The sequence below is a fragment of the Mytilus trossulus genome, chromosome 13, assembly GCF_036588685.1.
Source record: "Mytilus trossulus isolate FHL-02 chromosome 13, PNRI_Mtr1.1.1.hap1, whole genome shotgun sequence".
In the NCBI taxonomy this organism is placed as follows: Eukaryota; Metazoa; Mollusca; class Bivalvia; order Mytilida; family Mytilidae; genus Mytilus; species Mytilus trossulus.
Window position 1 is genome coordinate 58,299,620 of NC_086385.1, and position 144,179 is coordinate 58,443,798.

The 144,179-nt window shown below is 31.7% G+C and overlaps 3 protein-coding genes and 1 long non-coding RNA gene across 6 annotated transcripts in view; 2 read left to right on the plus strand and 2 right to left on the minus strand.

Annotated features, from left to right (window-relative positions):
- LOC134694522 (uncharacterized) overlaps positions 1 to 4,857 on the plus strand; it is a 7,610-nt gene extending 2,753 nt beyond the window's left edge. The window contains exons 2-3 of the mRNA XM_063555534.1: positions 3,166 to 3,237; positions 4,337 to 4,857. Coding sequence (XP_063411604.1) covers positions 3,166 to 3,237; positions 4,337 to 4,857 — 593 coding nt within the window. The remainder of the gene's footprint in view (positions 1 to 3,165; positions 3,238 to 4,336) is intronic.
- Positions 4,858 to 9,664: 4,807 nt separating this feature from the next.
- LOC134693974 (mannose-1-phosphate guanyltransferase alpha-A-like) lies at positions 9,665 to 88,025 on the plus strand. 3 transcript variants are annotated; one of them, XM_063554957.1, is made up of 12 exons: positions 9,665 to 9,758; positions 11,789 to 11,886; positions 12,521 to 12,624; positions 13,123 to 13,315; positions 13,846 to 13,905; positions 14,856 to 14,986; positions 17,100 to 17,129; positions 19,647 to 19,775; positions 26,220 to 26,364; positions 27,748 to 27,840; positions 28,809 to 28,980; positions 87,147 to 88,025. In XM_063554957.1, the coding sequence occupies exons 1-12, from the start codon at positions 9,719 to 9,721 to the stop codon at positions 87,245 to 87,247; spliced, it is 1,296 nt and encodes a 431-aa protein (XP_063411027.1). In that variant the 5' UTR covers positions 9,665 to 9,718; the 3' UTR covers positions 87,248 to 88,025. The 3 variants fall into 3 exon arrangements, with proteins under 3 accessions (XP_063411027.1, XP_063411026.1, XP_063411028.1); XM_063554956.1 differs by lacking the exon at positions 87,147 to 88,025 and adding an exon at positions 31,217 to 31,929; XM_063554958.1 differs by lacking the exons at positions 17,100 to 17,129; positions 87,147 to 88,025 and adding an exon at positions 31,217 to 31,928.
- Positions 88,026 to 92,769: 4,744 nt separating this feature from the next.
- On the minus strand, positions 92,770 to 94,886 carry LOC134694523 (macrophage mannose receptor 1-like). The gene is made up of 4 exons (XM_063555535.1): positions 94,859 to 94,886; positions 94,243 to 94,322; positions 93,438 to 93,549; positions 92,770 to 93,005 (listed from the first exon to the last, which is right to left on the minus strand). The coding sequence occupies exons 1-4, from the start codon at positions 94,884 to 94,886 to the stop codon at positions 92,770 to 92,772; spliced, it is 456 nt and encodes a 151-aa protein (XP_063411605.1).
- A 52-nt stretch (positions 94,887 to 94,938) lies between these two features.
- Positions 94,939 to 96,652, minus strand: LOC134694783 (uncharacterized). The gene is made up of 3 exons (XR_010102607.1): positions 96,545 to 96,652; positions 95,876 to 96,004; positions 94,939 to 95,040 (listed from the first exon to the last, which is right to left on the minus strand). It is a non-coding gene; the product is annotated as an uncharacterized LOC134694783 (long non-coding RNA).
- Between the last annotated feature and the right edge of the window lie 47,527 nt (positions 96,653 to 144,179).

Here is a 144,179-nt window from a genome sequence, read left to right on the forward strand (position 1 = left end):
AATAATATTCTCATAACTTTTTTATTATTCCGTCATGTTAGTGTTTTTTGTCCTTTTTTTATATAGTTAATGGCCAGTTACATAAGTGACATGCCACAATCATCATTGGATATATAGTTTAAAAATTGTGTCCGGTGACCTGGCATACCAACCAAGATGGCCGCCACGGCTAAAATTAGAACATAGGGGTAAAATGCAGTTTTTGGCTTATAACTCAATAACAAAGCATTTAGAGGGTTAAATTGTTTATCAGGTAAAGATCTATCAGCCCTGACATTTTTAGATGAATCTGACAACCTGTTGCTAGGTTGCTGCCCTTGAATTGATAATTTTAAGGAAATTTTGCTGTTTTGGGTTATTATCCTGAATATTATTACAGATAGAGATAAACTGTAAACATCAAAAAAGTTCAACAAAGTAAGATCTACAAATAAGTCAAAATGGTCAATTGACCCCCTAAGGAGTTATAGCCCTTTTTAGTCAATTTTAAACAATTTTCGTTAAATATGTAAATTTTCACTTACATTTCCACTGAAGCTATTGGGCCAAGTTCATTAAAGATAGAGATAATTTTAAGCAGCAAGAATGTTTAGAAAAGTAGGATCTACAAACACATCCCCATCACCAAAAACACAATTTTGTCATAAATCCATCAGTCTCCTTTGTTTAATATTCACATAGACCAAGGTGAGCGACACAGGCTCTTTGGAGCCTCTAGTTGTTGTTCTTTATGCATTGGTGAATTTAAATGTATATTTTACTTCATTAAGATTTATCTTAAATTTTGTACAAGTTAAAACCATGTTTAAGCAATATTTTGTACAGGTTATAACATGTACGAGGTACTTTTGTACATGTTATAACTTGTATTTTTGCATTATACAAGTTATAACATGTACAACAGTTTTGTACATGTTATAACCTGTACAAAATCGCAACTTGTACACGACATATACATTGTATAAGACTCAACTAGCTACTTGTTCACATGTTGTTTTAAAAAGTATCGATATTTGCGGTTCGAAAGGTGAAAATCATTATTTTTGATCTTGAAACGTAGATCAGCGAGTTTCTAAAAACGTAAAAAATAATATGTATATGCATGTATAATACATATAAAAAGAAAAACAGATGAAACATTCATAAGCACGGCTGGTAATATACACACGCAGAACATTTGGAACTTATTGGTAAGATTGTTTGTTCATGTAACAAAAACTTGGCGATTTATTGATATTTCAAAATTCCTTCACACAATTTCATGCACACACATGTGTTTTTTTCATGAACAATTAAACAACATTTAGCCAACTTTTAACGACTCATAGCTTGGATATACAGATATGATTTCACGTCCCCTCACGCATTCACGATGTCCTCAATCAGAACCGATCCCCTCACGCATGAAATGATGAAAATATGAGGTTTTTAGATTTATGAAGTCGTCTATCAACACCGAACAGCGTACACGCCGCCTAAAACGACATTCATGTCCATTGACCGAAAAACAAGTCAAATTGAACTTGAAGGTCTGTTAATAGAACCATTTCAAAATTCAAATTGTGTAGGTAATTTCTCGTAGGACAACTGATTTTGTAGGAGTTCATCTCCATGTACATCAGTAAATGATACATGTATCTCTTCGTTAATGTATTCATCGCAGCATATAGCATTCTCCGATTTTCAATATTTTGATCAGTTGAATAAGAAAATTGCGATTTAGAAATTTACATTCCTTTTGAAGCGGTGACAATTACTCCACTCAAGCACAACCGGAAAATCCTCTCACAGTTTTCATTGCAGAACCAAATATTCTGCGTGTGTAGATTACCAGCCGCTTAAAGGGGGCAACAATTAAACTATTTTAGTTTTTCGACACTATCATTCAAATCATATATTTTTCAAAGTTGAACACTATGAGGAATGGGAAAATCTGGAATTAGAATACTACTTTACTTAGGAGGGTAAAACATACGTGTTGCAGTGATGTCAACACAACATTGCTGATTCTTGAACTAGTGATATCATTCGAAATAATTAAAAATTTGTGGATTGATATTATACGTAATATAACCTGTGACATTGAAAAACGGAAATTATATTTCTTTGGAAAACTTTGTTAAACGGAAAACTCTTATCTTGCAAAACAAATCTTTCTACAAAGACCTTTTTCGTGCCTGTTAGATGGACGAAACCATATTGGATTTATTCCGGACATATTAAACATTCTATGTAAATACAATCTGTATGCATTTTTTATAACCTATATTAGTGATGGCTACTTTCCTAAAAAGCTGCAATGGAAACGTATAATTGTAAATGCAGTTGAATCAAAACATGATAATGACTGGCTGATTCGCATTAATTCAGACAATGACTTTAGGAGGTTTAAATATGTTCATAAATCCGTATCTGCAGCTCATGTGTGGAAATTCCCCTCGGACAGCTCTGAAATTCGCACTGCATTGTTTATTGGAAAACTTATATTTACCGCTCCAACCCATGTTTTCAAATTTTCACTGACATTTTCGTACATGCATGCTTTGGCTGTACGTGTTCATCAAATATGCACAGCACTTGGATGGACTTAATAATAGAAAACTTTTGTCTCGACCTCTATGTTGAACTAAGTGAATGTGATGATGATTCCTTATATACAATCTGTCTAGGAAAAAACCCTTCAACCATGCTTAGTGATACCGACTTAGAGTCATTCAAGCGACTTTGCTACATCCATGTAACAACATCTGCATCCGAATACAATCGCCAATTGATCAATATAGTATAATGCTAGCACATGTAATATCGACAGCACAAGATGAAAACTCTTTTGCTCTTGAACTGATCTTTTTGAATTATATGTAAATATTGCGTATTGCTCACAACTTTATCATTTATATGTTCTGTTATTAATGTTTTAATGTATTGTTCGTGATTATATAATTCAGGTAATCTCTGTAAAGAGGAAATAAAGATATGAATGAATGAATAAATGGTAATATTGAAACTTGTATGACTGATTTTTAGAAAATTTTACATTATGTTAGCATTTGGAATTGAGATTTTGCAACCTTTAAATTTCATTATATTTTCATTTTGAATTGAAATTTTACACCATTAAAATTTTATTATATAAATTTACATTTTGAATGTTTATCTATTTAGTTGTAGGATCTGTTTATACTAGATGGGGAAGAGATGATTGTCCATCTAACGGAACAGAATTAGTTTATTCAGGTGATTAAACTAAGTAGTGAAGGGGAAGGGACATTACGGACAAATTAACCAATGAAAATACATTTGTTTTTAGAACTTCTTCTGAAATCAAATGTCCCTAGGGTATTAAAAATACAAATGGATCATGATTGGTTTGTTAGTTGGTTGGTTAGTTGACTAATGTAAATGTCTTGTCTTTTTTTCCTCAAATTAAACACAAAATTTAAAGATAATAAAAATAATATTCAATAAAGTGAAGAAAGATTAAGGCAAGTTGCAGTAGCAGAATATGCTTTCCTGAATATAAGAGGGTAAAAAACAAGCCAGTCAACTTTTGACGTCGGTTCATGGTGATATGCAAACAAATGTGCCTTTCCTGCATAATTTCCTATTGGATATTCTTGCCGTCATTATAGTAATTGAAAAGCTAAAAGTCTAGAATGAAAATTATACACATATTAAAAAACTACCAACAATATGTATCTATATTTTTAATCAAACATGCAAAAATATACATCCCTAAGGAGGTACTAAGGTGAGGTTTTGGAATTTGTGTCAAATTTTCGGACTCCTTGGTGTTTTTCCATACAATACAATGTAAAATATTTTGCCCCATAACACCCATTTATTTTTTCATATAAGACTTTAAAATATCTCATGAAAGGTCAATTACCAAAATTTTAGAAGATTCTTAATTTTCTTTCTTTTGTTTTGAGACCTTATGATACCAATGCAAATATAAGGTTAAAGTCCGAGTCAGCCTTTTCCCGCCATATTTTAAATCTGAAATATCTCGAAAAGGAGGTCCATGACCTATCCTTAATTGATGCTCTACCAGCTTAGGTTATCAATTTTAACTTCTTAATTTATTAATTTTCAACTAACCTCACCTAAGTACATCCTTAAATATAATTAAAACAAATGTTAAAGATACGACAATGAGACAGCAATCAACGACAAAATTAACAGCAAAACAAATCCCGCACCCGGAGGTGTACAGCAGGTGGTCCCTTTATAGCAACATGTATGTACTAGTTCAGTGAACATGGACGTCATACTAAACTCCAAAAAAACATAGATGAACTATAATTAAAATCATTACAAGAATAACAAATCCAAGAGGCTCCATACTTGGGACAGGAGCTTAAATGCATACTCTTTTCTTTTATTAATACAGGGATAGCTGGTGGTGGTTGGTATGGTTACACAGGCTCTGCTGTAAACTATGTGTGTTTGCCTCACCATCCAGAATTTATCAAAGGCGACTCATCAGGCGGTGACGCGACAATATATGGTGCAGAATATCAAACCAATTATTTTGGTCAAGGTTTATATGATAATGATGTTCCCTGTGCTGTGTGTAGAGCCGTCGGAAAGTCATCTGTGCACATGATTCCAGGGAAAATAAATTGTTATGGTAACTGGCATCAAGAATACTATGGTAGACTGGCTGCCAATGCAAACACTCATACAGCAGGTTCTGAATACGTATGTGTGGATCACGTGGCACAGTTCCGAGAAGGAGGTGGATCGAATGCTAATGGGAAACTATTTTTTAAAGTTGGAGCTAAGTGTGGTTCACTGCCTTGTCCTCCGTATTATGACCTGGCACCCATGTCTTGTGTTGTCTGCTCTAAGTGATTAAATGCACGTCCCAGTATCGTTTAAAAAAAACATACACACGTATTCAGAATACCTGACAACAATCTTACCTTTTCTTTTGTTAAAAAAATGTTATTAAAGTTAACTTTATCGAATATAAACTAAATTTTGTTGAATATTATTGATTAAACTTGTAAAACAAATTGAAGTGTTTAACGATCTTGACTGGCTATACAACCCTTGCACTGTCGGTTCATTAAACTTGTATCTTGTTGTGATGCAGTACTATTTGTGATACTGCGTGTACTGATTTATGATAAAATAGAGGCCATAAAGATCAATTGAAACTCTCCATCATTTTTCTTAGAATATAGTCACGACTAAAATATGTTTTTGTTGAAACGGTATTGCTACTTTTTTTTTATCTTTTTGAACAGTTTCTCTCTATTATCTATATATATTATTTGCCCAAACACAAAAGTGTTAATTAATGTCGTTATTCAGGTGTATTAGCTGCTATATGCACGAAGACAACTGACAATTTCATCTACCAAGACTTATGTTTGTTCGCTGACCCATTTTTTCAAGAATCTACCTTAAAGTATCTAGTATAGCTTTCAAGATAATTGATAAACAATAAAAAAAAAAAAGGGAAATTCGTCATGTGAGGGTAATATCCTACACAGAAAAAAAAACGTCTGAGAGTTTCAATGTTAATATACAGAAGGTATTTCTCACCGTTTGGGACATGTGTGCCGTTGTCTGATTTTCCTATATAGAGTTGTTTTCAAGATACAAAACTTACATGTTATCCCTATGTCGTTTAGTCGTGCTGGCCATATTGGTTGGCAGGTAAGGACATATTTAAAAAAATCTGCAAAAACCCAACGATAATTGTGGCCAAGTTTTGGTTTGGGCAATGTCATCTTTATACCAAATATGACCTTGAACTCAACTTTATCATACATCATAGAATATCAAAATGGACATATATATGATATATTTCAAAAGTGTTATTTCTAGGTTTAAGATATATCTTCATTAAAGTACATTATAGGTTTAATTTTATGACAGTTATGACACATTGTCAAACAGCGAGGATTTTTGTGTATTTTTCATCCTTAAAAAGTTGAGGAAACCTTTCAACCTAGGATCCACAATGTTCGGTTGCTTTAGTTCCATGCTTATCATGATGTTGAATCTCGACCTCTAAACAAAATCTTGTTCAGGGATGGCAAAATAGATTAAGTCAGAAATTGAATTATTATAAATGCAAAACTTGCTTTGCTTAACAATGTTCCAATAAAACATGTATAATGTTTACAAAAATGCATTATCTGTATTTTATAACTTCTGACAATCTAGGCACACCTCTAGTGGCATGCCCTCTAGTGAGGCACACCATAAGAGTCGTGTTTATTTATAATTGTTTAAATTTTCAACGAGCATTTTTTTTTTTTTAAATCATTGATGTATAATGCAACATTCTTAAAGTACATTTGTTATATTTATCAATCAATATCTAAAAATACCACATTACCAATACTAAACCAACATTGTAAATTTAATTATGATAGAGCGAAGCAATCCATAGCTTTTTAGAAAGCTCAAACTTGTTTAGAGCTAGTTTAAACCCTCCTTATATTATTTTTTTTATCTAAAATTATAGGTGAAAGTTACTTTTACGCCCCTTTATCATGCCCATGATTTACTATGGGCATTATTTTTTCTAGTCCGTCCGTACGTTCGTTCGTCCTTTCGTCAGTCCGTCCAGTCGTCAGCCTGTCCGACTTCGTACTAAAGTTTTTGGTTAAGATACTTTTTGATGAAGGCTAGTGATAAAAAAAAAATATTATAGGGGCCATTGAAGGCATCACATCGGACGCAAATGAATGATTGATTTTTTTTTAAATTGGCGCACATCTAGTTCGCCCGTGTAACTTTACACTGGTGAGTTTTAATGTCTTACTCTTATGATTTTAACTTATGGGATTTTCAAAATTGAGTATTCAGGCCGATAATAATAATTTCTAGAACTCATAAGATCAAAACAGGCACATAAATTAGGATGCACCGCGTTTAAATATGATACATTGGAACCTTTTTTTTCAAGGTACAACTAAATCGTGACTCTCAACCCAATTTACGGAAGAATTCAGTGGTTTTAATAATTTGTGGTAACGGGATCATTGACTTAATATATGTATTGTAATTTACCGTTTACCATAATTTAAATCCAAATCAGGGGAACCAAAGGAACATCACAGTCCAAAAAAAAAGATGGTCTATATAGCCATTTTAAGATACTGTCCCTGTTTTTATTTCGGTGGTAAACAAGGATTTGTATAGTAATATCCTTCTTCTTTGTATTTTAACAAAATAAATAAAATATTAAAATTCTAGCTTAATAGCGTTTTTAAATTTGAAATTTAGTGATCAAACACAGGCACTTGTTTCTATCCATGTGTTATCAAACCAATGATTTGTATATTATTACTATACAGCTCTAAAAATACTAAACATAACGTGCAGTTTAACTTTTTATTTTTTTTATTAAGATATCAAAAAAGAAAAGGGTCGAAAAAAAAGGGGTAGGCTACCTGTAATTTACCATAAAAAAATAAATCTTCTTCTTCTTCTTTTTCTTCTATATGTATAAACTTCCAATTATGGAACATCTACATCTACATAATACTTCTTAACTTCAATATGTTGAAAATTACAAGAAGGCACATACTAGGGAAACAAATTAAAACTAAACATATTTACAATAATTGCAAGAAAAACATTTTTTTTTCATTTTTTTTTTGATATATAGTTAAAAACATGGTTTGATTTAGCAATACATATATATGTGGTTTTGCACCAGACTTAAAAGCTTCTAAGTCTGGGCTACAGGCTACTTGGTATGGTAGGGTATTCCACAACCTTATTGTTCTAGGAAAAACTGAATATAAATGATAGTTTGTGGGAGAGAATGGCTGTATAAATTTATGTTCTTTGGATGGTATTAGGTATGTATTTACTGGGATGGAGACTAATTGGTGTTGAATTTTGTATAGCATGGTGATGGATGCAAGATTTCTTCTTTGTTGTAATGTTGGCCATCTTAGATGTTCAAGCATGGCTGTTACACTGAATTGATAGCTGTATTGGTTGAGTGTATACCTGGCAGCTCTTCTCTGTACCATTTCAATTTTATGTATTTGTTGTTTCTGCCAGGGGTCCCAGACGACACTACAGTATTCAGTTTTTGGTCTTACGTATGTTTTGTAAGCCAGTTCTTTTGTTTTTATACTGTTAGTTTTGACGTTTCTTTTTATAAATCTCAGTGATGCATTTGCTTTGTTCGTGATGTCATTTATATGAGAATTCCAGATATTTTGCTTTGTTTGTTGATTTTTAAATATGATTATGTAATGTGTATTTATAGATGATTGGTTTATGTTTTCTTGTTATGTGGATGATTTCACATTTGTCTGGGTTAAAGGACATAAGCCATTCTTGCTCCCATTGTTCCAGTTTATGTAGGTCTGATTGAAGGGTGTGACAGTCATCTAATGATGAGATTGTTAGATACACAATAGTGTCATCTGCAAAGATGCGAACATTACTTTTGAGGTTGTCTGGCATGTCATTAATGTAAATTAAGAACAGGCATGGCCCGAGAACATACCCTTGAGGAACGCCTGACAATACAGGACAACTATTTGATGTGTGACTGTCAACCACCACTTTTTGTGATCTATGCGATAACCATGCCTCTATCCAATTTGTTGTTTTGTTATTTATTCCCATGCGTTTTAGTTTTATGATAAGTCTTTGGTGGTCCACCTTATCAAATGCCAATTTCATAAAGTTTCTGAATACATTAATAAAACAAAACGTTTTGAAAGTTAATCTAGTATATATATTATATATTTAGACTTTTTTTTTTCTTCTAAATATGATGTAAAATCGAGTGGATGACCCGGTGTAGTTGATTGTGGTCGGACGTGTGTGTTGGTTCCAGTGACTGTCTAGAAAAGTAAATAAGAGTTGACTGTTTCTTGTTTTTTTATTTTTTTTCTTTTTTTTTCTCACTTTTTATTTTTTCCCTTTATTTTATTTGTTGTATTTTTTTATTTTTTGTGTGTGTGTGTTTATTTATTCAATGTATCATATGCTACCATAAAATGAATATACTGTTGGCACGTAATATTGTATGTTAAATAGATGTTTTTTGTTTTTTTAGGGAGACGGATTTATAAAAGTTTTTCCAAACTTGTTTCCGAATCCCATATTTGTACTTTATGTAACATTGTAATATTTGTCTTGAAATTGTTTATTAATAAATATTGTTTAAACTAAATGCTTTTGAAAAATCCATGACAACTACGTCAGTTTGTTTACCGTTTGCAATATAATCAAGTATTTGCTGTGTAAAAGTTAAAAGTTGTGTTTCACAGCTAACTTTTGATCTAAAACCATGCTGCAGTGGGTATAGTAAATCGTAAATGTCTAGACGTTTCATTATGGATGATACAATTATATGTTCTAGTGATTTACCGATTTACTAAGGATACAGGTTAGAGAGATGGGCCTGTAGTATTCAGGTTTAGATTTTGCTCCCTTTTTGAAAACTGGTGTGACCAAGGCCTCTCTCCAGTCGTTTGGTACTGTGCCTGTATTTACTGAGGAACACCTCCACAACAGAAATTATTCACAAGGGAGTTAATTAAAACTAATAATGAATTGACTAAAAGTTAATTCATTACGTGAAGTTAAATCATTACGTGAAGTTTGTTATTTTCCGGAAACTGAAATTTATCCGGATGCAACCAGATTGTATATGTGGTATCCAAACTTCCGGTTTCTGACACGACAACAATTTATTTACTTGAATTTTTGTTTACTAATAATGCTGAAAGCAATCATATTGATCGGTGGTCCGATCAAAGGTAAATATCATAAGCATTTACAAAGCAGTTGTCTCAATAATAATTTTTTTTTTAAATTGCCTTTGAACTGTAGTCTAGAGACAGTAGACAGAAGCGGATAGAACACAGGCACTTGTTTCTGTCAACAGGTCAATTTGGGGTTTACTATCCATACCAGTACAAAAAAAAAACTTTTTGTACTGGTATGGATAGTAAACCCCACATTGACAGAAACAAGTGCCTGTGGGATAGAAGTGAAATAGTTGTCAGCATATAAAAATAAGCATAAAAGATTTATTTAAAGTCGGTTATACATATAACAATACAACATCATCTCTGAAGAGCTTTTATCTGACATACATATAAGACAAGCACAATTCATAAAACACATAAAACATAAAGCACATCATGCAAAATAAACATGAATTTCATCATTAACTAGCATACAACATGTACAAGTCTGGCGGACAAATTTTACTACCAGACCAAATTTACTGTCACATAAGTCATAAGCACATACAATGCAGATAAACTAACATTCATACAATAGCCATTATAAAGCACTAAAAGTAATTAGTACAAGGAAAATTTTTAGAAAAGATAATTTTCCCGATTTTTTTTTTTATTATTGATTTTTTTATTGTTATTGGGGACGAAAACTCCATATAATGCTGCTATTATCTGTGAAATTGGATGCAGTCTGTATGAATTATTTTTGTCAAGCCTTCTACTTTAGTCGAAAAAGCCAGACATAGCAATCGATCCTACATCCTGTCTGCTGCAGCTCAGGGTTCTCACTAAGGATTTTTGAAGGCAAGTCCAGGGAATCATAATTTTTGGTCTGACATGATGAGTCCAACAGCAAGAAGAAAATATTTTATTGCATTATAATGTAATATATTAGTCTCCATGGCCTAACAGAGTAATGAAATTACATTAAAATTCAGATCATTTTTAAACTTTTGCTATAAAATGATGATATTTGTGTTTAACTGTGTTCAATTTATACAAAATATTTAAATTTTGATGGTGGACTCACCAGTTTCGAAAATGGTGAGTACAGACAGATTTTGATGAGTCCAGGACTCATGGACATGCCTTAGTGAGAACCCTTCTGAGCTTCCACAAATATTCACTGTGGTAAAAGTTTTTGAAATTTTAATTACTTTCTTAAACTATCCTGGAATTGTACCAATTGTGGACAGAAGCTGGTTTCTGATCATGAGATAGTATCCAGAATTAAATTTGGTAAAAATAAAATTCCATTATTTCTGCATTTTACTTATAAATGGACTTCGTTTTTCTGTTCGGAAACAATACATTCACACTGAGGTTAAATTTTAAAAAATTTTAATAACTTTCTTATACTATTTTATCCAAAAAATATAAAAAAAGAACCATAAGAGTTACAGTTCTGCAGCTACATGTATTTCCTTTCTATCCGCTTCTCTACTGTCTCTAGTCTACAGTTCAGTAAACTATCCTTGATTTGTACCAAACAGAAGCTTGTTTATCATGTTTATGTTTAAGAGCTAGTATCTAGAAGGAAATTTTGTTAAAATATTGTACCTGTTTATTTATCTGTAATTTTCTTATAAATAGGGTACAATGTAGGTACCGTAATAGGAAACATGCATTTTTTTTAATTTGGCCCAATCACTTTTCCTTTGTTGGTGTGCATTTATTGGTGTAACTCAGAGCTCTGAGTTTGATTCACACACATAACAGAGAAGAAGAAGCACTTTTGTGAACATGGTAAAGAAATTCATGCTCTCTTGTAACAGTAAGGTCAGTAAGGTCTAATGTGTTGTCAAACAGAAAGGCTGTGATGTCCAAATTAATCATCATCACATGCTGGTGAAAAAGTGATGCAACCTCAAACAAACCCCATGAAGGCCATATACATGTACCACAAAAAGCAAGCTTTAAACAAGTACTTTGTTGATTAATACATAAACATGATAAAGATTAGAATAGATAAGATACAAGAACTGTAAAGTGTATTAAAATTGTTAACTTAATAGTAACATTTGTTTATCTGCTTTATTTAGGTACCAGATTCCGACCTCTATCACTGGAGTTGGCCAAACCTTTGTTTCCTGTAGCGGGCTTTCCTGTTATTTATCATCATATAGAAGCTTGCAGTAAGGTGAGTCAGTCCTAATGTACTACATGTACGATCATAATGATATATATCGGTTTGTCGAAACCTTACCTAAAGGTAGGGACAGTGTGTAGCTAGGTCGGCTTAATTTATAAGCATCCCTTTCTTTTGATGGCAAAGAGAAATTCTATCAGATGTTTTTAAGTCTTCATGTTTATAAAAATTTCACATCAGGACGATACAAGATTTTGAATAGGCAGCTATTTCCTGGGAAGATACAGTCCGGGCAAATATTCTTTTTGCTGTTATTTTAACATTGTAGAATGCCAAAACGACCCTTTTTTCAATAATACTATTTTATTTGGTTAACTGGACTTAACAAGAATTGAACTTGTATTGCTTTAAACACTTTCTTCTATCATGACTGTTTTCTCTACATGTGAAAAATATCAACCTTTTAAAATATTTTGTCTCTTTGTTTTAAATTTTGTATGAAGTCACTCCCAAATTTTTTGCTTATGTACATATATATATATCTATATATAGATATGATAGGTTTTCACTATCTTGCTATTTTGTTTTTAACATTTGCCTCTCAATCAAAGGGAAGGTTACATATTGACAAGACATATCTCTGTGTCAACACTTTTTTCTACCTTTGTTTTAATTTCTTTTCTAGGTACCAGACATTAAGGAGGTTATATTAATTGGATTTTTCCAGCCAAACGATGCCCTCACAAGATTTATTAATTCAGCACAGATGGAATTCAAAATTCAAATCAGGTTTGATACTGTTTTTAGATATATAAAATTCTAGAAATATCAACATTCAAAATCATATTAGAATATGTCTATAATATAACACATTTTTATGTCTTTATATGAAAAGAAAAATGGGTGTTATGGGGCAAAATATTTTATTCTGTTTTGTAGGACAAAAAAAACCAAGCAGTCTGAATATTTGACACAAATTAAAAAAATCTCACTTAAATACATCCTGAATTTATAAAAAAGAAAACTATCAATTTTTTGTCTATCACTTTCCTTGGTAGAGGTAAAGACTTTGACTTTTGAAGTCCTAAAGTATATTTCAGACTCTTACATGTCTTACACACATATTCAATTTTAAAAGAAAAATTTATAAAGTAAAATTCCTAAACAAGTATTTTGTTTGAAAACAAAATCAATGATTTAGATACAATGTATCAAATAAAGATTTTGTAAATTCAGGAATTTTTTGTTTAAATGATTATTATCTACTTTTTTTTTTTTTTTTTTTAGATATTTACAGGAGTACACAGCTCTTGGTACAGCAGGTGGTCTTTATCACTTTCGGGACCAGATTTTGGCAGGGCAACCAGATTATTTCTTTGTCATGAATTCCGATGTGTGTGGAGATTTCCCTTTAAAAGAAATGTTACAGGCACATAGAAAAAGAGTGAAAGGATCATATTGTACCATCCTAGGCATAGAGGTAAACCATTTTATACTTTTTTTATCAAAAAATATTATATATCCATGCATATGGCGCTTTTATTGGAGTATTTTTATTTGCAAACCCATAGGTAAATGTAATGTATAATTATATGCAAACAAACTTCCATTTAATTCTAATATCTATTTCATATTAACCCAGAAACACGAACATGACAAAGAATATTTTATTGATGTAAAATATGACATGGGACGTCTCATATAATTTTGCTTCAGATGACTTCAGGTTTTCTTCATATAAAGATAATGAGATGACTATACATATGTATACATGTATATATATCTGCAAATAAAACTGCTGATTCAAACAATTGCAGCATTATTGGCTGTTTTATGGAGGTTAGTTTGTATAGTGGAGGAAGCCGAAATATCTTCAGCAGGAAAATTGTCATCCTAGTCAAAAGTCAAAAGCACCTGCTGATTTAACTCCACCATTTTTTCAGAGTGTTTGTTATACATGTATAGAGTAATTCATACATGAAAATAAAAAAAAAAAATCTTTTTTGACAGGCTACAAGACAACAGTCCCTGAATTATGGTTGTATTGTAGAAAATAAAGACACACATGAGGTAGGAACTCAATAATAATAAATTGTAGTCAGTACAATGTGTTCTGGACTCTAGTTAATATTTTTTAACCTGTCCTTTCTACAAAGACAATTATATAGAAAGCATGAAGTGATAATCCTATTAGTTTTGAAAATGAGACTATTTTGTCAGCTCTGTCAATGATTTAAACAAAAATATTTTGAATACTTGATGTTGAAAGGAACAGCAACACAGACACCACAAGTTTTTAAATTTATTTTATAGGTATTACATTATGTACAGAAACCAGAAACATACATTAGTACTACATGAACAATTATAGATAGGGTGTAGGAAACTCAATGATAAGAAATTGTAGGGAATATATTAATAAGAAAGCATGAAGTGATAATAATCTCCAAGGTATCAATTTTATAATTAGAATTACTGGTCCTATTGTTTGTGTTTGAATTTCCTATTAGTTTTAAAAATAAGACTATTTTCAAAGTTCTGTCTTGATTTGAAAAATACATAATATATACTGTAAATTTAGAAATTATTGCGAGGTTTTTATTATTGCAAAAAATTTCGACAGAGATGTAAACGCAATAATTTAAACTTGCGTTTTAAAATATTTTATATGAATTAAGCAGGATCGTAAAAATTCATATTGCATTTAAGTCTCAGATGACCATAATCACAAAATAAATGCACGAAATAATTTCTGAATTTACAGTATACTAAATACTTGATGTTTAAAGGAACAGCAACACCAACATCACAAGCTTTAATTTATTTTTTAGGTATTACATTACTTAGAGAAACTCGAGACCTACATTAGTACTACAATCAAAGGTGGGGTGTAGGAAACTCAATAATAATGAATTGTAGCTATAAATTTATTTTATAGGTATTACATTATGTAGAGAAACCAGTGGTGGGGTGTAGGGAACTTAATTATAATGAATTGTAGCTATAAATTTATTTTTTAGGTATTACATTACGTAGAGAAACCAGAAACCTACATTAGTACTACAATCAATGGTGGTGTGTACCTGTTCTCACCGGAGATTTTCCAGCCGTTAGAACATATTTTTAAACAGAATTTAGATAGTAAATACAGGTATGGTAAAATATAAGAAGTACATTACAAGCCTTAGTGGAACACCATTCTCTCATTATATATTATTAGCTTACTTTCTGAAATATATCTATGAAATACTGTAAACCAACTTATTTTCACACATACTTATTTGGCATTTAGCCCTATCTAGGCAATTTTCCGACATTTAAGTGCATAAGTAATGATATTTTACATTAGTAGGGATAATTTTGTGCATTAATAGCAACATATAAGAGAAGATCATAGTTTATATCATTTGTGAAGATTTATAATTGGGTTTTTCTATTTGCCAAGGTCACAAAAATGTTTGTAAAGGTCAGTTGGTTTACAGCATTCCAAACTTCTGTCAAAAGTAGAAGTAGCAAACACAGCCGTAAAGTTCTATAATGACCAAATATAGTAATATCTACACAGCTATATAGTATTTCATGGAAAATTGTCCATTTTTTTATCACAGACTTTTATGAAGTTTGTTATCCATTTTTTATTTTAGATATGGTTTAGCTTTTGATTCTGCCATTTGATTAAAGACTCTTAGTTTTGAATTTTGGGTTCTGTATTTTTGTGATTTGACTTTTTAATATCCTGTGTCCAGAACCCATATTTGTAAGTTCTTTTTCCTGTTTTCTGTAGTCTTTATATAGTTGCTGTCATGTTAATTTGACCCTTTCGTTTGGATAACAGATTTTCAGTCTACCAAATGCAAACACATTTATCTACGAAATAAAATCTTCTGAAAATGAAGAGTTGTCTCATTGGCACTCACACCACATCTTCCTATATCTATTGATTGATAGCTTATTAATACCGGTATATCATTGTGATGAAAAAATGGGTATCAATTTTACATGACAGCAACTATATAGAACATTTACAGTTATGGGGTAAATATTTCAACAAGGTAAAAAGAACTTAGTGATATGTATGTTGGGTACAGGAATTTTAATGTTTGTCTTAAATAATGTTATAAGAACACCAAAATAAAATGGTATATTACAAAAATGTAACTGTCTAGAACATACCTGCCAACTGGCCATATTTGCGAGGGATTGCCCCTATGAAGGCTCCAAAATTGAAATGTTGAAAGAGCAAATTTGTCCACAATTTTAAACAAAACAATTAATTTAAAAATGACATTAAGCTTATAAAAGTATGAAGAAGCCAAACAACAACTTTAAAATGTATTTGAAGGTACCTTGATGGTTTTTTGGGACTATGACCGCTATCTTGCAAGCAAAACCCCCATTGGCATTTTGAAAAAGTTGGCAGGGCAAACAAATAACAAATAACTTAAACTTATTAGACAGACAAGTAAAGAGTTTAATGAAAATTTTATTTTTTCTAACATATAAAATTCCCCAGATGGGAAATACTGTGTTTGTTTCTACATGTTTTGACTGCATCAAACTGGAGAAAATGGTTAAAGAAAGGAAAATTTTAAGCTAAGTTCATATATTCTAATGTTATTTATAAACTTTGGATCATTTGTCAGTGGATATCATTTTGATTTGTTTTAAAAATAATCTTTGAATTTCAATTCTCAATGAAGTACAAACAACTAAAAATTATCTATAGACATATATTTATACAATCATGTGTTTGCAGACTATGATAAAACCACAAAATCAGATGCCAATGAAAATACTTTTTTTCTAAATCTACGACTATTTGTACACAGAGAAATAAATGAATCCACAATATTCCCTTAATGTCAATTTTAATTCAAAAGATGAATTGATTATCTGATGTTAAGCTATGCATATTTTAACAAGAATGAATCTTGAGGTTAGGCTACCTATATCTTTTGATTAAAACAAAATCTCATAGCTTGAGGTTCTCTATAAACAGTGTTCTCCCCAGGGCCTTAAATCACCATGATACTATGGTGGTATATTTTCTGCTATTTTGGATGATTTTATAATAGAATGTATAGGGGCCATGGTGCTTTATTTTTTTGGAAAACCAGTGCTATGTTAATTTCTACCGTGCTATTTGAAAAAAATTAAATTCTGGGGAAAACACTGCTATTAACTTTCAACAATTTCTATCTTTCATTTCTGATATATAATTTTTTTGTAATTCAAGATCTGACTTTAGTTTATTTTGTCTTCAGTTGCAAAGAAGGAAGATTTGACGTTTTTGGGTAAAACTTTTAGCATGTTGTCTTTTGTTTTGTTTTCGTATCTTTGTGTAGAAATAGAATATATTGTAGGAATGTTGGCATCAATTTAAGATTAGCTGATCTCTATACAATTCTTAAAGTGAATTTTAATAATGCCTGTATAAGTAGAAAAAATTCAGAAAAAAATCAATGTTGAAGATTATTTCGTATTGTTTTTTCTTTTTAATTAATGTTGATAAGTTGTTTGTTTTTGCAGGGGAAGTTATTTTAATTTTTCAATAATAAAAAGTTTTAAGAAAATACATAAGAATGAACATCTTTGGTTTCATTTTTCTGTCTTTTGTCCTTCTCTCTATTCAGAGCTTGTTAAAATTCAAGTAAATGAATTGTAAAGAGTTTAAAACATGTTGAAACTATTTTCAACTTGTCCCTTCAGTCATTGTCATCTACAGGAAGAATATGTTAATAAAAAAATAAAAAAATATTTCAAAATAAATAGATATTTTTCAGAGCTAAAAAGTGAGTATATCAATTTGTTAAATGTTTTTTTTATATTTAAAGTAATGCTAGTATAGAAATCACATTTACCCAATTGTCTTATAAAACAATACATGCATCTAAATGAAATGTTAGAACACCAGCACAGCTGTATATACAGTAAGTGTTATCATGTCCCATATGCCTGTCGAAAATAATATGACTGTATGCAAGTCTAGACTGTTTTCGGTAACAAGTACATGCAGAATATGATCTAATGTAATTGGTTCATTTAAGAAGAGCATGCTTCTCCAATTTTGCATGATCTTGCTTTGTTTACATGTTGTATATAAGGTGACTGTATTGTCACTGTTGATATATATTCACCTTTTTCAATTCAATTTGATGTCTTGTTGGCTGCAAAAATGTATCTTGCTTAAACTGATTTTACCCAGTTTATATAATAAGTACACCATGTTTAGAAATACCATTGAAAAGTGATAATCTGCTTGAAGATCAGACAGTGAGATTGTACTTTTATCCACTCATCTTTTAATAAACTGAACATGGGATTAATATAAGATGTTTTATAGATACAAATACAGACATAAGATATGATATGAGTGCCAATGAGATAACTCTTCATCCAAGTCACAACTTATAAAAGAAAGCCATTAATATAGGTCAAAGTTAATAGTTATAGAGCACTGTTTGCAAACCTGTATAAAAACCTGAAAATTAATTAATCTTAGCAACATGTTTAGTTTTGAATTGGACAAGAGTACTTTTATATATTTTGATGTTTGAACTGGTGACTTTTCAATAGTATTTTTCAAATCTGTGTAACTGATTCATCAGTGTTTGTACCGTTATTGTTAAATTATATTTTACTAACTGGTAAGCATGAAGAGTACATATGTTGAAGCAGAATTAATACAGTTGATTTATATTTTACGTTTTTTTGTTTTTGTTTCAGTTACCTCCTTTTCCCTGATTCACAGTAAAAACTTTAATTAGTTTACTGCTAAATTTTCATTTTGATTCAATATGATATCTGACAACTGTTTGTTTCACTTGCAAACTGAAAAAACAACAACAGCTAATTAAAAATTTTAAAGCTTATTGTCATTCATGTACAGAATAGATAATTTTCCTGTATCAATTTATTTTGAATTGATGTCAAAATGACTTCCTGTCATTAATTTTATTAAAATACTGATATGGCCATTTGTTTTTACTGTGAAATCTTTACATTTATATAATCTGTCCAATTTTCTAACCTGTAGAATGAAGGTGACTATGTAAACAATCAAGGTGTCAGAAAAAAGAATTATATTTTATGAATACCAATTTAAATTATTCTTGAAATTTTACAAATTGTTGTATGTATATATGCTATTACAATGTGATGCTTGGTTTTACTATAACAATATATATGCCAATCTTGGAATAGGTTATCAATGCTTTTGTTTGAAGTTGCTAGGTGACCATGGTACAGTTCATGCAATACTCCTCATTGCTTGTATGTAGTGAAGCATGTACTGCTTAGAAGACTGTCCTCTTAAAAGCTTTTATTTGTAAAATTAGATTGTAATTCTTTTGAAGAGCCCTTATCCCAGTTTAGCTATGTGAGCATTGAAATAATTTGACTTTACCTTGATATGGTATGAATTCCAAAGAGACTACTTTCACACAGAGATCAAATGACTTAGGTGGTTACAACATTAACTCTACTGCCTTCAACTATAAGCAGCTTTGTTTTTGAAAAATAGGTTGAACTATGATATATTTCTGCTAAGTGAGAATTTCAGAATCCTAGTTCTTTAAAAAAAGTGCTTATGCCCTATGTTTGATCTCAGAAGTAAAATTATCATATATTTGTCATTTGTTGTCGAAGTATTTTACAAATTTAAGTTTTTATTTTTATTTTGGACCACATTACTCATTGTTATATTTATAGAGAAAATTGTTGGACTCAAATGAAACAATATGTTAATATTATGTTATTCAAATATTGTGGTCAGCAGCTATACATAAAAAACTTTCATTTTCTACTTTCAGTTTTGATCCAAATGTATCCACGAGTGAGGTAATAAGATTAGAGCAGGATATTTTTGTACCTTTAGCCAGTTCAGGGAAGCTGTTTGTTTATGATACAAAACGTTTCTGGAGTCAAATTAAATCTACAGGGTAAGTGGGAGAAAGTAAATATTTCTAATTACTGTGGATTCATTTATTTATGTGGATTGAGGAAAACTTTTATTTTCGTAGATATTTGAATTCGTGGTTTGCTTATTTCTGAGTACAAAGCCTATTGAAAATGTTTAATTTGTAAGAAAAATGAATATGTGGTTCACCTGAACCCACAAACCCAGGAAAATTGGTATCCAATGAATCATAATGAATCCACAGTAGTTAATGAATTCAGTACCAATTACTGTGAATTCAGTAATACTTGCATTCATTGGGATTTAAATTTGTATGGACATATATAAAATGCAATTCTAATTCATTCAATTGTCTGCCTGTCAAAAGACAAACAATTATCAAAGACAGTGTGGCAGAAAACTTTCATAGGGATTAATTTGATAGATATATACATTTCTGTGTCCACGCTTTGGCTTACACTGTTCTGACAATGGTCTATTATAATTTCTGATTTAAAAACCCTTCAGGATCATCAAGTGTGGTTATATTGCTACACATGCACATGTTAAATTTGGAGGCAGAAATTAGTTTATTTAGTTGATTTAAAAATTACCAGAACAGAAAATAGAACCATGTTTTTATAGATCATTGTGAGCAAAGGATGAAACTAGGTTCAATATTTTAATCAGATTGAATAAATATTTTCATTATATAATTTCATTTTTAGCTCACCTGTCCCGAAGGGACAAGTGAGCTTATGCCATCACTTGGCGTCCGTCGTCGTCCGTCGTCTGTCGTCCGTCGTCCGTCGTCTGTCGTCGTAAACTATTTCAAGAATCTTCTCCTCTGAAACTACTGGGCTAAATACTTTCAAACTTTAACTGAATGTTCCTTAGGGTATATAATTTATAAATTGTATCCGAAGTTTTGATCTATCAACAAACATGGTCGCCATTGCTAAAAATAGAACATAGGGGTCAAATGCAGTTTTTGGCTTATAACTCAAAAACCAATTAGAGCAAATCTGACAGGATAATATTGTTTATCAGGTCAAGATCTATCTGCCCTGAAATTTTCAGATGAATCAGACAACCTGTTGTTGGGTTGCTGCCCCTGAATTGATAATTTTAAGGACATTTTGCTGTTTTTGGTTATTATCTCGAATATTATTATAGATAGAGATAAACTGTAAACAGGAATAATGTTCAGCAAAGTAAGATTTACAAATAAGTCAACATGACGGAAATGGTCAGTTGATCCCTTTAGGAGTTATTGCCCTTTATAGTCAATTTTTAACAATTTTTCGTAAATCTTAGTAATCTTTTACAAAAATCTTTTCCTCTGAAACTACTGGGCAAAATACTTTCAAACTTAAACTGAATGTTCCTTAGGGTATCTTGTTTGTAAATTGTATCCGAAGTTATGATCTATCAACAAACATGGTCGCCATTGCTAAAAATAGAACATAGGGGTCCAATGCAGTTTTTGGCTTATAACTCAAAAACCAAAGCATTTAGAGCAAATCTGACATGGGTAAAATTGTTTATCAGGTGAAGATCTATCTGCCTTGAAATTTTCAGATGGATAAGACAACCTGTTGTTGGGTTGCTGCCCCTGAATTGATAATTTAAGGTAATTTTGCTGTTTTTGGTTATTAACTTGAATATTATTATAGATAGAGATAAACTGTAAACAGCAATAATGTTCAGCAAAGTAAGATTTACAAATAAGACAAATGATGGAAATGGTCAGTTGACCCCTTTAGGAGTTATTGCCCTTTATAGTCAATTTTTCACCATTTTTCGTAAAACTTAAAAATCTTTTACAAAATTCTTCTCCTCTGAAACTACTGGGCCAAATACTTCCAAACTGTAATTGAATGTTCCTTAGGGTATCTAGTTTGTAAATTGTATCCGAAGTTATGATCTATCAACAAACATGGTCGCCATTGCTAAAAATAGAACATAGGGGTCAAATGCAGTTTTTGGCTTATAACTCAAAAACCAAAGCATTTAGAGCAAATCTGACGTGGGGTTATATTGTTTATCAGGTCAAGATCTACTATGTATCTGCCCTGAAATTTTCAGATGAATCAGACAACCTGTTGTTGGGTTGCTGCCCCTGAATTGATAATTTTAAGGAAATTTTGCTGTTTTTGTTTATTATCTTGAATATAATTATAGATAGAAATAAACTGTAAACAGCAATGATGTTCAGCAAAGTAATTTCTTCAATTAAGTCAATTTGACCAAAATTGTCAATTGACGCCTTAAGGAGTTATTGCCCTTTAAGGACTTTTTTCGCAATTTGTTCATCATGTTGACTTACTTTAAAAAATCTTCTCCTTTGAAACTGCTGTATCAATTTCAGCCAAACTTAGGCTAAATGAGTTTCAGAGTATCTAGTATAAATTTTATATTTTATTTCCTTGTATGTCAAGAAACATAGCTTGCTATGGCTAAAATAGAACATAGGAGAAAATGATTATTTTTTTTGGCTTTTGAAGAAAATAGGACGATCCAAAAAACATTTAAATAAATTGAAAAGCCAAAATAATCATTGATGAGAGATTTAACCAAAAGAATTAATGTGAGCGATTCAGGCTCTTGAGAGCCTCTTGTTATGTTCTCTTGACATTGCAGTAATTATAAAACTGTTTTTTAGCTCACCTGGCCCGAAGGGCCAAGTTAGCTTATGCCATCACTTGGTGTCCGTCGTCTGTCGTCGTCGTCTGTCGTCGTCGTCTGTCTTCGTAAACTATTTCAAGAATCTTCTCCTCTGAAACTACTGGGCTAAATACTTTCAAACTTTAACTGAATGTTCCTTAGGGTATCTAGTTTATAAATTGTATCCGAAGTTTTGATCTATCAACAAACATGGTCGCCATTGCTAAAAATAGAACATAGGGGTAAAATGCAGTTTTTGGCTTATAACTCAAAAACCAAAGCATTTAGAGCAAATCTGACATGGGGTAATATTGTTTATCAGGTGAAGATCTATCTGCCCTGAAATTTTCAGATGAATCAGACAACCTGTTGTTGGGTTGCTGCCCCTGAATTGGTAATTTTAAGGAAATTTTGCTGTTTTTGGTTATTATCTTGAATATTATTATAGATAGAGATAAACAGTAAACAGCAATAATGTTCAGCAAAGTAAGATTTACAAATAAGTCAACATGATCGAAAAAAATCAGTTGACCCCATTAGGAGTTATTGCCCTTTACAGTCAATTTTTAACCATTTTTTGTAAATCTTAGTAATTTTTTACAAAAATCTTCTCCTCTGAAACTACTGGACCAAATACTTCCAAACTTTAACTGAATGTTCCTTAGGGTATTTAGTTAATAAATTGTATCCAAAGTTTTGATCTATCAACAAACATGGTCGCCATTGCTAAAAATAGAACATTGGGGTCAAATACAGTTTTTGGCTTATAACTCAAAAACCAAAGCATTTAGATCAAATCTGACAGGGGTAAAATTGTTTATCAGGTCAAGATCTATCTGCCCTGAAATTTTTAGATGAATCAGACAACTCGTTGTTGGGTTGCTGCCCCTGAATTGGTAATTTTATGGAAATTTTGCTGTTTTTGGTTATTATCATGAATATTATTATAGATAGAGATAAACAGTAAACAGCAATAATGTTCAGCAAAGTAAGATTTACAAATAAGTCAACATGATCAAAAAAAATCAGTTGACCCCATTAGGAGTTATTGCCCTCTACAGTCAATTTTTAACCATTATTTGTAAATCTTAGTAATCTTTTACAAAAATCTTCTCCTCTGAAACTACTGGACCAAATACTTCCAAACTTTAACTGAATGTTCCTTAGGATATTTAGTTAATAAATTGTATCCAAAGTTTTGATCTATCAACAAACATGGTCGCCGTTGCTAAAAAGAGAACATAGGGGTCAAATACAGTTTTTGGCTTATAACTCAAAAACCAAAGCATTTAGATCAAATCTGACATGGGGTAAAATTGTTTATCAGGTCAAGATCTATCTGCCCTGAAATTTTTAGATGAATCAGACAACTTGTTGTTGGGTTGCTGCCCCTGAATTGGTAATTTTATGGAAATTTTGCTGTTTTTGGTTATTTATATTATCTTGAATATTATTATAGAAAGAGATAAACAGTAAACAGCAATAATGTTCAGCAAAGTAAGATTTACAAATAAGTCAGCATGACCAAAATGGTCAGTTGACCCCTTTAGGAGTTATTGCCCTTTGTAGTCAATTTTTAACCATTTTTCGTAAATCTTAGTAATCTTCTACAAAAATCTTCTCCTCTGAAACTACTGAGCCAAATACTTCCAAACTTTAACTGAATGTTCCTAAGGGGGTCTAGTTTATAAATTGTATCCAAAGTTTTGATCTATCAACAAACATGGTTGCCATTGATAAAAATAGAACATAGGGGTCAAATGCAGTTTATGGCTTATAACTCAAAAACCAAAGCATTTAGAGCAAATCTGACAGGATAATATTGTTTATCAGGTCAAGATCTATCCGCCCTGAAATTTTCAGATGAATCAGACAACCTGTTGTTGGGTTGCTGCCCCTGAATTGATAATTTTAAGGACATTTTGCTGTTTTTGGTTATTATCTCGAATATTATCATAGATAGAGATAAACTGTAAACAGCAATAATGTTCAGCAAAGTAAGATCTACAAATAAGTCAATTTGACGAAAATTGTCAATTGACCCCTTAAGGAGTTATTGCCCTTCAAAGACTTTTTTCACAATTTGTTCATCATGTTGACTTACTTTAAAAAATCTTCTTGAAACTGCTGTATCAATTTCAGCCAAACTTAGGTTAAATGAGTTTCAGAGTATCTAGTATAAATTTTATACTTATTTCCATGTATGTCAAGACACATAGCTCCTATGGCTAAAATAGAACATAGGAGAAAATGATTTTTTTTTTGCTTTTGAAGAAAATAGGACGATCCAAAGAACATTTAAATAAATTGAAAAGCCAAAATAATCATTGATGAGAAATTTAACCAAAAGAATTAAGGTGAGCGATTCAGGCTCTTGAGAGCCTCTTGTTAATTCTTATTAACCTGATTTTTGTGACAAAAATATCGGTTATTGATTTAGAGATGCTCGGCGGGCGGCAATCAAATTTTGTCCGTGCATTAACTCATGAATTGTTCAACCAAAGCTTTTTTTAATTTTAATATGTTATTACTGACAACTAAATGAAGGTCAAGTTCAATAATGGCGATTTACCGTTCAGGAGTTATGGTTCTTGAAAGATTAAAAAATGACGTTTCTAGTTGTGTCCGTACATTTACGCATGAACTGTTCTACCAAAGCTTCCCAAATTTTAATATGTTGTTACTGGTGACAAAATGGAGGTCAAGTTCAATAATGACGATTTTGACTTTTACCGTTCAGGAGTTATGGTTCTTGAAAGATTGAAAAATGGTGTTTCCAGTCGTGTCCGTGCATTTTCTCATGAACCATTCAACCAAAGCTTTTCAAATTCTAATATGTTGTTACTGATGACAAAAAAGAGGTCAAGTTTAATAATGATGATTTTGACTTTTACCGTTCAGTAGTTATGGTTCTTGAAAGATCATAAAATGGCGTTCCCAGTCATGTCCATGCATTTATGCATGAACTGTTCTACCAAAGCTTCCCAAATTTTAATATGTTGTTACTGGTGACAAAATGGAGGTCAAGTTCAATAATGACAATTTTGACCTTTACCGTTCAGGAGTTAGGGTTCTTGAAAGATTGAAAAATGGTGTTTCCAGTCGTGTCTGTTCATTTTCTCATGAACCATTCAACCAAAGCTTTTCAAATTCTAATATGTTGTTACTGATGACAAAAAAGAGGTCAAGTTTAATAATGATGATTTTGACTTTTACCGTTCAGTAGTTATGGTTCTTGAAAGATCATAAAATGGCGTTCCCAGTCTTGTCTGTGCATTTACGCATGAACTGTTCTACTAAAGCTTTTCAAATTTTAATATGTTGTTACTGATAACAAAATAGAGGTCAAGTTCAATAATGATTTTGACTTTTACCGTTCAGGAGTTATGGTTCTTGAAAGATCGTAAAATGTTGTTTCCATTCAAGTTGTTGTATTTACTCATGAACCATTCTTCAAGCTTTTCAAATTTTAATATGTTGATACTGATGACAATATAGAGGTCAAATTTGATATTGACGATATTCACTTTCACCAATCATCAGTAATGGTTCTTGTGATATTGCCAGGACACAAATAAATGCTAATAAATCCGGTTTGCTGTCGTTGTGACAGCCTCTTGTTTAATATTGCCTGATTTAGAAAACAGCTTTTCTTAAACCCTCTGCAACAAAGTATATGAATAAATATATCACTATCTGTGAGCTGGAAAAAAAAATAATAAGTAATAATATGTATTGTACATATTTTTAATCAAGGAGTGGATTTTTTTCACCGCTCTACGTTCTTTTAATTTAAAAATGTTTTTGAATTGTTTTTCAGGGCAGCAATTTATGCAAACAGACATTATTTAGCTATATACCAAACAACACATAAAGACAGATTAGCAACTAATGGTGAGGGGAAACCAAAGATAATTGGAGATGTAACAATACATCCTACAGCCCAGATCCACCCTACAGCTGTGGTAAGATTAAAGCACTGGGTCCTGTTACTGAAATATTTCATTATCAATGTGTTCGTAGAAATAGATTGACCAAAAGGGATCTATATAAAAAAACAGGGATGAATAGATTGACCAAAAGGGACCTAGATAAAAAAAAACAGGGATGAATAGAATGACCAAAATGGACCTAGATAAAAAAAAACCAGGGATGAATAGATTGACCAAAAGGGACCTAGAAAAAAAACCAGGGATGAATAAAATGACCAAAACGGACCTAGATAAAAAAAAAACAGGGATGAATAGATTGACCAAAATGGACCTAGATTACAAAAAAAAAAAACAGGGATGAATAGATTGACCAAAAAGGACCTAGATAAAAAAAACAACAGGGATGAATAGATTGACCAAAAGGGACCTAGATTAAAAAAACAGGGATGTGTAAAATGACCAAAATGGACCTAGATAAAAAAAACAGGGATGAATAGATTGACCAAAATGGACCTAGATAAAAAAAAACAGGGATGAATAGAATGACCAAAATGGACCTAGAAAAAAAACAGGGATGAATAGATTGACCAAAATGGACCTAGATAAAAAAAAAACAGGGATAAATAGATTGACCAAAAGGGACCTAGATAAAAAAAACAAACAGGGATGAATAGATTGACCAAAAGGGACCTAGATAAAAAAAAACAGGGATAAATAGATTGACCAAAGGGGACCTAGATAAAATAAAACAGGGGTGAATAGATTGACCAAAAGGGACCAAGAAAAAAAAAAACAGGGATGAATAGATTGACCAAAAGGGACCTAGATAAAAAAAAACAGGGATGAATAAAATGACCAAAATGGACCTAGATAAAAAAACAAGGGATGCATAGATTGACCAAAATGGACCTAGATAAAAAAAAACAGGGATGAAAAGATTGACCAAAAGGGACCTAGATAAAAAAAAAAACAGGGATGAATAGATTGACCAAAAGGGACCTAGATAAAAAAAAACCAGGGATGAATAGAATGACCAAAATGGACCTAGAAAAAAACCCAGGGATGAATAGATTGACCAAAATGGACCTAGATAAAAAAAAACAGGGATGAATAGATTGACCAAAAGGGACCTAGATAAGAAAAAAACAGGGATGAATAGAATGACCAAAATGGACCTAGATAAAAAAAAACATGGATGAATAGATTGACCAAAATGGACCTAGATAAAAAAAAAAAAGGGATGAATAGATTGACCAAAAGGGACCTAGATAAAAAAAAACAGGGTTGAATAGATTGACCAAAAGGGACCTAGCAAAAAAAAAACCAGGGATGAATAGATTGACCAAAATGGACCTAGATAAAATATAACAAATTCTTCTAAAGTAACCTTTACCTAAAAAAAAATATTTTTTATAGCTTGGACCAAATGTATCCATTGGAAAGTATGCCAACATTGGTGAAGGTGTAAGAGTTAGAGAATCAATTGTGTTAGAGGGAGCCACTTTACAGGTAGGACATACTGTAGAGCTAAAATTTAAAATGAAATAGGACGAAATTATGTCTTTTAAAGTCAAATGTCAAGAGATTAATATATAATAATATATTTTTATGCCCCACCTACGATAGTAGAGGGGCATTATGTTTTCTGGTCTGTGAGTCCGTCCTTCCGTCCGTCCGTCCGTTCTTTCGTTCGTTCAGGTTAAATTTTTTGGTCAAGGTAGTTTTTAATGAAGTTGAAGTCCAATTAACTTCAAACTTAGTACACATGTTCCCTATAATATTATCTTTCTAATTTGATTGCCAAATTAGACTTTTGACCCCAAATTCACGGTCCACTGAACATAGAAAATGATAGTGCACGTTTCAGGTTAAAGTTTTTGGTCAAGGTAGATTTTGATGAAGTTGAAGTCCAATCAACTTCAAACTTAGTACACATGTTCCCTATAATATGATCTTTCTAATTTAATTGCCAAATTAGACTTTTGACCCCAATTTCCTGGTCCACTGAACATAGAAAATGATAATGCGAGTAGGGCATCAGTGTACTATGGACACATTCTTGTTTTTAATATTATCCTATATTGTGTTTTCACATTTATTGTTGTTATTAGGAGCCAGATGAATAAAATTGAGAAAAGAATTGGGGAATTTGTCAAAGCCACAACAACCCGACCATAGAGCAGACAACAGACGAAGGCCACCAATGGGTCTTCAATGTAGCGAAAAACTCCCTCATCCGTAGGTGTCCTTCAGCTGGCCCCGTAAAAAATATGTATACTTAGGTACAGTTGACGTCATACTAAACTCCGAATTATACACAAGAAACTAAAATTAAAAATCATACAAGACTAACAAAGGCCAGAGGCTCCTGAAATGTTGTCCATGTTTACAGACTTTTGATTTTGTTTTTTTAGTTTAAAAATGTATGCAATTAGAAGAAATAAATTTTGCAATGTTTTTTTTCTTTTTTTGTACAGGATCATTCTTGTGTATTGTATAGTATAATTGGTTGGAATGCAGTTGTTGGTAGTTGGACAAGAGTAGAAGGTACACCTAATGACCCAAATCCAAATAAACCATTCGCCAAAATAGAAGTGACATCTATATTTACAAATGATGGAAAACTAAATCCTTCAATTACAGTAATAGGTAAGTCTAACTGTGATTCAGAATAACATAGAATTTCAAAGCCAGTACAGATTTAATTAATGAATAATTTTTTGTATCATGATGTTTGCTCTTTTAACTTGGGTAAATTGTAAAAATATAAGAAATATACATATTTCATAAGATTGAGAATGAAAAGGGGGAATTTGTCAAAGTGACAACAATCCGACCAAAGAGCAGACAACAGCCAAAGGCCACCAATGAGTCCTCAAGAGAAAATCCGACAATGAGGGGGGGGGGGGGTCCTCAGCTGGCCCCTAAAGAAAATTATGTACAAGTTCAGGGAAAATGGACGTCACACTTAACTCCAAAACATATAAATGAACTAAATTTAAAGAAAATACAAGACTAACAAAGGCCAGAGGCTCCTGACTTGGGACAGATACAAACATATTGCAGGGTTAAACATTTCAGAATATTCCTGCATTTCTCAATATGCTTAGAAGGACTGCTTTCATTTTGCAATATCAAAGTTATAAATAAATAACTTTTCACTGTTTATTTAGAAATTAGTTAAAATATTGTAATTATACTCTAAATTATATGAATAATGATTATGTTGTAGAAACCCAAATATCATTATGTGTTTTGCCTCTTGTTACACATGCATTTAAATATGTGTCTGAGTGTTTCAAAATAAAGTATATTGTATACTGTAAATTCAGAAATATTTGTGTGCATTTATTATTGTTTTTTTTCATTTTAGACTTAAATGCGATTTGAATTTTTGCAATAGTCAGAAAAATCCTGTTTGATTCATATAAAAATGCGAGTTCAAATTATTGGGATTATAACCCTGTCGCATTTTTTGCAACAATAAAATCATCACAATGATTCTGAATTTACAGTATTGTTTTGTATTATATTTTAGTATAAGGCATCAGGATTATTGAAGTATTTACACTAAGCATGATGACTACTGATGTTAAAATAAATATAGAGCATTTCGATTCTAATGGAAATACTTGGAACTTTTTCACTTTGAATCTGGCCTAAAAGACAAATCCAAAACCTAGCCAATTTGAATAAGGGATACAAAAAAGGATAAAATGTTACTATTAAAATATATTATAGGTTGTATTTCTGTATATATAGACAATGCAATTTCCCATAGGAACCTCTTTATGGCTTAAACTGTGCCACTTATACTATGAAGTTTGGTAAACAAACTATATCCTAGAATGGAAAGTTGATATGCACTACCTTTACATTCAAGGGTCAAAACATCAGGCTGTGTGGAATATTTTCAACATTTATATGTCCCAAACTTCAAAGAATTTAAACTTATACTTTTAAAAATTATGTTCTACCCCTACCTTCTCTTTGGGTCTTCCTTATAATTCAATTCCACTGCAACATTCCCAAGTTATGTTTCTATCTAGTACGTAAAGGAAACAGAACATCTATGAATAATATTAATCTCCCCAAAAGAGGGATGGTTTGTGAAGCAGCTATATTTACAATTATTAAGTGCAGATTGGGATCTATGATTTTATGATTTTTGTCCTGATTGTCTGGTTAGCCTACTTTAAATATTCTTATGCCCCGCCACATTAAGTTTTATCCTTTTCAGTCTGTCTGTCCATACATCCCAAAATTGGTTTCTGTTAGATCTAATTTTTGTTAAATTGCCTCAACCAAATATTATGAACTTAGAAAATGTATACATAATGCTTTTTATGGCAAATCATGCATAGATCAAGTTTGAATTTTGGTGGCCTTACTTTTACTGCTATAGAATTTTGATAATTTCTAAATGGAATAATTGTTTAATTTTTCATTTTTATGCCCCACCTACGATAGGAGAGGGCATTATGTTTTCTGGTCTGTGCGTCTGTTTGTCCGTTTGTTCGTCTGTCCGTCCGTCCGTCCGTCTGTTCATTCGTCAGTCTGTTACACTTCAGGTTAAAGTTTTTGGTCAAGGTAGTTTTTGATGAAGTTGAAGTCCAATCAATTTGAAACTTAGTATACATGTTCCCTTTGATAAGATCATTCTAATTTTTATGCCAAATTAGAGAATTTCTTCCAATTTCACGGTCCAGTAAACATAGAAAATGATAGTGCGAGTGGCGCATCCGTGTACTGTGGACACATTCTTGTTGTTATCTAACTGAAGTTGATGCTTATTTTATCGACATACTCCCAATTTATTTACTTTGAATTATTTTCTTTTGTATTGATTGATAACATATATGATATGTAATTTTTTCCATTTCAGGTTCTAATGTGCAAATACCATCAGAAGTAGTGATCTTAAATTCCATTGTTTTACCAGATAAATCTCTAAGTGGGAGTTACAAAAACCAGATCATCTTATAATATAGTGATATAAATTGTGATTTTACAGTAGAAGGGAGATAACTCAAATTAGACTGAAACTTGTATTATACCAGATCATTGTGGAAAAGTGCAATGCATGAACATATTGGAATGTGTGACTATTTTTTAATATTGAGTGAAAAAAATGCATTCTTAAAGTTGAATTTCACAATTTGACCAATCAAATATTTGTGATAGAGACATTACTGAGACACTCAAGTTCACAACAGTAAATTTTAAGTTATAATTATATATAATTAGAAGTTATGTCAATGTATGTTAACACAGCTGGGGTAGATTTTGCTTTTTCCACCAGCCCACCGGTGCCCACTCCACTATAATCTCTTTTTTGTAAAAATATTGATTACAAACGCTTATCTGCTATTTTCAATTGATTGTTTTTGCAAGTCTTTTGATAAAACAAAAGAAATTGCATGCCCACTCCTATGGGTGGGAAGAGTGGACAAACTAGAAATTTTGCCCACCTGGTGCCCACTCCCACTGTCGATGGGTGGTCAAAGCAAAATCTACCTGAGCTGTAGTGCTCAAATATTGACCATTAGATGGTCATGACTTTAATTCACATTCAAAAGTGTCAGTCTTCCTATGATACAGAATGTATGTGAGATCTCAACCCTCCTCCTATACCTCTAACCAATGTAGAAAAGTAAACACTTAACAATATGCACATTAAAATTCATAATCTCACCACTTTCAGGTATAAAGATGTGATTTTTTTTCCTGAGACAAGTGCTTGTCAGACCATCCACTTGCGGTCTCTGATGTTCAGTACTTCAGTACTTTGATTAGTTTTGTAGTCACCACTGTCGTACAGGGAAGTAAGAAAGCAAATAAGCATTATACAGATATTGTCCATTTTCTTTCCTGGGCAGCAATTTTAGGAAAACACATACAATATAAAAAAGAAGATGTGGTATGATTTCCAATGAGACAACTTTCTACAAAAGACCAAAATGACATAAACTTTAAAAAAACATGTGGTTTGTTGAACACTCAAAGTTGATGTAACAGATATAAAAAAATTTCTGGGACAAGTTTGAGAGGCAACCATCATTTCATTCTGTATTAATTTATATATTTAACCAATATCTTACACGTCTGTCCTTGTATTTCAAGGGAATAACTTTTGCTCCCCTTAAGAATGTTTATGCCCCACCTAAGATAGTAGTTGTGCATTTTATTTTCTGTTCTGTGTGTCTGTCCTTTCATTAGTCCGTCCGACTGTTCTTCCAACTGTTCTTCTTCTGGTTACAGTTTTTGGTCAAGGTAGTATTGGATGAAGTTGAAGTCCAATCAACTTGAAACGTAGAACACATGTTCCGCATGATATGTTCCTTTTAATTTAATGCCAAATTAAAGTTTTGACCCCAATTTCAAAGTCCAATGAACAAAGAAAATGATAGGGCAAAGTTCAGGTTTAAGTTTTTGGTCAAGATAGTTTTTGATGAAGATGAAGTTCAATCAACTTGCAACTTAGTACTCATGTTTCCTATGATATGATCTTTTTAATTTGAATGGCAAATCAAAGTTTTGCCCAATTTCACAGTCCACTGAACATGGAAAATGATAGTGCGTGGGACATTCCCTTACCATGGACACAGCTTGTTATCACAGAAATGTGCACACAAGCCTTTTTTCACACAATCAATTTAAATATTTAATATAAAATACACTTTAGTGTGCTAAATTTAAAGATTCACTTCAGTATAGGTGTCTGCAATTTCTATCCTTTGGACAGATATATACATAATTTTTTTTTTGAAATTATTTCAATTCTAAAAGGAAATTTTAGAATTTTTGTAGTTTCAATGCGACCTATAATACACTCTTGGAAGGCAGCCGATTTGATTTGATGAACCAAACACATTATAAAACAATCAACAGTTTAGCAGTAAAAAATGAATAGATACATTTAAACTTCATACATTTTTATACAATTAAGAATTGTTTTATTTAATTTCTTTGCAAGCAATACCAACACCAATGTCCATTTGGTCACCAGTGCTGTTCAAAATTCAACTGACGTTTCAATTTCAATTGTGACATCAATCACTTGAAGCCCCTGTTTTATTTGAATTCGAATATGGCTTTGTTTCCAAACAAAGAAGAACATCATATTATAATCTTAAAACTAAGACTTTCTTATATATTGACAAAAGATTGTACACACAAACAAATGTGAACCAAACACTTTTGTTGAAGGTCATATTAGACATCAAGAATCAGAGCAGCTTTGAGCTTTTTAAAAAACACATTATTCTGTTTATTGTTTTAACATGTATAACATATCTTTTTACTGCTTTTGTAACAATTTTGATGTACCCAATAATTAAGCAAACAAAATGAACATGACGTTTATTGAAAACTAGAGGCTCTAAAGAGCTTGTGTCGCTCACCTAGGTCTATGTAAATATTTAACAAAGGACACGGATGGATTCATGACAAAATTGTGTTTTGGTGACAGTGATGTGTTTGTAGATCTTACTTTACTAAACATTCTTGCTGCTTACAATTATCTCTATCTATAATGAACTTGGCCCAGTTAGTTTAAGTGGAAAATGATAGTGAAAATTTACAAATTTTATGAAAATTGTTAAAAATTGACTATAAAGGGCAATAACTCCTTAGGAGGTCAATTGACCATTTTGGTCATGCTGACTTATCTTTAGGTCTTACTTTGCTGTACATTATTGCTGTTTACAGTTTATCTCTATCTATAATAATATTCATAATTTCCATAAAGTTACCAATTCAGGGGCAGCAACCTAACAACCGGTTATCCAATTAATCTGCAAATTCCAGGGCAGATATTGTAAGACCTGATAAACAATATCACCTCCCGTCAGATTTGCTCTAAATTCTTTGGTTTTTGAGTTATAAGCCAAAAACTGCCTTTTTTACCCTATGTTCTATTTTTAGCCATGACAGCAATCTTGGTTGGTTGGCTGAGTCACCGGACACATCTTCAAAACTAGATACCCAAATGATGATTGTGGCCAAGTTTGGGTAAATTTGGCCCAGTAGTTTCAGGGAAGATTTTTCTAAAAGATTACTAAGATTTATGAAAAATGGTTAAACATTTACTATAAAAGAGGGACGAAAGATACCAAAGGGACAGTCAAACTCATAAATCTAAAACAAACTGACAACACCATGGCTAAAAATGAAAAAGACAAACAGAAAAACAATAGTACACATGACACAACATAGAAAACTAAAGAAAAAACAACACGAACCCCACCAAAAACTAGGGGTGATCTCAGGTGCTCCGGAAGGGTATATATATATAAAGGGCAATACCTCCTAAAGGGGTCAACTGACCATTTTGGTCCTGTTGACTTATTTGTAAATCTTACTTAGCTAAACATTATTTAAAGTAGATACCCCAACGATGATTGTGGCCAAGTTTGGTTAAATTTGGCCCAGTTGTTTCAGAGGGTAAGATTTTTGTAAAAGTTAACGACGACAGACGCCAAGTGATGAGAAAAGCTCACTTGGCTATGTGCCTGTCCCAAGTCAGGAGCCTGTAATTCAGTGGTTGTCGTTTGTTTATGTGTTACATGTTTGTTTTTCGTTCATTTTTTACATAAATAAGGCCGTTAGTTTTCTCGCTTGAATTGTTTTACATTATCTTATCGGGGCCTTTTATAGCTGACTATATCCGGTATGGACTTTGCTCATTGTTGAAGGCCGTACGGTAACCTATAATTGTTAATGTTTGTGTCATTTTGGTCTTTTGTGGATAGTTGTCTCATTGGCAATCATACCACATCTTCTTTTTTTTTTTATATTAAAAGGACTGATGAATTATACAATTCAGCGTACATGCATTTAGAAGAAAAAAATAGTGTTGCTTTTAAAAAATATATAAACATAAGAAGATGTGGTTAATTGCCAATTAGACAACTTTTCACCAAAGTTCAAAATGAAGTGGACGTAAGCAGTTATAAACAACCGTATGGACTTCAAATTTAATAAGCCAGCCGCGTTTCGTCCACATAAGATTCATAAGTGACCCTCATTTCAAAATAGTTCTTAAGCCAAACAGGTACAAAGTTGAAGAGCATTGAGGACCCCAAATTTTAAAAAATGTGCTAAATACGGCTAAGGTAATATATGTCTAGAGTAATAAAATCCTCAAGTTTACGAATTTTTTTTTTAAAGTAAACACTTTGCTTATAGGTTACCCTTTGGTACATTTGCCGACATCACATTATTTGAATGTATAAAATAAAGGGAATTATTTTTGACTATAATAATATCTGTCTTCTCCAAAATGACATTATATGGTTAACCTAATTAAAACAAGTTCCTTAGAAAGGAGCAGGTATACTACTTGTGTACTTATCTATTACAATGAGGTTAAGCAAACATGACATATATCTGAATATTTGATTCTTATATAAAAAGTAAAATCACAAAAACTGAACTCCGACGAAAATTCAAAAAGATAAGTCCTTTATCAAATGGCAAAATCAAGAGCTCAAACACATCAAACTAATGGATAACCACTGTCATATTCCTGACTTGTTACAGACATTGTACTATGCAGAAAATGGTGGAGTGAACCTGGTTTGTTGGGTCTTCAAAATGTTCGACATCTTTCTTAAGTACTGACTACTATTCTTTCTACAGTTAACGATGGGCTTCAAAAAATATTGTGATGAGATATATTCTACCAGTGGTGTTAACCAGATGTGGATTCTCAAAAATTCGAAAGATCTACTGCTCAATCTTTGATCACAATCTTTGCAATTTTGCAGCAACATAAAAACTTTTGTTTTTCTACGCTATATACTACTATTCCCCATGCTCAGTTGAAAGATATACTTCACCATCTCATAAAAAACAGAGCTTTCTACAAAAATGGGAATCGTAGATACAAGTTTCTTGTTTTGGGTTACAAAAAATCATATTTTGTGAAGAATCACACTGAATCTTCCAGGAAATACACTGAAGATGATGTTATCAAAATGCTGGACTTTTTAATCGACAATATATTTGTTAAGATTGGAGGATTTATATTTCAACAGACAGTCGGTAATCCAATGGGTAATAATTGTGCATCCCTGCTGGCCGATTTGTTTTTGTACTCGTATGAAGCAGTATTCATTCAGAACCGTCTAAAAGACAAAAAGAAAAAGCACCTTGCGAAATTCTTTAATTTTACTTTCCGATATATTGATGATGTTCTTTCATTGCATTACCCATATTTCAGCCAATACTTACATCTCATATATCCGAATGAACTTGAAATTAAGGATACTACTGATACTAGAAGGACTGCTTCATACCTTGAAATTTTCCTCAATATTGACGCAGATGGACGTCTCCACACGAAAATCTATGATAAACGGGACGATTTCAACTTCCCAATTATCAATTTCCCATTTCTCAGCAGTAACATACCCTCTGCCCCTTCGTATGGTGTTTACATATCACAATTGATACGTTATTCACGTGCTTGTTCACACTATACGGACTTCATATATAGGAGTGTGCTCCTTACGCAGAAACTGCTTCAACAAAGTTATGAGTTATACAGATTAAAATTGACACTCCGTAAATTTCATGGACACCATCACGAATTGGTGGATCCATACGATGTGTCTGTGACCAAACTAGGTAAGGACATTTTTACCATATGGTAGAATATAGTTTGTCATTACGTCGTCTAATCTTTTAATGACCAAACGTGACTTATTGCCGATTGTGACTGTTTTGCTGAGTGTGAATTCGCATTACTATAAGACGTGTTACGGTACTTATCTATCCCAAATTCATGTATTTAGTTTAAATGTTTAATGTTGTATTTGTAATTCTCATCGGATTTTGTCAAATGTGTTGACGTCTTTTTTATTATATATATGTGTTATGGTAGAGAAAATTAATCCCCGCCTTCATTTATTAGATTTCATTTTGTTCAACGTAAACTGTATGATGTTTTACATGTTTTACGTTTGAAGTTAGATTCAAAACAAACCGGACATAACTATATACTATTGTTAATTCCTACCTAGGTTGCTATTAATAAGTATTGAAATGTGCATTGTTATTAAATGTAATATCTGTATTTAGTTCAAATATAATCTATAAGATGGAAATGTTGTGTTTGATTTACTGTAGACCAACTTATTTTCCCGGATACTTTATTTCGCTTTTCAGGCTTTTTTGTTCACTTCGAATTCGCGCCAATTTAATTTCGTGATTTTGTAATTTACCTGATGTAGTTTAATAATGAAAGATCCAAGCTTTATATTTTCGCGCCAATTTATATTCGCGTTACTTTTCTACTCGCGAAAGTCGCGAAAATAAATCGCTCGCGGAATTAAGTTGGTTTACAGTATTAGGTAGACTTTAAATCAATTGTGGTCTTGAAGAATCAGTGGAGAAGACTAGCTCTCCAAGTACAGTTAAGACATTTTAAGGAGTGAAATTTGACACTTCGGAACTTACAATTTCAGTAACAACTGAGATAGTGGAAGAGATTTTAATGTTTGTAAAGACTTGGTTAAATTTACTGGTTGCTACAGTTGGACACTTACAGTCCTTTTTAGGTAAATTACATTTTGTATCGACCTGTGTAAGACCAGGAAGGCTACCGAATTAGACTATTTACCGGATTTATAATCACATAAGCAACACGACGGGTGCCACATGTGGAGCAGGATCTGCTTATCCTTTTGGAGCACCTGAAATCACCCCTAGGTTTTGGTGGGGTTCGTGTTGTTTATTCTTTAGTTTTCTATGTTGTGTTATGTGTACTATTGTTTTTCTGTTTGTCTTTTTCATTTTTAGCCTTGGCGTTGTCAGTTTGTTTTAGATATATGAGTTTGACTGTCCCTTTGGTATCTTTCGTCCCTCTTCTATTTGTTTCTAGGTTGCTTACTTGGCTTCGTAGTTTACCAAATGACAAATGTGACCATATTATTTCTTTGTATATAAGTAAAGATTTATCATGGTGGTATCATTTTTTAAAGTCTTACAATGTTGTTTCTATGATGGCTGTAGAGGATTGGTCTCAGCCAGATGAAATATTGGAGACGGATGCTACTTTGGGTGGATGTAGAGGTTCAACTTGTTTTCTTGAAAAAAAGAGAGTTTTTACATGTTGAGTTTCCTTCCTTTTTGATGGATTTGAATTTGCATATCAATCAATTTGAATTGGTTGCTTTGATGATTATTGTTAAAGTATGGAGTGTACATTTTGTAAATACAAAGGTTTAAGTGAGATGTGATAATCAATCTATTGTGTTGGTTTTGAATTCTGGTTGTACTAGAGATGCATATACATGTTTGCAATGTTGTTTAAGAGAAATTTTGTTTTATGTTGCAAAGTATAATTTTGTAATTAAGGCTGTTCATTTTCCTGGAGTTGAAAACAGAACAGCAGATATTTTGTCAAGATGGCATTCTGATTCCAGATTTGAAGACTATTATGAATTGCATGTTGTAAGAATAGGTAAAAGTTTTGATAAATTTGTCTATTCAGCTCTTTTTCAGTTTACTCATGATTGGTAATTTATTGTAGATTTACAGCTGAATTTTGTTGTATTTCATGTGTTATAATAATCCATGATGCTGTGTATATTAGGTTTGGTAAAAGTGAAACTTAACTACAGTAATTTTTACTATTAATGTTAAGTTTCGTTTGTTCCATCCTTAAATATGAAAAAAATCTGATATTGATGTCTTTGATTAAAAAAGTTTCGAATAACATTGTATTTTTTTTTTATCCTTTATTTATTCAAACTTTAAACAAAATAATATATAAAATGCATTTATAATAACTCATTTCAATTGACGTTATAAAAGAAGAAACATGTGCATTTTAATGCAACGCATACACATTGTTAGTACCTTTTCCTTGACATTCAGTATAATTTTTCTGCATACATTATTTAAATTCTGATAAAAAAAATCTTATCTTCAGGATTTTGAAACAACAAGTAAGAAATATCATTTCATTTTTTTTCAAAAGAAGATTAAGCATGCAAATAACATGTTTGTATGTTTTTACTGATATGCCTGAGAATATATGAAAAACAACCAGCCCTCAACCATAAAAAGTACAAAACTCCCGTTTCCATTAAGTAAAGATATGAATGAATATCTATTCAACAAAAACCAAAAATGTTTGCATATTTATCTTTCAATTATTCACATCTTGTACACAAGTACGTATCTTAATGTATTTATGATGACTGATTGCAATTGACTTTGCATTATTTCTGAAATGAAAGAAGACAAATTTCATTTTTAAGCAACACGAACAAAAGTATTTTCCAATTAATTTCAGCATATTTTATGAAAAACAACTAATCCTGATGTAAATAAAATACTGGAATTAAGATACGATTTGTTTATATAAATTTACATCATATAGAAATAATGAAAAGCAATATAATTCCAGTATTTTCTTTACATTTATTTTTTGTTAAGACCCACAGAGAGAGGACGTAATTAATGTTTCTATAACTTGTGCCCAACCCCTTTTACTACTTCTGCAAATACAATACGTTTGAACCACTATTGGGACCACCACGTACATATGTTTTTCTGTGTAACATATTCTCATTGTTGCATAATATCAATTTCTATTACAAATGATTTTTACTTCATTTGAATTTTAAAATTATAAGAAAATTGATTTCTTGTTACGAATACCGTGTGTTGCATTTTTAAACATTTCTTTCTGTTTCAAACATGCTAATTAATCAAAAGATGTTTATACTTACAAGACTGTATGAATATACAATCAAACATATGATGAATTACATGTATTACTAATTTGTCAGAAAACATGCACATAGAGTCGGCTGACAATAACTCAAGTCTTGTTTTTGAATTCTTTAAAATTTGAATCAAGAGTGGGGGTATAAAAAGTACTGTAACGAAAAGTTAGATTGTAAATTATTAAAAACTTCGGAGTCTTCTTTTCGATATTTCTCAGTTTTATATTCTTATTTTTCTAAAATTCTTTAAGCACACATATGTCGATGCCATTAAAATAAAAAAAAGATATATCTAATATCGGGATATTTTTTTTAGAAAATAAGAAATATTGATCTTTTTAAACAGAGACATGTTTATACATGTATGTCTCTGTTTTAAACAATTCGAAGAACTTTTTTCCCCTGATATTCTTTTATTTTCATGAAAAAACATCTTATCTTGGTGTACAAAAAGTACTGAAATCAGAAAGTGGCTCATTATTTCTATAACAATGAAGAATTGTTTGCATTCATATTCAACACAAACAAAAATAGTAGAATGTTCGTATACCAGGCAGAGATTATCTTAGCCGTCACTACAAACCAGTAAAAGTCTGAAATGGCCTATATTTGTACTATACTGTGCTGATTTTTACTCGACCAGTCTGAATTGGTCTGAAATGTACTTGGGTAAACTCGACTGTAGTCTAAACCGTACTTAACAGTATGAATTTGAACTTGACCAGTTCTTAACCATTTTTTACGAGTCTGAACCATGTTCGACCTAGTCTGAACCATACTCGACCTAGTCTGAACCGTACTCGACCTAGTCTGAACCATACTAGACCTAGTCTGAACCATACTTGACCAAGTCTTAACCAACCTAGATCTATTCTTTGTATCTATCAACTGAATTTTATCAATTTAGAAAATATTTATAATAAAAAAGAAATTTGAACAACAACTTGATATTAAAAGTGTATTCAATATAGTATTGAAATTAAAATTTCACAATAATCAATCATAATATAACTTCAACACAATATTAATCAACACTTACATAATGATATATATCAACCTTAAAATACAAATTTAACAAGCTGATTAAATTATCTAAAACATTAACTGTGACTCATATTTTCAATGTTATTCAACATTTTATGAATATTTCTGAAGTATTTCATGCTAACTGGACTATATTCACCATTCACTTAAGCCTAGCATAGATTTATGTTGTCAGTTGACTTTAGTTAATAATGCAGTAAATTTTTTTTTTAATTAATATTAATATAAAAAAGTAAAATCACAAAATACTGAACTAAATCATTTCGGGAAATTCCTAATGACATGGCAAAATTAAAAACCAAGACGCATAAAAAACGAATGGACAAGAACTGTCATATTCCTGACTTGGTACAGGAATTTTCAAATGTAGAAAATGGTGGATTGATATAAAAAAGAAGATGTGGTATGATTGCCGATGAGACAACTATCCACAAAAGACCAAAATGACACAAACATTAACACCTATAGGTCACTATACGGCCTTCAACAATGAGCAAAGCCCATACCGCATAGTAAGCTATACAAGGCACCGATAAGACAATGTAAAACAATTCAAACGGGAAAACTAACGGCCTTATTTATGTAAAAAAAATGATCAAAAAACATATATGTAACACATAAACAAACGACAACCACTAAATTACAGGCTCCTGACTTGGGACAGGCACATTCATAAATAATGTGGCCTAATTTTGGGAAATTTTAAATAATACGTAAATAATAATCCTGGTTCTATAGCGCTTACCCTCTCACTTCAATGACAGTCTCATCAAATTCCGTTATATTTACATTGATGCGTTAAATAAACAACCACAATAAATAAAATAGTCAAAATATGAATACATATAAAATAGTATATAAAACAACTTAATAAATTTATAAAAAAGATACCTTAATTGTTTTGTTTTATTAAACTTAGAATTGAATATAATCATGATAATAGAATTTCCATAGCGATCCTTGATAACCTTTTTAAAAACGGAAATGTGTTCCAAAGTAACAGTAAAAAATTATTTCAATTGACTTAAGCATTTTTGTCTAATTAAAGACATGGCACTCATTAAGCACTCTAATATGGTCTAATTGCCTCGGTACATGTGTGTTTTACCTGTAGGTAAAAAGAAAGCCCTATTTTCTGAAATTCGTGTATAACTTATCTTGTATATTCGAAAGGCCTTGTTTTTAAGTTAAACAGAATGTTGCAATTTTGTATAAATGTTAATTAGAACTTAATACCTTTGACCAGGTATGATCTTATCTATGTGTTTGCCCCAAACAGAGGTTATACTTTATATTTCATCACTACTCAGAAAAACAATTTTATTTATTTATGTGTTTTTATCCCGTTTTGATATAAATGATATAAAATATATTATTTTTTTTATTCTAAATAAAATAATAGATATATTTCTAATGTAAGGTTAAACAATATATAAACTTTATTCGCTGTTGTTATATATGTCGGTTAAAAATAAGTTTATTTTAACAGTTAAAAAAGTAGAGGCTATTTGGTCTAGTATAGTTCAGACTGGTCGAGTATTGCTCAGACCTTTGGGTAAGTATGGTTAAGACTGGAAAAAAAGGTCGAGTACAGATCAAGAATGGGTTAAGACTGTTTCAGACTGGTCGAATTATAGTTCAGACTATTTTCAACGGCACAGATAAAGCTCAAGTACGACTCAGTACACTCGAGTAAGGTTTAGACCGGGGTCGTGTAATGTCAAGTAAAAGTCAGACTGATTCAGACTGGTCGAGTAAAATTCATGACAGCCGAGGACATATATAGGCCATTTCAGACCTTAATGGTTTGTAGTGCGTATTTGGCACAACTTTTTGGAATTTTGGATCTTCAATGCTCTTCAACTTTGTACTTGTTTGGCTTTATAAATATTTTGATGTGAGCGTCACTGATGATTTTAAGTGGACGAAACGCGCGTCTGGCGTACTAAATTATAGCCCTGGTACATTTGATAACTATTTAAACCAATGGGTCGATGCCATTGCTGGTTGACATTTCGTCCCCGAAGGTATCACCAGCCCAGTAGTCAACATTTCGGTAATGACATGAATATCAATAATGTGGTCATTTTTATATATTTTCTGTTTACAAAGCATTGAATTTTTCGAAAAACTAACGATATCCCAGGCATACATTACCTTAGCCGTATTTGGCACAACTTTTTAAAAATTTTGGATCCTCAATGCTCTTCAACATTGTTCTTGTTTGGATTTATAATTATTTTTATATGACCGTCACTGATGTTGAAAGTGGACGAAACGCACGTCTGGCGTTCTAAATTATAATACCTTTGATAACTGTTTACACCACTGGGTCGATGCAACTGCTGGTGGTTATTTCGTTCCCGAGGGTTTCACCATACTAGTAGTCAACATGTCGGTGTTGACATGAGTATCAATAATGTGGTCATATTTATAAAATTCCTGTTTACAAAAATTTTTCGAAAAACTAAGGATTTTCCCATCCCAGGCATAAATTACCTTAGTCGTATTTGGCACAACTTTTTGAAAATTTGGATCCTTAATGCTCTTCAACTTTGTTCTTGTTTGGCTTCATAGATATTTTGATATGAGCGTCACTGATGAGTCTTATGTAGGTGAAACGCGCGTCTGGCGTACTAAATTATAATCATAGTCCCTTTGATAACTGTTTAAATTTACTTTATTAAAATTCTTTTTATGAGGACCTTGTAACCATCAACTAGTTAAAAATAACATATTTTTAGCAAACTAAGAAAACAATGTAATTTTAAACGATCCGACCCATATTTTAGAATATTTTATCTGATATTTTTGTTTTTATTTTTATGAAAAACAACCAATCCTTCATGACAAACATCCAATGGCGGTTAATATTTCCATTAAACAAATAACAATAAATTCTTATTCAACACAAACAAAAGTGTTTGCATATTTTTCCTTCAATTTCTCAAAATTACTTATCGAAAGGCATGTATAATGACGAGCAATTGACGTTGCATTATTTCTGATACATGAGAAGAAATATGTGCATTGAAAAATAAAGAGAATAAACTCATCATATTAAAAATTAGTTTTTGGTATCTTTTACCAACATGAAAAATATGCTATGCAAAACAACCAATCCTGGTGTAAAAAAAAGTTCTAAATTCAGATGGTGGTTCATTATTTCTATCAAATTTAGAAAATTTATGCATTTATATTCAACACAAAACAAGTTAAACGGATTTGGCTAAACTTTTAGGACCTTTTGGATTATAGCTCTTCATCTTTTATATAAGCTTTGGATTTTAAATATTTTGGCCACGAGCATCACTGAAGAGACATGTATTGTCGAAATGCGCATCTGGTGCAAGAAAATTGGTACCGTTAATTTTATTACTACCACTGGGTCGATGCCTCTGCTGGTGGACTATTAGTCCCCGAGGGTATCACCAGCCCAGTAGCCAGTACTTCGGTACTGGCATGAAAATACGGATTTTTTGTGTTATTAAAATTTACTGTTACAAAATATTAGAAATTATTATAAATTAAGGAATGTATCTCCCTCATGCAAAGCTCTGATTCCTTTCACGGATTTGGCTAAACTTTTAGGACCTTTTGGATTATAGCTCTTCATCTTTTATATAAGTTTTGGATTTCAAATATTTTGGCCACGAGCATCAGTGAGGAGACATGTATTGTCGAAATGCGCATCTGGTGCAAGAAAATTGGTACCGTTAATTTTATTAAAGCGTTATTTCATTTACTTTATTAAAATTTTGAAAAAAACTTTTTGACATACATGTATTTTTCTGTGATGGTTGCATATGGTGCTTACATATTTCTATTGATTTGTGTTTTTTATTTACAATATTCGTGTGTATATTAAGTGGAGAAAATTGATAGCATTTGCTAAGTTGGTATCACCAATTTTTGGGACAGTTTTAATTGTAAGTATAGATGTTTTTTTCGCAATAAATACTATATTATGAAAATTGTTTGATGCAATGTTTGGTTATGTACATCGTTAGTCGTTGTAGCCAATACATTGTTAAAATTTATAGATTTTCAATTTTTTTTTAAAGGCAGTGGCTAAGGGGGCTATTGTACCACGTGTATCTCCTTGGTGCTATTTTACCGGTTCCTGTAAAATGGTTTTGTTATTTTGCCCGTCCAGATTAAGTTTATAAATCAAGAAAATAAAGAATAAAAAAAAAATTCAAAAATTATACCTCATTTGGAATATCTCTTAATAAATATGTTTTCTGGTATACAATTTTGTTTGTCAAATGTGCATATTAAAAAAATGTATATAATAAGATACAGGTTTAAAATAAAAAGTAACATTCAACAACGTCAAAATGATTTTTAAGTATTACAAAACCATTGCATTGCTCCATAACACAATTTTTAAAGATGTTAACAGTAAAAACCAAGTCGGTGACATATCTTTAATTTTGATCATTTAAATGTTTATTTTTTAATCTGTGGAGAAGTAATAAAAACAATTATGATTTAAGACGAATTTTAGAAGGTTTTTCGTCGATTTTATATGCTTTCTATATCAATTTGGTAAGCATTCAATCAGTTATATTTCAAATGATAAATGAGATAAATGCATACTTTTGTTCGATTATCAGTTTGAAGTTCATGAAGCCAACGCCGTATGCAATTGTTTTACTGAAATCTGTGACATAACCCATTTACTGTATAATAAGCTAACGCCTAGTCCCTAGGCAGTAGGTCTATTGCCTTAATAATATTAGGCATTACTCTTATATCCTATTGGAGTGAAACTTAAATCTTGAAAACTATGTCCAATCATTAATGTTAATGCCTAAAATGAAAATTAAAAAAAATCAAAAAGAAATAAAAAAAAAAATTATTCAAAGTTAGAAAAAAATTTGTACATAATAAAATCATCAGAAATGAAGTATCCAAAACCTGCTGTAGCTCTTCATTTTATTCATATGAGTCGAACTTTAATTCAAGTTTGTTTGATAACAAAAATTCTATGTTTGAAAAACTTCAATAAAATTTGTATTTCAAATAGTCCGATTAAAAATCCGTAGCAAGACCGGCAAAATACCAACACTCTATAAAGACAGATAAAATATCCCCTAAGAATTTTTTTTGCAGGAGCCGGCAAAAAAGCCACTGCCTTTTTTTTTAAAACGATATGATATTTCTCGGCTTAAATCTCTTCGTAAAGATACCATAACTGTAATATGACCCTTGGTCAGCTTTCTAAGGTTTGATATTGCTTTTTTTTTCTAAATCAAAATGCCTCATTGTATAGGTTTGGGGAATTTAATGTTAACTTATAGTTCAGTTTCAGTATTACGCATTTGCGCATCATTCCCAGAGAAACTTGTCAGAATATATATGGAAGTTTTTTTTTTCTGCATTATTTTGGTTGTTTTTTGTTTTTTACGATTGTGTTTATTAATGATTTCCCCCTTGGTATCCTCTCTATAATTAAGGTATACCCCGAATCGTTTCTCACATATTATGAGACTTAGCTTTTTACAAATATAGCTGCATGTAGATCGAATGAGTAATGTTTGTCCAAGACTGCATAACATTGGAATATTCGAGACATGTTTTGAAAAAAACATTACTTAAACTTAAGAAGATGAGGTGTGAGTGCCATTGATACAACCTTCCATCCAAGTCACAATTTGTAAATATTCATTATAGGTCAAATTACGGTTTTCAATCACAGTCATAGGCTCGAGAGGGTTCACATCTGGAGACATTGATGACCAAAAGTTAGTTTCAATGTCTTTTATCTTTTGGTATTCGGTTACAATGATTGCCATGTGTGGTTTCGCATTGTCGTCCATGTACAAGGGTCTTGACGCATGTGTGGTTTAGCATTGCCGTCCATGTACAAGAGTCTTGACGCATGTGGGTGATTATCAACATGAGAGACTACAATGTTAATTTCTAAGCACAAAATCCCCTTTTCGCAATTATAGTTAAACAAATATTGCTAGGTATGTTTAGGTGGTGCTAAACTTTTGGCGGACTGTATATTATCACTGTACTGCTAAAGAGGTACAAAAAATAAACACGAATTGATATAAAAATGTGCATGCAAGATTTGAATTTAAAGTACATCTGTCTATACGTTTTAAACAGTTTTATCTTCTTACTAGAACATTTACTGTGAACAAATGACACATTTATAAAAATTGTCAAAAGCCATTACTGAAATATGAATAAAATGACGAATTCATTTGCCGATGACATTTGTTTTTGATATTTTGTTAATAAATCTATAACAAAAGATAAAAGACCAAAATTAATAGACATGAATATCCTCGCTATCCCTATAAAGACTTTGAACTCTTGATTTTTTTCAAAATTTTTTGTAACCTTGGTTCTGGATGCCTTACCATGGATTTATCTGAGTTAAGAAAATTGACTTCAATGTATTTTTTTCTGACAAGTGTGTATTTTTAAATTGTTTTTTAACAGATTTTAACATGCCATTGAAAATATCAATAAATAAGATGCACGTGTTTGATTATAACCAAAATAAAACATATCTGTTTCCTGTTTAGAGAAAAAAAATGAATTCAAATTATATAACTTTCGACTGCTGCGGCGCTTCTTTCTTGATTGTTATGTGTGACGTCATGACGTTGAGTAATCTTGGATCGGAACGACTTGAATCTGGGTCTAAATTTGGCAAGATTTTTAATATTGACCGTCAATTCACATATCAATGGAAAAATAGCGTCAATAGACTTAAAATCATAAAACAAGGCTACAGATATATATATACTTGAAATAACATTTGAAACACGTGATCATAATAACTAATGAAAAAGTAGAATGCTACACCATATGTACTATTATGTAATATGGAGAATGTAATTTAAAATGTGCTACAGGCAATATGGAGAATGTAAATATTGGATTACATGCAACATTGAGAATGTAAATATTGTATAATATGTAATATGGAGAATATAAATTTTTCAGCACCATGTTTAATTTTTGTCACGTGATTGTTATTACCCTCAGCATTTACCATGTATCGAACGCAAGACGTAAGTTTTTTTTTAAATATTATATATATGAATTTAACATTGTAAAATTTGGTCACAGTGCGTTTAAATACCCAACACTGACTTGGATTTTTATTGTTTATCTTACTATGCTATTATTGTGAAAAGCGTTTCAGATGCAAAAAGTAAAATTACAAAAATACTGAACCTCGAGGAAAATTCAAAACGGAAAGTCCTTAATCAAATTGCAAAATCATATGACAAAACACTTTAAACGAATGGACAACAACTTCTACAGTTTCGATTTAAATTTAGTAGTGTTTTCAGTGGCTTAGACATATTAAATTATTAATAACATATACGAATGCATCCATTCGATTTTCTTTCAAACCAAATACATTTTTCTTTACAGGTTAGCGAGAAACACATATTTAAATGTTTGTTTGCGTGTATCGTTATTATTTTTTAAACATATAGTTTATTCACACTTTATTTTCTGTTTCACTTTATTGTCGTACGAAACAGATTTAAATTTTAAGCATAGAAATCATCGTGCTTTCACACTCTCCATGAAACTATTTTTTCATAGTGCAAAAATGCATAGTCAGAAATACCAAACGTCGCATGACATATATATTTCATAATATACAACTGAACTTTTAAGAACTCACCCGTCAATGTATGGCCGACAAGGGAAGATGCGGCAGCAAAAAAGGCTCATCATGTGCTAGCGTGTTCGGATCTGGGTGGAGGGAAAAAGGGAAATGTTGTAGAAACAAACCATGTTGCGTGTGTAAGTTTACTTATTTTAGGTCATCTAGTTGCTTAGAACATTTAGAAACTGAGTGATATGACGCTAACCATGTCAGTGTTCCTGCTAAAGTGCCTGTATTTCAACACACTTTGATATTAACTCCACAGCTTGACTTTTTTAGACCAGACATATGTCTTACCATTGGATGCTTGTATTGACGTTGTCTCTTTAATTATGATATATCAAGTTGTTAAACATGATTATTTTAATCTGAGGTCTAGTGCGCTATTACAGTCATTTTTTATTGACGTTCAAACACAAACCTAAAGAATATCAGTATATTCTTATATTAAGATGAACAGTTTCTAATTAAAATAGAAGACGAAATAAACAAGAACGTTGTAATGAAATATGAGATTCTTTTTTTTGTTTTTTGTTGATTTTGATATTTCATAAACTTCATTGTTTTCTCTGAAAATTATGTCAACGCACTATAAGACAATTATGCTGTAACGCACTTTTATTTTATCGTATCGGACATATTTCTTTAAAATGACTGTTTCTCTTTAATTTTGAATGGCATAAATAATTGAACATGTTTTTCTCGTAAAAGAAGATGGTATTCCAAATTGATGTTGAGTATAACAATTCTGATGTGTGCTTCGAACAATGAAAATTTTGAAAAAGTCAGTTTAAATTTATATAATAGAAAATAAATTCATCATAGATCCTAAAAGTTTTGCCAAATCCAGCTAAGGTAATCTATGCCTGAGGTAGAAAAGCCTTAGTGCTTCAAAATTTCAAAATTTTGTACACATATAATTTATAAATTAACCATATCAATGACAATTCATGTCAGCAAACAAAGTGCTGACTACTGTGCTGGTGCTGATTTATTTTCCCCTCGGGGAAATAAATCTCCACCATCAGTGTTATCGACCAGTGGTAGTAAATAATCTCATCATAAATACCAGGACTAAATTGTGTATGTATGCCAGACGCGCGTTTCGTCTACAAAAGACTCATCAGTGCCGCTCGAATCCAAAAATATTAAAAAAGCCACATAAAGTACGAAGTTGAAGAGCATTGAGGACCAAAATTCCTAAAAGTTTTGCCAAATCCAGCTAAGGTAATATATGCCTGAGGTAGAAAAGCCTTAGTATTTCAAAAATTCTTAATTTTGTAAACATATAATTTATAAATATAACCATATCAATGACAACTCATGTCAGCAGAAAAAGTGCTGACTACTTTGCTGGTGAAACCCTCGGGGGAATTAATCTCCACCAGCAGTGGCATCGACCCAGGGGTAGTAAATAAACTCATCATAGATACCAGGACTCAATTTTGTATATACGCCAGACGCGCGTTTTGTCTACAAAAGGCTCATCAGTGACGCTCGAATCCACAAATATTAAAAAAGCCAAATAAAGTACGAAGTTGAAGAGCATTATGGACCAAAATTCCAAATATTTTGCCAAATCCAGCTAAGGTTATCAAGATAATCAAGAATAGATGATAACATTTGTTGTTGTTGTTCTTTTAGTTGCAACTATCTCGTTCAAACTTAAGAACATTTTTTTAGTTCATTGTGACGATATCCAGCAGGATCAGCTTCAAAACGGACAAACAGTTAATATTACCGGAACAGAAGTCGGTGACACTGCAACTTTTTCTTGTAAAGCAGAATATGTTTTTCTTGGAAACCAATCTATAGAGAAGAAATGCCAAGAAACAGGTTGGAGTGGAGATGGCATCCTAACATGTGTTGGTATGGACAACATTGATTATATTCTTACGTTTGATGACTGTTGTTTGTTTAAGGTGGTACCTTACACTACAGGGAGATAACTCTGTAAAGTCAGCTAAACGTTTTAATTATGTTGTGTTATAAAAAGGAATATTTAACTTCTCAATGATTCAAATAAGTGTCAGTCAAACTGCTCTATAAACATTGTATATTCTCTGATAAAACATTTGGTTCAACATTTTTGAAATTTGTATATTTTTGTGAAAGGGTCAAAGTAATTACTTTTTTTTTCAAATTTGATGAAAATCAAACGAGCCAAATAAGTTTAAGTGAAAGTTTTTGGTACTACCTTAATATATATAAATATAATATGTTCCCCTTTGCAAAGTCAAATAAAATGTTACGTTAGAATAAAAACACTAAAAGAAAAATATATATATTTCTTATTAAGTTGGTTCAGATGAGAATGCAAAGTTCACTCTCTTACATAATATACTCAAATAATAGCTTAACGCGGTCATTGCCTAATACAAATAACGCTGTAAACTTGATTATTGCAGGTTGTCCAGAAACGGTTGTTAACTTTAATGGATCAACGTACAAGTTAAACTGTGGTGACTTTGGATTCAACCAAGCTGAGGTATTCCTTTACTTCCGATAAGATACGAAATTATCAAAATAGCTTTTCTTCTTTACCGATGTGTGTCCGTAGATGCTGGTTAGGTGTATTACTCAATATGTTAATGTTGATAGAGAGAAATCTAAAAAAAAAGGCAAAAAAAACCTTCAGCACTTTTTTGACGTGAACTTTCCCATTAAAATAGCAGCATTAAATTACTGTTGAATCTCGTAGAATGAAAACTACTTGCATTTCGAAAAAAATATATATATTACATATTGTAAGCTTGGAAATAATTGCGACAGTCGTACTTTTCCTTTGGTTCGGTAACAGTGGACACACACACACATTCAAATCCAAACTAATACTTCAAGGCATAATGATTCAAAAAATGAAAAACACCTATTTACGTATACCAAAATGATTTTGTACATGGCAACATAGAACAAAAAGAGCCGTGGTTTAGTGGTTATTGCGTCGGACTACTAACACAAAGGTTGCTGGTTCGATCCCAGTTGCGGGAAGAAAATTTTAGGGACTTAATTGTAGGCTCTTACTTGACACCATTTGCGAGTATGGTCTTTAGAAACGATGATAGTCCGTCGGAATGGGACGATAAATGGTTGAACCGTGTTAAGAGAGATAGCCTTGTCTCTTGCACGTAAAAGACACCTTTGTAGATTTCGAAAAAGATAATAAACTAAAGCCGCTACAAAGCAGCACTCGCACCCGAAAAGTTAGTAAATGCTCTGAACGTTAGCACATGCTATAAAATGACGCTTAATGCTTTTGTCAGTCCATTTCCACCCTACTACAATTATCGAAATGATTTTGATATTTTCTTTATATGTTATATATATCATTTCGATTAGCAATTTAACACTGCTAAAATACCATAGAGCTATTTCAAGTTAGTTTAATAGTGACAAGACATTTACAGACATAGCTATGTACGTGGTTATATTTAACGCAATTTTGTCTTTTCGACACTGTTTCTACATTTTTTTGTTACTATAAAAAAAGATGTGGTATGATTGCCAATGAGACAACTATCCACAAAAGACCAAAATGACACAAACATTAACAATTATAGGTCACCGTACGGCCTTCAACAATAAGCAAAGCCCATACCGCATATAGTCAGCTATAAAAGGCCCCGACAAGACAATGTAAAACAATTCAAGCAAGAAAACTAACGGCCTTATTTATGTAAAAAAATGAACGAAAACAAATATGTAACATATAATAAACAAACGACAACCACTGAATTCCAGGCTCCTGACTTGGGACAGGCACATACATAAATAATGTGGCGGGGTTAAACTTGTTAGCGGGATCCCAACCCTCCCCCTAACCTGGGACAGTGGTATAACAGTATAACATAAGATCTACCTGTAACGTCTATATTAAATAGGAACCTTCGTTTTAATATTGTATTCATATTGTGCCATATATCAAACTTTTTCTTTCAGTATATGTATTGATATTGAACAGTGTGTCGTTTTATTTTTTAATGTTACACTACTGTTTCGGGTTATGGGGAAGGTTGGCGCCATTTAAAACGTTAAACTCGCTGCATTTGTATGCACCTGTCCTAAATCAACAACCTTTGTTCGGTGATTGTCGTTTGTTGCTGAGGTTCATAGATATAGGAAGATGTGGTGTGAGTGCCAATGAGACAACTCTCCATCCAAATAACAATTTAAAAATTAAACCATTATAGGTTAAAGTACGGCCTTCAACACGGAGCCTTGGCTCACACCGAACAACAAGCTATAAAGGGCCCCAAAATTACTAGTGTAAAACCATTCAAACGGGAAAACCAACGGTCTAATCTATATAAACAAAATGCTACATGTATCCTGTTTTTATAAAGATTAGACCGTTGAATTTTCTGTTGAAAATTGTGTTTTATTAGTCAAAGCCAGGCCCTATATAGCTTGCTGTGTGGTAAGAGCAAGAAATATGCGTTGACGACCGAAGACTTATTATTTCTTTACATTTTGACTTGAATAGAGAGTTGTCTCATTAGCACTCATATCACATCATCCTCATAGATATTGGAAGATGTGGTGCGAGTGCCAATGAGACAAAATGCATATATCATGTTTAGGTCCAGTTCAATTTTAAAGGTTACAGTTGTTGAACTTTTTGCGTTAAGAGTTAATTTCGCCGATTTGAAAAGGCGTACACATTAAATTATCCTTTGTTAAAGCTATTATATTGGTTTGAATATTACTATGAAAATAAACTAGTCATTTGTTTACTAATAATATTAATGTTTCCAAACTTTAACATACCAGATGTGCATTCTGAAAGTTTCTGTTTTTTCAGTTATGTCCGAGATCAAAACAATAAAAGATCCGATTTCCCATGCAAACGCTGATACGCTTTTAAATAGCAAAAAAAACAACAACCCAGAAACACAGTAAAGCCTAACTCGAACAAACGTTTAAAGTTATGTATGCATTCATTAATTCCAAATTATTTGACTTTTTTTATCGTGTATAAGCAGATTGTATTATTTATTCATAAGTGAACATGATAGAAGAGATGGTACCAATCAATGTGTTTTATCAGAAACACATATTATACTATGATAATTTGATTTCTACATATATGTAGTCGTTTAACTAGGATTACCTTTTGTAGGCTTTCTGTAAAAACCAAGGTGGAAATCTCACAACTATAGAAACTGAAGAGGAAAACAATTTCTTAAAGAATATACTTACACTAATAAAAACTGCTGGAGGCGCTTCGTCGAGTAAGACACCTTAACAGTTCTCAAAAGTTATTTTAAAGACCATCCAAACTTATGCAAGGTTATTACTGTGTCATACGCAATTTTGTTTGTGTAATTCAGAGACGCTTGGAGAAAATTTATAATATCTCGAATTGATGTTCTGCAATGCAAGTACTACGCCAGGAATATAACAGTTGTTTCCTATTCGTTTGATGTGTTTGACCTTTTGATCTTGCCATTTGACCAGGGACTTTTCCATTTGAATTTTCATATCAATACCAAATCAGAGTTTGCTATTTTTAATATTATTTTTTTTCTATTTTTCAAGCTTAATGCTCCTATGTTATGATATGTTTTATTTTGAAATTATTCAAAGACGATACATTATGATTTTGTAACGTTTCATATGGAAAAAATAGGCGTATGCATTTGGGTATATTTTATTTCAGATAACTGGTGGTTAGGTATTACAGACACTAAGACAGAAGGGTCCTTTGAATGGATCTCTGGTCAACCTGTGACATACACGGACTGGGTTCAAGGGCCACCGTCTGAACCTAATGATGTGGATTATGCTGGTGTGAAGGGTGCCGACTGTGTTTTGATGAGGCAAGACTTTGGATTTCAATGGACAGATGATTATTGTAGATTTACTGATGTCCAAGCAATTTGTGAAATGTGGTAACTATTCAAAAACTTAATTCATTTGGTGTAGTGTGATGGATGTAAACATGAAATGCAATTTGTTTTTCACTGACCAACCATAATTGAAACATGACCCTTGAAGCCTATCGACAAAATAATATGTAGATAGCCGTTCATTCGATTAAAATGTTTTTAAAAGTGAAGTCGTAAGAGACAAACACATATGTTGAGGTAAGGCATCGTTATATATTTTCTCATATAGAATGATCGTATACCATGCCGAAAATGCAGCTTTTATCTTACTTTAAAAAACAATCTAAGAACAAATTTGGGATCACCATGTCTTTGTTTAGTTATGCACAGTTGAATAAATGTGAGTATATTATATGAAAAAAAACACCTGATTTTTTTTAAGAAAGAAAAATTATCTTTGAGATTGAATATTGTAAAATAGTATGTGATGAAAGGTTAAATAATATGCTCGAAGAAAATACAAAGTAAACATGAACATTTGTTTAACATTCCTTTACAACATATTACAGTTATCCTCTTTAAGATAAAGTTGAAATTTGATGTCAACAAAACGACAGGTATATCGTATATGTTTGAAGAGTGTATATAAGACAATTTATCAAAAATTCGATTTTATAAACGTTGATTGCGAATCTATCATAAAGTTCGCATATTTAAGCATTGATAAGATTTTCACTTATTCTTACAACATTTGTATAAACTTCAAGATTATAAAAAACCGTTTTTTTTCTAAAGTGAACATTGATTGGTTAAATATTTCTCAGTGTGTTTGAATTTGTTTGATAGCCTTTTGGTCATGACTGTTTGTCTCTAATATTTAATTAACTGTGCATTTGTATTCAGATATCGCAGATCAAATTTATTCGTTCTTTGTGTAATCATACGTTTTTTGATTGAGTTAAGTCTGCTAATTGATATTTTATCGTATGTTTTTATATGTTGTGATGTTATGCTATTGTTTCAGAAAAAGGGAGAAGGTTTGGGCCCATTAAAACGTTTAATCCCGCTGCAAATGTTTGCACCTGTCCTAAGTCAGGAATCTGATGTACAGTAGTTGTCGTTTGTCTATGTAATATATACGTGTTTCTCGTTTCTCGTTTTGTTTATATAGATTAGACCGTTGGTTTTCCCGTTTGAATGGTTTTACACTAGTAATTTTGGGGCCCTTTATAGCTTGTTGTTCGGTGTGAGCCAAGGCTCCGTGTTGAAGGCCGTACTTTAACCTATTATGGTTTAATTTTTAAATTGTTATTTGGATGGAGAGTTGTCTCATTGGCACTCACACCACATCTTCCTATATCTATATAAACCGATTTTGAACTTCTGCAATATATTCTACAATCCGAGATGGTTAATAAATAATTTACCTTATCTATGTTGTATCTTGTGTACTAGTATTTGTCTGTTTATCTTTTTTTTTTAGCTTTGGCGTTGTCAGTTTAGTTTCGATCTATGAGTTTTGACTGTCCCTTTGGTATCTTTCGTCCCTCTTTTAAAAGAGAGGTCAAAGATACAAAAGGGAATTCAAACTCATAAGTCGAATATAAACTTACAACGCCAAGACTAATAAAGGTAAAAATATCAGCAATGTTTTTTGGCAACAATCGTTAATGGTGTTCAACAAACGATGATGGATAGACGTCCATGAGACGAAAACCAAACGGCATGAATATGAAAAAGATTAATAATGTCACGATTATTTTCTTGCAAACTGGATTGATATACAAAAAGTATATAATCTAAGTTTTGAAACCAACTATATGACACACGAAAGAACAAACAAGATGTGTTACGGTTATTTTTGCCTTAAATAGTTAATTACTCGAAGATGTGTATATGCTAAAATATCAGTATTGTTATTATAGTGTTCTCAATAAAATAAAGGAATCGGATATGTCTGGAAACCTCCGACATCTTGTTTTATTATAAACTGCCTTTTGAAATTGAGCAAAACTAATAAATGTATTTCTTTGTAAGTCGTTACATATCTATGTGTCATTGTATCAAGCATACAAGAAACAATTTTTACTCTTGCCAGTAATGACTTCTTGAAATTTTGTAGATCACATTTATCTATCAAAGACAGATCACAGATCCAAAACTGAGGGATGGCAATTCGGCGTTATCTGTCTTTATAATAAAACAGTGTGTAAAGATTATTTGTATTATAGCAATGTTATATGTCCCCCCCTCCACCTAAAATCAACATCCATTAAAAAATAAAATACAATAAAACAACGACAGAATTGTACAATCAAGACACCAGTTTCTTCGTTCCACATAGAAAATAACGACCATAAATGTATGCTACTTCTAGCATGTAGTTAATAGTCTTCTGTGTTGTACAATACAAATTTGTTAAAACGAACAGCAAAGTAAGAAAAAATGTATTAAGTATGATATTGTGTTTATTCTGAGTTTTAAGGTCCCCAATGCTCTTCAACTTAATTTTTACCTGCTTGGTTTTACAACTGATTTTATCTGAGCATCACTGATGAGTCTTTTGTCGACGAAACGAGCGTCTGGCGTTCTAAATTATAATCCTGGTACCAATGGGTCGATGCCACTGCTGGTGGACGTTTCCACCCCGAGAGTATCAACAGCCCAGGAGTCAGCACTTCGGTGTTGGCATGAATATCAATTATATAGTCATTTTTATAAATGATATTTGGTTTAACTGTTGTATTGTATAAATTTCGAGATTTGTATAGTTTAATCATGAGGATTAGTAAGATTTATTTAACATGATAATCATACTGATGAAGGATTTCTGTTATTCGAAATATTTATGAATAATTACATTAATCGTTTCCTTTAATTTGTTATTGGTGTTGTTTTGTACACTTTTTATGCGTTTATACCATCAGACTAAAGCGAATTTGCTCTTCGGAATCCAAACTTAACTATCGTTTGGCCCCACTAAAACACAGCTGAAATCAAGAGGATAAAAAACTAAAAACATCACAGACGCTTTTGATAAAGCCAAAGAAAAAAATCGAGCTAGATTCATGGAATACAAAGATAAGACGACCCTTGCAGATAGAATCCCGTTTGTTGTAACCTTCCATCCCGATTTGACAAACATTTCATCAACTATCCGAACGCACTGGCGTCTTATCGAGAATGACTCTCCCTTAAAATAAATTTTTCCATCACCTCCTGTTATTGCCTATCGCAGACCCCAAAATCGCAAAGACATACTTAAAACATCAAAAGTAAAGAAACAAGACACTTCTATATTTCGGTGTCACAAACAATTGCGTAGAACACTGACCACTCTTTCAGCAGCACAGTAACAAAGCAGCGATACAACATCTATGTTAAATCTAATGACTGTGGAACGCATCTATCCAATCGAATTGAAGATAAAGGATACTACAGATACAGTTAAGTCGGCTTCATACCTTGACTTCCATCTAGAAATTGACAACGAGGGTCGGTTGAAAACAAAACTTTACGACAAAAGAGATGATTTCAGCTTTCCAATTGTGAATTTTCCATTTCTAAGTAGCAACATTCCAGCAGCACCTGCATACGGGATATATATCTCCCAATTGATACGATATTCCCGTGCTTGCATTTCCTATCAAGATTTTCTTGATAGAGGTTTACTGCTCACAAGACAGCTATTAAACTTAGAGTTCCAAATGGTGAAGTTGAAATCATCCCTTTGTACATTTTACGGACGCCATCACGAGTTGGTTGACCGTTATGGAATAACTGTTCCACAAATAATATCGGATATGTTCCTTACGTCGTAACTACAATCCCCTTCCCTTTCATGAATGTGACCTACCGAATTAGACTATTTACATTTTGTACCGGATTTGTAATCATATAAGCAACAAGACGGGTGTCACATGTGAGCAGGATCTGCTTACCCTTCCGGAGCATTGAGAACACCCCTATATTTTGGTGGGGTTCGTGTTGATTATTCTTTAGTTTTCTATGTTGTGTCATGTGTACTATCGTTTTTCTGTTTGTCTTTTCATTTTTAGCCATGGCGTTGTCAGTTTGTTTTAGATTTATGAGTTTGACTATCCCTTTGGTATCTTTCGTCCCTCTTTTTTTTAACATTAATGTAATTACATCTTTATTTTGACAGAAATTATGAATCGTCATTTAATTCAGTGTTTTGTGTGCATTAAAATTGGCTTTTTCTTTCAAAAAATACACTAAACTTCAGGAAAAAGATACTTAATTTGTTGATACGTTCCATAAGATCGCACATACTTCTTCTTTTTTATCAATAATAATGCAATGTCAATTGCAACAATATATAAGAAATGCATTCAAATAGGTTATTTTGTATAAAATGTGAATCAAAGGATAAATATGCATACACTTTTGCGTTTGTTTAATACAGATGCAACCATTTCTTTATGTCAGTGAAAATTATTGACTGCCATTGGATGTTTGTACTTTTTATAAAATAGCATTGTTTTTTTTTTATCAAATAAATAAAATATCAGAGAAAATATAAAACAATGTTGTTTTCATTGATTATTTCACCAATGTCTCTTCTTTTGTCAAAAAAGGGGCAATGTTATTTGTAAATAGTTATTTCAAAGGCCTGACGATATGATTTTGTTGATCAAAATTTTAATATTGTAAATAAAATGATGGTTTATCTTTTTTGAGTTGAATATATATGCATTTATTTTTTTAAATTAATAGAAATAAAGAACCACCATCTCAATACAGGACTTTTCTTTACATCAGGAGTGGTTGTTTTTCATAACGTATTTTTAATATCGGCAAAGGATTTAATGTTCTCTATACTTAATAATGCAAATATTTCTTCTATTGTATCAGAGATAATGCAACGTTAATTGCTAGTCATGATACATGCCTTTCGATAAGTAATTTTAAATAGAATTTAAATAAATGAAGGAAAAATATGCTTAAACTTTTGTGTTTATGTTGAATAAGAATAAAATAATTTCTTTTTATTGATTGACTAAAAATATTGGCCGCCATTTAATGTTTGTACTTTATATTATTTAGGATTGGTTATTATTCATTAAATGAAAAAAGTATCAGATAAAATATTCTAAAATATGGGTCGGATCCTTTAGAATTACATTGTTCTCTTATTAAGCTAAAGCCATGTTATTTGAAACTATTTAATGATTGTATGGTCCTCAAGAGAAGTTTTTTTTTCTTTAATGATATTAAGTAACGTACTGCTGGTGGACTATTAGTCCCCGAGGGTATCACCAGCCCAGTAGCCAGTACTTCGGTACTGGCAAGAAAATACGGATTTTTTGTAATATTTTAATTTGCTGTTACAAAATATTAGATATTATTATAAATTAAGGAATGTATCTCCCTCATGCGAAGCTCTGATTCCTTTCACGGATTAAGCTATACTTTTTGGACCTTTTAGATTATAGCTTTTCATCTTTTATATAACCTTTGGATTTCAAATATTTTGGACACGAGCATAACTGAAGAGACATGTATTGTCGAAATGCGCATCTGGTGCAAGAAAATTGGTACCGTTAATTTTATTACTACCACTAGGTCGATGCCTCTGCTGGTGGACTATTAGTCCCCGAGAGTATCACCAGCCCAGTAGCCAGTACTTCGGTACTGGCATGAAAATATGTTTTTTTTTTAAATATTTAAATTTGCTGTTACAAAATATTAGAAATTATTATAAATTTAGGAATGTATCTCCCTCATGCAAAGCTCTGATTCCTTTCACGGATTTGGCTATTATTCATTAAATGAAAAAAGTATCAGATAAAATATTCTAAAATATGATTCCTTTCACGGATTTGGCTATACTTTTTGGACCTTTTAGATTATAACTTTTCATCTTTTATATAAGCTTTGGATGTCAAATATTTTGGACACGAGCATCACTGAAGAGACATGTATTGTCAAAATGTGCATCTGGTGCAAGAAAATTGGTACCGTTAATTTTATTACTTTGTATGACAATACTAAAACTTTTGTTTGTGTTGAAAACGAATGCATTCATTCTTTTTTTGTTATAGAATTACTGAGTCACTATGTGATTTTAGTACTTTTTGTAAACCAAGATCTGTTTTAATATATACCAGTAGTGGTTAATATTTAGTCATTTTGGATAAATTTAATGAACTATTTTCAGAAAAGCTTTCCCCAGAGATTCAAACAGCAATTTCGTTAAATTCCTTGATGTTTCTACTTTCTAAGCCAAAACCAACCCGACCAAACAGCAGATACACATGTTAAATCTTGCAGCATAAGTGTGTCTGTCCCAAGGCAGGAGCCTCTAGCCTGTGATTTAGATTTTAGTTCATATAGATGTTTTGGAGATTGAACTAGGTCGCATTTTGTTTAGGAGCCTGCTAAAGAACGTCTATAGGTGCGGGATTTTCTCGCTGCGTTACAGACACATTTGTGGTCTTCGGCTGTTTTCTGCTCGTTTGTCGAGGTATTTAATCTCCGTGAACAATTAATGTAATTCATAAAGTGCTTCGATATACCATGTAATGCCATTTGTGAAAGATATTTTTTTATATAGATAATGCAAAATTATTCAATCATATTATCTTAGAGTTCATCTCATGTACATGCAGGAATGTATAAAGGTAGAAGGTTTGATAGACAGAAAAATGATATGATTAAGTAAATCTTTCTATTGAGCATGGGGAACATGAGTGTAATTCGTAAAAACAATGTCTTTATGTAGCTGTAAAATAGCACAGATTTTGATCTGAGATTAAACAGTATATCTTAAGAATTTTTTAGAATCCTCATCTTATTGACACCACTGGTTGAATATATCTCATCACAATATTTTCGAACACCATCTTTTACTGAAGAGAGAATGGAAGTCAACATTTTGGATGGATGGTTAGTCGAACATATTGGTGATCAAGTTATGTATGTATTGTTCTTTACACGGAGCTTTATGAATTTTTGTAAAATTTTCATCATTTGTAAATGATGTTAAATAATATGTAGGATTACCAATTTTGCTATTTATTCCTAGCACTTTTTTGCTGCATTGCAACTAATAGTTTCCACATACAATGACATACGAAGACAATATTATTAGAAGCTTTATATTCTTGAAACTTGACATATTTGCCATACAAAGAGATTAAACCTAGGGAAGGGACAACATATACCAGAGGGACATCCGAATTGGAATGTCGATGATAAACAGACAACAGGTATATATTTTTATTGGAAGGTCTAATTGATAACATCTTATAACAGAGAAACCTTATTATTGGTATTAAAGGTTCATCTTTACAGCTAATAAAGCTTGTTTTCAAACCCCAATACATATGTTTCTTTAATAAACAACAATCAAACTACATATCATAATAAATACTATTAAATTGTATTTAAGACACACTACGTGTTGATATGTACAACACAATCTGAAATCTCACATTTAAGATAGAATTTTGAGTATTACATGTATCTTCCTTTGGACAATTTTATTTTAAAACATAACAGAAATTATGATTGAAGTTGAGAACAAGTTTTGTTAAGACAGGTTTTTGGTTTATGTAAAGCCTCGGTCACACCTTACCTGATAGCTCGAACGGACGCCTAACGGATAACTTTTTTCAATCCGTTAATGTCCGTTAGGTGTCCGTCCATATCCGTTGCATGTCCGTTAAGCGCCCGTTTTATCCGTTGACGTCTGTTCTGTCCGGTGGGAAATATTTAGCATGTTCAAAACTTTGAACGGACGTCCAACGGATAAAATGTCCGTTGAACGTCCGTTAGGCGTCTGTTAGGCGTCCGTTTTGTACGGTACATTGTACTCGTCCGTTTTGTATCCGGTACGTGTCCGTTATGCATCCATTGGAGTTCCGGTAGACCATTTCACCAACAGACATCTACCGGACGCCTAACGGACGCCTAACGGACGCCTAACGGATAAAACGGATGTGAAACGGACATTAACGGAAGGATACCTACCAGATGTAAAACGGACAAGTTTCAATTGAAATTACGTGTCAGAAATGCCAATCATTGGTATGTTAGATTTTCTTGAGTGTCATGAATATTTATTATTCGTGATGGATCTTTGAGTAAGAGCATATTTTCGCTACCAAGCAGCTCTTATTCAGGTCAGGCTCAACTTAAATGTAGCAAATATAAACCTTATAGCTGTCGAAAGGAGAAGAAGGAGAAGACAAATGAGATGATGGACACGACCATGGCTTAGTCCTGAAAGACGACGCAGTTTTGGTCTATATGACCAACTCATGACCGAACATAGGTGGTCCTTTGTACACTTCCTTCGAATGCCCACAGGGATGTTCGACGATATATTGCAGCGGGTTGGACCTCGCATAGCCAAGCATTATACCTTTTACAGAAATCCGCTGGAACCAGGACTCAAGTTAGCACTTACACTTCGACACGTTGATTCTGGAGGAAAATTTCGTAGCATGCAGTACGGATGGACATTTCGGCATAACACCGTATCCGTTTGCATACCAGAGGCAGGGTTTCCGCTGGCGTTTGCCATTTTCGCAACTTGCGAAAAAATAATAATTGTGCCGATAACAATTCGTCATTTGCGAAAGAATTTGGCGAAAGAAACATATAGAACGATTTATTTTCCTTCATCTTGTTAATTTACTTTTTTCGAGTCTCTCGGACTTTACCCTATCAGACAATACTCGGAAATCACCTTGACCTCATTAAGATTTGGACAGAAAATCAATAATCAGCTGTTTGCATTTTATAGCTATCGACAACAAAGGACTAATTAATAAAGGTGTTGATTGAATTGTTTGACAAACTGATATGGTTAAATGGCTTCCGCTAAATGTCACATTAAGGATTTATTTACCACTCTGCGACGTGCCACGTGTTTAAAGAACTCTTTTGACGTCTCCTATCCTTTTTACGATAGTTAAGAAAAGAAAGCTGTTGTTGTGACGAAAAATGTTGAAAAAACTTTAATTATCCTTTGACTTTAAAATCAGGGAGACTACTTTGTAGTCGTTTGAGTGACACGCGTGTTTCAAGCTTTACGTCTCAACTTTTTCATTTACGATGGTCAAGAAAAATAAACTCGTTATGAAGAAATCTATCCATAAAGTTGGGAGCAACCCCTCGAATGAGAGTAGCCCTTCAATGTTATGACTACACATGAGATGAGGGATCAATTTCATGTGACAATAGCTTTTCTTTTGTTGTTAAAATCACTTCTTAGTACAAAAGGGCCCATCAGTATTTTTCTTTTAAAGAAACTTTCCCTACGAACTATTCTGGTATTGTATAATCAAAACATGGCCATTAATTTTGTTATATTCCAGGACTTATATCTTCTTTATTATTAAAAGTATAGTGGTCCCCTCATTTAGAAAGGTTGTTTAAAATACAACGAATATTTTCCCCTTTAAGTTAATGATTATCCATTAAATGTAGACTCTGAAATAAGTTTGAGAGAATAATCATAGACACAATAGTGCAAAATCACCTTATCCAAGGGATAAGGGAAGGGGGGGGGGGAGGAAAAAAAATGTAAATTTTAAACGAAAAATATAGTTATGTTATTTGGCGAAAAAAACAATAAAGTGGCGAAAAATATATTGATTTGGCGAAAGAGGTGGCGAAAAAAATAATTGACCCAGAGGAAACCCTGACCAGGGGTACATAATATAAACAAATTCAGAAAATCAATTTAAACTCTATTAGACTGAATTACCACACTGCTTCTCCCTTGATTTTTTTAATCAGAAAAGCTCTATATTTGCACACATATCATGCTAAACAAGACGCAATACAAAATAAAATCAACTAAACCAGTTAATTAAAGTGACTCTCGTGTCTAAATACGTAAAAAAAATCGGATAAATTGTTCAATTTGTTTGGTATGTGTGACCTTAATACCTGTCCTGCTGACCACACTTTCCCAGAGGCAAATATTATAACATATATACTAGATACCGTGTCCATCTGACGCGCCTTTAATTTTCAGATGGTTTATGCTTTTAATTTTTAGATGGTTTATTGCTTTAATTTTCAGAATATTTTTTTCATCTGTTTTATCCGTTACGCTTCCGTTAGGTGTCCGTTTTATCCGGTACTCGTCCGTTGGATGTTCGTTCGACGTCTGTTCTGTCCGGTACCTATCCGTTTCACGTACGTTCAATATCCGTTGTGTGTCCGTTAGGTATTCGTTACATGTCCGTTAGTACACCAACGGACTCCCAACGGATAAAGATTTTGTCAACGGATAATTTTTTTTATCCGTTAGGCGTCCGTTCGAGCTATCCGGTAAGGTGTGACTGAGGCTTAAGGGTTGCTTAGACCGGTTGTTGGTTTATGTAAGTTTTGTTTAGACAGATTTTTGGTTTATGTGAGTTTTTTTAGATATGTTCTACTGTAACCACCAACATTCAATAGAACAACTGACAATCCTAGGTATCGAAGGCACCAAGGATGAAAGAAGGCAATACATAACAACATTAAATGCTATTTTTTTTATTGTGTTTTTCCCAATTAGCTTGGTTATTAGTAAAGGTAAATTGAAGGAATAATGACTTCGAAAGACACTACAAATAATAACAAAAACATATAATGTGAAAGTATGTGCCAGTTGCAAGTCAGGTCCCTCGATCATCTGAATTGAAGTTATAGTCTTTATTAATGCAAATATACAGACATTTATACAATCCTAATATTTCAATGACTCTCCGTAGACAAAAAAGACTACTGGATTAGACAATTTGGAACTGCGACACCTTATGGTTGCAATAACAAAATTGATGGTATAGGTATTATATCTAGTCCTTCGTGTAACTCGGTGAATGTTTTTTTTTAACTTAATGCAAAGTTTCATATGCATTTACAACTAGTTTTGCTAATCATTTATTTATGACTGTTGCTTTTCATATAAGATATATTCCCAAAGTGCCCAAATAAGGTATGTATATGTTAAAAAATAAATGTATTTAAAGAAACACGTACATTCTTTTAATTGCAGTTTAGCATGTGGGGCTTAGGTACTTTTTTATCATAAAAAAATGCGTATATACAATATGAGCACAGTATGTTGAAAAGGAAAAATATGTAGGTATCAAAATCACTTGAACTGAAAAAATCTAATGAATAAATAGATTGGACAGAATTCCGTAACGGGAAGAGAGGACACGTAATGATTTACAATGCCAAGCAGATACAAAAAGAACAGACATTGACATTTGAGCTGGTTATCAGTCATTTTTTGTAAGCATAAAACTGTTCCACATTGATGTAGGTCATGTAATGGGAGAATCAAAAGGCAAAAGGTTAGACTCCTGTCACGGCAAACCTTAATATATTTAGTCAGGAAAAACAAACTGAGTTACGGATTGAAAATAACAGTAGAATAACAAGCCACAGTTGTGATGAATTAATAAGAACAATGATTGCAGAGATTTCTTTTTTTCTTTGTGATGAGGTATCTGACTATCATCATGAAGCATCGACAATTGTGATCGACAATAGAGTATGTGACTGTCACTTGAACTACTAACCATTATTATTTTAGCCAGACTCAGTGCTGAATATTAATGTTTCAGGAGCCGATTTTATGCTTAATGTTTGTTAAAACTGCACGACAAGGCAATTAGACAGAATTCGAGACACAGAAAGAAAGTCAAGAATCTGTTATCCATTGAAATGGGGCTTGCCAAAATATTAGAAAACAGTGACGGCTCACAGTCTGGAACAGATATTGTTTTAATATTTGAAATTGATGATATGGAAAAATGGTACAGTAAACGTTCTTAGTAAATATGAGTTGTCATGAAACGAATGATGAATACACCATTGATGAAATATTTAATACTAGCTACCATAGATGATATGCAAGCACTCATGATAAGTTGCGTCTTTCTCTGGATTTTCAATGAATATGTTGGGGAAATCTTGAAACAGGCCATGTCTTTTACACAATGTTTTAGTCCTGATGGGGAAGGCCTTTTCATAATCAAAGTAACTAGAATAATTTGGAGATTTAGGCTTGCTACTATAGAAAGGTTTCAGTATTTTTGTGATTTTACTTTTTACAGGGACATTCATTGTAGACTTTCAAATTGAATCCGTTCCACAATCTTTGAGACATCTTATTCTCTATGGGGGACTGAAAAGTTGCAGATGTATCCTTTTGACGAAGAGTTGCACAATTGAACTGTTATAGCAGAGAAACGATGAGTGTTGTCTCCCACCCATCGATGTAACTGGATTGAGTCTCGATGTTTGGCCATCCTGTATCATTCATACTAAGGACACTTACGTACGGTGAACTGATTTGTGTTAACAGCTGTTATTGAGTGTTCCTGTAAAGCTGTTCTTAGTATCAAGCATATACATTTTGCATGCTATGGCTATGGTGGTACCCTTTAATTATGAGGTATGTTTAAGAGCTTCAAGAATACCTTTGTTGTAATTCAAGAGAACTCATTTATCTTGCTTGTATGCTTGTAGATATCCTTTGTTACCTACATTCCTATTTTGTTAGCTGCATTCCTATTTTGTTAGCTACATTCCTATTTTGTTAGACGCGTTGTATCAGTTCTTCCTCTCATGATAACTACAAGTTGTTCCAGGCATTTATTGCACAATTTAGCGTGATCTGCAAGCTTGGAGGTTGGTACAATACATCTGCCAGACTGTGTGCCGTCAATCTATTTTATTATTTTGGAAAGCACAACTCCAAGAATAAAAGATTCTTGGCTTTCTTTCTGTGACTTGTATTCTGCCAATTTGCTATGTTGTCATGTTTTATCAATCATCAAGTAGGATACTAGTAATTTGACATCTCTAGAACTTACTTTGACTAAGGAAATATGTCTTGTAGTACAGGTACACATGTCCCATTTTTGTCGATTTTTTAATTTCGATTTCATGGATATCTTCAGATACATCACCACCAAAAAAAATACATTGCAGTCATTGTTTGTGTTGATTCAGTATCACTTTACAGTGTCTAGTTACGTCTTCTTTTCTTTCAACTGGCGATTTATCCTCAACATCAGAAGTATGTTTTCCTTTTTACTGATGAAATATTTTGAGCTCTGAAAATTTGTTTGACATGATTTGTGCCGTCTGGAGTGCTTATGCACTGAATTCCATAACCCTCAGTCAACTGTTTCAAATTGAACGAAAGGAAAACCAAAATCAAGACCCAACATCATCGTATGCCTGCATCAACAAGAGTGATTGCCAGCTCAAATGTATATGTCTGTTTTGTTTGTAACTGCTTGGCATAGCATGCAAACTCTCACATATGTATCCGTTTCACACATTCCTTCCAATCTAAACGCCTATTATGTTTTTCTAATATCTAGCTCCAGTTTTTTTTTAGAAATCTTCAATTTTGATTGTTTCCAATAACAGCGTTCGGTCATATATCATATATACGTAATTTATGTTTTAAAAAGTTACTAAGGGAAATTGTAAGTTACAGTCAGAAATTCTTTTTTTTACATAAATGAGGCCGTTAGTTTTCTCGTTTGAATATAGTTTTACATTGTCTCATCGGGGCCTTTTATAGCTGACTATGCGGTATGGGCTTTGCTCATTGTTGAAGGCCGTACGGTGAACCATAGTTGTTAATGTTTGTGTCGTTTTAGTCTTTTGTCTATTTATGTCTCATTGGCAATCATACCACATCTTCTTTTTTATATTATACTGATATCTTTATTTTGTAAACATGTGCATGCCTTATCTGACCATTTTAAAAATATCCAATACAAATTAGTCTAAAAAGTGTGAGTGCAAACAGTGAATTAATAAGATTAGCGAATAATGTTATATTGGAAATTCATGTTTTCAAAATGGCCATCATTCAAAATGGCTACCAAAAACTCAATACACATGAAGTCCTCAGATGACAGTCATTGTCATCTGTGATGAATATATCATATGACTACATAATAATTTCTGCACCAAGCGCAATTTTTTTTATTCTTTATTTTCTTGATTTATAGACTTAATCTTTACGGGCAAAATAACAAAACCTTTTTTGCAGGAACCAGTAAAATAGCTCCAAGGAGGCTATTTTGCTGGAGCCGGTACACATGGTAAAATAGCCCCCTTAGCCACTGTCTTGAAAAAAAACTTCGAAAATCTATAAATTTTAACAATTTAATGGCTACTTACGATGTACATAGCCAAACATTGCATCAAACAATTTCCATAACACAAAAGCATTTATACTTACAATTTAAACTGACCCAAAAATTGGTGATACCAACTAAGCAAATGCTATCAATTTCCTACACTTAATATATACACGAATATTGTAAAAAAAAAAGAAAGAAATCAATAGAAATATGTAAGCAACATATGCAACCACCGCTGAACAATACATGTATGTCAAAAAGTTCTTTCAGAATTTTTAATATTGTAAATGAAATAATGATATAACTTGTTTTGTGTTGAATATAAATGCATACATTTTCTAAATTTGATAGAAATAATAAACCACCGTCTGAATTCAGAACTTTTCTTTACACCAGGAGTGGTTGTTGTTCATAGCATATTTTTTCATGTTGGTAAAAGATACTAAAATTTAATTTTCGATATGATGAGTTTATTCACTATACTTTACAATGCAAATACTTCTTTCTTGTATCAGAAATAATGCAACGTGTATTGCTAGTCATGATACATGCTTTTTGATTAAATGAAGGAAACATATGCGTACACTTTTGTTTGTGGTGAATTAGAATTTATTTTTATTAGTGTAATAGAAATATTGACCGCCATAGGATGTTTGATTTTATATCATGTAGGATTGGTTGTTTTTCATAAAAACTTAAAACAAAATCAGAGAAAATATTCTTAAATATGGGTCGCATCGTTTAAAATTACATTGTTTTCTTATTTTGCTAAAAATATGTTATTTTTAACTAGTCAATGATTGCAAGGTCCTCATAACAATTTTTTTTTTCATACGAATTTTAATAAAGTAAATATAAACAGGTACCATGATTATGATTTAGTACACCAGACGCGCGTTTCACCTACATAAGACTTATCAGTGACACTCATATCAAAATATTTATAAAGCCAAATAAGAACAAAGTTGAAGAGCATAAAGGATCCAAAATTTCAAAAAGTTGTGCCAAGTACAGCGAAGGTAATTTATGCCTCGGATGAGAAAATCCTTAGTTTTTCGAAAAAATTCAAAGTTCAGTAAAAAGGAATTTTATAAATATGACCACATTATTGATACTCATGTCAACACCGACATGTTGACTTCTAGTATGGTGAAACACTCGGGGACAAAATGTTCACTAATAGTTGCATCAACCCAGTGGTGTAAATAGTTATCAAAGGTACCAGGATTATCATTTAGTACGCCAGATGCGCGTTTAGTCCACGTTAAACTCATCAGTGACGCTCATATCAAAATATGTATAAATCCAAACAAGAGCAAAGTTGAAGAGAATTGAGGATCCAAAATTTTGAAAGGTTGTGCCAAATACGTCTATTACGCGTTCGGCTAAGGTAATATATGCATGGGATACGATCATTCCACTGCTTGTGTTTTTGTTGAATATAAACGCAAACAATTCTTCATTGTTAGAGAAATAATGAGCCACTATTTAATTTCAGTACTTTTTGTACACGAAGATTAGATTTTTGTTTTCATAAAAATAAAAGAATATCAGGGGTAAAATACAAAACAAAGTTGTTCGAATTGTTTAAAACAGAGACATACATGTATGAAAATGTCTCTGTTTGAAAGAATCAATATTTCTTATCTTTTAAAAAAAATAATCCTGATGTTAGATATATCTTTTTTTTTATTTTTATGGCCTCGATATAATTATGCTTATAGAATTTTAGAATACTAAAAATACAATACTGAAATTTTCAATAATTTATAATCTAACTTTCCTTTACAGTACTTTTTATACCCCCCACTCTTGATTCAAATTTTAAAGAATTAAAAAACAAGACTTGAGTTATTGTCAGCCGACTCTATGTGCATGTTTTCTGACAAGTTTGAAATACATGTAATTCATCATATGTTTGATTGAATATTTATACAGACTTGTAAGTATAAACATTTTTGAATTAATTAGCATGTTTGAAACAGAAAGAAATGTTCAAAAGTGCAACACACGGTATTCGTGACAAGAAATCAATTTTCTTACAATTTTAAAATTCAAATGAAGTAAAAATCATTTGTAAGAGAAATTTATAATATGCAGCAATGACAATCTGTTACACGGAAAAACATTTGTGGTGGTCTCACTAGCGGGTCAAACATATTGTATTTGCAAAAGCAGTAAAAGGGGTTGTGCACAAGTTATAGTAACATTGGTTACATCCTCTCCCTGTGGGTCTCAATTCACGTATACAGAAATCTTGATAAGAATTTAGTTTTTTAGATGAATGTCATCATGATTACCTTACGACACGGACTTGTGTATAAGATGTGAATAATTGAAGGATGAATATCCAATCATTTCTTTACTTTTACGGGATGGTTTGTACCTTTTATGGTTCAGGACTGGTTGTTTTTCATAAAATTTCAGGCATATCAGAATAACATAATAAAACGGCTTTCCATGTTAAAAATAAACAATTTGTCTTCATTTGAAAAAATTTAAAGAGCAATGATATTTGTAACTAATTAATTCAAAATCCAGAAGATAAGAGTTGTTTTTATCGGAATTTAAATAATGTATGCAGAAACATACTAACAGCCCGTAACAGTGATCGAATTCGCGTTTCTTTATCGTCAGAATAAGTTACGTTATCGACAAACTTATTTCAGAAGTGACATAATTTAATTTTCTTCATTGGACAAATATTTCATGTCCAATGTGTAAGTTTTCATTGTTTAAGTCGATTTTTTTCTTCTTTATATCGTCTATAATCTCTATACTTTCGTTTCCATGAAAAGGCAAATATAGCTTACGTTTACATAGAACAAGAACGAATTGCACTGTACATGCTGTAGTTTATACATTGTTTCTTTGAAAGTTGTTATAAAGAATTATTTATATCACTGTATACAGGTTCATTTAATTTTAGAAATAACCGATTATTTATTATACACTGCTTGCACTGTGAATATTTATGGGATTCAGCACTGTAATAGTTTTTCTTTCGTCTGATACAGAATACCCCATATCTTTTCTTTTTCATACCGATCTGTCTATTATGTCCCCAGGATTATGTCAATCATACATTGTTGCAATACCGACATATAAAAAAGAAGATGTGGTATTATTGCCAATGAGACAACTATCCACAAAAAGACCTGAATTACACAAACATTAACAACTACTGTATAGGTAACCGTACGGTTATGCTTGTACTTTGTCACAGAAAAAAATGAAATAAATTTCTTTCAAAAAATACAAATGTACCCTTTAACATTTGAAATGTTAAAGACAAAATTGCTCTTTATCTTAAGTTATTGACGAGAATTTGAAATTTAAACCTCTAGAAGATGTGATGTACGGCATTTCATTTTATCATTCGTAATGATCCATATCTGACAGAGAAGAAATATTCATAATTCTCAATAAATACTATTAAATTTTATTTAAGACACACTAAGCGTTGATATCTACAAAACAATCTGAAATCTCACATTTTTTATATAATTTTGAGTTATCATTCTTTGAACCAGATCTGTAAAATAAACAGAAAAACAGATATTTTAAAACATCACAGCAATTATGATTGAAGTTGGGAACACGTTTTGTTTAGACAGGTTTTTGGTTTATGTAAGGTTTGTTTAGACAGGTTTTTGGTTTATGTAAGGTTTGCTTAGATATGTTCTACTGTTACCACCATCATTCAATAAAACAACTGACAATCCTAGTTATCGAAGGCACCAAGGATTAAAGAAGGCAATACATTACACAATTAGAATGTCTTCCTTTGTTCCTGGATAGTGTCAAAGATGGACGAAAAGAGAGTAAAAAAAATAAAAAAGACACACAGACAAATAATAGTACACAAGACATAACATAGAAAACGAAAGAGTAACACTGAATTTACACTATATATGATGACATTTATAATTTAATAATGATGTCGCTTATAGACGTTACGTTTGACCACTTCGCACGCAACCATACCTCTGAAACAGAAAAACCGGAGAAAAATTATAGAGAACAACTTGATGTCTTGATAAACAAAATATAAAATACCATATTGAATACAAATATCCATAGCAGGTTTAGCCTCATTTTTTCCTATAAAGCAGATCTTCTTTTACTGCTAGTATCCTAAATCTAAAGATGTATGAGATTCACCCATTTTAAACTATTAAACAAGAAGACCTCATTTTGTGTGTCGTTTCTCTTCTTTCCACAATAATACGGATTTAATTTTGGAAGAAAAAAAATAAGAAAAAATGCATTCGGAAATTGTCCCGTCATTGGACGAAATTTTATATCAGATTAGACTTACGTTTTGCGTTTTTCTGTATACTTTGAACATACATATACAAAGAATAAAGTGTATTTTCAGAACTCTATCTGCTACCTTTTCAAGTTTACTATCCACGGCGGTCACAAAGTATATTAAATAGAGAGGGTTTGTATACTATATCAATGACCACCATGGATCGATTAGTAAAGTTAGAATTGAAAGTAATTACACTATCTTTATCTAGTAATTGAATGTTCATAATATACAGATAAGCGCTAAAAACATTCATGTGAACTTTTGATACCTTTTCTGAAATTCTCCAGTCATTGAATTGTTTACAAAATTCATTGATTACAAAAAAAAGAAGATGTGGTATGATTGCCATGTTGAGACAACTCTTCACAAGAGACCAATATGACACAGAAATTAACAACTATAGGTCACCGTACGACCTTCAACAACGAGCAAAGCCCATATCGCATACTCAGCTTTAAAAGGCCCCGAACTGACAATGTAAACAGATTCAAACCAGAAAACTAGAGGCCTTATTTATGTACAAAAAATAACACATAAACAAACGACAACGTCTGAATTACAGGCGTTTTACTTAAATGTGCATGACATACTAAATGTATATTCATATTGAAATTGATAGAAAACCAAAAATTGGGAATTTTGGAAATAAAGGAGGAGGGATAAAAATAAAAACATTTTCCTGTCCCCAATAACCTATGACTTATGATACTTTTGCTGAAATTCTCCAGTCATTCCATAATTAACAAAATTCTTCCAACAACACTTAACATACTTTAAACTACGCTCTGAATGCCCGCGATTTCGCGGGTGTGTTCTAGTATTATTGATAATGAGGATACTGAGCAACAGATGATCTTCATAAAGTATAAAATATAAATAAAAAAATTCGCTAGATAATACTTTTGTTTATTCTTTTTACAAGGCTGTGAGTATTCGGCTTCATATGAATACATAACCAAGACTGTAGGTTATGCGAACAATCATGTCTGATCCATTAAAACAATAACTGTCTGTTGAGAACTATCACACAGTTATGAGGACTCTTTTTTTTTCTGAACTCAAACGCTGATCATGAAAACCAAAGTGCTAGCCTACCAGATAACAGTCTACAAGAAGACATATCAGCATAACTTTAAACGCTATTCTAGAAAGTAAAATTACAAAAATTCTGAACTCCGAGGAAAATTCAAAACGGAAAGTCCCTAATCGAATGGCAAAATCAAATGATAAAACACATCAAACGAATGGACAAAAACTGTTACATTCCTGACTTGTTCAGACATTTTCAAAACTAGAAAATTGTGGATTGAACCTGATATTATAGCGCTAAACCTCTCACTTGTATAACATGCGAAACAAATACCCATAGCCAACTCGAGTTTGCTCTTTTTTTCAGGAGCTACCTATATCAATTGTCAAAGGGATGCACTTTCAGCATAAATATATTACCCCGAGGTCTCGAATGCGGTTTGTTCAGATGAAAAAAGAAGTATACATTTGCTTAAAACCAGGTATAAAATCCTTTGTTGAATTTCTACGTTGATACATTAAAGAAAACAATGGTCTGTGGAAGTCCTTCTCAAAATTCTAGATATTACATTTGACTTGTTTTTGATAATGGTTCGACCCAACGAAATAACCCGGAGGAACTGTGGAAAAAGCATCCTAAACATATTCCTGCAAAGTTGTAAAACATTCCGCATAGTGATTTCTGAGTTTTGAATTTGTCTTTCTAACATTTAGAAAAGTTTTAGATGTTATATACACTCTAATGCATGTCTTTTCTTCTTTATTTCTTTCAATCTAACCACAATTATAAATTTTCTTGTAAAATATGACTCGCTTTTCGACGGTTCGACATCCTTCACAACTACGTGGATGGTTGTCATAACATGCCAGAAAAGGTAGCAGTAATTGGCAGCCATGTTCGTGCCACTTTGAGACCAGACAAGGAGGCACAATTTTACTCCAGCGACTGGCATTGTATACTTATGCATTTTTTTTTGGACAATAGGAATCATATCAGGTTCACACACAGTAATTCATTAAGACAACAGTTTAATTTACTGCTTAAAATTAGCCAGCTGGTGTGACATTAGATTTTCTCGATTTTGTTTCTTCATTTAAGGTAAAACAAAAATACAACATGTTGTTTTCCGTTCGATATTCTCTATATGCACCATTATCTTCGAGCTAAGCGTAGAACAATACCAGAAAGCATAAAATGTGAAAATAAATTTGTCCGGGTATCAGTGTATGTGTCTGTCTGTTGCCAATATAATGAAATGTGATGCGACTGATATAAAAGTGAGAGGTTTCAAAGCTTTCAAACCAGTTGTTTTCCATCATTTTTGACAGAAGAAAATGTCTGTACTATGTCGGAAATGTGTCAGTTGTTATCCATTTGTTTTTGTTTTTGTGTGTTTGAGCTTTTGATTTTGCCCTAATCAAATGAGATCAGTAATTATGTGTGGTTTTAATAAAAAAAAAAATTATACCAGTTCAGATCGGGTGGTGCTATTCATAAGATATTTTTTTCTAAGTATTTTCTTTTGTAAATATTCATTTTTTGACAACTGTAAAATTAAAAAAGAATGCACCCATTCTTATCGCACATAACTATTCTTGTTGGATGCATATTACTGCAGTCCCTTTTCAAATTATTAAACTTTCTTCCTGCGTTCGATACATGGTATATTTAGAACGCAATAACAAGCACGTAACAAAAGTGCAACACTCTCCTGAAACATTTTCATTATTCGTATACAATACAGTACACTATTTATAATTACTTCAAATAAATAATTATTGATTTGTTATACACAAAAAATAGTTCGCTATGATCATGATGATACTCTTTCGTCTAAATTAGTGTAGGAATGTTAATTGCAGAAACTACCATCATTTGTTCATGTTGTTGAGATATTTTCTCCATTGGCGCTTTTCAAAATAATGCAAACTAATAAAAATGTACACACATCAATTAGCTATTTATTAAATACTAAGTGAACTAAGTCAAAGGTGCGATTACAGATCTCTTAAATGAGAGGAGTACTCGTGCATTTCAGCGAGTTTTACGAAAACAAAACTGCAGTTCATAAGTCGCAGATAAGCTAACAACACACTTGTAAAAACGAAAAAAAATATACAACAATAGCCTACATACAACAACATATACAACTAAAACCAAAGCAAAAAGAGACACATAAAATTAATTGGTCGAACATCAACTGAAAACTGCAATGTAAAGTTAAAAAACAAGTTACCAGACAGAAAACAGTACATTTCACATAATTTATAAACCTCAAAATTAGGCAATATGACAAAACCGCAAACCTGGAGTGAGAACCAATAGATTAAAATCTTTTATAGTTATCGACGTGAAGCTGAGCAGACAAATCTGTTCAACTAAACATCGATTGATAAAATATTTCTAAATGTCTTTGTTTTTGGTATAGACAATGCATTACACCTTTAACTGAGTTTAAAACAAATGTTTCCGTGGTGGGCTTTTCAACAACTCTGTGGATCAATTAAAACCAGCAGAATTTGTTCATTCAGAATACAAAACTGTTTCTTATAATCGAAAGTTTTAATATTTCATGTGTGATACGAAGCAGTGTTGAACTCTTTGCAGGACCAGTCACAAATCTGGCCAGTCGGAAGGTCTTGTCTTCAACATACTTTGCACACAAAAAGAATGTTGCATGACTAGACAAATAAACTAATCATTTAATTATCTGATGGATGTTTCATTGCAATCGCTAAATTTTGTTTTACGCATACTTTATTGTATTTATAGAAGTAAACAAATGAAAATAATCAAAACATCGGTCAAATGTTGAATAAATAGTTTACAAAATAACACGTCTGTAACATATTCCATGATTTCAAGTTACTATCACTGAAGCCATTTTACCTTCACGGTCGAAAGTTTGCTTCCAATAGATTGGAACTGGGGTAACACGCTGGAATACCAATATATTGTAACAGCAGAACCATAACGGAAAAGCAATAGATTGTAGCTGGGGTAACACGCAGGAATAACAATAAATTGTAACAGTAGAATCACGACGGAATACCAATAGATTGACACTGGGGTAAAAAGCACGTAGGAAAAACAATGTATGGTAAAACAGTGGAACCACGATGGAATAGTAAGATTTTGTAACATATATTATACAATCTGTTCTCGGTATACAACCTTGAAGATGCATTATGGTAGCTAAATAATTCCGTGAATTATCAGGTAACATAAATATTGTGTTTCTAATCATTTTGGACAGAATAAGGTCCTAAGAAAAACAAATGCATTGATATAATCATGTTTGCAAGTCATAAAAGACAATCATCAAGGCTCGAACTAAGGAACTCACTTTCAGAAAATTTTCTCTAGTTGCTAGCCACTTAAAACTTATACTGCAATGAGTGTGTGTTTCGACAATAATTGTTTCTTCCATAATGGTTTAACAAAGTAAATCTTTTTTTGAATTGTATTTAATTTATTAAACAAGCGTTATCTAAAAGTTGGACTTAATGCACACTTGTTATGTTCTATATTACTACATGATGTACATGATTTAACAAGGACATATTTGATTTGTGTACATTCAATAGCTGCCAATTTTACTGTCACACACGCAATGCTGTGATTGATAATTTCGATTAAACTGAATTTTAAACAAGTTATATCAATTTAAAACTACATGAGTATTATATGAAAAAAAATCATTTGTAAATAAACCAGTTGAAATACACTGTTGTTACAACTGAGAAAACAGGACAGACGTTAGACTTTTTTTTTAACTGTAAGTATGATTTCCGTAAAACGGTTCTCATTTTTAGCTATAAATTTCAAAATATGATTTGTTAATAAATGTAACAATTAATCATAGCAATAGCATAGACAAGGCAGGCAATATACCGTTTTTGTTGAAAACATATCAATAAACCGTTCTTTTCGTCACAAATATCGCATACATGTCTATTGATTTTCGACGAAAACTAAAGAAAATATGTAAACCTCCATTTTTTGGACTGGGAACATAAGGCGCATTCGTTGACAAGAAAAATATTTAAACACAGTGTCTTATGTAACTTTTTACATATTTGATTTGAATATTTAGTTTGTCAAAACCTGCGCTCTATGTTTTTCTACGCCTAAATTTGGTAGAAATACAGAGGATTTTGTTAATTTTTATCAACATTATTACCTATAGGGTTGAAAATATCAAGGCTTTAAAAGAAAAGCTACACACAAAATACTATTTAAATTTGTTGTGGGTTCTATCATCCACTTGAAACATGTTTCCATCATCATATCCACTGTTTAAACAAAATAGTTTCAGTTGATAGTGAGTTAACATTTCTCTATTAATATATCCATGTTATATTTCCTAGCCGACGTAAACACAAATGCATTATCATCGTCGTCATCGTCGTCAATGTTGTCATCCTGTTCGTCGTCGTCGTCGTAAAGAAGATCTTTAGAAATTAATCTCAATCTGAATGTTCTTCAATCTGTAGTCTGCTTACTTGATGAGATGAAATTTGCCAAATAAATACGTTTAACATGTTTGAAAAGCGTATGCAAGTCTTATGTTCTACTAATAAGTATGTCAATTATAATAATGCCTAGTTTAATTGTGCATCAAAGTATCAGAAACATGCTTTCCTACTGGATTCAACTTCTATCGGCTTTCTTATTGAAACAAACATTACTCAACGATTGTCTCTCTTTATCTTGTATTCATAGATAACAATAATATACTCATAAAGTCAAGTTTGAAAGAATAACCTTAGATACCATTTACAAAACAATTGGATTGGTGACATTTCAAGAACCACCATGAGGAGAAATATACACAGACCACATCGTCCTTACATAACCAATGAACAACATCACACAGGTACAGACCGGACAGAAGACCAAATGCCTTTCCGAACGGATACAATTTTGAAATACGTGATCAACTTAGTTCTGATATTCATTTTTTTGTTATTGTTCTATGTATATATACGGTAACTCTGTCTATGTTCAGGATTAAATCAGCGTTGTATTGGTAATATATTTAATCCATAATAATCGGGTTTGTCATATTTATTTGAAATAAACAAAAAGTTTGTCCGTAGGATCAATAAGTTTCTTCCAAAAATTATTGTTGTGCAAACGTTAATCAGACAGTCATTGAATATCAAAATATAAAATATTATCTTCTTGTAAATACATTAATTACCATTTCGGACCATAAAACATTTGCTATCATTTTGGAACACATGCAGCCCAAAATCTAATTTATAAATTAAGATTTGTAACAAAGAATTCTACAATTTCGAAACTATTTTCGCTTTACACATTTATGAGCGTCAATCATAATATTGTAAAAAATCAAAACAAGGGGAAGGTATTTCTGATCATTGTATCACAGTTACAATTTTACATTATGGGATTGTGATATATGTCCATGTTATGTCATCTAATTAACAAAAAGACTCGGTTTTAGACTGTTTAAGTATTAAAAACATGGATAGTATACTACCAATTGCTAGTAAACATGCACATATTTATGTCACGTTGGTAATTTAATACACCTTTGTAGAAAATACAAAGAGCAAATTATATTAACAATGATATTAACCTAGTCTGAGTATTTTACGCGTGTTTGTCTATGTTTAAACCAACAATTATCATCGAATACAGATGTCAAACTCAACAGTAATAGATAAATCTAACAGCGATGTTCTTGTTTCACCCTTTCGATCATATTAAGTGATAATTCAGGGGGTCCAGGTTACGGTAAAAGGTAAAATCATATCGATAAACGTTGAGTGGCAAATGTTTAAAAGGACAATTTTGTGCTAAAAAAAAAAAGATAAACATTATTTATCCATTCGTACCTGACTTCGTATTTATGCATCCAACATTGTTCTAGAGAAAACAAACATCGTTCTGTCAGATGCACGAGTCTTATTGTCGTTGGTGTAAAGTCCAGAAAACCACATGCATATACCCTTGTGACCCTTTTTTAGTTCGATTGCAAAGTTTTGGTTGATTGTAAGTTGTTTCCGTTTGTTTTGTGACGTCTGAATCGTGCATTTAAACTTCTGTGACGTACTTGTCCAAATAAAGGCAACAGTAGTATACCGCTGTTCGAAACTTATAAAACGATTGAGAGAAAACGAAACATCTGGGTTACAATATAAAACTGAGGGAAACGCATCAAATACAAGAGAAGAACAACGACAGGAAAGAAACACAACGTACAAATGTAACACAGACACAAACGAAATATGATATAACAATGGCCATTTTCCTGACTTAGTACAGGACATTCCAAGAAAAAAATGGTGGGTTGAACCTGGTTTTGTGGCATGCTTAACATCCCGCTTTTATTGCAATGTTAGATATAACAATAAAATGACAACAATACATGACAGACTACAATACAAATAAATGGGAGAACATATAGGACAGAGAAACACACGAATGATAGTTAACAAAAGTTACCAGGTTTAAAATTCAATACGCCAGACATGCGTTTTGTCCACACAAGACTAACCAGTGATGCTCAGATAAAAAGGTTCAAAAGCCAAAACAAGTACAATGTTGAAGAGCACTGAGGACCAAAAATTCCAAAAAGTTGTGCCCAATACGGCTTGGGTTTTCTGCCTGGGATAAGAACATCCTTATTATTTCGAATAATTTATACTTTTGCAGAAAATTTTATAGAATGACTAAATAATAGATATACATGATCAAACCGATGTGGTGACTTAATCTGTATTGAATAGTTTGTAAGGTTTGATATGTCCAAAAATGTATAAGGTATACATAGATAAAGGCAACATAAGTATACCGCTGTTCAAAATTCATAAATCGATTTAGAAAAAAATACAATCCGGGTTACAAACCAAAACTGAGGGAAACGCATCACATATGATATGAGAACTACGACACAACAGAAACACAACATTAAATGTAACACACACAGAAACGAACTTTAATATGCCAGCTGTAGCTGGCACTTATGATAGAAGCATCGTTTTGGAATAAAGAACGATAACTCTCTCTACACGACCCATCTGAACAGTTTTGTCACTCTCATTCAATCTCGTACGATTATTTTTGTTAACGGCGGCCGAGTAAAACCTTTATTCGTGGTCTTAAAAAAATGGGACAGAACCGAACAATGTTGATGTTAAATACGAAATGAATATTTATTTGTTAACAAAAACAACATTTACAAATTTCGGTAACTTGTGTAGTTTATTTGACGTTTTTAAATGTTATTGGAATTTTATATAGAAACACCACTGACCCTTTAGTAACTCCAATGACAACATATTTCAAATTTTACTTTTATTAATTACTGAACACAAAACCAAAAACACCGAGCAAAAGAAATTTAAAAAGAAAAACAAATATTCTTAGGCTAAAAATCTCAATTTATATAACATAACATCAATAACTAAAAATGTCAATTATAGTGTTACTATATAGTGTTATTGGTGTAACTAGCATTCCCCAGTTTCTTTAAACTTTGTATATGTAATACATGATATTATTAAAACATCGTTAAATTTAGTTTTTCATAAATGTCGCTTGTTAAACATGAAAGAAACACAAAGAAATGCTGATTGTCATAATATATTCAGTGGTGTTACAAAACTGATCAATGGTATTAGTTTATCAAAATGATCTCACCATTGACAGTTACACCAATGATTTACAAGTGTTTTTTCCCTTTCATGAATTTGACCTACCGAATTAGACTATTTACCGGATTTGTAATCACATAAGCAACACGACGGGTGCCGCATGTGGAGCAGGATCTGCTTACCCTTCCGGAGCACCTGAGATCACCCCTAGTTTTTGGTGGGGTTCGTGTTGTTTATTCTTTAGTTTTCTATGTTGTGTCATGTGTACTATTGTTTTTCTGTTTGTCTTTTTCATTTTTAGCCATGGCGTTGTCAGTTTGTTTTAGATTTACGAGTTTGACTGTCCCTTTGGTGTCTTTTGTCCCTCTTTTTTTAGAGGAATTTGTAACAAAATAAATGCTCTATTCCCCTATTTTATATGTTGTTCTTGGTGCATGTTTCTACAATCAATATTGTTTCCATGAATACTTCTGTCGTAGAGTTGTCGCTGGTTCAGACGGACTTATATATAATATAATTATTATTGTGACGGCATCTTACATCAATTTGTAAGATCCTATACGATAAATAATTCAGTTGATCTGTAACATATATTACATCTGCTAACGCCTAGGCATTAAGTTATTGCCTGAAATTGTCAGGCATTAAGCTTATTGCCTGAAATATGATGATGATTATTCATCCTATTGCCGAGAATAATTTAAGGCAATAAGTAAACTCTTTGAAACAAAATATAAGTAAAAAAATATAACTTCGTTTTATATTAGAATTGAACAAAATAATTGTTAATAGTTAAAATTAAATTAATAATCGGTAAAATCATTTTATGCTTTGAGGGACCTGAATTAGAAGCGTCACGGTTGCATACTTAAAAGTTTAAAGAAAATCGCATGCATCTCTTATATAAATAATGAGTACTTCAACTATTTTATTAATTACTGCAAATAGCATACGTTTGAAAATGAGCATAGGGATATTTGTACGCAGCAAGAATGTTCAGTAAAGTAAAGATCTACAAACACATCACCATCATCAAAACACAATTTTGTCATGAATCCATCTGTGTCCTTTGTTGAATATTCACATAGACCAAGGTGAGCTACATTTAGTCTCTTTATTTAAATACTATCAATTTATTACAGTCTCTTAAAAAGCTTGTTATTTTTAAACAGAGGAGCGAACATCCTTAACTTAACTTTACCTAATGAATTCTTTTGTTTAATAGCTTGGACCAAATGTATCCATTGGCAAGTATGCCAACATTGGTGAAGGTGTAAGAGTTAGAGAATCAATTGTGTTAGAGGGAGCCAGTTTACAGGTATGACATACTGTAGAGCTTAAATTTAAAATAGAATAGGATGTCAGATGAAAGTATGTCTTTAAAGTCAAATTTACAAGAGATAAATATATAATAATATATTATTTTTTTTTATTATTATAGGATTATTGCATGAATATTAGGGAATATTGTCCCGAGAAGAATTTTATATTGCACGAGCTTGTGTTAATATAAGAAGCCAATTGAACCCAACTAAAAACTCCTTTCTTTTGTATTTTGTTGAATGCTTGAATTTCTGGATCACATAAACAGTCTAGCCAATTATTTTCGTAAGAAATTTTCATGACTTCTGCAGGACACATAACACATAATTGTAAATCATCCTAAAGAAATACGGTAATTCACCAATCTATATTTTTTGAATGAGTTCAACAGGTTGACCTCATATCAATCAGCATAAACAACATCATTAAACAATTGGTTCTTATTGTAAGGTAATAACAATAACAATAGCATTTTGACATCCAGAATATTTACAGGAAAGTGCACGAATTTGCCTTTAGGAGAGAAAAAGTATTCAAGAAACCAATATGGCTCACAGTACCCCTGGAAAGTACAAAATTGAGAATCAGTAAATTTAAACAACTCCACATTACTTGGGAGATATATTAAGCAATAGAAATGTCGGCCATGTTTACAGACTTTTGATTTTGTTTTTTAGTTAAAAAATTTATGAATGTAGAAAAAAATAAATTTTTAAATATTTTGTTTTCCTTTTTCATACAGGATCATTCATGTGTATTGTACAGTATCATTGGTTGGAATGCAGTTGTTGGTAGTTGGACAAGAGTAGAAGGTACACCTAATGACCCAAATCCAAATAAACCATTTGCCAAAATAGAAGTGACATCTATATTTACGAACGATGGAAAATTAAATCCTTCAATTACAGTAATAGGTAAGTCTAACTGTGATTCAGAATAATGTAGAATTTCAAAGCCAGTACGGATTTATTTAATGAATAATTTTTTGTGTCAAGATGTTTGCTTTTTTAACTTGAGTTTATTGTAAGAAATATACATATTTCTTAAGATTGCAGGGCTCGACATTACCGTTTGTCCGATTGTCCGGGACAAGTGGAAATAGGTATCGGGCAAGTAGAATAGATTCATCAAACTACTTGTCCGATGGGACAAGTGAAAAAATCGATGTCAGATGTTAAAAGATCTTATTCAAGACTTATACATTCCTAAATATATGAATGATTGTTTTATTGATCATACAAAATGAAATAAATATTCATTGATTGGACCAGAGATTTATAAACTTGTATAATATGTCTCTGAATGAACGTATTTGAACATGCTGACAGCCATTGACCAGGGGAAAATAAGAAAGGGAAAAGAAACCAATGTAAATGTTTCTTCTTATAAGCCTCTTGAATTAGGATCACCTCCATATGCATGATATGGAGTTTTACCTAAACTTTAAAATTTTAATTTAAAGTTTGTATCATTTGATTTTGCTTTTAGGCATAACATCAAATTAAAAAAGGTTTTATTTAATAAGATCTATATGTTAAAATAATAAGTTAAGGTGTAAAAATTAAATAAAATCTAAAGAGGCAGAATTTTTACTAAAATGTGTTATTTACTTCATGATAATATATAGTCTATTTATGTACATTGTGTATCATCACTGACAAATGGGGTCTTATTTTAAAGCAGTGTTTAACTTTTAAAAATGGGTCTGTAAATTTAAGTTTCAGTCAAATTCATGGTTTATTTTAAATTTCCCAATTTGATGAAAATGATGCATATTTTCCCAATAAAAAAGGGTAGAAGTAGTTTTGAAAATAGCCAACAATGTACATGTATGGTTATATATATATTATAACTGTAAAGCTAAACCAACAACATAGAAAAACAAATATTTGATTTTTCCTCAAAATAATTATTGTCATGCTTGAAGGAAGCAGTTATTTGCAACAAGGTATTAAGATTATGTAAATTCAAAACAATTGTGTAAGTTTATCATTGCAATTTAAAGTAAGGACATATATGTGAGATAGATGATTGTGATTTCAGGAAAATCTGCATATAATTAATGAATATAGGTCCATGAATAGGAGAACCTAGTGATATGGAAAGAGATATGATTTAATGATTGACACATGATAGTGACAATGAGTCAGAGAGCTCAGTCTTGCAAATAATCCCTCAGTCTGAAATAATAAAATTAAAATTGTGGTATTCATGATAACATAACAAAATGCTCCCTTTATTGATCTTTATTAGGTGCAATCAAAGGGCAAGTGTTATTATTGCATATAACATGTATAATCAATATGGAGGGTTTTCAATTATAAAGTCGGACAAGTGAGTTAAGAGTTCGGACAAGTTGATTTTTTTGCAACTTGTCCGAAGGGACAAGTGAGAAAAAATGATAATGTAGAGGCCTGGATTGAGAATGAAAATGGGGAATATGTCAAAGTGACAACAATCTGACCAAAGAGCAGACAACTGCCGAAGTCCACCAATGAGTCCTCTAGCAACAGGACGGGTCCTTAGCTGGCCCCTAAAAAAAATTTGTACAAGTTTAGGGAAAATGGACTTCACACTTAACTCCAAAACATATAAATGAACTAAATTTAAAGAACATACAAGACTAACAAAAGCCAGAGGCTCCTGACTTGGGACAGATACAAACATATTGCAGGGTTAAACATTTCAGAATATTCCTGCATTTATCCATGTGTTTAGAAGGACTGCTTTAATTTTGCAATATCAAAGTTATAAATAAAGAACTTTGTACTGTTTATTAAGAAATTAGTTAACATGTTGTAATTATACTCTGAATTATATGAATAATGATTATGTTGTAAAAACCCTAAATAGTTTTGCCTCTCGTTACACATGCATGTAAATATGTGTCTGAGTGTTTCAAAATAAAGTATATTGTATACTGTAAATTCATAAATATTTGTATGCATTGATAATTACGTTTTTTTCATTTTAGACGTAAATTTTTAATTTTTGCATTATTCAGAAAAATCCTGTTTGATTCATATAAAGATTTTCAAAATACGAGTTTAAATTATTGGGATTATAACTCTGATAAAAACATCGCAATAATTCTGAATGTACAGTATTGTTTTGTATTGGTAGGCATTAAGATTATAGAAGTATTTACACTAAGCATTAGCTAGATGTAATATTTGAACAACCAGGGTTCTCGCTAAGGATTTTATAAGGCGAGTCCAGGGACTCATCATTTTTGGACATGGTGAGTCCAACAGCAAGAAAAGATTTTTTTTATTGCACTAAAATGAATTATTTTAGTCCCCAGTACCTAACAGAGCTTATGAAATGCCATTAAATTCATTTACTTTGAAACTTTTGCAATAAAATGATGATATGATGTGTTTAAATGTGTTCATTTTAAACAAAATATTTCAATCTTGATGCATCTTTGGACTCATCAGTTTTGAAAATGGTGAGTCCAGACAGATTTTCATGAGTCCAGGACTCATGGACTCGCCTTAGTGAGAACCCTGACAACTATGATGACTAATGATGTTTAAATGTTAAAATAAATATAGAGGGTTTGGATTCTAATGGAAATACTTTAAATCTGGCCTAAAATTGTTTGGCTTTATAAATATTTTGAAATGAGCGTCACTGATGAGTCTTATGTAGACAAAAAGCGTGTCTCACGTACTAAATTATAATCCTGGTACCTTTGATAATTACTAACAAAAAGACAAATCCAAACCCTAGCCAATTAAAATAAGGGAGACAAAAAAATCAATTAAAAAAAGTATTTTACTATGAAATATATTATTAACTGGAAAACTCCAGTTATACATTTGTCATCTGCGAACTTTCAATTGTGTACATCTCTGTATAAAAATCCTCTACCTTTGCCCTCTGATGGATAGTTGTCCCATTGGCAACCATTACACATCTTTTTATTTCTATATGTATCATGTATGTCATTGTCTAAGATAAAATGGACCAAATGAGCAGGACAGTACACCATTGGTATTGTGATATCTGCTATTTTTGGTCCTGGTACTTTTGATATATTTTACATTGAATTATTTTTTAAGGAGTCAAATGTCATTGATTAATATTTTTCTATTTCAGGTTCCAATGTACAAATCCCTTCAGAAGTAGTGATCTTAAATTCCATTGTTTTACCAGACAAATCTCTAAGTGGGAGTTACAAAAACCAGATCATCTTATAATAGTGATATTAATTGTGATTTTACAGTAGAAGGGAGATAACTCAAATTTGACTGAAACATGTATTACACCAGATCATTGTGGAAAAGTGCAATGCATGAACATATTGGAATGTGTGACTATTTTTTAATATTGAATGAAAAAAAATCATTCTTAAAGTTAAATTTCACAATTTGACCAATCAAATATTTGTGATAGACACATTACTGAGACACTGAAGTTCACAACAGTAAATTTTAAGTTATAATTATATATAATTAGAAGTTATGTCAATGTATGTTAACACAGCCGGGGTAGATTTTGCTTTTTCCACCAGCCCACTCCAGCTATAATCTCTTTTTTGTAAAAATATTGACTACAAATGCTTATCTGCTATTTTCAATTGATTGTTCTTGCAAGTCTTTTGATAAAACACTCCTATGGGTAAGCAGAGTGGACAAACTAGAAATTTTGCCCACCTGGTGCCCACTCCCACTGTGGATGGGTGGTCTAAGCAAAATCTACCTGAGCTGTAGTGCTCAAATATTGACCATTAGATGGTCATGACTTTAATTCACATTCAAAAGTGTCAGTATTCCTATGATACAGAATACAGTTTAAACACATTGAGAAACAATGTGAGAATTTCTTTAAATCATGTATTTTAAGTTTCCACATTGGAAGATTAACAGAATTATCCATTATTTATTTATTTAGCCATAATTTCATATACTTGTATTTCTAATATTTACATAATTTGTTGTTTATTGTTTATGAGGGATTTTATAAAAGTTTTTGGTATTTTATTCTTTGTTTTATTTCTATAAAATTGAGAATGGAAATGGGGAATGTGTCAAAGAGACAACAACCCGACCATAAAAAAAAAACACAGCAGAAGGTCACCAACAGGTCTTCAATGTAGCAAGAAATTCCCGCACCGGGAGGTGTCATTCAGCTGGCACCTAAACAAATATATACTAGTTCAGTGATAATGAACGCCATGCTAATTTCCAAATTGTACACAAGAAACTAAAATTAAAATAATACAAGACTAACAAAGGCCAGATGCTCCTGACTTGGGAAAGGCGCAAAAATGCGGCGGGGTTAAACATGTTTGTGAGATCTCAACCCTCCTCCTATACCTCTAGCCAATGTAGAAAAGTAAGCGCATAACAATACGCACATTAAAATTCATAATCTGATAACTTTCAGGTATAAAGATGTGATTTTTTTACTGAGAAAAGTGCTTATCGGACCATCCACTCGTGGTCTCTGATGTTCAGTACTTCAGTACTTTGATTAGTTTTGTAGTCACCACTGTTGTACAGGGAAGTAAGTAAGCAAATCAGCACTGAACAGATATTGTCCATTTTCTTTCGTGGGCAGCAATTTTAGGAAAACACATGCAATATAAAAAAGAAGATGTGGTATGATTGCCAATGAGACAACTTTCCACAAAAGACCAAAATGACATAAACTTTAATAAACATGTAGTTTTTTGAACACTCAAAGTTGATTTTTTTTCTGGGACAAGTTTGAGAGACAACCATCATTTAATTCTGTATTAATTTATATGTTTAACCAATATCTTGCATGTCTGTCCTTGTATTTCAAAGGAATAACTTTTGCTCCCCTTAAGATTGTTTATGCCCCACCTAAGATAGTAGTTGTGCATTTTATTTTCTGTCCTGTGTGTCTGTCCTTTCATTAGTCCATCTGTCTGTTCTCCCAACTGTTCTGCTTCTGGTTACAGTTTTTTGTCAAGGTAGTTTTGGATGAAGTTGAAGTCCAATCAACTTGAAACTTAGAACACATGTTCCGCATGATATGTTCCTTTTAATCTAATGCCAAATCAAAGTTTTGACCCCAATTTCAAAGTCCAATGAACAAAGAAAATGATAGGGCAAAGTTCAGGTTGAAGTTTTTGGTCAAGATAGTTTTTGATGAAGATGAAGTCCAATCAACTTGAAACTTAGTACTCATGTTTCCTATGATCTTTTTAATTTGAATGGCAAATCAAAGTTTTGCCCAATTTCACAGTCCACTGAACATGGAAAAATGATAGTGGCATTCCCTTACCATGGACATCACAGAAATCTGCCCTTTTTCACACAATCAATTTAAATATTTAATATAAAAAACACTTTAGTGTGCTAAGTTTATAGATTCACTTCAGTATAGGTGTATGCAATTTCTATCCTTTGGACAGATATATACATATTTTTTTTGTTTCAAATTATTTCAATTCTAAAAGGAAATTTTAGAATTTTTGTACTTCAAAGCGACCTATAATACACTCTTGGAAGGCAGACAATTTGATTTGATGAACCAAACACATTATAAAAAATCAACATTTTAACAGTAAAAATGAAGATACATTTAAACTAAATTCATTTTTGTACAATTAAGAATTGTTTTATTTCATTTCTTTGCAAGCAATACCAACACCAATGTCCATTTGGTCACCAGCCCTAGCGCTGTTCAAAATTCAACTGACGTTTCAATTTCAATTGTGACATCAATCACTTGAAACCCATGTTTTATTGGAATTCGAATATGGCTTTGTTTCCAAACAAAGAAGAACATCATATTATAATCTTAAAACTAAGACTTTCTTATATATTGACAAAAGATTGTACACACAAACAAATGTGAACCAAACACTTTTGTTGAAGGTCATATTAGAATTCAAGAATTAGAACAGCTTTGAGCTAATTAAAAAACACATTATTCTGTTTATTTTTTTAACATGTATAACATATCTTTTTACTGCTTTTGTCACAATTTTGATGTACCCAATAATTATGCAAACAAAATGAACATTAAGTTTATTGAAAACTAGAGGCTCTAAAGAGCCTGTGTCGCTCACTTTGGTCTATGTGAATATTTAACAAAGGACACGGATGGATTCATGACAAATTTGTGTTTTGGTGATAATGATGTGTTTGTAGATCTTACTTTACTAAACATTCTTGCTGCTTACAATTATCTCTATCGATAATGAAGTTGGCCCAGTTAGTTTCAGTGGAAAATGATAGTGAAAATTTACTATTTTATGAAAATTGTTAAAAGTTGACTAATAAGGGCAATAACTCCTTAGGAGGTCAATTGACCATTTTGGTCATTTGACTTATTTTTAGGTGTTACTTTGCTGTACATTATTGCTGTTTACAGTTTATCTCTATCTATAATTATATTCAAGATAATACCAATAAACGGCAAAATTTCCTTAAAGTTACCAATTCAGGGGCAGCAACCCAACAACCGGTTATCCCATTAATCTGCAAATTACAGGGCAGATATTGTTAGACCTAATAAACAATATCACCTCCCGTCAGATTTGCTCTAAATTCTTTGGTTTTTGAGTTATAAGCCAAAACATGCATTTTTACCCTGTGTTCTATTTTTAGCCATGACAGCCATCTTGGTTGGTTGGCTGAGTCACCGGACACATCTTTAAAACTAGATACACAAATAACGATTGTGGCCAAGTTTGGTTAAATTTGGCCCAGTAGTTTCAGAGAAGACTTTTCTAAAAGATTACTAAGATTTATGAAAAATGGTTGAAAATTGACTATAAAGGGCAATACCTCCTAAAGGGGTCAACTGACAATTTTGGTTCTGTTGACTTATTCGTAAATCTTTCTTAGCTGAACATTATTGCTGTTTACAGTTTATCTTTATCTATAATAATATTCAAGATATTAACCCAAAAAAGCAAAATTTCCTTAAAGTTACCAATTCAGGGGCAGCAACCTAACAAAGGGTTGTCCGATTCATCTGAAAATGTCAGGGCAGATAGATCTTGACCTGATGAACAATTTTATTTCATGTCAGATTTCCTCTTAATGCTTTGGTTTTTTAGTTATTAGCCAAAACTGCATTTTACCACTATGTTCTATTTTTAGCCATGGCGGCCATCTTGGATAGTTGGCCGGGTCACTGGACACATTTTTTAAACTAGATACCCCAATGATGATTGTGGCCAAGTTTGGTTAAATGTGGCCCAGTATGATCATGATGATTATCATGTTAAATGAATCTTACTAATCTACTTTGATTAAACTATACACATCTCGAAATTTATACAAGAAAACAGTTAAATTGAAATATCATTTATATCAAAAATTAAGTTGGAGAGCATTGGGGACCTTAAAACTCAGAATAAATACAATATCATACTTTTTAAAATACATTTTTCTTACTTTGCTGTTCGTTTCACCAAATCTGTATTGTACAACACAGAAGACTTTTAACTACATGCTGGAAGTAGCATAATGTTTATGGTCGTTTTTTTCTATGTGGAACGAAAAAACTGGTGTCTTGATTGTACAATTCTGTCGTTGTTTTATTGTATTTTATTTTTTAATGGTTGTTTTTGGGGGAAGGGGAAAATATAACAATGCTATAATACAAATAATCTTTTAACACTGTTTTATAATAAAGACAGATAACGCCGAAATATCATTCCTCAGTTTTGGATCTGTGATCTGTCTTTGATAAATAAATTTGATCTACAAAATTTCAAAAAGTCATTACTGGCAAGTGTAACAATTATTTCTTGTATGATTTATACTTTGAATATATAAATGAATCAATTGACACATAGATATGTAACGACTTACAAAGAAATATTTATTTTTTATTTTTGCTCAATTTCAAAGGGCAGTTTATAAATAAAACAAGGTATCGGAGGTTTCCAGATATATCCGATTACTTTTTAATTGATAGCACTATAATAATACTACATGTACTGATATTTTAACATATACACATCATCGAGTTCTTAACTATTTAAGGCAAAAATAAACTTAAAATATTTTCTTTGTTCTTTCGTGTGTCAAATAGTTGGTTTCAAAACTTAGATTGTATGCTTTTTGTATATCAATCCAGTAATCGTGTCAGTAATATTCTTTTTCATATTCATGCTGTTTGGTTTTCGTCTCATGGACGTGTATTCATCATCTTTTGTATAACACCAGTAAACTATTGTTGCCAAAAAAATCATTGTTGGTATTTTTACCTTTTTTAGTCTTGGCGTTGTAAGTTAAATTTTATATTCGACTCATGAGTTTAATTCCTTTTGTATCTTTTACCTCTCCTTAAAAAGAGGGACGAAAGATACCAAAGGGACAGTCAAACTCATAGATCGGAACTAAACTGACAACGCCATGGCTAAAAAAAAAGACAAAAAATAAGGTGTTTTTTCATATAATATTTATACAACTGTGCATAACAAAACACAGACATGGTGATTCCTAATTTGTTCTTAGTTTTTTTTTAAAGTAAGGTAAAAGCTGCATTTTCGGCATAGTATAAGATCATTCTATATGAGGAAATATATAACGATGCCTTACCTCAACATGTGCTTTTCTCTGACGACTTCACTTTTAAAAACATTTTAATCGAATGAACGGCTTTTCTACATATTATTTTGTTGATAGGCTTCAACGGGCATGTTTCAATTATGGTTGATCAGTGAAAAAAAATTGTATTTCATGTTTACATACATCACACTACACCAAATAATTAGATTATTAAATAGTTACCATAGTTCACAAATTGCTTGGACATCATAATATCTACAATATTCATCTGACCATGTAAATCCATAAGTGTGCCTCATCACAACACAGTCCGCTTTTGCATTGTTCCAAGCCACACCATTAGGTTCAGGCGGTGGTCCTTGATACCAGTCCGTGTATGTCACAGATTGACCAGAGATCCATTCAAATGAACCGTCTGTCTTAATGTCTGTTAAACCTATCCACCACCAGAGATCTGTACAAAGATATAAACAAATATATAGGCATAGTTTTTTTTCAATATGTAACGTTATAAAATCATAATGCATCGTCTATGAATAATTTCAAAATAAAATATATCATAACATAGGAGCGTTAAGCTTGAAAAAATAAATAAAAAATAGCAAACTTTGATTTTGTATTGATATGAAAATTCAAATGGAAAAGTCCCTGGTCAAATGGCAAGATCAAAAGGTCAAACACATCAAACGAATGGGAAACAACTTTTATATTCCTGGCGTAGTACATTACTTGCAGAACATCAATTCGAGATATTATAAATTTTCTCCAAGCGTCTTTGAATTACACAAACAAAATTGCGTATGACACAGGAATACCCTTGCAATATTCTTCAAGTTTGGAAGGTTGGTGTTCAAAATAACCTTTGAGAAATGTTAAGGTGTCTTACTCTCCGAAGCGCCTCCAGCATTTCTCATAAGCGTAAGTATATTCTTTAAGAAATTGTTTTCCTCTTCAGTTTCTATAGTTACGAGATTTCCACCTTGGTTTTTGCAAAAAGCCTACAAAAGGTAATCCTAGTTAAACGACTACATATATGTAGAAATCAAATTATCATAGTATAACATGTTTTTCTGATAAAAACACATTGATTGGTACCATTTCATCTATCATGTACACTTATAAATAAACAATACAATCTGCTTATACACGATAAAAAAGTAAAATAATTTGGAATTTATGAATGCATACATATCTTTGACTGTTTGTTCGAGTTAGGCTTTATTGTATTTCTTGCTATTCAAGCGTATCAGCGTTTGCATGGGAATTCGGATCTTTTATTGTTTTGAAAGAAAAAATACAGAAACTGTCAGAATGCACATCTGGTATATTAAAGTTTGAAACATTAATATTATAAGTAAAACTATGACTAGTTTATTTTCATAGTAATTTTCAAACCAATATAATAGCTATAACAAAGGATAATTTAAGGTGTACGCCTTTTCAAATCGGCGTAATTAACTCTATACGCAAAAAGTTCAACAACTGGAACCTTGAAAATTTTAACTGCTATTTTAATGGGAAAGTTCACGTCAAAAAATGCTGAATTTTTTGTTCTGGCTTTTTTCAGATTTCTCTCTATCAACATTAACATATTGAGTGATACACCTAACCAACAACTACGGACACACATCGGTAAAGGAGAAATGATATTTTAATAATTTCGTATCTTATTATCGGAAGTAAAGGAATACCTCAGCTTGGTTGAATTCAAATTCACCACAGTTTAACTTGTACGTTGATCCATTAAAGTTAACAACTGTTTCTGGACAACCTGCAATAATCAAGTTTACAGCGTTATTTGTATTAGGCAATGACCTCGTTAAGCTATTATTTGAGTATATTATGTAAGAGAGTGAACTTTGCATTCTCATCTGAACAAACTTAAAAACAAATGTATTTTTCTTTTAATGTTTTTATTCTAACGTAACATTTTATTTGACTTTGCAAAGGGGAACATATTGTACTTGTATATATTAAGGTGGTACCAAAAACTTTCAGTAAAACTTATTTGGCTCGTTTAATTTTCATAAAATTTAGAAAAAAGTATTTACTTTGACCCTTTAACAAAAATATACAAATTTCAAAAATTTTGAACCAACTGTTTTATCAGAGAATATACAATGATTATATAACAGTTTGACCGACACCAATTTCAATCATTGAGAAGCTTAATATTCCTTTTACAACACAACGTAATTAAAATGTTAAGCTGACTTTACAGAGTTATCTCCCTGTAGTGTTAGGTACCACCTTAAACAAACAACAGTCATCAAACGTAAGAATATAATCAATGTTGTCCATACCAACGCATGTTAGGATGCCATCTCCACTCCATCCTGTTTCTTTGCATTTCTTCTCTATAGATTGGTTTCCAAGAAAACCATATCCTGCTTTGCAAGAAAAAGTTGCAGTGGCACCAACCTCTGTTCCGGTAATATTAACTGTTTGCCCGTTTTGAAGCTGATCCTGCTGGATATCGTCACAATGAACTGAAAACATGTTCTTCAGTTTAAACGAGATAGTTTCAATTAATAGAACAACAACAAAACATTTTATCATCTATTCTATTATATAAATTTAAACTGACTTTTTTCATTTTTTGTTTGTTCGAAGCAAACATCAGAATCGTTATACCTAACATCAATTCTGATTATTATGTCCTTTTTCAAGGGGAAAACATGTTCAATTATTTCTGCCATTCAAAATTAGAGAGAAACAGTCCTTCTAAAGAGATATGTCCAATACTATGAAATAAAAGTGCGTTACAGCAAAATTGTCTTATAGTGCTTTGACATAATTTTCAAAGAAATCAATGAAGTTTATGAAATAGCAAAATCAACAAAAAATGAATCTGATATTTTGTTATAACGTTCTTAGTTTAACCTATAATGGTTTACTTTTTAAATTGTTACTTGGATGGAGAGTTGTCTCATTGGCACTCACACCGCATCTTCCAATATCTATAATATGTATTTCGTCTGCTATTTAAATTTTGAAGAAACTGTTCGTCTTAACATAAGAATATACTGATATTCTATACGTTTGTGTTTAAATGTCAATTAAAAATGACTGTAATAGCGCATTAGACGTCTGATTAAAATAATCATGTTAAACCACTTGCTATATCATAATTAAAGAGACAACGTCAATATAAGCATCCAATGGTGCGACATATGTCTGGTCTGAAAAAGTCAAGCTTTGGAGTTATCATCAAAGTGTGTTGAAATACAGGCACTTTAGCAGGAATACTGACATGGTAAGCGTCATATCACTCAGTTTCTTAATGGTCTAAGCAACTAGATGACCTCAAATAAGTAAACTTACACACGCAACATGGTTTGTTCCTACAACATTTCCCTTTTTCCTTCCACCCAGATCCGAACACGCTAGCACATGATGAGCCTTTTTTGCTGCCGCATCTTCCGTTGTCGGCCATACATTGACGGGTGAGTTCTTAAAAGTTCAGTTGTATATTATGAAATATATATGTCATGTGACTTTTGGTATTTCTGACTATGCATGTTTGCACTATGAGAAAATAGTTTCATGGAGAGTGAGAATGCACGATAATTTTTATGCTTACAATTTTAATCTGTTTCGTACGACAATAAAGTGAAACAGAAAAACAATTATGAATAAACTATATGTTTAAAAAATAATATCGATACACGCAAACAAATATTTGAATATTCGTATATGTTATCAATAATATAATATGTCTCATTCACTGAAAACATAACTAAATCAAAACTGTAGAAGTTGTTATCCATTCGTTTGAAGTGTTTTGTCACATGATTTTGCAGTTTGATTAATGACTTTCCGTTTTGAATTTTCCCCGAGGTTCAGTATTTTTGTGATTTTACTTTTTGCATCTGGAACGCTTTTCACAATAATATCACAATAACCTTAACATTAAAAATCCAAGTAAGTGTTGGTTATTTAAATGCATTGTGAGCCAATTTTCATATATATAATATTTAAAAGAAAACTTACGTCTTGCGTTTGATACATGGTAAATGCTGAGGATAATAACAATCACGTGACAAAAATTAAACATGGTGCTGAAAAATTTAAATTCTCCATATTACATATTATACAATATTTACATTCTCCATGTTGCATGTAATACACTAATTACATAATATTACATATGGTGTAGCATTCTACTTTTTTCATTGGTTTTTATGATCACGTGTTTCAAATGTTATTTCAAGTATATATATATCTAAAGCCTTGTTTTCTAATTTTAAGTATAATGACGCTATTTTTCCATTGATATGTGTATTGACGGTCAATATTAAAAATCTTGTTAAATTAAGATTTAGATTCAAGCCGTCCCGGTCCAAAATAACTCAACGTCAAGACGTCACACATAAAAATCAAGGAAGAAGCACCGCAGCAGACGAAAATAATATATATAATTTGAATTCCTTTTTTTTTTTTTTTAACTAAACAGGAAAAAAAATATGTTGTGTTTTTGGTTATAATAAAACAAGTTCATCTTATTTATATATATTTTCAATGGCATGTTGAAATCTTGTAAAATACAATTTAAAAATACACACTTGTCAGAAAGAACATTGAAGTCAATTTTCTTAAGTGCCCGTCTCAGATAAATCCATGCAAAGTCATCCAGAACCAAGGTTACAAGATCATCTTCATATTCTATTACAAGGAAGGTCTAGTGTAATGATTTCAGACTTATTTTTTTCCTTATAAAGGTCTGTTACTAAAAATATAATTTATATCAAGATAAAAGGTTAAAAACATGCTATGTTTGATAAAATAAGCCTTTGACATCCATTAAAGGAATATTTTGTAGGCATTCTGGTATGGTTTTATCAACAATATGAACCAAGACGGTACTAATAATTACGCTATCGTTGATCCTCAAATTTCCTTTGAAAGGTCACCAAAAGGTCAAATTTCAAATTTTGAAAATTTTGCAAAAATTCAGGATTTCAAAGTCTTTCTAGGGATAGCGAAGATATTCATTTCTTTTAATTTTGGTCTTTTATCTATTGTTAACAAATTTATTAACAAAATATAAGAAACGATTCGGGGTATACCTTAATTATAGAGAGGATACCAAGGGGGAAATCATTAGACAACACAATCGTAAAAAACAAAAACAACAAAAACAATGCAGAGAAAAGACAAGACCTAAATATATGTTCTTAAACGTTTTTCTGGGAATGATACGCAATGCGTTATACTAAAATTAAACTATAATTAAACATTAAATTCCCCATACCTATACAATGAGGCACTTTGATTTAGAAAAAAGAAAAAAAAAAGCAATATCAAACCTCAGAAAGCTGACATTCGAAGGGTCAATTTACAGTTATGGTATCTTTTTAAAGACATTGTAGCGGTGAAATACCCTCTCGTTTTGAAAAAGGCAGTGGATATTTTGCCGGCTCCGGCAAAGTATCTTTTAGGGGCTATTTTACCGGCTCCGGCAAAATAGCTATCTTTATAGAGTGTTGATATTTTGCCGGTCTTGCTACGGCTTTTTAATCGGACTATTTGAAATACAAATTGTATTGAAGTTATTTAAACACAGAAATGTTGTTATCAAACAAACTTCAATTAAAGTTCGACTCATATGAATATAATGAAGAGCCTCAGCAGGTTTTGGAAACTTCATTTCTTATGATTTTATTATTTACAAAATATTTTCTAACTTTGAATAAATTTCTTTTTATTAAATTTAAAATTTTCATTTCCATTTTAGGCATTAACATTAATGATTGGACATATTTTTCAGGATTTAAGTTTAAATCCAATAGGATATAAGAGTAATGCCTAACAATTTTTAGGCAATAGACTTACTGCTAGGGACTAGGCGTTAGCTTATTATACAGTAAATGGGTTATGTCACATATTTCAGTAAAACATTTGCATACAACTTTGGCTTCATGAACTTCAACTGAAAATCGAACAAAAATATGCATTTATCTCATTTATCATTTGAAATATTACTGACTGAATGGTTACCAAATTGATATAGAAAACATAAAAAATCGACGAAAAACCTTCTAAATTTTGTCTTGAATCACATTTTTTTATTACTTCTCCATAGATTAAAAAAATATAAACATTATAGTGATGAAAAATAAAGATATATCACCGACTTCTTTTTTACGGTTAACATCATTAACAATTGTGTTCTGGAGCAATGCAATGGTTTTGTAACACTTAAAAAACATTTTGACGTTGTTGAATGTTACTTTTTATTTTAAACCTAATAGCTTATCATATACATTTTTCAATATGAACATTTGAAAAAACAAAATTGTGTAACAGAAGACATATTTTTTAAGAGATATTCTAAATAAAGTTTAATTTTTCTAATTTTTTTTATTCTTTTTTTTCTTGATTTATAAACTTAATCTAGACCGGCAAAATAACAAAACTGTCACTATTTTGCAGGAACCTGTAAAAAAGCGCCAAGGAGGCCTTTTTGCCGGAGCCGGTTAACATGGTAAAATAGACCCCTTAGCCACTGCCTTTAAAAAAAACTTCGAAAATCTATAAATTTTAATCATGAAATGGCTACAACGACTAACGATGTACTTAACCAAACATTGCATCAAACAATTTCCATTATATAGTATTTATTGCGACAAAAACATCTATACTTACAATTAAAACTGTCCCAAAAGTTGGTGATACAAACTAAGCAAATTCTATCAATTTCCTACACTTAATATATACACGAAAATCTACTTGTAAATAAAAACATAAATCAATAGAAATATGTAAGCAACATATGCAACCAACACGGAAAAAAACATGTATCAGAAATAATGCAACGTCAATTGCTATTAGTTATTATACATGCCTTTCGATAAGTTATTTTGAATCAATGAAGGAAAAATATGCATAAACTTTTGATTGTGTTGAATAAGAATATAATATTTTTTTTAATGAGTTAAATGGAAATATTGACCGCCATTGGATGTTTGTACTTTATATCATGTAGGATTGTTTGTTTTTCATAAAATTAAAAAAATATCAGATAAAATATTTTAAAATATGGGTCGGATCGTTTAAAATTACATTGTTTTCTTATTTTGCTAAATATATGTTATTTGAAATTAGTTAATGATTGCAAGGTTCTCAAGACAAGTTTTTTTTATAAGAATTTTATTAAAGTAAGTATAAATAGTTATCAGAGTTACCAGGATTATGATTGAGTACGCCAGACGCGCGTTTCGTCTACACAAGACTCATCAGTGACGCTCATATCAAAATATTGATTAAGCCAAACAAGAACAAAGTTGAAGAGCATTGAGGATCCAAAATTCCAAAAAAGTTGTGCCAAATACGGCTAAGGTAATCCATGCCTGGGATAAGACAATTCTTCGTTTTTCGAAAATTTCAAAGTTTTGTAAACAGGAAATTTATAAAAATGACCACATTAGTGATATTCTTGTCAACACCGAAATGATGACTACTGGGCTGGTGATACCCTCGGGGACTAAACGTCCATCAGCAGTGGCATAGACCCAGGGTTGTAAATAGTTATCATAGGTACCAGGATTATAATTTAGTACGCCAGACGCGCGTTTCGTCTACGTTTAACTCATCAGTGACGCTGTGATATACTAATACTAATACTTTTGTTTGTGTTGAATATGAATCCCAAAATTCTTTATTGTTATAGAAATAATGAGCCACTATCTGATTTCAGTACTTTTTGTACATCAAAGATTATATGTTTTTCATAAAAGTAAAAGAAAATAAGGGGAAAAAAATACAAAAAAGTTGTACGAATATTTTAAAATAGAGACAAACATGTATAAACATGTTTCTGTTTAAAATGATCAATATTTCTTATTTTCTAGAAAAAAATCCCGATATTAGATATATTTTTTTTTATTTTAATGGCCTCGACATAATTTTGTTTCAAAGAATTTTAGAATAATAAGAATACAATACTGAGAAATATCGAAAACAAGACTCCGAAGTTTCAATAAGTTATACTCTAACTTTTCTTTACAGTACTTTTTATACCCCCACTTTTGTTTCAAATTTTGAAGAATCCAAAAAAAAGGCTTGAGTTATTGTCAACAGACTCTATGTGCATGTTTTCTGACCAGTTTGAAATACATGTAATTCATCATATGTTTGATTGTATATTCATACAGTCTTGTAAATATAAACATTTCCTGATTATTTAGCATGTTTGAAAGAAAGAAATGTTTAAAAGTGCAACACACGGTATTCGAGACAAGAAATCCATTTTCTTACACTTTTAAAATTCAAATGAAGTAAAAATCATTTGTTAGAGAAATTAATATTGTTGACACAGCAATGACAATATTTTTCACAGAAAAAACATATGTACGTGGTGGTCCCAATAGTGGTTCAAACATATAGTATTTGCAAAAGTAGTAAAAGGGGTTGGGCACAAGTTATAGTAACATTTGTTACGTCCTCTCCATGTGGGTCTCAATCAACATATATATAAATCTTGGTAAGAATTTAGTCTTAGATGGATGATTGTTTTTTTATGAATGATAGTGGCTTTGAACTAGCTCTCAGTAACTTCGAGTACTCTAAGATCTGTAATTAATGTCTTGTTGTTGTTAAGATATACCCGTCAACATCCACTCTGTGTTTTTGTTATATGTATTTCTATTTGTATTCATCTGATGAGTTAAGTCTATTTCAACTGATTTGAATAGTTTGATCCTTTGTTGTACTGTGACACAACTATCTCAGGTTAGAGGAACGGCTGTAATTTGTCTTTATTGATTAAGAGTGTTGTGTCGCATATCAAAATATTTATTAAGCCAAACAAGAACAAAGTTGAAGAGCATTGAGGATCCAAAATTCCAAAAAAGTTGTGCCAGTGCCAAATACGGCTAAGGTAATCCATGCCTGGGATAAGACAATTCTTCGTTTTTCGAAAATTTCAAAGTTTTGTAAACAGGAAATTTATAAAAATGACCACATTAGTGATATTCTTGTCAACACCGAAATGATGACTACTGGGCTGGTGATACCCTCGGGGACTAAACGTCCATCAGCAGTGGCATCGACCCAGTGTTGTAAATAGTTATCAAAGGTACCAGGATTATAATTTAGTACGCAAGACGCGCGTTTCGTCTACGTTTAACTCATCAGTGACGCTCATATCAAAATATAAACAAAGATGAAGAGCATTGAGGATCTAAAATTTAAAAAATGTGTGCCAAATACGACTAAGGTAATCTATGCCTTGGATATACTAATACGTATATTTTTGTTTGTGTTGAATATGAATCCAAAAATTCTTTATTGTTATAGAAATAATGAGCCATTATTTGATTTCAGTACTTTTTGTACATCAAAGATTATATGTTTGTCATAAAAGTAAAAGAAAATAAGGGAAAAAAAACACAAAAAAGTTGTACGAATATTTTAAAATAGAGACAAACATGTATAAACATGTCTCTGTTTAAAATGATCAATATTTTTTATTTTCAAAAAACAAAATCCCGATGTTAGATATCTTTTTTTATTTTAATGGCCTCGACATAATTGTGTTTAAAGAATTTTAGAATAAAAAGAATATAATACTGAGAAATATCGAAAACAAGGCTCCGAAGTTTTCAATAAATTATACTCTAACTTTTCTTTACAGTACTTTTTATACCCCACTCTTGTTTCAAATTTTAAAGAATTTAAAAACAAGACTTGAGTTATTGTCAGCCGACCCTATGTGCATGTTTTCTGACCAGTTTGAAATACATGTAATTCATCATATGTTTGATTGTATATTCATACAGTCTTGTAATAAAAAATTATACTGAATGTCCTGGAAAAGGTACTAACAGTTTGTACGCGTTGCATTAAAATGCACATTTTGCTTCTTTTTTAACGTCAATTGCAATCAGTTATTATAAATGCATTTTATATGTAATGTTGTATAAAGTTTGAATAATTAAAGGATAAAAAATAATTATACCACATCTTCTTTTTTTATGCAATAGTATCATTTGATTTATATAAACATTTTATTGTATAATCCCGACTATTTGGCATCACCAAAAGGACGCTTATATTTGTATTATTTTTTATCCTTTAATTATTCAAACTTTATACAACATTACATATAAAATGCATTTATAATAACTGATTGCAATTGACGTTAAAAAAGAAGCAACATGTGCAGACAAACGAACAGAAAACAGTTGAAGACCACAAATGTGTCTGTAACACAGCGAGAAAATCCCCCACCTGGAGGCGGTCTTAAGCAGGCTCCTTAACAAAATGCGAACTAGTTCAATCTCCACAACATCTATATTAACTAAAATTAAAAACGAACGAGACTAACACAGGCTAGATGCTCCTGACTTGGGACAGGTACACACATGCTGCAGGATTTAACATGTGTATCTGCTGTTTGGTCGGGTTGTTTGTGGTTTATTTTTGGCCTAAAAAGTAGAAACATCAAGACATTTAACGAACTTGCTTTTTGAATCTATGGGGAAAAGCTTTTCTGAAAATACTTTATTTAATTCATCTAAAATGACTTAATATTAACCACTACTGGTATATACAAAAGAAGATGAGTTATGATTGCCAATGAGACAAATCTTTACAAGAGACCAATTGACACAAAAATTAACAACTAAAAATCAACGTTCCGCCTACTAAATTATAATCCTGGTACCTTTGATAACTACTTCAACAATAAGCAAAGCCCTCATCGCATTGCCAGCTATAAAGGGACCCGAAATGACGAATGTAACACAATTCAAAGGAGAAAACTAACGACCTAATATATCTACCAAAAAAATGAACAAAACACAAATATGTAACATATCAACAAACGACAACCACTAAAAAAATAAGAAATATTGTTCATTTTAAACAGAAACATGATTATACATGTATGTCTCTGTTCAACTTTTTTGTATTGTTCCCCCTTATATTCACACAAACAAAATGTATGCATATTTTTCCTTCATTTGATCAAATTTTATTCAAAATTACTTATCGGAATGCATGTATAATGACTAGCAATTGACGTTGCATTATTTCTGATACAAGAGAAGAATTTTTTGCATCGTAAAGTATAAAGAATACACTCATCATAGTGAACATTAAATTTAGTATCTTTTACCAACATTAAAAATATGATATGAAAAAAAACCACTCCTCATGTAAAGAAAAGTTCTGAATTCAGATGGGGGTTCATTATTTCTATCAAATTTAAGAAATAAATGCATTCATGTTCAACACAAAAAAGCATTATTTTATTTACAATATTAAAATTTTGATAAACAAAATTATATCGTTAGGCATTTGAAATAACTAGTTACAAATAACATTGCCCTTTCTTTAGCAAAAGAAGAGAAATTGCTGATATAATCAATGCAAACAACATTGTTTTATATTTTCTCTGATATTTATTAATTTTATAAAAAAAAATTAACCAATCCTAAATTATAAAAAGTACAAACATCCAATGGCAGTCAATAATTGTCACTGACATAAAGACATAGTTGCATTTGTATTAAACAAACACAAAAGTTTATGCATATTTATCCTTTTATTATTCACATTTTATAAAATATTACTTATTTGAATGCATTACTAATAACTTGTTGCTATTGACATTGCATTATTTCTGGTGAAAAGAAGAAATATGTGCGATGTTAAAAAACGCAAACAAAACTTTAGTATCTATTTTCTCAAGTTTAGTATATTTTATGAAAAACAACCAGTTTGGATACACACAAAACACTGAAATTAAATGGCGATTCATTATTTCTTTTAAAATAAAGATATTATTACATTCATGTTCAACACAAGCCAAAGTTTAAGCACTATTGTACTTACAATGTTACAATGTTACTATTCTTGTAAAAAACATATCTGATATTGATGCCTTTGATTAAATAGTTTCAAATAACATTGTATTATTTTTTATCCTTTAATTATTCAAATTTTATACAAAATTACAAATAAAATGCATTTATAATAAACAGACTCTATTTTAAAAGAGTTAAATCCATTTTATTCCTTTTTATAAGGTTTTTCAATGTTTTCCATAAATTGAATGAAGATTTCATAAAGTAACACCCATTTTTTACAACATTCCATGTTTTTATTCTTATAATTGATAAAATTTACATTTATTGTTCGGGATATTTCCCAAAATATATCGAAGTTTCAAAATATTTGTAGTAAATATGTATGTGACAACGAATTATTCGGGAAATGTCCCGAAATCATTCTCAACATTATTATTTATTACATATATGTTGGCAGAGCATTTTAACAAACAGATCTGAAACACATTTCTGGAAATATCCCGACATAAATAAACTAAGTACAACATGTATAACAAAGATGTCTTCTAATCTTAAATATTTCGGGATTTATCCCAAAAAAATCAAATGTATATGCTAGACCTCATGACTAGTAATTTCTTTTCACATTTCGGGAAAAATCCCGAAAAATATAAATCTTGTATCAGACACACACTTGTTACATAGATTTTTTTTACCCATTTCGGGTACAAGAAAAAAATATGCATTTTTGTTTTTTAAACATATTGGGAAAAATCCCGAAAAAAACAAAATCATTCAGATTTTATAACACAGAATTTTGATACATTAAAATAAGTTTTTACATAAATTTGTTTTCTAACCCCAAAACATATTTTTCTATAATAAACAACAATCACACTACATATCCTAATAAATACTATTAAACTGTATTTAATACTCACTAAGCGTTGATATGTAATCTGAAATCTCACATTTTTGATAGAATTTTGAGTTATCTTCCTTTGGACCAAATCTGTAAAATAAACAGAAAAACATATATCTTAAAACATTACAGAAATTATGATTGAACTTCAGAAAAAATGTGTTTAGACATATTTTTGGTTGATGTAGTAAGGTTTGCTTAGATATGTTCTACTGTAACCACCAACATTCGATAGGAAAACTGACAATCCTAGTTATTTAAGATTGAAGTCGAAGGCACCAAGGATTAAAGAAGGCAATACATAACAAAATTATATGCTATCTTTCAAGTTTGTTTTTATTGTCTTTTTTCCAATTATCTTGGTTTTTAGGAAAGGTATCATCGTGTGAACTGCCTCCTGGTGCGGAAATTTCTCGCTGCATTGAAGACCTGTTGGTGACCTTCTGCTGTTTTCTGCTCTATGGTCGGGTTGTCCCAAAACACCTATTTATAGATGGACTGAGCTATGATAAGCGATCCCGTTAAACCCTGCCCAGTCAAGTGAAATAAATCAAGTAAATCAAGCAAGGTCAACGATTTTACATTTTCCTCTCAGAAATAGGAAGTAAAGTCGTATTTCGTTTCAATGCTAACCAACAAATATTAAAAAAATATCTACAATAGAAACGATTCAGCCTATCAAACACATTTTGGAACCCAATTGCATCGAGCAAACATATATGATGACATTTAGAATTTAATAATGATGTCGCTAATAGACGTTACTTTTGACCACTTCGCACGCAACCATATCTCTGAAACAGAAAACCCAGAGAAAAATTATGGAGAACAACTTGATGTCTTGATAAACAAAATGTAAAATACCATATTGAATACAAATATCCATAGCATGTTTAGCCTCATTTGTTTTCCTATATAGCAGGACTACTGAAAACCTAAAGAAGAAGAAGAAGTCGTAATGCATGCAATGATTGATAATACCAACTCCGTAATTGTAATACAAGACTGAGTTAGTTTACTTCAGTTTAAAAGACCAGCCATTTATTAAGCAAGTTACGACATCAGCAATTTGTAATTTGCCACACTGGTCAACACTGGTAATTCCAAATACTACACGATATCTGTAAATTCCATGTGAATGTATTCAATAAAGTTGTAATGTATTGCACAACGCAACATCAATAATACAAAATACAACACAAGATTCTGTTCTGATTAAGATCAGTGACACGATGAAATGTACGAGATCCGTACCTCAAAGTCAGTAAATAAACTCAAAGAAATAACATAAAAATGTGGTGCACACTGTTAAATAACCCGCTACGCGCGTTATTCAGTGTGCACCAAATTTGTTATGTTATTTTTTCATAGACATAAAAAATATTACAGTCATTCCTTAAATACTATATAAATGAAGTATAGTTGCTACAGGTGAAAACAAGTCCTGTTCAAAAACTTCAATATAAAAAAAGATGTGGTACAATTGACAATGGGACAACTCTCCATATGACACAGAAATTAACAACTCAAGGTCACCATACAGTATTCAACAATGAGCAAAATCCATACCGCACAGTCAGCTATAAAAGCCCCCAAAATGACAATGTGAAACTAACAGCTTGATTTATGTACAAAAAAATGAACGAAAAACAAATATGCAACACATACACAAAAGAAAACTCCTGAATAACAGACTCCTGACTTGGGACAGACATACACATACAGAATGTATCTGGGGTTAAACGTACCTGGAAATGTGGTGTAACAGTACAATATAATTACAAACTATAAAAAGTTGAAAAAGGTCCATAAAATTGAGAATGGAAATGGGGAATGTGTAAAAGAGACAACAACCCGACCGTAGAAAAAAATAACAGCAGAAGGTCACCATAGTCGACTTTAAAATCTAAGGCACAAGCGACTTTCAAAAACTGGTCTGCGCGGTTTTCAAAATGGTGTACACGATTTTAAAACTCGTGAAAGTCGTGCGCGTAGCTGTTTTAAAATGTTGTGAATACAAGTAAAAATGTAGCTACGAGCTTTCTAATAGAATAGAATAGAATAGAATAGAATAGAATAGAATATTTTTATTTCCCAAATTACAGTGCCCATAAAGGGCATAAAATCAGATACAATTGATTTACATAATTAGTAACAACAGCAATAATAGAGGCATATACATATTTAATTGGAATGTAAGCATTTGTTCTGAAAATAAGAGCTCCCACAGTGTTAAAAGAGCCATGTCGTGGAACATTACTTTTTCAGCAGTGTGTTTAAATTCAAGGTTAGCAATACACATTCTCTGGAATTATTTTGACTATCTCTTATTGTTATGTATGTAACATATCACTTAATGGGTAGCCTCCCTTGGACACAATTATAAATGTTATTCTTTTTACGATTTGCAATACACACGACACAAAATACTACAATTTATAAAAGAAATGTGTTAACATACACATATTTGTTTCAAAATGTGAATATAAGTCTAGTATGATGCTAATTTTTTATTCAAATGTTGTTAAAATGCAGATAGTAATGACTGTTATAGTACATTTTTTTATTTGATGTCACAAGGATAATTTTTTTTTTAGTACTATCTCGGTTTTATGTTTAATAACTTTTGACAGCAAGGAAAAAAGAATGTTTCCTATATAACTACAAGTAAAAGTTTAAATCGCATACAAACTTGAGAGCCTAGTGCTTTCCAAATTAATGTCTTAAGTATAGAACAGTCTTTATTAGCAATCTTTGACTGAACATTTATTTGTTTTTACATCACAATTAACGAAAACCACTTGGATATGTTTCTTGTTTGAAAAGGAAAAACTGCCCTACCAGAAAATACAATTTACTATGAACGTCTAATATAAAATCATTAATTGAGATTGACCAAATGCGTCATGCACAAAACAAGTACTGTAAACCAACTTATTTTCGCGAATACTTTATTTCGCGTTTTACCCTTTCTTGACAACTTTGCGGCTACTTAATTTCGCGATTTTCTGATTTTCTTGATGAAGTTTAATAAGGAAAGATCCAGTGTTAACATATTCGCGACGATTTATATTCGCGTTATTTTTCTACTCGCGAAAGACGCGAAAATAAATCGCTCGCGAAAATAAGTTAGTTTACAGTATTTAACTCTCAGGTCTATACTTTGTGGTTTCCTTTGCTGTTAGGGATGTATAGATTCCTTGCCACATTCGGTCTATGTTTTTATTAATTGTGTTTCTGTTGCGTATAGATCTATCAGATGAGTTAAGACCTTTTTAACAGATTTCTACAGGTTGCTCATATGTTGATCTGCTACACTTGTTTCAAAAGTTAATGTAGGGTTTGAAGGCAGAAGACATGTGTAACCACAGTTGACATATTCAGACAACAGCTTACACCAACTGTTCTCCACAAATTCATTATTAACCTATGTGCATAGTTTTAATCACAATTTAAAATTATTTTTTTACGCATTTTCATTTTCATTTTTGTGTTTTTGTAAATATATATAAAGGCCACGCAGCGCAAAACAGTAGATAATCTTCAGATAATGAAGGACTACAGAAAACCTAAAGAAGAAGAAGAAGAAGTCGTAAAGCATGCAATGGTTAATAATACCAACTCCTTAATTGTAATACAAGACTGAGTTATTCTACTTCAGTGTAAAAGACCAGCGATTTATTGAGCAAGTTATGACATCAGCAATTTGTAAATTGCCACACTGGTCAACACTGGTAATTCCAAATACTGCAGGATATCGGTAAATTCTATGTGAATGTATTCAATAAAGTTGTAATGTATTGCACAACGCAACATCAATAATACAAAATACAACACAAGATTTTGTTCTGATTATTAAAGATCAGTGAAACGTTGAAATATACTAGATCCGTACCTCAAAGTCAGTAAATAAACTCAAAGAAATAATATAAAAATGTGGTGCACACTGTTAAATAACCCGCTACGTGCGTTATTCAGTGTGCATCATTTTTTTTATGTTATTTTTTCATAGACATAAACAATATTACAGTCATTCCTTAAATACTATATAAATGAAGTATAGTTGCTACAGGTGAAAACAAGTCGTGTTCAAAAGCTTCAATATGAAAAAAAGATGTGGTACAATTGACAATTGGACAACTCTCTATATGAAACAGAAATTAACAACTCAAGGTCACCATACGGTATTCAACAATGAGCAAAATCCATACCGCACAGTCAGTTATAAAAGCCCCCAAAATGACAATGTGAAACTAACGGCTTGATTTATGTACAAAAAAATGAACGATCAACAAATATGCCAGTATGTATCTGGGGTTAAACGTACCTGGGAATCTGGTGTAACAGTACAGTATAATAACAAACTATAAAAAGTTGAAAAAGGTCAATAAAATTGAGAATGGAAATGGGGAATGTGTAAAAGAGACAACAACCCGACCGTAGAAAAAAACAACAGCAGAAGGTCACCGACTGGTCCGCGTGGTTTTCAAAATGGTGTACACGATTTTTAAACTCGTGAAAGTCGTGCGCGTAGCTGTTTTAAAATGTTGTGAATACAAGTAAAAATGTAGCTACGAGCTTTCTAAGATGTTCTGAAAATAAGACCTCCCACAGTGTTAAAAGAGCCATGCCCTGGAACATTACTTTTTCAGCAGTGTGTTTAAATTCAAGGTTAGCAATACACATTCTCTGGATCTATTTTGACTATCTGTTATTGTCATGTATGTAACATATCCCTTAATGGGTAGCCTCCCTTGGACACAATTATAAATGTTATTCTTTTTACGATTTGCAATACACACGATACAAAAAACTACAATTTATAAAAGAAATGTGTTAACATACACATATTTGTTTCAAAATGTGAAAATAAGTCTAGTATGATGCTTTTTTTATTTCAAATGTTGTTAAAATGCAGTTAGTAATGACTGTTGAAGTACATTTTTTTTAATTTGATTTTACAAGGATAAAATATTTTGTATTAATTACTTTCACGGTTTTATGTATAATTACTTTTGACAGCAAGGAAAGTCTCCTAATAAACGATTTTAAAACTTGTTTTAGCATTGTTATTCATGACAGCGATGTTCATTTTGTTCAACCGCTAGCTATATAAATAAAATCGCCGACAAATAATGTGTAAATTCGAGTAAAATCGTATCTGACAAAAACAACATTGAAAACAAAATGGCTGACAAGTTGTGCCGAATACGTCTAAGGTTATCTACTTCTAGGATAAGAAAATCCCTAGTTTTTCGAAATTTCAAAGTTTTGTTACAGGAAATTTATAAAAAAAATATAGAAATTTATAAATCTAATTGAATCCAGATGTTATATTATAAGCTCATACCAGGATAGCGAAATCAGAGATTTACATTTTAATAATTATTTTGATTTTTAATCAACCCACCGCTTTCTATGCCCAAGATGAAAGCTTATCTATTTTTGAAGACTAATTTCATGACTGGCCATTAGATGACCTCTGTTTAATTCTTTGTATTGATGTGTTCTTCACATGGCCTTTTGATTTGTTTTATTATAATTTATTTTCTATTTCGGTGTTACAATTTGGACGTAAAAGTTTAACGTAGGAAGAGTATATTTTATAGAACTGTTAATGATATCCCGATGGTTGACCAAATATGTATAAGGATAGTCATTCGGTCATACGGCGGCGGAGAGTCAAACCACTTATAATGAGCGGAGTGCGTTTAAAAAGTGCAAAATATATAATTATGCACTCATGTCAGGTGGAAATAGGGACGTTGCACCCGATGCATTGTGAAAAGAGAAGTAGATACATAAGAAGAGACACGAATAGGATAAAAAAAAAACAGTTTGCATGATATCATAAGATTTAATTTTTCACGTTTACCATCGCCCCTCCTCCTCAATTAACCCCGCCGCATGTTTGCGCCTGTCCCAAGGCAGGAGCCTCTGGCCCTTGTTAGTCTTGTACTTTTTTTAATTTATTTTTTTTGTGTACAATTTGGAGTTTAGTATGGCATTCATTATCACTGAACTAGTATATATATTTGTTTAGGGACCAGCTGAAGGACGCCTCTGTTGCGGGAATTTTTCGCTGCATTGAAGATGGTGATTCGTTATATTTTATTCGCGATTTCGAGTTCAAATTATATTTTTGGAAGGTCCTAAATGGGCTTCCGTAGTACCTATCAATTGAGATTCGTGTTCTTTGAAATGAGCTCTATTGAAAACTCTATTTAAAACATACAAACTGTCAATTCAAACAATTAGCTTTATTGCTGTCTTGGCACTTAAATGAAGTATCTCAGTATATTATGTGTATTCATCTAGTTATATGCTGGCTCGCTATGACTTCGAGATAAAAAGAAGCAATCAATCCGTTCTTTATTTTTGTTGGTCTGTTTTTGCGATATACTGATTATTTGTTATTAGTGGGATATATATGGAAGTAATTGTGCAAATCGTGATACGAGCATGACATTGAGTATAAAAGTTTACTAATGATAACTAAAAAAAATCAGGTGCTGGCCATAACAAAATTATATCTTTTTAAGACGGCCACCGTATATATTGTAAATGGTGTCATGTCCAATTGGGTACAAATTCTGGATAGCTGTGTTAATGATATATTTCATTGTTTTGATTTAACGTAAATAACGGTTCTAAAAAGTATGACAAAAACACATAAATGAAAAAAGAGTGACCAAAATGGCGACAAAAACGTTAAAATGTAATTTGTTTATGATTTTCACCAACTTAACAATAGATATCACTTTCTTTGATGAGTTTAAATGCCTATATTGGTTAACAAGACAGGTTGCTTATCTTATAATTATCTTACATTTGCTTATACAAAAATCCGTTCAAGGAAGACCAGAACGGTAGCATTTACAGTTACCAACACGAGGATGCAACGGCCACCAACAAAGTCCATTTTGGTTTCCAACTGTCATTGATTTTTTTTTCTTCATCCAACCTCTGTTTTTATGACTTGGTATGTGTACCTGTCGAATACAGGAATCAGGCTGAGCCCAAAAATGTTTTCCTTGGTATGCATTTCTTTTGATGTGCTCCGAAAAATACCTCTTGTAGGCGGAACTGCATCACTATAGCGCTGGATTCTTGCAAACATTTCATATCGTGCCTCGAGCTTGTTAACAGTAAATGATCATGTTCTGTCGTACATGCTACAAACAAATGCATCTATGATGTCCATGTCTGTGTCGTCATACTTAAGCGAACAAAAAAACGATCGTTACATCTGGAAATTCTTCCCATGTCAGCCAAACTGACCTCTTTCCTTTCCCATTAACATCAGTGTAGCATCCACTGAATGCATGGGAAAAGCTACACGAGGACCGATAACATTTGATATGCCACGTACAGGAAGCCATCAAAAGTCTTCATTCCTTCCAAAACCAAATCTAATTTTGCAATTGCTGCATTTCTTAATACTGTTACATCTGTGTCAGCACTACCTAAAATTATTATTTACAATTATATTAATCATAATGAACATTGACAAACATTCGTGCATCCACTTCTATCTGATTACCAGAGGATAACTGTGAAGTAATCTTATTGAAATTGCAAAGAATGTTTTCACCATGACTAACATACACATTTTTATTAGACTCTAAAGAAACAAGTCTATCGGCAAGAAATTTATATAATATCGTTTCTTTGTCATATTCACAAGGAAAACTACTCAAAATCCCTGGTGTTCTACCAGAACCAACACTTGCCGTCTAGCACAAAACCTTGACTTTGTCTTGTCACAGCCTCTAAATTATTCATTTAGTAAACATCATATACAATGTCTACTACTTTTGAATACTTTATTGAATACTGAAGACTTTTTTAATGCAGTATGACATCATTTTCATAATGATAAAATAATTTTGCCTAACTTGGAAGCCTGGAATTAGCCATTAATAATCTACCAACGACAATAGTTACATGCATCAACGGTACCAGGATTATGATTTAGTACGCACAACGCGCGTTTCGTCTACATAGGACTCATCAGTGACGCTCATATCAAAATATTTATAAAACCAAACAAGTACAAAGTTGAAGAGCATAAATGCGTCAGAATTTGGATCAGCAAATCACAGAATGTTTCAAGTATACACGAATTAAAACCACTGTTTAAAGTGACATCCTGAATTAAAGACGGAGCAGCAGTTTGGTTTTTATGGAAATATTCTAAGTCAAACTGCAGCTATTTACTATGACAAGACATGAAAAGTTTAGAAAAGATATCGCAATAAATTTTAAGGTTCTGTAGCTTTGTTTTTGACAAAGACGTTTCAAGTTTATTTAACGGCAATAATAGGAAGTTGTTCCTGTTGATATGTTTATAAAAAGCAGATTCTGCTTCGTGTTGTGCCTAATCAATTGTGTCATATAAAAAATGCTGGTCTTACGTACAGAGAAAATATCATTTGCCACCTGTGGGTGATGTTCGGAAAAGGAATCCATAGCTCGGATTTTGATCGGTAACGATCGAACATAATTAACACGATCAACTACACAACTACGGTATCATGCTCAATATGGACTGTTTGTAAAGTACGAAATCTGACTCATGAAATGAGCATACTAACAAAACCTAAAAAATATCTTAATTTTTAATTGAACGTCATGAATTACACTGTGGTCGAGATGACTCTATTTCCTTACACTTGTCTTTCAAATAATTAAACGTCACAGAGGCATGACATAATAATATTTTCTGCGTTTAGCTTCCATTAGCCGATATCAACAATTCAAGTAAAACATATGCAGTTATCTGATGCACAGGTACATATGAACATACATGAAAAGAATCATCCATTCTAAATACTGCAATATTGTCTTCAGTGAGGACACATGTCCATCCACTGTTACGCAATATATCTCCAACTATTGTATAACAAGTCATTTCAATGTGCAATCCACCAACCATGACGATACACTTATCTTCTCCGTACAAATCAGGCAATTCCCATTGAATATGCTTATCTATTACCAAAAGTGTCTGATCTACAGTTATAATTGATGTGTATCCATGATTAGCCACATTTGTGCCTTATCCATCGAATACATAATCATTGCAACTGAATAGGCGTGTTTTCAAACAGTGGCATCATAGAAGTTACACGCACTTGAACAGCTCTAGACGAGCCTCGATTTTCAGAGTAATGAGATGAACAACGATGTATACAAGTGTGCCCTGGTAGGGCATGCAAATTGCTCTTTATGTCTATAAATACTGAGCTCATTCGTCAAATTTTTAAACGCATGTGTATCATAACATAAAAGAAGGTCAAAGAAAAGTTTTCCAGAAAAATCAATATTTTCAAACTGAAAAATCAGTCATTTTAGATAAAGGTCGTGGCCATCCAAAAAATGTGTTATTGACCAGCAATTAAAACAAAAGCATATAATAATGATGCTTTCATCTAATTTTCGTGCTTGTATCATCATTTGCACAATTTCCTCGATAATATCTTCCACTATATGCATTGGTAACCCGAATCCATTTTTCTATTATATTGAATACTATTTCTAGTTACTAGTATTTGTATTGTACATTGGTCACGTTTTCGCAATTGCTACTATTTTCACTACCATATATTGTGTTGTATCGATCATAATCAAGCTTTACTTCATGTTCAGCACGTTTTTCTCTAAAATAAAAACTTAGCGAATTGTTATCAAACTACCTGCACGGCAATATTTTAAGAGAATATATGTCACTGTCAATATTTGCTTCGTCTCCATTGCATGTACAAATGTTTTTGTCAGATCTCCGGCTTCCTGTTTTTTTTTATGCGACACATGTTACCATATTTTGCCTCATTAAACCATTTGTTTTCAAATAAGACTGCAAAAGATCATAAAAGTATATTAAAATAGCTTTATGCAGATTCTAGATTTATTTTCTTTCGATCAGAAACCCTATAAATACCAATGCAAATAAATCAAAGTACAAATTGATATGCAAATAAACTCAACATTGATACCGGGGCTAAATTTTGTATATACACCAGACGCGCGTTTTGTCTACAAAAGAACATGCAAGTGAACATTGAAGAATTCTTAAACTGTGACAAAATCAGAAAAAAAAATGTTTCAGATAGAAAAAAAAACCACAACACATTTATGGCTATTTATTTTCAGACAACTTTATCATATAAAACTGTACCTTGCAAAATATTTCCGCGATAATGATTAAAATTGATAATCTAAAAATTGCAAATGTCCCATAAGTATTTTGTTTTAAAATCTAGAATAATCCAATAAAAAATAGATGGACATATCAGAGGAACAATCAAAATTAATAATTCAAAAATGGCAAAACATGGAAAAGATAAAAACAGTTTTATACCGTTTTTCAATATACATAGATATAGACAGATGTGGTATGAGTGCCAAAAAGACAACTCGTCATCCAAGTATTAATTTATATAAGTAAACCATTATAGCTCAAGCATAGGTAAGCATTGTATGCATAATGTATTAGTATTAACCATTTTGTAAAAATATTTTGATTAATTGTAAAACATACTAAATATAACAAAATTTAAAATAATGAACATTCAAAATGATAATCAAATGAAAATAACACGCAACAATACTAGTAGTCAATACAAATCAGACAATGTGTTTTCAACGGTTTTTACACTTTTGTCGATATTCAAAAAAGCCTGTGCGATTGTCCTCAATGTTGGTATATATCATGTTCATTGTAGTATTCATTTCATACTACGGATATTTGATATTAGTTTGGAGATAAATAAAACACAAACAATACCAAATTTTATCAATTTTATTATTGTGGTCACGTAATTTTCAATTAAACAAAAACATGTTTAGTAACGTCATTGACTCTTCTAAATCCATGGTGAAAAGATATTTTATGTATTTACCATTTCAAACCAATTATACCAATGATATGTCAGCACTTTTACTGTGTTATTCTTGTAAGCTGGACGAATTTACTTGATTATTTGAAAGCTAAATATAATAAGGCATTTCGCTCATTTTTTTTTAAGGGAAACAGTATAATTCTGATGTGTAATATCCAATTATATATTATAACATGATAGTAAAATATGTGCTCATGAAAAGTATCTTCGAAATTATTATCAATGATGGACTTGATTTCACTTTTCAAGTTTATTTAACAGCGAGTAGAAAGTATCAGGGGAATGTGTGTCTGTCTTGTTTCTTGTTTTGTAAGATAACTATTTAATCAAAATACTCCCATTTTTAACTCTTGTAAATAATCATTTGAAAGTCATTGATATTGCAAGGGAAATTGTCAATTATCACTTTAGATTTGTATTATCAAGTAAAAAAAAGGAGATGTTTTTAGAGCAAAAGACTTCGCATGATTAGTTAAAAAAAAAAGGAAAAACATTTGATTGATATATATTTATATGAAGAACGAACCATTTAATTAAAAACAAAAAATACTGATTTCGAGCTCAGGTAAAACAATTTTATTAATGTTTCAGCGTTTTCCCTATGAAAGTTTGTTTACCTCTATTTTTTTTAACTTTGATAGATATAATTGTTTCAAGACATACATCTCTTTTTAAGAATTTCAAAAGTTTCAACATACAATAAATGTGCAATTAGTATTAACACATGCAACAACCAGTCTCAATTGTTAAAAATAATAGGATGAAAAATACAGGTCCCAACACAAATGAAAAAAATATTATCTATGAATTCTGTACATATGTAATCATTATAAGTTATTGTCAGTGCCAAGCGTATCAGGATATATTCTGGGTGTGACGGCTACTAAGCATTTGTAAACGTAACACTCTTTTCCACAATCACGTAAAACCTTACACTGTAAAACATGTAATACGCATGATAAAGTAAAACCTTAATACACTATAGAATATACGCTACAATGATGATCTTACTATTCAAATTGTTCTCTGTTGTCTTTTATTTATGAAGTATCAGCTTTTAGAATGTTTAAGCTTGTGCCAGGTCATCCAGAACAAATCCTGATATGTTAACAGATCACAATCATTTACAACTGAACTTCACAAAAAGAATGTACTGACTTAAAGATATGATTAGAAGGTGTATAATCATATTCTTATTTATGTGCCTAAATAAAAATATATGTGTGATTTTTAAGAAATAAGACTCATTTATCAAATATTTGTTTTTGTACTGAAAAAAAATTGAGACATAAGGGAAATTAAATCACAAAGCATAACAAATTTTATTCATTTGATTGACGATTGTCTTTTCCTCTGTGACAAGTTTGTCATAATTCTGAGTTGTTTTGGTGAAGAGGAAAGATAAAAATTAAAGGAAGGCCAAATCAACTTGTAATGAGCATTGCAATTGCACACGTATGTACATAACGAAAAGTAACGTCATGTGACCATTCCATCACTTCTGTATATCCGAGTTTACAAACCAAAATAAACATTCACATTTATTATATATCATTTTGCCTAATCAGAAAATTTGTCAATTGCAGTCGAGGTTAAAAAATAAAAATCCCAAAAAATAAAAAAAAATATGTCTTTTTTTGTAACGATTAAAATGTTTTTTTGTGCTGTTCATATAATATAAAATCTTAGGATATCATGTAAACCGCTTATAATACGTTTGGATTCAACTGAGTCGTCCTACGAGGGGATTTAATTTTCGACGCAGCAAAATCTATTGAATGTTTTTTGTTGTTGTTTTTTTTTTAACTTATTGGAGATTTGAACAGACAAATCATGGTTTTGCGGTCAGTCTGTAAATTAATCATGTTCAAAATTATATTAGAGGAAGATCAGCTATGAATCACTTCCAAGATTGAACTCGCGTTTACTGGTGGATAAGCCGTGTTCACTTTGACCTAAACTCGGTGTTGTGTTAGTGTAACTCACACATAAACTAAACATAATTACGTTCTCATTGATAAAACAAAATGTTTACATGTAGTTTAAATCATGTTTTGTCTACATGCAGTCGATAGTCGAGGTAGGCCTTGTGTAGGTTGAGTGTACACAAAGCTAGGCATTCCGTACTTTAATTTTCCCATATATATTTTTAAAAAAGCGATTTTATATAACATTCTTTGCAGAAATATTTGTTTAAACTTGATATATTTATTTGTTATAAAACACCGTAAGAAGCCTTATTAACCCATTATCAGAATAAGAATTTTATTAGTCTAAAATCCAAACAATAAAATACACACCAAAATCAAACAAACAGACAGTGACATATTAATTACAAAACGATAGTCATTAAACACTGCAAAACATGTAGCATTGAAAGAAAAACAAAAACATAGATTATTAGTATTAATTATAATACTATTTTTGACAGCATGCCTCCACTTTTAAATTATCAATTAAAATATTATGCGTATGTTACAACAAATTTGTTATAATATATATAACATTATAAGTTAAGCCATCAATTACACAGTTCATTTATTGACATTATAATTGTCAAGACAGACAAGACTCATCAATCATCATTGCCGAACACATAATTCATTTGAAAAATTCTTCCCGAATCTACTGGACAGAAATATTTGCCACTGGTCTTTACTAAAACAACAATTCACTCATAAATGCATTACTGAAAAAGGGTGAGGCTAATTGTTTGTTTGTGCAGTATCTCCGGTCCGTTAAATATCAGTTAGAAAAGAAAAAAAAACATAACCCCCTCCTTTTGCTAAATACTCCGTTGAGAAAAATACCATTTGTAACAAACAGTAAAGATAGAAATGTAGTGATCCTAAACATCGCAATTATATTTCTTCGTCTGGTTTGTAAGCAAGCTGATGCGTAATCGTGATCGAGACATCTTGAAACTACTGCAAATCATCCAAACTGACTTTCTTAAGAGAGCAACCACTTTACTTCAAAACAGAGAGGAGAAAAGGGGGGGGGGTCCTAAGTAAGAATTGTTTCTCGCGCGAAAGTTTATATATATGTTTTTTTGTCTATGGTTCCAATTCAATATTTGACACTATAATGTATGAGCAAACTTTGGATTCAGAATATTTGTTCATTCTAATCATCTGTATGACCCGATTTTTCTTTAACCAAATTTTGGTAAAATCACCCACCCTTTTTATAAAGTGAAATGGTCGTTCCCTAACTGCTAGAAAAGTTTTTCGAAAATTTGAATTCTGGTCTTAGTAATGAAGATTTAAATGACATGTAGTTTTCTAGTGTGAACAAAATGTATGTACTGGTAGCTAAACAAGGTGTATAGGTGTGAACAAATTTAATGTGAAACTAGTGTACATTACATTAAACCAAATGTAAACATGTTTACTGTACACAGCGGTTGGTGTGAACACGGCCTTAATCTCGATACACAGGTTTACTATACATTCATAGTAAGAAAATGCTATATCCACAAAAGATCGACCGAAACCGAAGTCATACGATTGAAGACGTAATTAAAATGTCAAGCTATAATCCATTTTTAATGATCAGGCGACTTTCATGATATCTTTAAGGTGTATTCATGTGTCGTATATTTTTTTTCAAAAGAGAGGCGAAAAATACAAAAGGGACATTCAAACTGAGCAACACAAACAAAACAAAATGGTGATTACAGGTGCTACGGAAGGATAAGCAGATCCTGTTCCATGTTTGGCACCTATAATATTGCTCATCTTACATGTAACCCTGTTGTGTCAGTTTTATGTGAACACTTTTCCCCTAGGGATAAGGTCCTTGTAATGTGGACATGTATTAGCCGTAATTTCTAATTACTACATAAGATGCCTACAATGGAGCAGGGTATAATATTTCACTTGTAAAATGGAATTCCAACTGTGGAAACTGAAACATATAACTTATCGACAAACTACTTGAAGAGACCAACTCAAATGAATGAATGTAAAATCTACGTAGGTTTATGACTTTGGACACACACCAAATGTATGTTGCGGGTGCCTAGTCAGGTCCTACATTTGATTCATTTACAATAAGATTACATCCTCACAACATATGCATTTAATATATGTACAACATTAATGTGAAGTTTAATGAAGCAGGTTTTAAACAAGGACATTTAATATGTTATGATGTATGTGATAATAAATAAAATCAAGCCTAGCATCGTTCGATAATTTTTCTGCTTGATTTGATTCAGTACTTTGTCTGTTCTTCATTAAGAGTGGTAAATATTAACTAGTAACAATAGTATTTTTGTTTTAAAACAAAGTGAACAGAGACATTTTGCTATTATTAACAGATCCTGACGATTTCCGTATTTTCTATTCATGATATACACGCCTTGATTATATTATTACGCTTAGTTTAAACTTTTGAATTGTGCGTCCAGCGAACTATAAACCTTCTCATATTGATGGACATAAACCAATAAAAATTTAAAAAACACATTGTAAAGAAAATAAATGCTTACCTCAGACGGTAATCATACTCATTTTTTCCATGATACAACTAGTTTTAAATTCGCTGTTAACATCACTATGTAAAAAAATATTTTGTTGCATGCCGACATAATGAACGGGAACATGCTATCCTTTGTCGGTACACTAGCCAGCTATTCAATGTATACGAATGATACCCGTCCTTGTCACACAATATATAATATATTCAGATATGATATGAAGGCGTGATAGATATTGTTAAGAGTTACAACAATAAAAACAAGTTTTGTTAAAAGGTTTATTGCATTGTAAAGAGTTCATTAATCTTTCAATCGATGCATTCATATGCAGGTTAATTTAAAAGTACAAATACCTTTGTTAAGACACCTAACGTTATTAAAGATTTACATTACACAAGCTATTATTGCTCACGTAGTTTTACAAGAATATCCCGTGAAATTCATTTGACAAATGTCTTGTGCAATTCAACTCAAATGAGCTTATACATGATACCAACGTGAACATTTTTACGTTAATATCATGTGAATTAAGGTTAAGTGAACTTAAATAAATTCTGGTTTTTTTTTAAATGTTAGCAAAATAATGTTTTGTTTGAATTTAGATGAATTTTCACGTGGACCAAATACATATGATATTTCATGTGTAAGCTCATATGAGATGAGAGTCATGTACATTTCACGTGAAATTTCTATGTGTACACAATGACTTTTTTAACTAAAAAAATAATGAACTATGTTGAACATATTGGTTGATTTCTTAAACAATGTGAAGCATCACTAATTTGTTTCAGATGTGCAATATATATATATTAAAACTTCCAAACATATGTAAATATATCAAATGGAAGTTTTTACGATCTTATCATAAAACCTGATGTTTGAAATATGGGAAACGGAATATTATTAAATAATTATAAGTAAAGTATACCGGTTTGAGTTACAAGTTTCTTTTTACTTTGTCAGACAGTCACCTATGGAATTCGGAACATAGAATGTTGAATCCCCGGGTCTTCCCTACTTTCTGTTAACTATTAACAAATTTGTTAAGATTATATGGTTAACAGTTTGGTTTTATTAGCTGTTCTACATTTGCAAATGCCTGTACCAAGTCAGGAATATGACAGTTCTTGTCTATAACTTTTTGATGCGTTTTGTTATTTGATTTTGCCATGTGAGTATGGACTTTCCGTATTGATTTTCCTCTGAGTTCAGTATTTTTGTGATTTTACTTTTTAATATGTTAATTCGCAAACAATCATAAGTTGTTGGCATGACACGGGTTATGTTCTTCTCATATATGTTATGATGGTATGATACTAAACCCCTTACGGGAAGGATTGTGCCTGATGTTCATATGATGAAATCATAATCTTTCAGTCAGTTTAATTAAAGTCTGGAGCTGGCATGTCAGTTAACTACTAGTAGTCTGTTGTTATTTATGTATTATTGTCATTTTGTTTATTTTCTTTGGTTACATCTTTTGACATCAGACTCGGACTTCTCTTGAACTGAATTTTAATGTGCGTATTGTTATGCGTTTATTTTTCTACATTGGTTAGAGGTATAGGGGGAGGGTTGAGATCTCACAAACATGTTTAACCCCGCCGCATTTTTGCGCCTGTCCCAAGTCAGGAGCCTCTGGCCTTTGTTAGTCTTGTATTATTTTTATATTAGTTTCTTGTGTACAATTTGGAAATTAGTATGGCGTTCATTATCACTGAACTAGTATATATTTGTTTAGGGGCCAGCTGAAGGACGCCTCCGGGTGCGGGAATTTCTCGCTACATTGAAGACCTGTTGGTGACCTTCTGCTGTTGTTTTTTTTATTTGGTCGGGTTGTTGTCTCTTTGACACATTCCCCATTTCCATTCTCAATTTTATAAGTGTAGATATAGTATAAACACCAAAGGGAAGTGTATATGTATGTATATAAATATATTAAGGCCTTTTAAACTAAATCGATAAATGTTCACACCCGACCACCCCTCTGAAATCATCCCGAAACGGATTTACGGATTTTGTGCATTTCCGTTACCCTAGTATTTTCAATAATGTTTTAGTTTTCATTTAACTCTGTACTCATAATAAGCGTGTTTCAAACCAATGTATATATTTGAAGTTTTCGCTTTGTGGTGAATTCTATTACGATGTCTTCTCTTGTTTCTTATCAAGTTGTTCATAAATGGTTTATCATTTGGTCTAACTGTAATAGTTTTAGTAGGCATATATCTATTGACAGTACTTTCGAATGTTTTGACAAAGCTCGTATAAACATCATTTATATTATTTGAATTAAAAACAACATCATCCCAGTCAGTATCATTCAACTGGTTTTTAAGACCTTCATAATCTGCCCGCTTAAAGTCTCGAATTTGTCTTTTAAACGAATGTTGTTTAAAAGTTTTAAATGAAATTTCGACTGAAACAGGAGAATGAGAACTGCATATAGGTGTAAGTACTGTTACTGATTTAATTAAGTTTTTGCGATTAGTCACACATAAATCAATACAAGTTCCAGTTTTAGAGAAATTCGTAATGAAATTATCAGTTTAGTTAGAAAGGCAAAAGATGATTATAAGTGCAAGCTGACATCACAACTTATTGACAAAAATATTCCTCCTGGTAAATGGTGGCGCATTGCCAAGTCTATATCAAATTTTACTAAAAATAGAGATTCCCCCCCCCTTTTTTTGGAAAATGATGGCCAAATTTTTATTCATCCATTGGACAAGTCAGAGATCCTGAACAATCATTTTGCTGATATAGGTAATATTGATATAGAACCAGAAATTCCTGATAATAATGAGCCTCCTCCATGTCGTTTAAACAAATTTGTCATCACTGAGAAAGAAATTTTAGACCAGTTAAAAATTTTGAATGTTAATAAACCAGCTGGACCTGATGGTATCAGTCCTAGAAATTTAAAAGAGGTTGCTAGCTTTATTTCTAAACCATTGACTAAGTTATTTAATATGTCTCTATCAGTTAAACAGGTTGCACTGTTATGGAAAATTGCACATGTTAATCCTATCGTTAAAGGAAAAGGTAGTCCACATTCAGCTCTAAACTATCGTCCAATATCTGTTACTAGTATTGTTTGTAAGATTATGGAAAAAGTTTTATTTAAACATTTGTATAATTATATGAGGAGTAATAACCTTTTGTCAAAGTTTCAATCTGGATTCCAACCAGGTGATTCTACTGTTAATCAGTTATTCGAAATATATCATCAAATTATTAGTAATATGGATAGTGGTAGGGATGTTAGGTTTGTATTTTGTGATGTATCTAGAGCTTTCGATCAAGTTTGGCATAAAGGACTTTTATTTAAACTGAAACAATCTGGCTTAAATGACCAGCTCTTATCGTGGATAGAAAGTTATCTTTCGCATCGTCAACAAAAGGTAGTTTCAGAAGGCTTTTCGTCAACTCTAAGAAGTGTACATGCAGGTGTCCCCCAGGGATCAGTTTTGGGACCCTTTCTGTTTCTTGTTTATATAAATGATATAGTTAATGACATTACTAATGATATTAGACTTTTTGCAGTTGACACCTCTTTATTTGTCATAGTAGATGATGATCATGATGTAGCAGCCGCATCTTTAACTAATGACTTAGATGTTATCTCAAATTGGGCAAAATCATGGGCTGTTCAATTTAACTCTAAGAAAACTAAAAATAGTGTATTTACTAGAAGGGAAAGGGAGCATCCACCTGTATTTTTTGGGATAAATGGTGAAGAGGTTGAGAAAATAAATATTCACTGTCATCTTGGGATAACATTTCAGTCATCAGCTTCATGGCATACACATATTGATATTATTTATAAAAAAGCATGCTCTCGTCTTTCTGTGCTTCGCCAAGTTAAGCACTTATTAGATAGGAGTTCACTTATCCGTATTTATTATGCTTTTATTAGACCTATATTAGAATATGGTGATGTTATTTGGGGCAATTGTTCCCAGCATGAGACTGAGCTCCTTGAAAATATTCAGATAGAAGCTGCTAGAATTATTACAGGATTACGACGTAATTCCTCCAGACAGAAACTTTATATTGAATTAGGTTTAGAAACTCTGGAGAATAGACGTAATAAACATAAGCTTATACTATTCTATAAAATATTAAATGGGATGACACCTGCATACTTATATGAGTTAATCCAGCCATATCTTCCCAGACAAACCCCTTATACTTTGAGGAATGAAAATAACACTTTTCACCCGCCTCTTGCTAGAACTAGCTCTTATTTTAATAGTTTCATTCCTTCCACTATAAGACTTTGGAATAGTCTTCCTTTGAGCTTACAAAAGTCACCAAGTTTGGGTATATTTAGAAGTGGACTGGATAAGTTTTATAGGACTGGTGATATATTTAAACCTTTCAACTATGGGATAAGGAAACTTAATATATGTCATTGTCAACTCAGAAATAATGCTAGCAACCTTAAATCTCATTTATTTAATCAGTTCTTATCTGAGAACACTTTTTGCACAAACTGTAACCATCCTGTTGAGGATAACAAACATTTCTTTTTTATTTGCCCTAAGTATAATGATGTAAGACAGATCCTTCTTGATTCCATTTACTCCATTGTTGATAATGTTGACATAAATATTGAATTACTACTTTTTGGAAACAGATTATTATCATATGATATGAATATTGCTATTTTTAAATCTGTTCAGAAATATATCAGTGACACTCAACGTTTTGTTTGAAACTTACTTAATTTTTATTTCATCTAGTTTTATTTTTTATTTTTTTATTTTTTTTCTACACTCCAACGTTAATTTATTTATTCCACTAAGCAAGCTTAGTGTCTCCTTCAAGCCATATATATATTTCTAATGACTTATAAAGGATATTTGCATGTTTCAAGGTAATTTAAATAACTGATGATTAAGTGCATATATTAATTTATACTTTGCATTTATTAAGTAACACTGTTAACATATTTTGCTCGAGTGTGCTCACAAGTAGCATGCATGTTCCACTAAATTGCATTATTTCAAATACAGTTGTTGTATAAATTGAATCATACCTTGTACATGTATTATGGAGAGAGCTTTTATAGGCTGTGCCTGTTGCTCAATCCTTTTCATATCTTAATGAATAAATATGTTTAAAATCAATGTATATATTCATTTATGGGCACTTTAACCATAGCTTAGATAGCAAAATAAATTTAAGATATGTAGTATAAATGAGAGCATAGACATACGTGTATGCCAATACTAAAATAGGTTTCTAAAGCAGTTGCAACAAGAAGTATGTATTTGAAAATTTGAAACGTTTGTAAAATTCTTTATATATGTATATAGATGAAATATACTTGAAATTACCCATGCATATCAAGAACATATTATTTCGAAAGGGTTAAAGAGGAGATGAAAAATAAAAAAAAAATGAATCCTCTTACCCGCCTCATTTTTTTAAGCAGCTGGATGACAATCTGCCAAATAACTTAAGTTGGCCTTGTATAAACATTCCTATTGTTAATCTATCCATACAATCACTACATATTGGATGGGTATTTTAATGGATAACCGACTAACGAATATTTAGAACAGGTAAATTTTTCTTTTGTAATTGTGAATAGGTTTCCAGCTAATAATTAGGTCACTAATCAACGGCCATGTCCACACATGGCATATATTATATCATTAACAAAAGCAACTTTTCCGACCGAAATTGATAAGTCAATATGACATGGAATTATGATATGCCTTTACGAAAAAGAACTAATGCTTGTGAACAAATTTTTATCAATAACGGTCAATCGCTCCTTAACGACTAAAATACTGCTACTGGTGGTTTTTAAACAGACCTGACTGGCTGTTAAGCTTTTGCACAGTCGGGTCGGTACATAGGCGTCACATAGGCGTTTGGTGAGCATTTCAAGTGTGGTTGTTGTTGTATTCAAGTTGTTAAAAGGCAGTCATTTTGGTTTTACATGGATTTATTTGGTTGTTGACTTAATGGTTTGGTTTGAAGTATACTGTCTCCACAACGGCTGTTTTCTTGGCCAGATTGACCAGCAGAGCAGCCTCTTACTACATTGATGCTTTACTAGTCGATAAATTGTGGGAAAAATCCTGCATACATAGACTGGCTTCAGCTAGCCCTTAAACAATAAGGTAATCTAGTTCGGATTTTGCTAGTCTTGTGTGATTTTTTTTTCTAATTTTGGTCATTTATCTATTTCAGAGTTTAGTGTGGCGTCCATTTCCGCTGAACTAAATTACCTTATTGTTTACGGGCTAGCTGAAGCCAGTCTATGTATGCAGGATTTATCTGTTTAATTACACCGAATAAATTTTAATTTAAACTCTCTGTACTAGGGAAAGGAAATATTTATTTGAGGACAAGTACTGTCATAAAATATACCGCGGGAACTATACAGGTACGTATACGCGTTCGTGCTGTCTTTATGTAACGTCATATTTAAAAAAATGGCGGGAAGATGCTCGCGAGGGTAAAAAGGAATATCTAAAATGGCATATACCATGGTATTTGAGGCATATTCACCGGCAGTGGGGAAAAACAGGCAAATTCGTTTGAAATGAGGAAAATTGTTAGAATATGCGAAAAATACACTGGCTATCAGCAAATCAAAAGCTGGTATTCTTATATAAGGTGTAAGTATGCTACAAATGTTTTGTGAGATCTCATTAGTTTATATTTTTGTACTTAGAAAATTATCTGCATATTATCCTCAATTATGATGTGTTTTTAGGTGATAATAAGGCCGAATTAGCCAATTTGTTATGATAAACCTTAATACTAGTGTTAAATTGTGACTAAATAATTTTAATTGATAGCGCTAAAGGGCTTCGGTAATAAAAATCTGACTCGAATAAAAAAAAACATTTGTATTTCTGATCATCTTGTTTCACCTCAGTTTGTGAGTTCTTCATCAATATCATGTACTATTAAATTCAGAGTCGGTTTTATGTCATTTCTTGATATATTTTTTTTGTTACATGTACATGATGTAGCTTACTTTTCAAGTTCTTATATGACAGCAAAATAAAATTGAGAATGGAAATACAAGCATGTAAAAAATTTGCTTTCGAGTAACGCTTAATCATGTCATTGTTGTTTTCAAGAAGACATATTTGGTTTCAGACAATAACTTGAGTATCACTTAATGGATCTCCTTGAAATTTGTCTAGGAGGTTCAATACACAATAGGAAGATTAGAATTGATTTTTGGGTTATAGTATAACATTATTGGGGGAATTTGTTTTCTTCAAAATTTTGGGTTTTTTCTTCTTCTGATTTGGGAGGAGATGCACTCAAAAAAGTGTGTTTTAAATATTTTATCTGTAATTTGTGTAGTTTTCTTATGATATGTACTTCTTGATAAGTTCGATGTGATGATCATGATTTAGAAAATATATTTGGTAAGTATATATTCACAATTGACATGCGCATGTTCTCCGCAAAAGGATCTGCTTGCCCTTTAACTCCAAATATTGCACATGATTTTTTTCTCTCACAGAAACACATTATTTTGGTAAATTAAAGACGTGTCGTTGTTTGACATTTTCAGTAATAAAAATTTAGTTTAGCCTGTTTAAATGTGTCACTGATTATGTGAAAATGTTTACAGAAAATGTACAAAACACTTGATAAAATTGCATTACCTGCAGAATAATCGATAATTTTCCTCACAATATATTCACAAGGACATAAAACTAACATATTGCATTGAAGGATCCAGGGGGGGGGGTCTTGGGGTTGGAACCCCCTTTTTGGGGGCCGAAGAATGCACTTGAATGGGGATATATAGAAGTTGTCCCCCCTTTTTTTAATATGGCTGGATCCGCCCCTGTATTGTCCATGCTACTCTGATCTGAGTTTTTATTTATGCATACATGTATACTGGCATGGCTGGTGCTGTTTCAAGTTGTCTACTTTCTCGGTTTCTTGAGAAGTATTTGTTTAACATGTTTAGTCACTATAAAGTGTTACAATTCTTATTTAGACGCAACACATAAATAGTGACCAAAAAGGTACTGATTTTACATGAGAGAAGCTAGAAAAAAATTAAATGTACACATTTTCAATATTTTTGTAGGTCTTGCTATCATATGAAATTAAGGAAATGTGTAGTTAGAGACTTCTGCTGAATAGACATATGTTGGTTCACCTAATACCTGTTTTCAAATTAGTCCATATTGAAGTTTAAAAGATCCAAAATTAAAACATGTTTGATGTTAACTGACATAAAACTTTGGTGTTTTTAAATGCTAAATATACATCTGTGGTCGTATCAGGATATGCTTGGCAAAACACTTTATTGCCTTTAGTTTTGTGCTTTTTTTTTGGTGGTCATGAAAATAAATTTGTAGTTCTGTTGTGAAGTTGCTAACATAAGAATACCCAAATTACACCTACATGTAAACTGTCATTTTCTTTACCAACTTTTTTTATGTACCAGACAAAAGTTTATTCTGTGTTTGTAGACTTTCCTTGTTTACAATATAGTTACACCAATTTAATTTTGAGTCCATGTAAAGTCATTGAAAAATGGGTTTGAAATTACATCCAAAAAATCCATGATACTGTAATGAGGTCAGACAGTACCCAAATTCCATACATCATTACATGTATTGTTGATTTCAAATCCTTAAAACTGGGATATAAACAGAGATTTTGTTTTATTTCTTCAATTATTTCAAACAATTTGACATTATTCCATGCTTTAACTATTATTTTTTTAAGAAAAGGATGCTAGTAACACATTTAATTTGCTCCTTTTAAAAAGATGATAATCAGATAACTTCACATGTTGAAGAAAACTTTTTGTTTTTGGCGTAAAAGGTGCAATTTGGTTACTGAGTACACTTTTGGTACTGTGATGTTATATAACCATAAGTGTGCTAAGTATTGCTAAATAGGTCGAAATGTGAACCTGATAGTGATATAGTGATAAAGTACTTGGTAGAGTGAAAATGTTTTGATCCGACAGGTTTAAACTGGTGCATTAAATATGCAATCGACTGCTGCAGCTTGGATTTTAGGATTTAGACCACACATTTCCAAGTAACATGGTATTCTCATGGATTAATTATTGTCACTTTAATATCATAATAACTCCATTAGGATTGTATGGGGAGCATACAATATATATACAGTAGTCAGTTCTAAATGTACCACTCAGACTCAAGTCTCCTTTTTTAATTGAACTATGAGAAGGATAACAAAACAGTTTCCATCTCCTGGGACTGTATAAGGTGTATCATGTTATCAATGAAAAGATTTGTTGAGAGTTTGTCAAAGGAAGTACAGAATAAGAAGATTGTGAATTATTTGAATAATATTTTATGTTTTAAACTTTTGTTTACTACATTTAATTTTTTTCTAGCTTCTCTCGTGTAAAATCAGTACCTTTTTGGTCACTTTTTATGTGTTGCGTCTAAATAAGAATCGTAACACTTTATAGTGACTGAAAATGTTAAACAAATACTTCTCAAGAAATCAAAAAAGTAGACAACTTGAAACAGCACCAGCCATGCCAGTATACATGTATGTATGAATAAAAACTCAGATCAGAATAGCATGGACAATACAGGGGCGGATCCAGCCATTTCAAAAAATGGGGGACAAAAGGGGGGTTCCAACTTCTATATGTCCCCATTCAAATGCATTGTTCGGCCCAAAAAAAGGGGAGTTCCAACCCAAAGAACACCCCCCCCCCCCACCCCACTGGATCCTTCAATGCAATATGTTAGTTATATGTCCTTGTGAATATATTGTGAGGAAAGTTATCGATAATTCTGCAGATAATGCAATTTTATCAAGTGTTTTGTACATTTTCTGTAAAAATTTTCACACAATCAGTGACACATTTACACAGGCTTAACTAATTTTTTATTACTGAAAATGTCAAACAATGACAGGTGTTTTATTTACCAAAAAACTCATGTGTTTCTGTGAGAGAAAAAAATCATGTGCAATATTTGGAGTTAAAGGGCAAGCAGATCCTTTTGCGGAGAACTTGCGCATGTCAATTGTGAATATATACTTACCAAATATATTTTCTTAATCATGATAATCACATCGAACGTATCAAGAAGTACATATCATAAGACAAATACACAAATTACAGATAAAATATTTAAAACACACTATTTTGAGTGCATCTCCTCCCAAATCAGTAGAAGAAAAACCCAAAATTTCGAAGAAAAAAAATTCCCCCTATGATGTTATACTATAACCCAAAAATCAATTCTAATCTTCCTTTTGTGTATTGAACCTCCTAGAAAAATTTCATGGCGATCTATTAAGTGATACTCAAGTTATTGTCTGAAACCAAATATGTCTTCTTGAAAACAACTATGACATGATTAACCATTACTCGAAAGCAAATTTTTGACATGCTTGTATTTCCCATTTCCATTCTCAATTTTATTTTGCTGTCATATAAGAACTTGAAAAGTAAGCTACATCATGTACATGTAACAAAAAAAAATATATCAAGAAATGACATAAAACCGACTCTGAATTTAATAGTACATGATATTGATGAAGAACTCACAAACTGAGGTGAAACAAGATGATCAGAAATACAATTTTTTTTATTCGAGTCAGATTTTTATTACCGAAGCCCTTTAGCGCTATCAATTAAAATTATTTAGTCAAAATTTAACACTAGTATTAAGGTTTATCATAACAAATTGGCTAATTCGGCCTTATTATCACCTAAAAACACATCATAATTGAGGATAATATGCAGATAATTTTCTAAGTACAAAAAAAATAAACTAAAGAGATCTCACAACACATTTGTAGCATACTTACACCTTATATAAGAATACCAGCTTTTGATTGGCTGATAGCCAGTGTATTTTTCGCATATTCTAACAATTTTTCCTCAATTCAAACGAATTTGCCTGTTTTTCCCCACTGCCGGTGAATATGCCTCAAATACCATGGTATTTACCATTTTATATATTCTTTTTTACACTCGCGAGCATCTTCCCGCCATTTTTTGAATATGACGTTACATAAAGACAGCACGAACGCGTATACGTACCTGTATAGTTCCCGCGGTATATTTTATGACAGTACTTGTCCTCAAATAAATATTTCCTTTTCCTAGTACAGAGAGTTTAAATTAAAATTTATTCGGTGTAATTAAACAGATATATCCTGCATACATAGACTGGCTTCAGCTAGCCCGTAAACAATAAGGTAATTTAGTTCAGCGGAGATGGACGCCACACTAAACTCTGAAAAAGATGACTAAAATAAGAAAAAACAACACACAAGACTAGCAAAATCCAGAAGCACCAAAATGAGGCGGATTTTGAACAGATATATCATGTTATGGAGGGGTCTTTACGAAAAAATACAAAAATACTTAAATTTCCCGAGCCTCGACTTGTATTTTTTTTATTTTGCGATCTACGCTTTGGTTAAAGTGCCCATAAATGAATATATACATTGGTTTGAAACACGCGTATTATGAGTACAGAGTTAAATGAAAACTAAAACATTATTGAAAATACTAGGGTAACGGAAATGCACAAAATCCGTAAATCCGTTGCGGGACGATTTCAGAGGGGTGGTCGGGTATGAACATTTATCGATTTAGTTTAATTGGCCTTAATATATTTATATACATACATTTACACTTCCCTTTGGTGTATATACTATATCTACACTTATGATTGTTTGCGAATGAACATATTAAAAAGTAAAATCACAAAAATACTGAACTCGGAGGTAAATCAATACGGAAAGTCCATAATCACATGGCAAAATCAAATAACAAAACGCATTAAAAACGTATAGACAAGAACTGTCATATTCCTGACTTGGTACAGGCATTTTCAAATGTAGAACAGCTAATAAAACCAAACTGTTAACCATATAATCTTAACAGATTTGCTAATAGTTAACAGAAAGTAGGAAAGACCCGGGGATTTAACATTCTATGTTCCGAGGTGACTGTCTGACAAAGTAAAAAGAAACTCAAACCGGTATACTTTACTTATAATTATTTTATTATATTCCGTTTCCCATATTTCAAACATCAGGTTTTATGATAAGATCGTAAAAACTTCCATTTGATATATTTACATATGTTTGGAAGTTTTGTATATATATATATTGCACATCTGAAACAAATTAGTGATGCTTTACATTGTTTAAGAAATCAACCAATGTGTTCAACATAGTTCATTATTTTTTAAGTTAAAAAAGTCATTGTGTACACACACAAATTTCACGTGAAATATACATGACTCCCCTCTCATACGAGCTTACACATGAAATATCATAGAATGAAATATTAAAGCTGTCTTTGTTACATTGATGTTTTCTGTAAATGTGTTGCTTTGTAGATCTTGTTAAGACTGGTTTTTTATGATATATAGTGTGTTGGTACTGCAATTTTATTGTCGATAACAGAATGGAAAATTTGGAGTCATGTAAGGATATTCATTTTAGATTGTTTAGCATTTCAGAAACCGTATTGATATTGTGATACTTGTTGCAAATATATCCTGTGGCTCTTCCTTTGTACTAATTTCAGTTGATATTTTTTGTATGGATACAGGCTTTGCTGCAGTATTTTTATTGTGGTCTAACTATAGGGTTTGGTAGGCCCTTTCCTTTACTAATTTTGAATTTTTTTTAGTGTTTTGTTCCGTCTTAAGGTAGATCACCCGTATATATTTTTTGAGACAGAATATTTTTATAAATTGACAAAATGAACTTTTCAAAAATTTAATAACAAGTATGGGTCATCGTGCAATTTTTCAAGCTATGAGTCGTTGAAAATTACCAAAAATTGGTTAGTTTGTTCATGAAAATACACATTAGTGTGCATAAAAAAAATTCTGTGAGATAGAATTTTGAAATAAATTGTGAGAAGAAAGGTTTCAGAATATGTTTTAAGAAAATAAAAAGAAAACATGGTGTCACCGAACTTGTTTTCTTGCTACAAGTAAAAATAATAAAATTCTCTATTAGACCAGTATAAATTTTGTACTAAAAGAGTTATTTCCTCTTAAATGGCACATTTGAAAAAAATGATTGTAAAACAACAAAAAATGATATTTGTTAAAATATTTGGTATACTATGATTAATTAACAATTTTTCTTTAAATGGGAAAAAGTTCTAACCATTGAATTGCAAATCTGTCTCCAAATTTGCAGATTCAGGCAAATAACTAGACCGATTTTGTACTGTGAATGTACAATCCAAGATGGCGGTAAATCTACCTAAATTACTAATTAGGATTGATGTGTTCACTTCTCTGCTTTTTTTTCTCGATTGGATACAAATAGATTATTACATTGATACAAGTGGATTATTAGATTTATCCCATAGAGATTGTTAACTTATTAATTTCAAAGTCCGAGCATCGGCAAGGACTTAAAAATTTATAATTTAACTATCGAGATTGGATAAATCCGATAATCCACGCGTCACAATGTTATAATCTGTTTCTCTAATGATTAACTGATAAATTGTCAACCGAAATCCCCTCCGAGTGCCTTCCGCTGTTCACGAAGTTGCTAATTTCTTTAACACCTATTAGAACAATTGGATAATTCAGGGAGCTGAGAAAGGTTATGACCCTTTGACTGAGCCAATCATCTGCTGAAATCACTGGCAACCACTTGCTGGTTAAATTTTTGTATACAATTGGTTTAGAAAGGGATATATTTCCAAATAATTTGAGAAATTTATTTAATCTCACTTCAAACGTTAGATATATAAAATATTGACTGTTGTCTGATACTCGTATGTAAACAGTCTGGTATGGTAGAAATTTTCGAATGGTATCTCGTGATTTCCAAAACATTGCAAAGTTTTAAGAAAAAAACTTAAATCTCTGTATCGCTTTCGTCACTTTGGCCGGACAGACCCAAGCGACAAAATCAATCCAGTATGTCAGTAATTGGCTAATGGTTATTTTTAAGTCTCACCTTTGCGCTGTCTTTTGAAAAAAATGTAGATATCGAGATTTGACAAATCCGATAATCAACGAGTAACTATGTTAAAAAATGTTTCTCTAGTAATTATCAAATTGAATTTCATTTTTGATTAATGAAACTCCCTGTCGAGTTCTTTCTTCATTCCACGACATTGTTAATTTCGTTTACACTTGTCAGCATATTTTATTCATTCGGTGAACTGATAAAGTTTTTGACCCTTGAACTCATCCCTTCATTATCTGAGATCATCGACAACCGCACCATGCACACATCGATAATATTTGTCATACAATGGGCCGGAAATAGTTGAATCTTTAAGTGATAATTTAATATGTTTTTGTAGGAAACTTTCATTCATGAATATTTCATATTATTCATTTTTTATATCGTTGTGCATATTGTTGAACTATACATTTTATGCAAACTCATTTTTGATTATTGGTGCTCTTTTACGCACCACATGAAAAAAATATTGCCGCCGTGAATTTACAGTACTGTTTGTATTTTTTATGTATGCATTTGTCCCTTAATTTCCATTCATTGTTTGTCAATCCCACATACTAGGGTTCATTTTTGTGTTTTATCGATGAAGACAAGGGTCAGGCTCGAATTTTCTAGAACTACAGTACCGCACAGTTTTAACGTGTGTAAACTTTACATCGTGCACGATATGAAAACTACAGTCAATGACATATGCAACCTGTCATTTTTATTGCATATATAGATACTTACGTGTAACCTTTTTCTGATACAGATGGGTGCACTCCTAACCTGTACAGCAAGTTAACTTGATAACCAGTCAATTGGACTGGTCAAAGTTAACCTGTGACCGAATATAGGACTGCTCTGACCAGTCCTAGGACCAAAATCTAGTTAACTTGAAAAGCGGACTTGGTCCTAGGGCTGTTTTTATGTCTGCCAAAAAGTTAACTTGGAAACAGGTCCGCTATTGATATAAGTTAACTTCGAACCAGTCCTGTCATAAGTTAACATAAGTTAACTTCGGAACCAGTCCTGTCATAAAGTTAACTTAAGTTAACTTGGAAACCGGTCCTGCCACAAAGTTAACTTCTGCTTGGACAAATCCAATCAAAACCAGACCTGTTCCCAAGTTAACTTTTGACTGGTCTGCTCAACACAAAGTTAACTTGTAACCAGGACCGCTCTTCATTGATTTAAAAAAAAAAATATCTTTGTTTCGTAGTATAAACATCGAAAATAAAGTAATTTTAAAATTAATACTTCCGTTTTATGAACAGGATTAAATACAAATATTTGAAAAATAAGTACGCACAGAACGTAACACAAATTTATCTGTGATCTGACAATCTATCTATTATAAAAACGATCTCGGTTACAATGATAACAGGCACTGAATATATATATATATTTAGAGATCAAATTCAATCATATTATGTATATTTTTGAAAAGAAGTATATTTGATGTTAGGTGTATACGTCCTTGTAAGTTATACACCCTTGAACTATGCAGCCACAATCAGCAATAGTTTAATTCATTTAAATAATGACTACATATTTTTGTTAGCCTAAATTAAGGGTGCCAGCATGTCCTCTTTTTATTCAAAATACTGTTACGTAACAAAATTTCCGTAGTTTTGATGCCTCCAGATGACTTGTACATCAAAATTATTTGACAGCATCCACCAAAACTGACCATATATGCACTTTAATTTGTAAATCTATATACACTCATAGTAAATCAGCCATATTTTTTATGTCAGGATTCAATGTAACAGTATAATACAATTATGACAATGGACAGCAATATTGCAATATAATAACAAAAAATTTTGGTTCGCATAAATTTAGGATACCAGCATGTCCTCATTTTATTCAAAATATTGATACGTAACAAAATTTCAGTAGTTTTGATACCTCCAGCTGACTTGTACAACAAAATTATTTGACCGCTTAACCAAAACTGACCATATGTGAACTTTAATTTTAAATCTATATACCAGCATAGTAAATCAGCCTTATTTTTAATGTCAGGATTCAATGTATAATACAATCATGACAATGGACAGCAATATTGCAATATAATAACAACAAATTTTTGTTCGCCTAAATTAAGGATGCCAGCATGTCCTCTTATTACTTAAAATACTGATACGTAACAAAATTTCAGTAGTTTTGATGCTTCCAGTTGACTTGTACAACAAAATTATTTGACTGAATCCACCAAAACTGACCATATGTGCACTTTAATTTGTAAATCTATATACCCGCATAGTAAATCAGCCATATTTTTTATGTCAGGATTCAATGTATAATACAATCATGACAATGGACAGCAATATTGCAATATAATAACAACAAATTTTAGTTTGCATAAATTTAGGATACCAGCATGTCCTCATTTTATTCAAAATATTGATACGTAACAAAATTTCAGTAGTTTTGATACCTCCAGTTGACTTGTACAACAAAATTATTTGACCGCATCCACCAAATCTGACCATATGTGCACTTTAATTTGTAAATCTATATACCAGCATAGTTAATCAGCCATATTTTTTATGCCAGAATCAATGTATAATACAATCATGACAATGGACAGCAATATTGCAATATAATAACAACAAATTTTGTTCACATCAATTTAGGATACCAGCATGTCCTCATTTTATTCATAATATTGATATGTAACAAAATTTCAGTAGTTTTGATACCTCTAGCTGACTTGCACAACAAAATAAGTTGACCGCATCCACCAAAACTGACCATATGTGCACTTTAATTTGTAAATCTATATACCCGCATAGTAAATCAGCCATATTTTTTATGTCAGGATTCAATGTATAATACAATCATGACAATGGACAGCAAAATTGCAATATAATAACAAAAAAATTTGGTTTGCATAAATTAAGGATACCAGCATGTCCTCATTTTATTCAAAATATTGATGTACGTAACAAAATTTCAGTAGTTTTGATACCTCCAGCTGACTTGTACAACAAAATTATTTGACCACATTACCAAAACTGACCATATGTGAACTTTAAATTGTAAATCTTTATACCAGCAAAGTAAATCAGCCTTATTTTTAATGTCAGGATTCAATGTATAATATAATCATGACAATGGACAGCAATATTACAATATAATAACAACAAATTTTTGTTCGCATAAATTTAGGATACCAGCATGTCTTCATTTTATTCAAAATATTAATACGTAACAAAATTTCAGTAGTTTTGATACCTCCAGCTGACTTGAACATCAAAATTATTTGACCGCATCCACCAAAACTGACCATATGTGCACTTTAATTTGAAAATCTATATACTCGGACAGTAAATCAGTCATTTTTTTATGTCAGGATTTAATGTATAATACAATCATGACAATGGACAGCAATATGGCAATATAATAACTAAAAATTTTGGTTGGCATAAATTTAGGATACCAGCATGTCCTCATTTTATTCAAAATATTGATACGTAACAAAATTTCAGTAGTTTTGATACCTCCAGTTGACTTGTACAACAAAATTATTTGACCGCATCCACCAAATCTGACCATATGTGCACTTTAATTTGTAAATCTATATATCAGCATAGTTAATCAGCCATATTTTTTATGCCAGAATCAATGTATAATACAATCATGACAATGGACAGCAATATTGCAATATAATAACAACAAATTTTTGTTCACATCAATTTAGGATACCAGCATGTCCTCATTTTATTCATAATATTGATATGTAACAAAATTTTAGTAGTTTTGATACCTCTAGCTGACTTGCACAACAAAATAAGTTGACCGCATCCACCAAAACTGACCATATGTGCACTTTAATTTGTAAATCTATATACCCGCATAGTAAATCAGCCATATTTTTTATGTCAGGATTCAATGTATAATACAATCATGACAATGGACAGCAAAATTGCAATATAATAACAAAAAAATTTGGTTTGCATAAATTAAGGATACCAGCATGTCCTCATTTTATTCAAAATATTGATGTACGTAACAAAATTTCAGTAGTTTTGATACCTCCAGCTGACTTGTACAACAAAATTATTTGACCACATTACCAAAAGTGACCATATGTGAACTTTAAATTGTAAATCTTTATACCAGCAAAGTAAATCAGCCTTATTTTTAATGTCAGGATTCAATGTATAATATAATCATGACAATGGACAGCAATATTACAATATAATAACAACAAATTTTTGTTCGCATAAATTTAGGATACCAGCATGTCCTCATTTTATTCAAAATATTAATACGTAACAAAATTTCAGTAGTTTTGATACCTCCAGCTGACTTGAACATCAAAATTATTTGACCGCATCCACCAAAACTGACCATATGTGCACTTTAATTTGAAAATCTATATACTCGGACAGTAAATCAGTCATTTTTTTATGTCAGGATTTAATGTATAATACAATCATGACAATGGACAGCAATATGGCAATATAATAACTAAAAATTTTGGTTGGCATAAATTTAGGATACCAGCATGTCCTCATTTTATTCAAAATATTGATACGTAACAAAATTTCAGTAGTTTTGATACCTCCAGTTGACTTGTACAACAAAATTATTTGACCGCATCCACCAAATCTGACCATATGTGCACTTTAATTTGTAAATCTATATACCAGCATAGTTAATCAGCCATATTTTTTATGCCAGAATCAATGTATAATACAATCATGACAATGGACAGCAATATTGCAATATAATAACAACAAATTTTTGTTCACATCAATTTAGGATACCAGCATGTCCTCTTATCATAATATTGATATGTAACAAAATTTCAGTAGTTTTGATACCTCTAGCTGACTTGCACAACAAAATAAGTTGACCGCATCCACCAAAACTGACCATATGTGCACTTTAATTTGTAAATCTAAATACCCGCATAGTAAATCAGCCATATTTTTTATGTCAGGATTCAATGTATAATACAATCATGACAATGGACAGCAAAATTGCAATATAATAACAAAAAAATTTGGTTTGCATAAATTAAGGATACCAGTATGTCCTCATTTTATTCAAAATATTGATGTACGTTACAAAATTTCAGTAGTTTTGATACCTCCAGCTGACTTGTACAACAAAATTATTTGACCACATTACCAAAACTGACCATATGTGAACTTTAAATTGTAAATCTATATACCAGCAAAGTAAATCAGCCTTATTTTTAATGTCAGGATTCAATGTATAATATAATCATGACAATGGACAGCAATATTACAATATAATAACAACAAATTTTTGTTCGCATAAATTTAGGATACCAGCATGTCCTCATTTTATTCAAAATATTAATACGTAACAAAATTTCAGTAGTTTTGATACCTCCAGCTGACTTGAACATCAAAATTATTTGACCGCATCCACCAAAACTGACCATATGTGCACTTTAATTTGAAAATCTATATACCCGGACAGTAAATCAGTCATTTTTTTTTATGTCAGGATTTAATGTATAATACAATCATGACAATGGACAGCAATATTGCAATATAATAACAACAAATTTTTGTTCGCATAAATTTAGGATACCAGCATGTCCTCATTTTATTCAAAATATTGATACGTAACAAAATTTCAGTAGTTTTGATACCTCCAGATGATTTGTACAACAAAATTATTTGACCGCATTACCAAAACTGACCATATGTGCACTTTAATTTGTAAATCTATATACACCATGACGTACCCGCATAGTAATAATCAGCCATATTTTTTATGTCAGGAATCAATGTATAATATATTATATAATCATGACAATGGCCAGCAATATAATTATATTGCAATTTAATAACAAAAAATTTTTGTTCTCATAAATTTAGTATACCAGCGTGTCCTCCTTTTATTCACAATATTGATACGTAACAAAATTTCAGTAGTTTTAATACCTCATGCTGACTTGGAAAACAAAACATTTCGACCAAAAATGATCATATGTGCACTTTTATTTGCAAATCTATATACCCGCATACCATTGTACTGAGCGCCTTAATGTTTTCTCCTTGCGCTCCTGTTCACTTTTTAGTAGGACTGTAAATGTACACGTAATCAATAATATCGGAAAACTATTAATGCAAAAAATATTCTGAATAAATTGAGAATGTCAGAATTTCATCTCTTTATTCATAATAACAGTCACATCATATATAGGAGTTCATGATGGTGTAAGTGTAAAACAAAACTATTATGCCACATCATCAAAGTACCAACGAATCCGTACCAACACTTCTACTACTTCTACTTCTATGTGGTTATTCTGCAGTCGGAAAATCCATAACGCAAATACACTGACATGTCTGAATTTATTTGTACTATTTACAATGATTTAATAAAAAAAAGTATACGAGGTTCTCTTCTTGGAATCTATTATGTCGGTTGATTGATTTTGTTTATAGTTAAACGTAAAGTGGCAACTATTTCATTAAAGTGCGCATTGAGTATAATTTTAGGACATCCTGTACGAACTGTGACGCCCGTATATGACACGGAAACCAGGCGTAAAAATCACACTTTATCCTGGCGGCATTGCAGTGTTTACAAAATGCATGTCCGGGCGTCAACCAGGCGTCAACCAGGCGTCAATTAGGCGTAACTAAGGCGTAAACCAAGCGTAAAATTAGGCGTAATATTTAAATGAGTACGCCTGGTTCAGAAAAAAATAGGCGTAATATGCAAATGAGTACGCCTGGTCAATAAATAAACCAGGCGTAATATCCTTACATAATACTACACTTATTTTAGTTCAGTGTATTACCCTAGCTGTGTACTTTTGTGTATTTGATACAAACTTCTGTACTGTTGCTTTTATTTCTTATTGTTTGACAAAAAACTTGAAATATTAACCTTTGAAGAAGCTAATATAGAAATAAATACATTTTATGCAGACAATGGCTCAAATAAGTTTAAGTTTGAATAAGAATTATGACAATTATTTTTTCTTGAAATAGAAGCAACATTTTAACTAAGTTGTTTTTGAAAATAATTGTCTTTAGAACTAAAATATAAATGATAATACTGCAATTTAACTTAAAGTAAAAGGTTTTAATGTAATTGTCCAAGGATAAAGTTTTTGGGATTTCAAAAATTCTGATACAACATAATACTTTATAACTTAGTTATACTCACATTATTATTATCTACCATGTTATTACTACTTTCCTTTTATTTCACAACTTTCATTAATCTATTTGATTCAGTATTTTCAATTTCAGATTCTTCCAAAAAGAACAAAACAAGCAAATTATCCCTGAATTTATGAAGCTGCCATGTGTCCAACTCTTGCACACTAAAAGCAAAGAGCCAAATTTTGAAAAAAAATCCCATGATCCTTGAAACAAAGCATTATGGGTATTTCTATTTACGCCCGTAAGAAAATTTACGCCTTGCTTATTTCAATTTACGCCCGTAAGAAAACTTACGCCTTACTTATTTCAATTTACGCCAGGTTTACTAGCTTTTTTCTACGCCCGTAAGGACTACAAATTTACGTTTCCTGCTCCCTTACGCTTGGATCTAGACACGTAACTACCACTAACGCCTGGTTTACGCCTAATTTCCAGGCATAATACGCCTTATAATTTCGCACGGGTTCCCATATAAATATCGGCAATGACAAATCTGACGAATTTGACGAGATTGTTGATAGTTTTACCACACCGTATGCCTACGGACACTGTACAATTTCTGTTAGAATATTCTGCGGGAAATAGAATAGTAAATCCAATGCAAACAAGTTCAATAACAATGAAATATCCATGCAAGTATAAATTCATGCATAAAGTAAAATTTAGGAAGGGACCGGTAAACAACGGGGAACGAAGTAACTCTACAATGTTGCCGATATCCCGTGATATAAGAATATTGTTCCGATGCATTGGATAACCTTTCTATCCGCCTTCTAATAAAAAAAACTCTGTGTGATCGTATATAGCCATTTTTTTTATTTATATAAGAATACATGTATATCAAATAAAAGAGAGCATTTGTATAATATATACTAGAGTCTAGCGAGTAAATAATAAATGATATCTGTGGAAAAACAATGCGAATGTTGTTTACATATTTTAATGAAAGCTTAAGTCTGATATGAAAACTCTTATAACGATAATCTGTCATAAGCAGACCTGTCCTCAGGTCTGGTCAATAGCAGACTTGTTCACAGGTCTGGTCAAAAGCAGACCTGTCCTCAGGTCTGGTCAGGAGCAGACCTGTTCACAGGTCTGGTCTGAGGCAGACCTGTCCTCAGGACTGGTCAAAAGCAGACTTGTCCACAGGTCTGGTCTGGGGCAGACCTGTCCTCAGGACTGGTCAAAAGCAGACTTGTCCAAAGGTCTGGTCTGGAGCAGACTTGTCGATAGGTCTGCAGCAGTCCTAAAAAAGCAGACCGCAGGTCTGGTCCACCAACGACGAAGTTAACTTGCTTGACTGCTTAAAAATTCTCAAGTTAACTTAAAAAGCAGTCAACAAGTTAACTCTAAGTTAACCTCTGTCAAGGTTAGGACCGCACCCATCTGTATATTGATGTTGTTTTTGGCAAGTGTAGTGTACAAGAGTTACTTGTATTGAACTATGTAACCATTTTCTTTGTGAATGTACTACTTTTTGACATTTATTGATACAATAGTATGCTTATGTTTGTTATTTTGTTATTTTCTTTTTTTTACCCTCTCCGGAGGTCTATACCAATAAACAGTTGAACTCTCAACGACTTATCAGTACACCACTTACACACAGGTTCCTGATTTGAAAAAAAAAGTATATGAACATTGTTGCGATGTAAATCATATTGGTGGGACTTCATACTACCCCAATCGGGAACATTGGTGTACCAAACAACATAGGAACAACAGAATATATCAGTTGGAGTTAAAGGATATTGATAACTTCTTATCTTTCTTCCTATGAAGTTCCTGCATGAAGTCAGCCTCATGATAATAAAGAAACAAGTCAGCAAGTAGAGGGCACAGTTTGTTCCCATTGGGATGCCGACAGTCTGCTGAAAAACACGTCCTCCGAACGTAACAAATATGTTGTCAATCAAGAAATCAAGCATCTTGATAATATCGGTTTCAGAGAATTTTTTGTTTGAATCAGAGTGATTTTTTACAAAGTAGGATTTATCCCTCCCTAAGACAATATACTTGTATCTACGTTGGCCATTTTTTTTTTATGAAGCAAAGTAAAAACTCTTTTAATTTGTCTTTTAGTTTGGAATGTGGAATACGTGTGTAAAGAGTAGAAAAGTAAAATGTTTTAATACTGTCGCAAGATGGGAGAGAGTTAGATTGTATGTACTCTAAAAAATCTTTGGAATTTTTAAGTATCCACATCTGATTCACGTCACCTCTAGAATAGGCAGTTTCACAATTACTTTGAAGCCCGTCTTTGATTGCTGATAAAATAAATGTTAATAATTTAGAAAGGGGTTTCGTGGAGCACTTGGAAGACCCAGCAATATACCGTTGTTTGTAAGGACACTTATGTAGTTTAGGTATTCAATACAGTGATGGAAGATCAAGGTTTTCATCTT

Excerpts from the sequence above, each read along its gene's own strand:
- LOC134693974 (XM_063554957.1), top strand. The coding sequence starts at position 9,719 with ATGCTGAAAGCAATCATATTGATCGGTGGTCCGATCAAAG. Across the intron at positions 17,130-19,646 it reads GGAAGATTTGACGTTTTTGG|TTTTGATCCAAATGTATCCA; the intron begins GTAAAACTTTTA and ends TTCTACTTTCAG. Across the intron at positions 27,841-28,808 it reads TAGAGGGAGCCACTTTACAG|GATCATTCTTGTGTATTGTA; the intron begins GTAGGACATACT and ends TTTTTTGTACAG.
- LOC134694523 (XM_063555535.1), bottom strand. The coding sequence starts at position 94,886 with ATGGAGTGGAGATGGCATCCTAACATGC. Across the intron at positions 93,550-94,242 it reads TTGAATTCAACCAAGCTGAG|GCTTTTTGCAAAAACCAAGG; the intron begins GTATTCCTTTAC and ends TACCTTTTGTAG. Across the intron at positions 93,006-93,437 it reads TGCTGGAGGCGCTTCGGAGA|ATCTCTGGTGGTGGATAGGT; the intron begins GTAAGACACCTT and ends ATCTTTGTACAG.